The sequence below is a fragment of the Manihot esculenta genome, chromosome 18 (genome assembly GCF_001659605.2).
Source record: "Manihot esculenta cultivar AM560-2 chromosome 18, M.esculenta_v8, whole genome shotgun sequence".
NCBI lineage: Eukaryota > Viridiplantae > Streptophyta > Magnoliopsida > Malpighiales > Euphorbiaceae > Manihot > Manihot esculenta.
Genome location: NC_035178.2, coordinates 2,277,870 through 2,415,977, shown reverse-complemented (window position 1 = coordinate 2,415,977; position 138,108 = coordinate 2,277,870). Strand labels below are relative to the sequence as shown.

At 34.1% G+C, this 138,108-nt stretch overlaps 18 protein-coding genes and 2 long non-coding RNA genes across 43 annotated transcripts in view; 11 read left to right on the top strand and 9 right to left on the bottom strand.

Moving 5' to 3' along the window:
• LOC110605908 overlaps positions 1-1,527 on the top strand; it is a 5,204-nt gene extending 3,677 nt beyond the window's left edge. The window contains exons 4-6 of the mRNA XM_021744592.2: positions 1-256; positions 803-901; positions 1,024-1,527. The exon at positions 1-256 is cut by the window's left edge and continues 130 nt beyond it. Coding sequence (XP_021600284.1) covers positions 1-256; positions 803-901; positions 1,024-1,191 — 523 coding nt within the window. The 3' untranslated portion in view covers positions 1,192-1,527. The remainder of the gene's footprint in view (positions 257-802; positions 902-1,023) is intronic.
• A 1,058-nt stretch (positions 1,528-2,585) lies between these two features.
• On the bottom strand, positions 2,586-4,015 carry LOC110605916 (transcription repressor OFP7). The gene has a single exon (XM_021744600.2). It carries the CDS (start codon positions 3,891-3,893, stop codon positions 2,790-2,792), a length of 1,104 nt encoding a protein of 367 aa, XP_021600292.2. The 5' UTR covers positions 3,894-4,015; the 3' UTR covers positions 2,586-2,789.
• A 5,877-nt stretch (positions 4,016-9,892) lies between these two features.
• LOC110606827 lies at positions 9,893-11,844 on the top strand. The gene is made up of 3 exons (XM_043953032.1): positions 9,893-10,177; positions 10,658-10,996; positions 11,289-11,844. The coding sequence occupies exons 1-3, from the start codon at positions 9,893-9,895 to the stop codon at positions 11,793-11,795; spliced, it is 1,131 nt and encodes a 376-aa protein (XP_043808967.1). The 3' UTR covers positions 11,796-11,844.
• Positions 11,845-13,349: 1,505 nt separating this feature from the next.
• On the top strand, positions 13,350-14,532 carry LOC110606808 (deoxyuridine 5'-triphosphate nucleotidohydrolase). Its single transcript, XM_021745796.2, has 3 exons — positions 13,350-13,738; positions 13,845-13,936; positions 14,010-14,532. The coding sequence occupies exons 1-3, from the start codon at positions 13,545-13,547 to the stop codon at positions 14,252-14,254; spliced, it is 531 nt and encodes a 176-aa protein (XP_021601488.2). The 5' UTR covers positions 13,350-13,544; the 3' UTR covers positions 14,255-14,532.
• A 986-nt stretch (positions 14,533-15,518) lies between these two features.
• Positions 15,519-23,204, bottom strand: LOC110606809 (glucose-6-phosphate isomerase, cytosolic 2B-like). Its single transcript, XM_043953393.1, has 24 exons — positions 22,959-23,204; positions 22,688-22,738; positions 22,498-22,574; positions 22,303-22,384; positions 22,177-22,224; positions 21,716-21,871; positions 21,536-21,632; positions 21,359-21,401; positions 20,607-20,674; positions 20,409-20,493; positions 20,118-20,166; positions 19,846-19,918; positions 19,713-19,773; positions 19,002-19,068; positions 18,622-18,678; positions 18,463-18,516; positions 18,243-18,371; positions 17,563-17,626; positions 17,393-17,466; positions 17,023-17,076; positions 16,870-16,938; positions 16,234-16,323; positions 16,014-16,121; positions 15,519-15,847 (listed from the first exon to the last, which is right to left on the bottom strand). The coding sequence occupies exons 2-24, from the start codon at positions 22,736-22,738 to the stop codon at positions 15,797-15,799; spliced, it is 1,707 nt and encodes a 568-aa protein (XP_043809328.1). The 5' UTR covers positions 22,959-23,204; the 3' UTR covers positions 15,519-15,796.
• A 1,860-nt stretch (positions 23,205-25,064) lies between these two features.
• On the top strand, positions 25,065-31,394 carry LOC110605923. Of its 3 annotated transcripts, none has more exons than XR_006349477.1 (4): positions 25,065-25,374; positions 26,724-26,924; positions 27,021-27,125; positions 27,192-27,672. It is a non-coding gene; the product is annotated as an uncharacterized LOC110605923 (long non-coding RNA). The 3 variants fall into 3 exon arrangements; XR_002486461.2 differs by having other exon boundaries at positions 25,069-25,374; positions 26,844-26,924; XR_006349476.1 differs by lacking the exon at positions 25,065-25,374 and adding an exon at positions 28,900-31,394 and having other exon boundaries at positions 26,788-26,924; positions 27,192-27,422.
• On the bottom strand, positions 25,823-30,360 carry LOC110605922. Its single transcript, XM_021744604.2, has 5 exons — positions 30,229-30,360; positions 29,443-29,504; positions 27,037-29,373; positions 26,787-26,880; positions 25,823-26,559 (listed from the first exon to the last, which is right to left on the bottom strand). Exons 1-5 carry the CDS (start codon positions 30,335-30,337, stop codon positions 25,961-25,963), a joined length of 3,201 nt encoding a protein of 1,066 aa, XP_021600296.2. The 5' UTR covers positions 30,338-30,360; the 3' UTR covers positions 25,823-25,960.
• Positions 31,395-33,481: 2,087 nt separating the features above from the next.
• LOC110606724 lies at positions 33,482-36,825 on the top strand. Of its 3 annotated transcripts, none has more exons than XM_021745680.2 (6): positions 33,482-33,856; positions 33,947-34,009; positions 34,124-34,738; positions 35,911-36,087; positions 36,178-36,295; positions 36,406-36,825. In XM_021745680.2, exons 3-6 carry the CDS (start codon positions 34,536-34,538, stop codon positions 36,499-36,501), a joined length of 594 nt encoding a protein of 197 aa, XP_021601372.1. In that variant the 5' UTR covers positions 33,482-33,856; positions 33,947-34,009; positions 34,124-34,535; the 3' UTR covers positions 36,502-36,825. The 3 variants fall into 3 exon arrangements, with proteins under 3 accessions (XP_021601372.1, XP_021601369.1, XP_021601370.1); XM_021745677.2 differs by having other exon boundaries at positions 33,483-33,856; positions 36,172-36,295; XM_021745678.2 differs by having other exon boundaries at positions 33,523-33,856; positions 33,932-34,009; positions 36,172-36,295.
• A 2,750-nt stretch (positions 36,826-39,575) lies between these two features.
• LOC110605846 (uncharacterized protein At1g01500) lies at positions 39,576-43,071 on the bottom strand. Of its 5 annotated transcripts, none has more exons than XM_043953570.1 (4): positions 42,913-43,063; positions 42,452-42,473; positions 41,525-42,298; positions 39,576-40,089 (listed from the first exon to the last, which is right to left on the bottom strand). In XM_043953570.1, exons 3-4 carry the CDS (start codon positions 42,230-42,232, stop codon positions 39,856-39,858), a joined length of 942 nt encoding a protein of 313 aa, XP_043809505.1. In that variant the 5' UTR covers positions 42,233-42,298; positions 42,452-42,473; positions 42,913-43,063; the 3' UTR covers positions 39,576-39,855. The 5 variants fall into 5 exon arrangements, with proteins under 5 accessions (XP_043809505.1, XP_043809506.1, XP_043809504.1 ...); XM_043953571.1 differs by lacking the exon at positions 42,913-43,063 and adding an exon at positions 42,613-42,904; XM_043953569.1 differs by lacking the exon at positions 42,452-42,473 and having other exon boundaries at positions 42,913-43,071.
• A 15,094-nt stretch (positions 43,072-58,165) lies between these two features.
• On the bottom strand, positions 58,166-63,447 carry LOC110606652 (S-adenosyl-L-methionine-dependent tRNA 4-demethylwyosine synthase). 3 transcript variants are annotated; one of them, XM_021745563.2, is made up of 9 exons: positions 62,392-63,447; positions 62,085-62,200; positions 61,383-61,558; positions 60,509-60,699; positions 60,327-60,413; positions 59,819-59,976; positions 59,538-59,748; positions 59,303-59,451; positions 58,166-58,607 (listed from the first exon to the last, which is right to left on the bottom strand). In XM_021745563.2, exons 1-8 carry the CDS (start codon positions 63,262-63,264, stop codon positions 59,311-59,313), a joined length of 1,953 nt encoding a protein of 650 aa, XP_021601255.1. In that variant the 5' UTR covers positions 63,265-63,447; the 3' UTR covers positions 58,166-58,607; positions 59,303-59,310. The 3 variants fall into 3 exon arrangements, with proteins under 3 accessions (XP_021601255.1, XP_021601256.1, XP_021601254.1); XM_021745564.2 differs by having other exon boundaries at positions 58,166-58,548; XM_021745562.2 differs by lacking the exon at positions 58,166-58,607 and having other exon boundaries at positions 58,846-59,451.
• A 716-nt stretch (positions 63,448-64,163) lies between these two features.
• LOC110605939 (putative S-adenosyl-L-methionine-dependent methyltransferase MAB_0213c) lies at positions 64,164-66,192 on the top strand. The gene is made up of 2 exons (XM_021744629.2): positions 64,164-64,907; positions 65,164-66,192. Exons 1-2 carry the CDS (start codon positions 64,529-64,531, stop codon positions 65,829-65,831), a joined length of 1,047 nt encoding a protein of 348 aa, XP_021600321.1. The 5' UTR covers positions 64,164-64,528; the 3' UTR covers positions 65,832-66,192.
• A 690-nt stretch (positions 66,193-66,882) lies between these two features.
• On the bottom strand, positions 66,883-70,662 carry LOC110606826. Its single transcript, XM_043953501.1, has 5 exons — positions 70,634-70,662; positions 68,803-68,896; positions 68,592-68,675; positions 67,343-67,412; positions 66,883-67,119 (listed from the first exon to the last, which is right to left on the bottom strand). Exons 1-5 carry the CDS (start codon positions 70,660-70,662, stop codon positions 66,977-66,979), a joined length of 420 nt encoding a protein of 139 aa, XP_043809436.1. The 3' UTR covers positions 66,883-66,976.
• Positions 70,663-72,274: 1,612 nt separating this feature from the next.
• LOC122722510 lies at positions 72,275-73,573 on the bottom strand. The gene has a single exon (XM_043953500.1). It carries the CDS (start codon positions 73,571-73,573, stop codon positions 72,275-72,277), a length of 1,299 nt encoding a protein of 432 aa, XP_043809435.1.
• Positions 73,354-86,342, top strand: LOC110606066 (5'-nucleotidase domain-containing protein 4). Of its 7 annotated transcripts, none has more exons than XR_002486480.2 (19): positions 73,354-74,106; positions 74,352-74,442; positions 74,950-75,269; positions 75,355-75,432; positions 75,539-75,759; positions 76,182-76,274; positions 76,376-76,459; positions 76,617-76,733; positions 76,846-76,951; positions 77,022-77,084; positions 77,257-77,310; positions 77,488-77,545; positions 77,642-77,718; positions 77,909-77,979; positions 78,202-78,266; positions 78,336-78,395; positions 78,500-78,562; positions 84,289-84,356; positions 85,997-86,120. XR_002486480.2 is itself a non-coding variant. In XM_021744806.2 (19 exons), exons 3-18 carry the CDS (start codon positions 74,979-74,981, stop codon positions 84,322-84,324), a joined length of 1,533 nt encoding a protein of 510 aa, XP_021600498.1. In that variant the 5' UTR covers positions 73,355-74,106; positions 74,352-74,442; positions 74,950-74,978; the 3' UTR covers positions 84,325-84,356; positions 85,997-86,120. The 7 variants fall into 7 exon arrangements, 4 of the variants coding, with proteins under 4 accessions (XP_021600498.1, XP_021600500.1, XP_043808873.1 ...); XM_021744806.2 differs by having other exon boundaries at positions 73,355-74,106; positions 78,202-78,262; XM_021744808.2 differs by lacking the exon at positions 84,289-84,356 and having other exon boundaries at positions 73,355-74,106; positions 85,997-86,130.
• A 1,388-nt stretch (positions 86,343-87,730) lies between these two features.
• Positions 87,731-89,680, top strand: LOC110607060 (50S ribosomal protein L27). Of its 2 annotated transcripts, XM_021746115.2 has the most exons (5): positions 87,776-88,011; positions 88,207-88,307; positions 88,827-88,933; positions 89,015-89,139; positions 89,301-89,680. In XM_021746115.2, the coding sequence occupies exons 3-5, from the start codon at positions 88,849-88,851 to the stop codon at positions 89,538-89,540; spliced, it is 450 nt and encodes a 149-aa protein (XP_021601807.1). In that variant the 5' UTR covers positions 87,776-88,011; positions 88,207-88,307; positions 88,827-88,848; the 3' UTR covers positions 89,541-89,680. The 2 variants fall into 2 exon arrangements, with proteins under 2 accessions (XP_021601806.1, XP_021601807.1); XM_021746114.2 differs by lacking the exon at positions 88,207-88,307 and having other exon boundaries at positions 87,731-88,011.
• Positions 89,681-90,147: 467 nt separating this feature from the next.
• LOC110607059 (probable LRR receptor-like serine/threonine-protein kinase At2g16250) lies at positions 90,148-94,730 on the bottom strand. 2 transcript variants are annotated; one of them, XM_043953260.1, is made up of 5 exons: positions 94,091-94,730; positions 91,932-93,992; positions 91,705-91,833; positions 91,452-91,474; positions 90,148-91,160 (listed from the first exon to the last, which is right to left on the bottom strand). In XM_043953260.1, exons 2-5 carry the CDS (start codon positions 93,893-93,895, stop codon positions 90,562-90,564), a joined length of 2,715 nt encoding a protein of 904 aa, XP_043809195.1. In that variant the 5' UTR covers positions 93,896-93,992; positions 94,091-94,730; the 3' UTR covers positions 90,148-90,561. The 2 variants fall into 2 exon arrangements, with proteins under 2 accessions (XP_043809195.1, XP_043809196.1); XM_043953261.1 differs by lacking the exons at positions 90,148-91,160; positions 91,452-91,474 and having other exon boundaries at positions 91,701-91,833.
• An 11,978-nt stretch (positions 94,731-106,708) lies between these two features.
• LOC110607080 (protein RADIALIS-like 3) lies at positions 106,709-107,589 on the top strand. Its single transcript, XM_021746137.2, has 2 exons — positions 106,709-107,075; positions 107,330-107,589. The coding sequence occupies exons 1-2, from the start codon at positions 106,822-106,824 to the stop codon at positions 107,349-107,351; spliced, it is 276 nt and encodes a 91-aa protein (XP_021601829.1). The 5' UTR covers positions 106,709-106,821; the 3' UTR covers positions 107,352-107,589.
• A 2,025-nt stretch (positions 107,590-109,614) lies between these two features.
• On the top strand, positions 109,615-112,566 carry LOC110606310. 3 transcript variants are annotated; one of them, XR_006349468.1, is made up of 5 exons: positions 109,615-109,748; positions 110,179-110,254; positions 110,496-111,748; positions 112,114-112,155; positions 112,343-112,566. It is a non-coding gene; the product is annotated as an uncharacterized LOC110606310 (long non-coding RNA). The 3 variants fall into 3 exon arrangements; XR_002486496.2 differs by having other exon boundaries at positions 110,496-110,559; positions 112,114-112,566; XR_006349467.1 differs by having other exon boundaries at positions 112,114-112,566.
• A 1,838-nt stretch (positions 112,567-114,404) lies between these two features.
• On the top strand, positions 114,405-116,462 carry LOC110605751 (3-ketoacyl-CoA synthase 4). 2 transcript variants are annotated; one of them, XM_021744374.2, is made up of 2 exons: positions 114,405-114,738; positions 114,810-116,462. In XM_021744374.2, exon 2 carries the CDS (start codon positions 114,833-114,835, stop codon positions 116,171-116,173), a length of 1,341 nt encoding a protein of 446 aa, XP_021600066.1. In that variant the 5' UTR covers positions 114,405-114,738; positions 114,810-114,832; the 3' UTR covers positions 116,174-116,462. The 2 variants fall into 2 exon arrangements, with proteins under 2 accessions (XP_021600066.1, XP_021600065.1); XM_021744373.2 differs by having other exon boundaries at positions 114,405-116,462.
• Positions 116,463-119,666: 3,204 nt separating this feature from the next.
• Positions 119,667-125,790, bottom strand: LOC110605899 (sugar transporter ERD6-like 6). Of its 3 annotated transcripts, none has more exons than XM_021744578.2 (18): positions 125,431-125,790; positions 125,176-125,238; positions 125,008-125,097; positions 124,850-124,909; positions 124,423-124,488; positions 124,269-124,334; positions 124,080-124,155; positions 123,344-123,408; positions 123,161-123,253; positions 122,948-123,028; positions 122,448-122,532; positions 121,972-122,018; positions 121,781-121,843; positions 121,629-121,688; positions 121,445-121,510; positions 121,289-121,348; positions 120,190-120,352; positions 119,667-120,092 (listed from the first exon to the last, which is right to left on the bottom strand). In XM_021744578.2, coding segments are annotated over exons 1-18 (1,392 nt in total). In that variant the 5' UTR covers positions 125,617-125,790; the 3' UTR covers positions 119,667-120,090. The 3 variants fall into 3 exon arrangements, with proteins under 3 accessions (XP_021600270.1, XP_021600269.1, XP_021600271.1); XM_021744577.2 differs by having other exon boundaries at positions 120,238-120,352; positions 125,431-125,789; XM_021744579.2 differs by having other exon boundaries at positions 120,238-120,352; positions 125,371-125,509.
• Between the last annotated feature and the right edge of the window lie 12,318 nt (positions 125,791-138,108).

The window sequence follows — 138,108 nt, the reverse complement described above, 5'->3', positions numbered from 1 at the left end:
CAAAAATGGTTTTCATCAAAATGATATTCGCAAGGTTCCTCATACCTCTCATTCCGCACAATGTTTTAGTTCTGGGCGCACCTCTACCCGAAGTTCTTCAGAGAGTGTCATTCTTTTCTCACAGCAACAGATGCATGACATTGAATCTGTTGTAACTAAACTTGCAAAAGAGTTGCAGCTCATGAAGGACATAGTTGAAGAAACATCGCAGTCCAAAGTTTATCCGGCTACATCCTTGAAATATAGTGCAGATGAGGTAACAAACAAACCTGCAGCATATTAGATACTACACCCTCATCATTTGCATAGACTTAATTTCGTGGTTTTTTAAAAAATGAACTTTTCTTTTCTATAAATACTTCAAATGCACTTAAAAATAATAAACTTTAAAATTATGTGAGAAGGGATATCAAAGTGATCCTGGCTTTTTGAAACTGAAGTACTAAGCTATTTTTTCTTTCTTCTTCTTGCTCTTTCTTTTCTGAGTCAAATTTTTTATGATTAAACTTGCGACTGGACAAATCAGCCTGTGTTAGGTAAATGGTCCTGCACAATTTGCCTTATCGCATCTTTGTTTCTTTTCTAGAGCTTTTTCTTGCAAAAATATCCTAATTGGTACATTCATTAGAATATCACGCTACAGAAAACTGAAAATTGAGAATGCAAGTTATGCAGAACTAAGCTGAAAATGCCGCTTTATTACATACTATTATAATTAAAGATTATTTGCTTGTTTTCAGCATGAGTAGATATATGAATACATGCACATTATGTTAACATCTAAAAATTCTTAATTTGGCAGATAAGACTTGCCATACAAAGTGCAACAAAAGTTGAAGAAAGTGCAAGAAGATCACTTTCTATCATGGCCAGGGACTGCAACCGTTTTTGTAAACTCATGGTTTGTTTCTTATCAGTCTTTGGATCCTTGTCATGTTTTTAAATTTAAAAAAAAAAATTGTACTAATAATCTGCTCAACATATCTTTGACAATTTTACTGAGTTTGCACTGATCTATCTTAGAAATTGGCCGAGAAAGATTCTGCTGCTTCTCGAGATGGGTTCTGCAAGAAAAGGAAGATTGTTTTTGCTGATGAGGCTGGTGGAAAGCTATGTGATTTCAAGACTTTTGAGGATGAAATGGCTCCTTTTGTGGAGCCTAAGGGAAAGAAAACGGGATCTGTTGATTAAGAGATGGAAATCTTGCTAGCTGTACAATTATACATCTAATTATGGAGTTCAAGCGCCAAATTCGATTCTCAAAGAGACTGTTAAGGCATATCTCCGGACGTAGTCTTATGTTATGCCTGAGGGGTGGATTGGAATGGAGATAGGTACTACAGCTACAGAATAGGAAGAGCTGCGACCAAATTTATCCTCAAGCATGCCCGGTCTCATCTCATATTGTTTATTTCTTATTCTCTTTTTAACATGGATAATGCTTTGAGCTATGTTGTACACATCTTGTAATAAAAATACCTATGCATTCTTAACGACAAAGGTACATGCATCAAGCGGGGATTCAATTACTCGAACCTTTTACACGGGGATTTCCCTCAGCGGCTTCCGTTTTTGCCGTTTTGGTCCGGTTCGATGTTTATAACTTTTTTTTTTCTCAAACTTCACGGGACAATCATTTCATCCATCTGCGGATCCATTCATCATGATTACCATTTAAACACGAGCCATCTTTTCTAAATCAAGTTTTGCCATTTTATCATTTTCATGTGCAACACTCACCTGAATCCAAGTTACTTTCATGAATAGTCTATAGCATCCTTTGGAATACAGGATTAGTCCTCTTCGTTGGACGGCAAATTCATTTCCCTATCTTCTCATGCATAAGTACCTCTTTTGTTTTCTTTCCCATTTCCATTGCATTTAGCTACCCAGCCCCAAAATGTTACCAAACTTGAGAGTTGGGGTATTTATTTGCAACTTCCCTATCATGGCCACAACATTAACATTGGCTTTTAAAAAAGTAAAATTAATAAAAAAAAATATTAAATATATTGAAAGATGATACCTTTTCTTTGCACATGTATACCAACCTTGGGTAACAGAATAAAAAAGAAACTCTCCACTATTTCTGGTTTTAAGAATTAATTCTATATTTTTACTTCAACTATTCAATATAAGAGTCAATTGTATAATTAATTATCAATGAGTTTATTTAGGTATTCCCGTAATTGTTTTCAAATTATAAAATTTGGAATTCTACAAAAGTTAAGAGTAAAATAAACTGGGAGAAGAAGCAAAATTATACAATTAAATTAATTTATTTCCTCATATCCTTATCCTACATTTGGCATTATTCTGTAAGAAAATAATTTTAAGATAAAATTATAAAATTATAAAATTGTACGTGATGCCATTTTATTTGAAAATGAAAATCCATTTCAAATAAAAAAAATTTTAATTGAATTAAATTCTTATAAATTTTTTTAATTCAAACAAAGTTAATGGATTTCATATTCAAATTTCTATCACTTAATTAATTATCATGACTAAATTCTGGGGTTTTACCTTTCACTTAGGTGGAGATTGTGGAATGATACCATGTGCTAATATTCATATGATAATTAACTTCATTTATAACAGGAATATCCCAAGGGGAGAAAAATTCATAATCTTTTTTCAGAAGAAAAGTTCATAATTAAAGTAGCAACAAGAACATCTTGTAATAGCAAAAAATAGTTATCCCTTAAAAGCACTCATCTCCAGAAAAACTAATTCCATAAAAGAAAAAAAGAAATCGCTTTCTCTTTGACCTTCCTCAGTTTTTAAACCTAGAAATGCACGGAATTTCGCTTCTTTGCAGGAGAATCACAGAACAGGGTCTCCCAAATATCCGAGAAGGCCTCCACAATAACTCCATGATATTGCCTGGAATTCAAGGACAAAAAACAATGCAAAAGTTCCTCCAGATCCTTGGCCTCAAACATCTGCTTCTCCAATATCATCTCTAGCATGGACCTTTTGAAGTCCTCGTAAGGATCCTTTGATTTCTTCACCACCGCTACGCTCTCCTTCACCTTCCCATCTGCCGTGCATGATATCATCTTCCGCAGAACTGATGCTCTCATCGGAGAAATAACTTCTGGAGACGACAACTTCTGGTTCTTGGAAACCTGGCGTTTGAGTTTTCGAATTTTCATTCCACCTGTTTTCTTGTTTCCGTTGTCTGTTTTCTTGGTTGTGGTATTCACAAACGGATAGCAGAAGTCATACGAGGAATCATATGAGAAGCTTCTTGAAGGAAAGAGAAGGGTTTCAGTTTCTACTTCATTTTCTTTACCCTCGCTGCTAAAGCTGCAACCACCATCTTCCCATGAAACAGCCATTTCACCCTTATTGGAATCTTTCCTGTCCTCTTTCTTCTTGTTCTTCCGGCTAGCAGATGCTATAATCGGTGAAATATTCCCGTTACTCTCATCGGAAAATGATATACTCTCCATATATGGGTGAAGTTTGGTGGGGCGCCGCTCATAAGCTTCTTTCTCCCGTGCAAAATCCAGGGAGTCGAAGCTGCAATCAGCTAGATACTGTGCGAGTGATCTTGCTTGGCATCTGCAGCCAACGGAAGCTTTCTTCCCTGACAGATGGCGTTTGTAAGTATCTGGTGTTGACGGTGGTGGGTCTGGGAGTTTAGGGTAATTGATATCAAGTGCCTTTGGGTTGAAAGGCGATACCCGATAGATTACTGGGACTGGAATTTCTGAAGCATTTTTGGATCGACAGATTTGAAATGAAGGAATGACACGAGAGAGTTTAAGCTTGAAACGCTTAGCCATAATCTTGTTAGTATTAGATGATTCTTTGAAACTTATGCAGTGCGAGACAAAAGTGAAGGTGAAGCTACAAGTATTTATAGTGAGTAGAGAGGCCGGCATTGACAAAGTTTAGATAATAAAAATGACCAAATCCAAGTGGTGATGTATGGTTCATCCCTGAAAGCTACTTGGAATTCCATAGTGAATCATACAGTTCGAAAGGGTGTGTGAGAGTAGGTGGTGGGAATATTACAATATATAAAAAAACTTTCTCTGATAAAATTCGGTAAAATTGCTTGACCATGGAGGGTTATGGTTGTCTAAATTCAGATCTATTCAATCCATGATTGAGGAGCCGTACATAAATTATCTAATAGTTTTTGAGTTACGATATATAAATTTTTTATATTTTCTTTGGCTATATGGAAAGCATTACTTCATTATGGGATCTTATTTTTTAATCATTTAAAAATTATTTACGAATTTATTCCGATGACAAATATATGTAATTGAATCTTGATCTTTAATTTTCATTTTGGTTCAAAAAATAAAAATCACCCAGAAAAATGTAACATCACAGGTCCAAGCTAATTCAAAGTCAATGCTTCATAGATAGAGGATGGCAAGAGAGAGATTTTTGTTTCTGTTAGGAATCACGTATATTTATTCTTTTTTTTTTTCCTCTCCTTTTAAAATACTCTTGATTTTTTTGAATTTCTTTATTATGCAAAGCATAAACTGTAAAGATTTAAAAATATTAGATGACATTATATGCACATTGACAGCTATTAATTATATTAAATTATAGGTTGGTATCATTATTATTAATAATATTTACAATAGTTATATATTTTCTATCACTATATTCATGTACGAATTAATTAATGAATCGCCTTATTATACTTGTACATGTTTTTAATCGATGTTTAATTAGTTAATTTATCTTTTACTTGGTTAATTAGGATTATTAATTTGCAATATACTGTTAAAAAATTCTGATATATATTTCATTAATAAAGAAAATTAATATATTAGGTACATAATGGTTTTAAATATCGGTCGATCTTTTAATTAGTTTGTATAATCTTGATTGTAAATATTAATGATCACCAGATTTTTGATATTTGGACTGAGGTAAGACTCAAGAGAAAAAAAATAGACCCAAAACTTAGTAGAACTCACCAAACAAATCAATTTATCAATATGTCATTCAGTCCATAATTGAAGCAAATTGTAACGACCAGGAATCCAAGCCGCTGCCAGCGCTAGGATTCAGATCGATTTAATGTTGCCGGAACCCATAGCAAGCCTACTATATATCATATGTACCTTATAAAAATTTAATACATGATTATACATTTTTATAAAACTTAAACATTTCACGAATCAAAGTCTGAGTTATGCATGCATCATAAACTGTATACATAAAACCCACACTAGAACTATCATCAAGTACTCACATGTCTCAAGTTTGATTCAAACATAACTCGTCATTAAAATTTTTACATAAAGATTATGAAATAGGGATTTATAAAAACATATATTAGGGCTAAATACAATTCTAATCCATTAAAAATTTACATGTCCACAACTATACTATTACATTAACTATACCAGCTACTATGCCGACTTCCGAAGCTATCTTCGACCTACAAACTTAGGGTTAGGGGAAAAGGATAAGCTACAAGAGCCTAGTGAGCAGAACATAAAAACGGTTTAATAAACATATGTTCATATGAAATGCGCCACAATACAAACAATTCACATCAATATGGACTTGTCACTAATAACCCTCTACATATCCAATGTGCCCGGCCCTCGATGGAGCTCCTCAAGACTTTCGCTTAAACATAACATAACATATCCATAAATGCCAGGGGCGTAGAATGGGTCTCGACCTGAACTTTCTCTTATATATTGCCAAGGGCGTAGAATGGGTCTCGACCTGGACTTTCTCTTACATATTGCCAGGGGCATAGAATGGGTCTCGACCTGGACTTCCGTATCGTATTATATCATATCATATCATATTGAAGGTTAGTGGGTCATCCAATATCCATCCACAACAACAGTAAATTATATAATGCATCATATTCGTGAATTCTAATGCAAACAACCTATTACATAATATGACATTCATGATGCATGAACATGCTCAAAAAGTTTGATTACTTTAAAATAAGATATTAGTTCAGTTCTACTCACCTCTGGCTGACACTTGACTAAAACTGTAGCAGCTGACTGACTGCTGGTCTCTATGCAGACCGAATTAATCCAAGGTCTAGATTTCAAGGGGAGACCCTAGTACCATTGATATGTCATCCAGTCCGTAATTGAAGTAGGCCGGATTGATCCAAGGCCTGGATCTCGAGAACAAACCCTAGTACTAGTGGGATGAGAAGTAGGAGAATAAACCCGAATACGCTCCGGCCATACCAGCATGCGCGTCGGAGGAGAATTAAATGACCGTCTGACCAGTATGGATTAGCAAGTATGTCCATATATACGAGAATGCGTGATAAGAACAAGTGGCACTATAGTATAATAGCGGTTATACATCATTAGAAAATAAAAGAAAAAATGAATAAAGGAGGAATAGGTAACCTCTCAAACAAAGTTTATTCATACTCTATAAAATTCTAACTTTTTCGGATCTCAAAACATCAAGTATTAAGTTTCACATGCTAGAATATAAATAAATAAATAAAACGTTGAAAGAGTCTCAATCATATAGCAACTGCAAAGGAGCTAAAATACGAAAGAGTCCCTTGATGTTGAAAAGCTCCCAGTTAATCAAATCAATCATATCTATTATTTTTGCAAATTTGCCTGGCTTATTATCATGCATATTTATTGAGCACCACCGTTATATTATACAGAACATTTATATAACATAATAAATAGAAATAAATATTTGTATAAAAATAATTATTTATTTTATAAAAAAATTACTAATTAATTATCATATTTTAAAAATTCACTCGTAAAATAGTTAGATTTATTTCATTATTTAATTTTTATTAATTTGTTATATCACATGGGATTAAATAACAAGTACAAAAAATGAGTGAAAGAATGCTCATACATGCTGAGAAACTAAAACCAAAAAATTTTGAAAACCAACCCATAAATTTAGCCTTAGTTAGATAATGTTCGCTTTGAACCGGACTCAGATTTACCCTGCTCAATGGCGTATGGGTTTAAACTAGACCGGCTATGAGGGGCTAGTTTTAGTTTTCTCTCTTAGAGTTAGAGGTGAATATTTAGTTTGTTTAATTTAAAATCGAATTAAACTAAATAAATTTAAATTTTAAAATTTTAGTATTTATAAAAATTAAATTGATTATGAATAAAAAAATCGATTTGAATCGAATCGATCTGATTCAATTCGATTCTATTTAATCGATTGAATTTTTAATTTATTTTTTTATTTTGTATACTTTATTTGTAATATTTTAAAATTTAATTGAAATATTTCAATATCAATTATGGTCTGATATTTCTATTATAAAAAAAATAATATACTATTATCACTAATTAGTTCAATTTATTATTTTTGTTAAAATTAAACTGAAATAATTAAAATTTTTAAAAATAAACCTTGAACAAATTATAAAAATAAAAAATTAAATTAAAAATTTAAATTAATTGAATTTCATCGTTTTTTTTTTTATTTAAACCAAACAGTACACAGTGCTACGGGAGCCTTGAACTGAAATAGACGATTCATACCACTAATTTCAGCCTAACTCAGATCAATTGTTTTTAATCAGTGTAATGAAAATTAAACCGTTTTCAAACCCAAATAAAAGACATGAAATCAAAATTAAAATCGGACCGATTCTATATTTAATTTCAATCCCCTCTCTTCCTACAAACTTGAATAGCCAAAACCGTCCCGAAATGGACCATGGCAAAATCTAGCTTTAGACGTAATCCTTATTAATTATTATTAATTTGCTTTAAGGTGACACTGAGAAGGACATGGCTGTATCCAGCCATATGCATAAATATATTTGACACAGTCCATGAAAGCGCCTCACAATTAAATAAAGAAAATTTACTTTCCGTCCATTTCTAAATTTAATTTTTGATCCCTATATTTTAATATTATTATACTGAAGATCCTTCCTAAAACAATGAATTTTTTTCAATTTAATAAAGTTAAAATACAGAGCTAATAAAAAGAGTTAACTTTGACATGATCTAAATATTAAGAAAACTATAAATTTAAAGTTATTTAAATCATTTTAAAAACAATTAAGAGATAATTAGATAAAAAAAACTGTAATTTAATTGATTAAAATATAAAAATTAAATTGTTGAGTTTTAAAAATAAAATAATCTAAATTTTTGATTTTGACATATATTATGAACATAAAGGTAATTTCTCCTTATATAAAATAGTAAATTAGTTAGTTACATGAAAAATAATATACATTTCTATATTTATAAAATTAAACATTTTTATTTTTTATGTTCTAACTCCATCAAATTTAATATATCCCATAAAAATTATTAATACACAAAAAAGGTTATTTTCAATAAATTAGAAAATACAAATGATAATTTTTGACACAACTTAAATATAAAAATACTATAAATTTATAGATATTTTAATAATTTTTAAAATAATAAATGGAAAATCATAGGGATGAAGACGAAATTTATCTTAAATAAAACTATAGGAAATTAATTCGACACAGGTGAGCATCGGTAGGTTGCTTACCGAGACGCAGAAGCGACAAATTTCATGGGCTGAGCCACATATCCATCTTCCGCTCAACTCCACAATACCCCCAAATGCTAAAAAACAAAAAACAAAATTCTGCATCTGCTGTGCACACGCGTTTTGACATTTTCACTAAACATTACACTCGAGCTGTAGCTTATGACCTCTACATTTATATATACATATATTATTCTATTTTTAATTTATCTTATTATTTATTAGTATTAATTAATTTCATGAATGAATAATAAAAAGTAATTAAATATTAAAGTATCCATTATAATATTTATTTTTAATTTTTCATATTTTATTTATAATTAAAAAATAAAGAATTAGATATTAAATTTAAAACCTTTCAAAATTCAACTTAATATATTTATTTATTATGGATCTAAATCTATCATTATAATTTTTAATATTTAAAACATAATCAATATATATATTTTTTTATAATTCAAATTCAACACAAAAGAAAATTGACTAGACGAGAGCAGACTCCAATTTACGCATATGCCATTAAGTAAGCCAATCAAATTCGTATGAGAAATAATTTTAATATTCAAATATCTATTAGAATTAAATTAAACAAATAAAATATAAAAACAAGAACTTTGGATCGTTATTGTAAGGCTCACAGGTTGGGATGTGCAATTTCTAAATCCCAGATTGATTTAGAATTATATAATAATTAATTTGAAACTATTAGATAATTTAAATTAATTAAAAAATTAAATTTAAAAACTTAAAAAATTATTTAAATTAATTTAACGGCACTGTTACCATTGCAAACTGACATGTTAAAAAAGGCAAATTGCAACAAATTAGACAACTGGTTCCATTGATCAACTCTCAAACTACTGGCTCTAGGCTCCCCTCACTCGCAAAAGTCTCGAGTTGTTTTGCTTGTTGAAACCAACTGAGGAGGAGGTGTGGTGTGGGCGATATATAATTGGAGCCGGCTCCGCATGATCCGTCAAAGGTAGCTTATTTCGCAATAGTCAACCGACCAGTCCACGTAACGAGGTGATGTCAACTTAGTAATTATTTCTTGCTTTTCAGTATTGCCATTTCCTTTTACGACCACCAATCGGGGCCTCCCCCACAGTGAATCATCCCACTACAATTTTGACGTGTCGACCCCCAATTGGTTAAGGTGTTGAGAAAAAGAAGAAAAACACTGAATTGGTGATCCGTAGAGATGGCAACTCATAGGTTACATAATTAAACAGAAGAAAGCCGCTAAAATCGTGCGTACACAACTAGGCTCAAGGGTTACCTTCCCTTAGACGAGCAGAAATAAAACAAAAAAGCCTTAACCCTATCATTTGCATTGGTCTCTTTCTCTTTTCTCTGTTTTTCTTTTTCTTCTGATAGTTTGTTGATTGATATGAGGAAACTGTGCCCAAATTTCGACAAGGAAAATGGGCTTGACATCGTCCTGGAGGTTCCTATTCCGGAGGAGATGTTCACAAGCATGGGAAGTAATGGGGCTTCGAGATGGGCAAATATGCGTGCTATGATGTGTGCTCAATCTGCAGATAAATCATCGCATCTCCAAGCTAAATCTAACAATGAGTTTATTGCATTGCTCAAGCTTGTTGGTTCTCCACTTATCCCTCTTCAAGTCCACCCGGATCAGCCTGTCACTCGCCCCTTCAGAGATTGTTCTATTGTATGTATTAGAATGCTCTTTTTCCTTTTTTCTTTTTCCCTTTCAATCAAAACCTAGCTAGGTTTTCCACAGAATGCATTTGCTTTTTTTTTTTTGCTTCCCCGAAAATCATGAAACATATGATTAGAAGAAATTGGCCAAAGTCAAAATGAATGCGAAGTAATTAAACAAATAATTACATATAAAAATGAATGATACCAGCACAAGTGGAACTTGAAGCTCAACCTCAAATCTTTAACCTGTAAAGAGTTTCAGGCTGCAGTGTTAGCTTGTTAAACACTATATCGGGACTTCTTTACTACCTTGGAATCTTACCCATGTTTATATTTTGATTTAATTTAATATTTCTTTATAGATGTCAGCATTTCAAATTTTTTTTTATGCTAATATAAGAAAATTAAATGAAAACAAGAGGAATTAGAGTTGGATTTCTTTTTCTTTGGATTTATAATGTACAGTGTTTGTTAAATTAATGAACAGGAAGCTTCTACTGCGCAATATATAGTGCAGCAATATGTAGCAGCAACAGGAGGATCAGTGACGCTAAATTCAGTGACCAGCATGTATGCGGTAGGACAGGTTAAGATGGCTGCGTCAGATATGCACGAGGATGACGATAATGTGCACGCGGGGGGCGATTCTGAGTCTGGTGGGTTTGTGATTTGGCAGAAAAACCCTGATCTTTGGTACTTTGAACTAGTTGTTGCCGGTTACAAGGTTAGTGCAGGTAGTGATGGTAAGGTTGCGTGGAACCAGTCCTCTTCCCAACCTAGTCATGCCAATAGAGGCCCACCAAGACCCTTGAGACGTTTCTTCCAGGTAATCTTCTTTCAATATAGACTTCTAATGCTGCATAATGTCTCATATATATACGTAACTTCAGCAGAAAAGAAGTTAGGAGTTCAAATTCCCCCTTTTCATCTAATAAGAAAAGAGGAACCTTTTCATAGTGAAGAGCATTTTGCAATGAATTAACTTGCAGAAAGGCCTTTTAAGCTGTTTCCTGCATGTATTGTGTCAATAAACTTGAATGGTCTTGCTCATCAGCATAATTATGTGATTGGAAAATTAGAAGTTTGTCTACGTAATATTCATTGTTTGACCTCACCAGGGATTGGACCCCAGGTGCACAGCCAACTTGTTCTTAGAGGCAGTCTGCACTGGAGAGAAGAATGTGAATGATGAAGATTGTTTTGAGCTGAAGGTGGAGACTGATGCAAACATACTCAAAACTCAATCTTCACCTACCACTGAAATCCTTCACCATACAACATGGGGCTACTTCAGCCAAAGAACGGGGCTGCTCGTCAAATTCGAAGACACAAAGCTGGTGAAGATGAAGCCTATAAAAGGGAATAATAGTGTGTTATGGAAAACAAGTATGGAGTCAGTGATTGAGGATTATAGATATATTGAAGGCATCAATATAGCACACAGTGGAAAGACCAGTACAACATTACACAGACACGGAGCCTCGCTTAACCATAAGCGGAAGATTGAAGAAACATGGAGAATTGAAGAAGTTGATTTTAATATTTGTGGGTTGTCAATGGATTGCTTTCTACCTCCTGCTGATCTCAAGAGAGATCAGCAAGAAGGCGGAGAGCAGCAACGATAGAGCTATTTCTTCTTCTTCTTTTTTATTTTTATTTTTATTTTTCTGTTAGAGGGAGAAATGAGAGCTGATCAGCATATTCCTGTACATTTAGATAAATTTGAATTTGTAAATTATCCTTCTAAGGCTATGGGCATTTAATTCCATTGGAATTTATTAAACTTTGATTAAAATTTAAACTCAAAATTTAGAGTTTTATAAATAATTTTAATACTCACCCTATACTATAATTTTTATCTATTTTACTTAAAAAATATAATTTTTATTAACTTTCTTATTACACCCATTTTAAAAATATTAAATTTTATTAGATATTAAAATTTTATTTGATTGTATAATTAGAAAACTTTAAGATTTTAGTATCTATTTAGAACTAATGACATAATAATTATAAATTTCATTAAAATTGAAATTGTGACAAATGTACAAGAGAACGAAAGAGTTTCCATGCCAAGCTCCAATCTAATTGAACTACATAAAGCTGATCTTGTGCAAATCATACCTCCTACGCCTATAACCATATCTATTTTCGAAATAAGTAAATTGACATCACCGATATTCGACATCAGTCATCGTTTTCTCTAAAGTATATAGAGATTCTAAAAATCATAATTACACATGCAATAAGATTAATAGAAAAAACGTGCATGATGAATATAATAAAATCTATTAATGAGTTGTCTGACATATTTACTATATCACTATTCAATTCCAAAAAACATTGATTAAAATGTCATAATTAGGGGTGAGTATTCGGTCGGTTTGGTTTAAAACCGAACAGAACCGAATAAACTGAAAATCAAAATTTTAATGTTTATAAAAATCGAACCGAATCGATTTTGGTCAGAAACCGAATCGAACTGAATCAGTTTGATTCGGTTTGATTTAATTCGGTTTGATCGATTTTAATTTTTAATAATTTTTTTATTTTTTACACTTTATTTTAAGTATTTTAAAATTTAATTAAAATATTTTAATTTTAATATAATTTAATTTCTCTATATTATTGAAAAAATATATTATTATCACTAATCAGTTCAGTTTGGTTTTTCGATTTTTTTCTGAATAAAATCAAACCGAACTAAAATATATAAAAAATCAAATCAAATTTTTAATTCAATTTGATTCGATCGATTTTTTTAATTTGAACCAAATACGGCGCACCCTAGTCATAATCCTTTTTTTAAATCTAAATTTCCATGAATCAGAAACCTTTCAGCTTCTATTAACTCTTAAAGATTCAATCAGAGTCATTAATTTTTTTATAAATTAAATTATTATCTATCTCTCGTTCCATTATTTCATCGAATTTCAGGCATATTAAAAGTATTTTTATTTAATTTTTTAAAAATTAAAGTTTTTTTAATAAAAGGAAAGTAAGTCACTCTTCCGTTGAGATATTTTTATAAATTTTTTAAAAAATAAGATAAAATTAATGTGGCGGTTGAAAAATTTTGTTAGATTGATGTATAGGTTAAAACGGTATCATCCGTGGGCGTACGTTAGCAAGCTCCCTGGAAAAGCCCAAAAGTCATAAACCTTACAACCTGCTTACTGAATACGAACGTACAATGCCACCAAAATGCTATGGTGGGAAACCTTGGCGCCATTAATCGGAAAATCTTGCGCGGTTCCTTCTTTATTTAATCCCTCAAATCCAGCATTTCTCCCACCTTCAAAGTCGTTTCTCCCTATATTCGCATCTCGTTGCCGTTTCTCCCTATATTCGCATCTCGCTGCCGTTTCTCCAGGATGGCTCAAGCCGAAGTTCAGAATAACAGCCCTGAAATCAAAGAACCGGTTCCCAAGATTCCCAAGCTTCAACAGAATGGCGTTCATGAGGTCTCAGAAACTCCGGTCGCTCTATTTAGGGTTAAAAAGCTCTCTGAAAAAGCTATTTTGCCTTCCAGAGCTTCTCCTTTATCTGCGGGATATGATCTCTCCAGGTATGATGGCGAAAGTGGAAATTTCCTTTCTTCCCTTCTAATTTCTCAGAAGTTATCTAAAATATGGGGATTCAATTTTCATGCGGTTTCATTTTTTGGTGTGCAGTGCAACTGAGACTAGGGTCCCTGCTAGAGGGAAGGCTCTTATCCCAACAGATCTGAGCATTGTCATTCCTGAAGGAACATATGCTCGAATTGGTATCCTCCCTTTTTCCTCTCTTAGATGAATGAATTTCTCCTGGGAATGACTTGTTTTTGTTGTTCAATGCAGGGCCTAGATCAGGATTAGCATGGAAGCACTCCATTGACGTGGGTGCAGGTGTGATAGATGCTGATTACAGGGGTCCAGTTGGGGTTATATTGTTTAATCATTCGGATATGGATTTTGATGTTAAAGTGGGAGATCGGATTGCCCAGCTAATTATCGAGAAAATTATGACTCCTGATGTTGTGGAAGTTGAGGATTTGGATACAACTTTGAGAGGTGAAGGAGGATTCGGTTCAACTGGCATTTGAGTTTTGGGTATTTGTTTGTATTTACTATGATCTAAGATATCTTTGCTTTTCCTTTTGGGGGGGTTCTTAGGACAGCTTGGCTCAGTAACTTAAGCAAACAGATGGTTTGCTTAAGAATCGAAAGAAGAAAAGCCCCTGTTCTGCAAGTGGTTTTCAAGAAAATTCGAATTCGGAATGTCATGAAGATATTTAGACGAAATTATGCACCTTTACTTGCACATGAAATATGCAAGCTAATCAGATAAATAAATCCAATCACTACAATTGAGTTTTCTGCATTTTGCATTTTCAGGAAATTAACTGTTCAAAAGATAGTTTTGGATGTTTATTTTCTTTTGTAGCTCATAATGATGCAAATGAGCTGAATCAAAGTAAATTTGTAGCCATTGAGGTATTTGAAATGACAATCTAAAACAATTGATGAATCAAGGAAAGGACAATTCCCAGTCTCCGCTGGATTATACTGCCATGTTTTCTATATAAAGCTGCACCGTTGTTGTCTTCCTTGTGATTAGTCTGATTCCTTGTGATTGATCAAATCACTATTCGGTAGGATATAAAAAAGTAAATTAAAAACATGGGCAGAACAGAAATACCCATACAATGATGAGCACAGATGATAGAAGACTGGAAAAGACTGCATATTTTGGAAAAGATTTAGAATGAGAACGTCAAGAACTCTTGATGTTTTATGTATGCCAAATCCCGGTTGAGGTTTTTATGCAAGTTTTTGAATTTTGACTAGAAGAGATGCCCGTTTTACGCTTGAAAGACGCATTTCTTTCCCTGGTGCTCTTTCATCTTCTCTGACCTCAAGGGCAAGGCTCATGTCGCCACACCCCATCCATATGAAAGTGCCAGGTGAAGAGACACCATATCATCAGTATTCCTTCCAATACAAATTGCCTCTTGTGGAAGGGCTTACCATGGGCCAATTCATTAAGCTCTTAGGCCTACTTTTTTTTTTTTTTTCTTTTTTTCATTAAGAGGCAATTTTAGCTCATGTAGCTTGGCTTCAGCATCCTTACAATTTGCAAGTTTTATCCATTCCGCTGGGTTATAATTTACATGTTGAACTCGGATGTCAGAGCCATCTGTGCAAGTAAATATAATTCCTTGCCACTGTTATTGGTATCACTTTTATCATTCCACTGCTTTCATTTCTCTCTCTCCTTTCTTCTGATGTCAAGGAACAGTTCCCAGGGTAATGTTAAAACGTTGGGGAGGCTCTTCAATGCTTAATATAAACAAAATGGACTCGGTAGAGAAAAAAAATGGAAGCACACTTTTTATTTGGTATTGATGAACAAAACTTGCATGGAAATTCACTCCATGATAATTATTGTGCATGTGAAGTTTATGCGTATACTCATATAATAGCCATGCTCTTGTTAAAGAGGATCATAAAACATTAGAAGTCTCCTCAACTCGGAGAGAAGTAAGCAATATGCTGCGTCTGCAATATTTAGATAAACTGAAAATGAAGCCAACAACCTTTCAGATAATCAGACAAAATAGTGAGCCGGTGTGTAGTATCCAGAATCATATCCGAGGTAGAAGAGTCTGAGGATTAGCTGGGACATCCGAGCTTTCCTGCCAAGTATAGTTCAATTTCAGTGACAACTCCATGATGTTTATACCCTAGTCATTCTGCCACATTTTATTATTGTTATTTTTTAATCTTCAATAAACTTCCTATAACTGTTTGCATGATATGTTGGCCATTTACCCTTCCTCTGATGTGAATACTCTGCCTTACCTTCAAGTATCTTGCGAGCATTGTTGTAGTGCTGAAGTTAAAGCCCTCAATTGGTCCTCCCTTTGTACGAGATGCATTTAGTTGCTTTCTAACTTGCGTAGCCAGTGACTGTTAACAAATTTAGGCAGATATGATTACATATATGTCAAGTAAAAAGACAAATCTTGGAGTAGCACACTATTGTAGCAGGGAATTAAGTGCATAAGCTCTCCTAAATTACCTTCCCTAACTCAACTCCCCACTGGTCAAACGAATTGATTCCCCATATGAAGCCTTGCACAGCTACTCTATGTTCGTAGATTGCCAATAACTGAAATTGAAAGCCTGATTTTATGGCAACAGGTAGAATGCATAGAGCAATAACACTATATATAAATTTTGCACCATGTAAATTATGAAAAATAGAACTTCTAAGCATGTGAGTACCCAAATAAGCTAGCAGAAAAGTGTAGACAAAGAATGGCAATTGGGGTCACAGATATTTTTTCTTTTATCATTGATAATGTTCAAGTACGAAGTCTGAATCACATGCCACTTCTATTCTTATGCAAATGTTTTTGCTTTACTAATGGGAATTTTATCTTGATTATTAAATGCTGGAATTAAGTAGCTAGCTAGCACAATTCATGCACAAAATAGACTTCAACTCAAACTATTAGCCATAGAAAGTTCAGGCTGCCAGCCGTGTTGTAAGATAAATGAACATCTGCACGTGAATGCTAATTCATCATACGTTCTAACCATTTCAAGTAAACTCAGTCATAAAAAATAAACATTAATATCAGCAAATTTCCTCTCCAGGATTACTTGAAAAAATATGCATCAACCTTCTACTAACAAGTAAGAAACCACAAACCTGTCCAACTTTGTAAGCATCCAATGATGAAAGTAGAATACTGAGAGAAGGTCTATTGCCAGAGAAGGTCTGGAAAGAGGATTAACAAAGAAACTAAGAATAATAATCTGGAAATAAAGCAATAACTAATAGAGAAGCAGCAAGCAATTTAACCTTGTGAGGAATTAGATGCTGCTGGACATTCTCTTTTTGCAACTGCTCAGCTGTCTGCAAAAGACCAAGCATTTAAATGTAAATCAACTACTTAATTATGATGTAAATGGAAAAGCATCTTGTACCCAAAGCATACAGATACATATTTGCTCTCGATTTATCTTTCAATTTCTCTTCATCTTTGCTATACATGCAAATTAAAGGAATGCTGTGAACAAAATGACCTTCTTGTTAGGAGCTAATGTGATCATTCTAAACCACAAGTTTTCTAGATGATTAAAATTTTCTTCATTATTTAGAAAGGATATAAATGCTTCTAGGCATAATTCGTTGATAACTTCAAAATTGATAAGAGAAAGTATAAATGTACCTTTCCATAAGCAAGAGCATCTGCCTGTGCAAAAAAGTTAGACATGAGTTCATCATGGTTATTCACAACCTCCCCTGTTTAAAAAACAATAAAAATAAAAATTTAAGTCAAATAAGCATGCCGTGTAAATCCTTCAAAAAAGAACTTCTGATTTCTAAAATTTACAAAACCTTCAAGGTATACAGGTTGCTGACTCTTCACAACACCAATAAAATCACAGGGAATTACACGTCCCTGAAGATTCAAGAAGAAAAAATAGCATTAATGTGTCTTGCAATGCATTGTCAATTGAATAAATTCATAGGTATGCGGTTATACACACAGTGGAAAAAAAATCCATGTTGCTTCATATAAGCAGCCATTCAAGTCAGCATAATGCATCATAAACATAGAGATTTCAATTTTATCAAAACAAAATGTGTGATGGAAATAATGGTTGAGGCCATGCAAGGATGATCTATTTTTGAGATGAGCATTGAGTCGATTTCATCACAACAAATGCAAGTCAATTGAGTAGCGTTTATGAGAAAATCTTGCAGCAAAACATAACCTCCATCAAGTTGGAGAAAAGAATCCATTCATTGGCCATAATCCTAAAATTTTATCCCTGTAATAGGAAAGTAAAGTCAATGTGATGCGATAGTAGTTGGGAGCAGGAGTAACAGAGTCGTAAAGAAAAAGCTAAAGCCATAAATACTTGGAATTTAATGGCTCAAATAATTACTTAGAAGTTAATAGCAGAACAAAAGCATCTTCCCACATTGGAACCAAGATTCAGGAATTCATTTATAATCAAGAGGTCCCATGTAGCTGTCCATTTTAAAAATATATATCAAACTGCGGGAGTCACCTGGTGAATTAGTTGATAGAAACTGTGCTGACCATTTGTTCCTGGTTCACCAAAATCAATTTCCCCAGCCTCAAAGGGAAGTGGAACACCATCAATAGATACCCCTTTGCCGTTACTTTCCATGCTAACCTAAATTGAAGTAAATTTACAATAAGAAGCAGAATTCAAATCTTTATAATGAGAGAGAGAGAGAGAGAACTGAGGGCACTGGAAGACTTGCCTGTTGAATATGTGGAGCCAATTTCTCCAAGCCTTGGGAATAAGGTAAAATGGCCTGAAAGTTTATTCCAATGAGTTATGAGGTGACCCTTAAAACACACAATATTTGAGAAAATAAACAAGTAGTAGTTCAAATAGGGTACAATAAAAAAGTACTCACTCTGGCAGGATATTCAAGAAACGAAACATTCCATACGCTCAGCAAACCTAAAAGTACCTGTAGGACAAAATAACGGATATCTTAAGGATTTTATAAAGCAAATCCAGGATGCATATCCAATGACCATCAAGATAATCTACCAAAAGACAATTTAGAATATACTCTACTATGAATGATATGTAGCACAAATGAAGCCAAAGCATGAAAGGCTTGGAGTAGATCTCAGTGAATGCAATGTCTCAACAAGACCAAAATCGTTTGTCATCCAAACCTCTAACTGCTTGATTCTCCCTAGAGCACACCAAATGCTAGAAGTAGTGAACAACACTGATGGAAAAATAAAAAAATATCTGATAACATTCATTGTACTGGCGCCTTACAGGAATATTTTTCTCAAATGATGCTGAAGTAAAGTGTTGATCAATGCTTGATGCTCCTTTCAAGAACCTTGAAACAATAAATAAAAATATCTTAATGTATTAGGGCAATGAAATCATAAGAAGACAACTATAAATTAATTGTTAGATTAGCAAAAGAGTTAGTAATTACGGTACTGAGAGAAATAAAACAAGCATATGCATGTCATGCATCGATACACCAGATAAAGAATTCTTTGCTTAAAACCATGAAGATAATGTTGCAAGAGGCATACAAATGTAGCTCCAACAGACTCTTAAAGATATCAAATGTGTTTATTTTTGTTTGCAGCCTGTTCATGTGGAATAGTTTCAACTTAACCCTCAATGCTCCAGTTATCAAGGAAAACTAAAGCAATGTCCAATCACCACTTGACTAAAATAAAATGCAGCTAAAGAAACACACCTCTCCATGCAACTCAAACAGGGGAAGAAAGGGAGGCCAAAAAGGAGATAAAAGTGGAAAAGGGACATGGAGAGAAAATATTATGTGATCAGGATTCAGCAAGAAGAAGATTTCTTTATATCCATGTTTTCAAACTTCCAATTTTTGTTAACTATTGAAGGGAGATGACAAGAAACAAATTTAACATTCTACCAAATCTGCAACATGCAGCATTTAATAGCAAGAAATTCAGAAATAGAAAGAAATAAAACAACTGGAAGCTACCATACTTTTCAACAATAGAGAAACCATATTGGAGAGACAAAGGCAATACACCAACAGCACTGCAAACTGCAACAACAATCTAATAAGTTCAAATGTCAAACTGATCAGTGTTATCCCAGAAAAAGGGAAGAAACTTACCACTATATCTGCCACCAACCCAGTCCCAGAATGCAAAAGCATTATTAGGATCAATTCCAAACTTTTCTACAAGCTGCACTTTAAAAGGAAAAATTGAAGCTATAGACCGCCAACTAAAAATTGTACTCATAATATAGTTGATATACATTAAATACTTTGTTCATAGGCATTTCATTTCAGTTTATCCACACATTAATATATAGAAAGGGCTGACTAAACCATGTCTGCCAAATTATTCTAAATAGAAATGAACAAAAAGTAGATAACTGTACCGTAAGATTTGTGCTAACTGCCACCATATGCTTTGCTACTGCAGAAGGTCTGCAAGAATTTTAGAAACAACTTACATGTTACAATCAAAACAAGAGATGGTACAATTTCAAAATGCATAGAATAATATAGTAGATCATATGTCAAATTATTTGCAAGGACTCCAAGATGATGGCAAATGCGTCATTTAACCTTAATATGTATTGATTTTCCATATACTGACTATATTTCAAGTTCCAGTGGTAGATATTTCCAGAAATCGAAAAGAACGTGCAATAATATTTAGCACTTACCCAAGTTCTTTTGAAATCCATGCCCTTAATGTCCGTGCATTCAGCATAGTTTCAGCAGTAGTAAAAGTTTTAGAAACCACAACAACTACAAGTAAAGGTCAAAAGGCCTAAAATTACAATTAGAAGCCAGAAAACGAAGTTCTAGTTAAAAAAAAACAAATAGAAAGAGACAAGAACGAACAAAGAGTGATTATTTACCAAGGGTAGTTTCAGGATTCAGGCCAGCAATATTTCTAGCAACATCAATTGGATCGACATTTGCAAGACTGCACCAAATACAAAACAAAGATCACATTGTATCATAGAGTAATATGTAGTGAGTTGTAAGATATGGTCATAAGCAAAAACATATCCAATGAAAATTCATATGCTATAAGCACTCCAACTCTTTTGAGAAGATGGCATGTTACAGTTTTATGACAGTTTATTATATTAAATACTAACTCTTGGAAATAAAGTCACATTAAATGCTAACCCCTGGAAATAAACAATGTGCACTGATGTATCAGTAGAAAAAATCTAGCATTTACATGTTCTGCATATCACTCCTCTCAGCAAAAACAGAGGGAAGGAAAGTAATAATATACATATTGGTAGCTTTTATCAGTTTCATCACTTGCAATGCATAAACACTTTTTACTTCTCAAACCCAACAAAATGTTCAGACATTAGAATTTAGATAACATTTCTGGATTCTATGCCTTCTTTAGGAATCAATCAATGGAAATGGAAGTTAGATTTTACTGGAAAAGAACTTTTTTTAATAGCTGAAGGCAAATGGACATCTGCTAAAAACCTGGAACTTTGAGACCTTGTTTTGTCTGGGAAAGAGTTCAAAAAACAGACATTGGGAGTAAAACAAATACATAACAAACAAAGATCTGCAGAACAGTATAGTTCCGTTCATACTAAAATCAAGAAATTGCAAAGCTATGGTGATGAGTACTTACAATCGCAACTGGCGGCCTTTCGCACATTGGCTAGCCTCAGAATCTGTAAGTTGCCATTTAGTAAACAATTAATGCTTTCAGCGAGCTTTCACATAGACAGAATCAACTTATGTCAGGAAAAAAAAACTGAGCAAAAAAAAATCAGAGCAGCTACTTTTAAAGGAATCATCAGTCTACCTGTTTGAAGTGCGGTATGCACGAAAAGAGGGCCTAAGAAGCTGCCACCAATACCAATGGCAATAACATTTGTCAGTGCTTTCCCTGTAGCTCCAACCTACCAACATTAGCCTGTTACCATACAACTCAGGAAGGTATATTGTATGAAGACTTAAACTCAGTAGAAGGACTGCAGATTACCCAAGAACCATTGCGGACCCTCTCAGAGAACTCCTTGATCTTGTCAAGGACATTCCAAACATATGGTACAATATTCTTGCCGTCACTGTTTATAACTGCATTTCTGGCAGCACGAAGAGCTACATGAAGGACTGACCTATCCTCTGTGCTGTTGATCTGAAAAAGCCACCAAAATATGAAGCGAGGTAGTAAAAGGAAAAAGTTAATTTCGAGATTTTGAAGAAATATCAGAACACATAAATCTGCTCAAATATATAACAAACATGCAAAGAATGATAACTTCCCTATTAAATCAAGAACTTTACACACCTAGGCAACTCTAATAAACTATTGGAATATATATATATATACATTAACAACCCTATGTTTTCATGTCAAATAATGTGTCTGTGTCTGAGTCGGCTAATGTGAGAAAAGCTGACATATGAGAGTTGAAATATGGAGGAAAAAATTTGACTTACACGTTCCCCATTAAACATGCGATGAATCTTTTCCTTGAGAAGCGCTGCCTGCATAAACAGGCAAGTATAATAAGAGAATTATGTCAAAATACCGCTACATCCAACAAAGAAAGAACCCAACTTCACCTCTGCCAAGTTATACAGCTTATCCACTGTGTGCACAGTGGCTTGTTGCCGTGAGTAGTCAAGCACAATTCCGTCAAACTCGCTATGGACAACGCAGCCCGCATTAGGAAACAAAACACCTTCTAACACAATTGCTAACCATTTCATGGTAATATCAAAATATGAGAGAAAAAAGGAAGAAACTTTGAAACATACACCGTCATTGACTTGCATCGCTCAGTGTCGCTCAACAAATCGCGCAAATGGGTCTTCTTGATGTCCTCAACATGGGCCTACACAAATGAATAAGTTTATTGTCCATCAAATACCGAATTAGTAATAATAGTATCTTGCCAGTTTCTATTAATACAAAGCAATGGGCTTCGTTTCCTCTTTTTTTTGTCACCTTCAAGTCCTTCCATGGCTGGCTGTCGCAGATTAGAACCGATGAAGCCATCTAAGATTCAAATACAGAGAATTTCAGAATCGAACAGAATGTACAAACGCTAAAGCCATTTTAAAAAAAATCTCAGAATTTAGCTGATTTCAGTATTTCCATTTTCACTTTCCACCCAGGAATACAACGGTCAATATGGTTAAAGTAATAAATAATCAAATGATCGACCAAATCATCTAATTAAATCAGTTGATGAAGCTAAACGAGAACGTTAAGATACCTGAGAGAGGGAAAGGTTAGATATGCTAGAAGAGAACGCTAAGACGAAGTTTGTTTCCTCAAATGAGGATCGATAGACGGGTGGTAAAAGGAAAAACAAAGCAGCTTAGAGAAAAAGCCAAGGCTAAAGCTTAGTCGAGGAGAAAACAGCTTCACTATCGATGCGGATCAGATGCCGAGGCTGGTAGGTTCAGCTTTAACGCCCACGGATTTTGGCTTCGATGCGACACATGTACAGAGTTTATTCCGAAGGATAGCACGCACTTGATCCTACGCGTCTTTCTTTATTAATTATTTATTATGATTCTGTTTGGTCGGCCCAACCATCTCTTTGCCCCAATCCTAAGTACCTTAAATGGGCCCGATCAATATATTTCTTTATCCGACTTGAGACCTTATATTTTTTTAAAAATAATTTTAATATTATGAAATTAAAATTTATTACTGTCTGTCTCATTTTTTAATAAAAAAAATTAAATAAATTCTTATAAAATTACATAAAAACTTAAATTTTTTATTTTTTAAATTAAAAATATTAAAATTTTCATTTTTAATAATAAAATTATTTTAAAAAATCCATTAAATTGTATTTTTAAACGTAGAATCTGTGTATGGAGGGAAAATAATAAATATCATAGACAAAATATTCTAATTTTCATTTATAAAATCATAACAATCCGTTCTTCAACAGACGAATTCCTAAATTTCTTATTCCAATCAAACATTTCATAAAAATTTGTGTGAGTGCTTTCTACGGACATGTAAATTTATTAAAAATATTATATTCATATAATTTATTTTATTATTAAAATAAGGAATAAAATTATTAATTTATTATATTAAATAGTTTATTTTATTATTTGAATAAATATATAATTTTTATTTATTATTTTATATTATTCTATGATCAATATGTACACAGGGAGAGGCATATAGGTTGAAAAAAAGGGTACAAAGTTTTTTTTGAAAAAAACTTGAAACACCAATAACCATTGCAAATAAATTTAATTTATTGTTAATATATTTTTATCTTTTTTAAAACCTTTTATCTCTCTTTTTTCTAAAAAATAATTGTGTTTAGTTAATTTTTTGCTGGAAATTCGATTGTGAACCTTCATTCTCCTACTTTTTTGATTTGTTGTTTTTATTTATTCTCTAATCTCTTAGAAAAAGTTGTAAGCACCTCAAAATATTAAGGGTTCTAATATATTTTTTAATGATTTTGAGATGAGGGTGCTTGCATGCACTATTCTCCCCTCTTCTATGATAGATCTACAATATGGCAGATGTCATTGACTGGATGTTGGAAAAGGAATCTTCCTCATCTACTCCTATCTAAATTCCAATTGATTTCAGCACTAGCTTGAGCCTTGATCTTCTTCGGTGATCATCTGCATTGGTTTCTTTTTGGTGGAAGTTGGTGGCAAAGAAGAGGAAGCTTCTATCCCCTGCTTGAGTTTCAGCTAGAGGCAACGACAAATATTGAGGAAGGTTTAGTTTGAGATTGATTTTGGGTTCTAATTTGTTTGTATTTATATTGTTTGACCCATTTTCCTTAGGGCTTGTGTTACTTGGGCTTAAGCTGAATCATAGGTTGCTTCTGAGTTGTATGGCTTGAATTTTATGATCTATTTCCAATCAATGAAATTTCTTGGTAAAAAAAAAAAAATACTCCTTCTCTTTTATATATTTTTTATTTTATTTTTTATATATATTAAAAAATATAATTTTTTTATTAATTTTTAATTATGTTATTTTAAAGATATTAAATTTTATTAAATATTAAAAGATATTTTAAAAATAAAATAAAATAAAATTATAATAATTAATTTATATGTTATTATAAATAAAAAAAAATAATTTTAAGATAAATAAGAAAAAGAATAAAAATTATAAAATAGAGAAAATAAGACTTAAACTTTCTACCTCTTTTATTCTCATTTAACAATTAATTAGTTTATCCCTTATTATTAATATTATTATAATTACTGTACTCGCTTACCAAAAAAAAAAAAAAGGGCAAGCAGACGGTAACCGTTTCTCACACAATGAAATGAAATCTGTAAAAGCAAAAGCAAAATAATATCTGGCAACGTTCGGCGTCGTTTCTTAATAAAGCAAGATCGGGAATTTAACTATGGGCCGAACTTAAGGCCCTAGAAACTAGGTTATCCAGTCCCCGCCCGCTGGACTTGACGGTCCATCTAGGCTAAATGAAGTTTGCGCCACCTTGGTTGGCGAGAAAAAACTCGAGGAAAGCAGACAGAGAACCGAAATTTCGAGCTTAACCTGATGATTCAAGGTTCCGATAGGACCAACTGAGTTCAGACGTTGGATTATGGAGTTTGAAATAATGTAAAGAACGATTTCTTGTAACTTTCTTTCCAGCATTTTCCTGGCAACCAAACAGGCGTAAGGTGATTACTGAAGAGATACTCTGAAACTGTGATGCTCATTATGCTTCGCTCAAGAATATTTGTTGATTTTTTTCTTTTATATTTGCTTGTAAATATGATCTCCGCAACACAAAGGTATATCATTCTATATTATTTTACTTGGATTCTATGAATTATTAAACCTCTGATTAGTATGGGAAAGTATCTCATTGATTTCTGACATTATTATTTAAGCTTACCTGAATCAAATTGATCTTGTTTGACATACATATGGAATGGGTGTTGCTTGCTTCCGTCCAATGTTATCTGAGCTTCATGTCTCTATACTTTTTGTTGTTATATTTTTAAATGAAATATCTCTGTTTTCACTTTTGTGCGAAGGAGTAGATGAATAGAATAGTTTGGAGAATTAGCTGATTGAATTTCACTAATACAAAATCAGAAGATCTATAACAAGCATTACAGTTGAGCAAAAATAAGCAGTATAATTGAAGTTATATTGGGTGAAAATCACATATGTGCCACACAAATTATTTTGTTTGCTGTGCACCAGAATGAAAAGCAAACTTTCTTTTTATGCATTACATAGTGTTGTTCTTAAATGTAATCAAAATACTAGCATAAGATCTCCAGTAACCTCATCGAGGAGTGCATTGAGCAAATGCCTCTCCACATCCCTTATAACATCATCTTTTTCGAGAAATGCAAACATCATCTCATGCCAACCGAAGTCCCACATACAATTAACATCTAGATCCCTGTTGTAGACATCAATCTCAAGCATTTTGGGGAGGTAATCTTCAACAGTGCATTCTGCTTTATGTTTTAACTTCCCAATATCTTTTTGCAACTGCTTAATCAAGTCATACAAGGATCTTACCTTAAATGAAGTGATAGAAATCCTCATGAAAGGATGAACGCTAAGCTCTTGCCTTTTCCCTTTTCGTTTCATTACTTCATAGCCACAGTCCAATATGAGCTTGCGCTGTTCATCGTGGCAGTCACGATCACCAGCATGGAGAATGTCAAGAGGAATATTGAGTTTAAAAAGTGCTTCTGCTGTGTTAAGAAATAGCTGACTTTTAATCAGGATTTGCTTGAGGTGATTTTCACTTTCTGTTAGCGGCTCTAGTGTTTCCAATCCATATACTTTTTGATTCTCCAGTTGTGGGGTGTAACTTATATCTATCTTGCCTTCACGATTTCCTGCAAAAATCCAATAATGACCTTTGACATTAGAGGCCTTTATTTTGCAACACTTACTAATACCAGTTGGTGTCAGCCCAACTAAATTGTCAATTATATATGGGAGAATTGGATGTAGTAAATGAACTGGAGGACTGATCGCCAACTTATTTCTCAATCAGCAGTTCTATAGGTGTGGAAAGCCATATTCTGAGAAGTCAAATAAAACAATGTGTTGTTGTACTTACTATTAAGTGGATCCAAGACAATGCTATGAGATGTGTGTTTGTCTATGCCAAAATCAGGTTCATAACATTGTTGATCATTTATCACTGACGATGACTGTGCAACATCAAAAGAGCCTTCATTAGCTCACTACTTTGGAGGTAAGAATTTTTTTTTCTGACAAAGAAATAGCTTATAGTTTGTATAAGTTTCTAAAATAGTTTGTGTTTTCTGAGAATAACATGTTTTCACTGCAGTAATGAACAAGCTTACATTTTCATCTGGAGGTAGGATTTCTGGTCCTTTTATGCTCTGGCACTCGTCATTCATGGGAGGAATGCACAAGTTGGAAGCTTGTTCAGGTTGACTTTGTAGTTCTTTCAACAGTCTTGGTTGTTGTGTGCTTGATACTGATTTCTTGGATTTAGGAATGCCTGCCTCTGCTTCGTTGGACCTGTTGGATCTCACTTGTTCTTCTTCCTTGGATTGACCAACTGTGTTATGCCTTCTCTGCTTTGCTTCTGGCAACATGGAAGTCTGATGTTTCAGTGGCCTTCCCAAGTTGTGAGGATTTCCACTTCTTCTTGCCACCAGTTCATCAATCTTTTGAGGAACATCAGCCTTTTGAACTCTTGCAACCTTTACCTTCTGCACAGCAGGTAGATGTACAGGTTTCTCTTCTATTAATGGTGGAATGGTGGTTATATTTTTTTCTCTCATTACTTCAGAGTTCACATTTCTTGGAGACGAATTTAGATTTGAGTTATTCATTGAATCTTGCACTGAAACATTGAAATTAGGAGAATTATTGTCTTGAACAAGATCTCCATGGTCCCCCTTATTTCGGAATCCCATGGATTGCATTGTACCCGTTGGTTCTATGAAGCTTCCATTATTAGTTGTTGCTTGGCTTGTGTGTGAATACTTTTTTGGCGAGCTCCTGGATTCACTTCTTATTTGCCTTCTCACTTGTATCATCTGTTTAGCACTCTGCTGCTCATTCTCTACTGCACGATGCTTTATGTCTAATGACTCAAAACCTTGGAGCATTTGATGCTGTTGGAATGCAAGATTGTTGGCAGACTTTGGTTGTACGTTGGATAGTAGCACACGTGCATCTCTTATTTCTGTTTTAAGCATGATTAAATTGCATTCTGCTTGCCCCTGAAATGCAATTGCAGCTTCAGATCCATTTGGCATCCCATGTGTCATCTGCTGTAGCTGATGGTTTAGGATTAGTTCCTTAGTTTCACCTTTTTCTTTGCCTTTATGTCCTCTCAGCTTTGGATTAGCCTTTTTTCTCTCTTTCTCCTGAATATCCTTTCGACTTTTTATGCTTTGGCTTGATTGGTCAATGTTGCTCAGATGCTTGCCTATTTTCATGTTGGCCTTGTTTGAGCTTCTCATTGGTTTTATCCCTTCCACATCCTTCTGCTGTAATTTTCTATCTTGAATAGTCCGTTCAAAGCTAGCATGTTGATTTGCTAGGTTCCTTTCTGCTTTCGTGCTATTTGTTGTGTCCTGGGTCAATTGAATTTGGTTGTGCTGCATCTTTTTATGTTTTCTGATTGTTGACGCCAAATTCCCGGGATCTTTCATCTTCCTTTCATGTGTAACTTCTGCAGTTTTTTTTGCAACTGTCCGATCAGTTTTTCCCTTGGAACTGTTCTCTTTCTTTGCCATATCCTTTGAATCATCATTTTCTGGAAGTTCTTCCAGCCCCATTAATTTTGCAATTACATTTGGGATTCTCCCATTTTCTGGTTTTGGTATTAATGGACCTGAATGATATTTTTGCTCTGGGAAAGCTGTGAAAGTTTTAATATTGGGGTTGTAGCTAGCTGATTGCCTCTGAGAAGTGGAATGTGAGGTGCTTAAATTGTGATTATCATAGCTGAAGTTTGTAGTTTTCGATTTGTAAGTCAGGGCCATTAGCCTTTGCTTGAGATCAGTTCTTGCAGCTTCCTGGATGTATTGAGAATTCTTTGAAGGCTTGTCAAATGAGAATATTGGCCGAGCAAGTTGCTTATTCTCATCTGTTTTCATGGTGATATCATTGTCATCTTCATCATCATCAAGCAATGTGATCCGAGTTTTGCTTTGTGGTTTGATCATGTATTCTGAGGCTTCTTGCAGGTTTACTAGCATGCGGAGGGACTCTTCTAAATCCATGGCCCCCTTCAATAGCTCCCTTCCAATTTCTATTGAATATCTATCAAAGTTAACACCATTAGAGCAGGCTCTCAGGATCTGATTTAATTTTTGTGCCCCTTTAGATATCTCTTTGAGATGGAGATGAGGAAGGTTAGGGAAGCGGCTAGTTGAGGAGCTGTGCCTATCAATGCTGCTTCTTTCCATCTTGCCCATGTCTACTGATCGTCTGCTAATCTGATTCAGGAAACCCAGCACTGAACTATTGCCAGATGAATCCATTCTTCTGAGGCTTCCTCCATTTTCAAGAGCAAAAGCCAGTGCCATGGATAGATCTCCAATGTGTTCTGAGCTTTTACCTCTCCCAAAAGGAACAATCTGTTCTGAACCCTCTCCAATGGAGACTGGCCTATTGCCTCCCATAGACTTGGGGCGTGTATTTCCATTTTTTAAGACAATCTGCACAAGTGAAGCAAATCAAGTAATTGAAGTAAATGAGATCTGCTAGCTTCAGCCATCATAACTTACAGTTTGATGCGTTTTCATTTCTGTGGATCCTCTATAAGCGCGCTTGGAATAAGAATATGCATCTGTACAGACAGACTACTTTTAGAAAATAATTATACTTCTGACACCAATGTTTATTAATTATCTGCATACTTCTACGCAACATTTCAATCTTCCAGTGGCAGCATTCAAGGCCGTTGCTTCTAAAAGCCCCTCTCTAGTTTGAGATAGACTTCTCATTTCAATTATTTACCTTATATTGGTTAGAATGAACATGCATTTATGATTTATCCGGTCACATATCTTCATTTCTTATTTGGTTTATCTTCCTTCCTTCCTCGCCGTATTTTCTTTATTTGTTTTTAAGTTGTGTGATATGTGATTCGCGGAGTGATAGCTGATGGGAACTTGAAACTCTTAACTAATTTTGTTTAATTCTGGATGAAAATTTATTTGATGGTGTTCACTGTACTCTGAATATGGACAATGTGGTAATGGAAGCAAAGCGAACATAAAAAGCTTTGCATCTTTCATTGTCATAGTCGTGTTAAATTGAAGTGCTGAATATTTATGGCCTAAGATGGGAAAAAGAAGGAGCTTTGAAACAGTTTATGCCAACTTGTCTTTAAAACACTTGATGCCTGCTGATCTTGGAATTGCTTTAAGTAGTTGAATAAGAAATAACATTTACAGAGAAGAAAGTTCATCTTCGGGGCCTAGACACCTACAACTGAAGCTTGAAGTTGCTCCTGAGGAAAAAGGCTACTGTTCATATTTTGCAATGTGAAATTTCATTGGAATGCTTACCTGCTGCTATTGCCTTTGAACTTTTTGAGCTTTGAGAAGCAGACATTCGTTCCTTCCGCACCCGGAGATCATCTAAAAGCTTCTGTGCAAAATCTGATCTTTTTGCCATGTTTCCTCTCAGGTGGAACCAAGTTTCCAAAGCACTTCAACCAGAAAAATATAAGTATAATGTCTTCCGCATTGTGTTTTTGATGTTTTCTCAAAGATAAGATGATTTTTTTTTTCTTTTTCTCTTTGTTTTCTTTCTGGTTGGGAGAGTTCTTTCAGAGTTGGGTAAGGTGGGAAGTCTAGTCCAAGGAAATACAATGGAATTTTGAATTTTCACCCTGAAAAGGTTAGTTAACGTGGACGTTAGCTCTCTCTTTCTTCCCTGTATGCTACCCTGACTTTGATTCTAATCCAAGCAATGGCATAGGTTTCAACTTTCAGTGGGCTTCCATTCCAAGCCTTTGATTGTTAACATCTTTTCCATTTATTTTCCTTATTTTATTCTTCTTGTTGCTTGAAAATTAATGTTTATTTTTAATTTTTCCACGTAATCCATGAGAATCAGGTAAAGTGATCATGGATGTATGATCACGGACGTGCTTTGGGTTGAAGTAAAGAACGAGGTATATAAGGACGAGTGGGAGAATGGCCAAAACACGAGGCACAGATTCTTTGCAATGGCATATCACAAACTTACAAAGCTTTTGAGTGGGTTGGGTTGAGTGACAAGAATATTTGGTTTGTCAGGAATCATGAAAGGTATAAGCTCTCCATGTCTGCGAAATTGCTTTTCTATATGCAAATCAATTCTATGGGAGTCAATAAGATAATCATCTGCAGTGGGTGGGGAAGGGCTGTCATTTGTCCAGTGATTAAAATCAAAAGGAGAAAAGACAATGTCATCAACAAAACAAAGCCATATGCAGTAAAATCCATGCCGTTCCATTATCTTATTCCCCTCGTATTCATGGCAGCTTCATGACGCTGCACCTGCCATACACCTACGCAGGAACCACCAGACAATGATGCAGTAACTCTTGGTATGCATGATTGTATAATGACAATCAGAAATTTAAAATATCTATCCTTGATATAAATTTTCAGAATGGTTAGAATTACTCTTTTGAAAAAATTTTAGTGGACTTGGTTTATTATATTAAAGTGATTTTTTTTTTCAATTTTTATGAAGGATCTATCATTTATGTACTTGAAAATATCTTAATTTATAGTGGACTGAGTTAAGAGTGAATCGGATATTTGGCTTATTTTTTCACATTTTCATCGTTTATGGACTTGATAGATATTAAAGCGACTTTTTTTATTAAAGTGAATTTTATTTATATTTTTATGTAAAAATTTATTTATTTATTTATAGTTACTTTAGTACGGGACAAATATTTTATAAAATGTTAAGGCTCTTAAATTTATTTTTAAGATCGTTGAATTTCAAAATTAAGTTTTAATTCATTATATAACACAAAAAAGCGTAATTTGTTGTAAAGGGGAAATAAAAATTCATGTTTATCAATGTAAAGTTTGTGGAGAAATATAGAATCGTCAAAAATATTTATAGATGTATTTAATAATTATGTTTTATTTTAATTTGTTAAAAATATAATAATTTATTACTATGTAAAATTTTGTTAATTTTATTAGTGGAACTAATTTCCTACTAAAATTTAAATTAGTTAAAGCAAAACTCTTTAGTACTTAGGTTTGATTTAATTAAGTTTTTATTATAATTTTAAACCAAAAAACTTATAATAAAATAATTGATTTAAAATAAAAATGGTCATTTTTTCAAATTGCTTAAACCAGAAAGAAAATCTCCATTTATTCTAACAATATGGGCTAACAACATTTTTGTTGCTAATGCATTTTAACCGGTCACATGCAATTTTCGTGACAATCAGTATATTACTAATAATTTTTATTAAATAAAGTTTACGCAATAAATTAATATATTTAATTTTGTTATTATAATATTATAAATATTACAAAAATTAACAAAAAATAATATAATATTATTTTAATAATAATGATAATTTATATAAAAAGCTGATTATAATTTGTAATTTAGAAATTTGATAGCAATGATGAATAAACATAGAATAACAAAATCGTAAAAAAATCTATGATAATTTAAAATTATTAAAATAGAAAAAAATAATTTTCTATTAATAATTAAGTCATCTTACATTTTACCTTAAATTAATTTAGGGTTAAAATTCTTAGGCTTTTTATGCTATAATTTTGAAAAAAATCTGTACATAATTATTTAAATAGTAATTTAAATATTTTAAATCTTATTAAAACATTAGTTTTATAAAATTAAAACCAATTTTTATAAACAATTTTTTAAAAAATGAAGATTGTTATTTACTTATATATTATTTAATATTATATTTTATTTTTATAATTTTCAAATTTTTTTAGTTACATACAAACATTTAATGACTTTGTAATCATTAATTATATGGAGTCATATAATATATTTCTTAACTTTTTATTAATTTTAAAATTTTTTATTAAAAATATATAATATATTTTTCATATTACTAATATTAATATTATGACATTTTAATTTCAGATGATTTATTTTATTTTTTAAAATAAATATTAAAATTTTATATGTCAATATTAATATTAATTAAATTAAAACTAAAAATAAAATCAAAATGTAGCCGAAACTAAAATTAAAATTACCTTAAAATTATTTAAAATAAAATTTAAATTGAAATTAAATTTAATTGTAAATATAGAAATCTCGAAAAATAAATTTGACAATTTGAAATTTTGAAAATCTCGAGAAATAAAGTTGAATACTTTATATTATTGTTGAGCAATGATGCAATAACTAAACATATAAATTTTAAGAAATTTATTTTAAACCACAAATTCATGTTTTGCAAGTAAAGTTAATTTAATAATATGAACTAAAAATAAACAAAATAATTAAAAGCAAAATAACAATTTCTGAATTAAGTGCACACCTTCTTGGGCAAAGGGGTATTCTCGAGTCGGTGCAATGGAAAACCTAGCTTAAGGCAGGGTTGTGAATTCCTCGGTTATCAAACATCTCCTTTTCCTCGCTTTTTTCGGAAATTACGCACCACTCGTATGAAACACGTGGCGTTAAAAAAAAATCCAGTGTTGATCCAAATCTAGAACCTTCCCACCGAATAAGAGCCGTAGATTGGCATCCTTGATTGATTATTTGCTAGGACAACGCTTGGCAAAAGCACACTAATTTCACAGCCGTTGGATCGTTCTATGGTTCCGCATATAATTAGCCTTCTATCCCTAGTTTCTAATAGATAAGTTTATGGAGTGTCCCTTTTCGGTTTTTTTCCGGCTTTCTCTAGAGTTGGTTGATGTGGTTTTGCATTTATGGCCGCCTCTCCCTTATCGCTCATAGTATATCTATTGTTCTTATCTCCGATCCTAGCTCTCTCCAAATTCCATTAGATCGTTTTTATGGATCTATCTTTTGAGCATGGATTTACCCTGCATCTGCTCGGAGATTGCTCTGGGGTTGCAGTTCCTTCATAGCTCAGCTAGTTCAGTTCTCTCTTTTTCCCAGATCTGCGAATGTTGGAGCTCCTTGAGCTCGGTGGTGAAATCCAAGATTTTACGACTGGTTTGATCTATAGCTTTTGTATAAGCCTTTTATTTTAGAGGATTTGCTGTTTTCTTGCTATATTTGTTTAGTTAGGTCGTGTTTCTGCAGGTGAAGATCTCTTTGCCTCGCCTCTCTTGTTCTTTGTTTGGTTGGAGGTGACGAGCAGCAGAGGTATTGAGAATCCTGTGCATAACTATCTACCTATTTTTTGAGTTTAGGTGGTTTAGATCTGTATTTGTTTTTGCATTCATTGGTCTCTGATGCTCGATTTTGGCGTGTTGACAGATTGTGGGACAGTTGGTGATTGACCTCTCCATAGATTAATCTGTTCGTTGAGCATGCTGAGCTGCCTATATCCGGAAGATTTGGCGCCTTCTAGCATGATATGATGATATGTACTGATGGTTCGGAGATGGCTTCGTGAATATTGTTAGGCCACAAAAGGGTGGGTGTTGTTCATATTATGTGTGATCTGTTCCATTATGATTGTTGTGTGTGATTTTTAGATGCCGTGCGAGGTAATACGATATAAGTAGGAAGATGATGGTTGGAAGCTGAAAGGCTGAGGAGATGTTTGGTTAATTGATGTTTACTAGCCTGCTTGTTGTCGCCCGACCTTTGCCATGGCAGGTGCGCTTGCATGGCAGGTCAAAAACGTCAATAAAATTATTTTTTTTTTGGGTTTTTGAGGGGGAAGATGGCACGGGGTATGGTTTATTATTTTGCCCGGCTCTTCCCCCTCTTGTGCGTTTCTGGTCTTGCCTCTGTGTCTCTCTATCTCTCTCCCTCTCTCTCCTCTCTCTTAGATGGTTTACCGAACAAACATCCTTCGCCACCAAGGCTAACTGGCAACAAGAATGCAGGAATCAAGATTGTCCTTCCCGAACTCGACCACTTGAGGTATAATACTTCCATGCCATCTACATTACGATTTCATTTAACATTATTCTCACAGATACTATAGACCAAAACATAATGATAATATGGTGACAATTTTAATCATCATCATTTGATCTGAATACTTGACTACTGGATTTTCACTCATGCATCCTCAAAATTACTGGTACAACTGGTACATGTGCATCTTCTACGACAATGAGGTTTGTTTTATTTTCCAAAATTAAGCGTCGTCTCTCTCTCTCTCTCTCTCTCTCTCTCTCTCTATATATATATATATATATATATATATATATCGTTTGCACATTTAAATGCCGTTAATCATAACCTCACCTGCATCACGTGAGGAATAGTATATTCTCAGTTCGTAATTTATACTGGAGCTCTATTTTTTTTTAAAAAAAAAAAAAAACTAAGACTTATCACATCTTAAGCAACGATGATCAAGGTAGCTGATAATCATAGTTACTTTCTTTGCACCAAGTCTGCAACGGTATGTATAAATTCTAGAATTTGTCTTCTATGATACATACACTGCACTAAAAGGACGATAGCCAAAGCAGCTAATGCATGTTTATTTGTAGATGCACATTTTCACAACTATCTTAACCTTTTATCCTGCTAAATTTATGTCCAATAATTGGATCAACTTTTATGACAAAACTATATAAGGATTCATGTATCTGTTGATTGTTGGGAGTAAAGAAACAATGTAGCCCTTCATGGTAGGTTTATGTTTTTGACAGTGGAAGTAAATAACCATAGTAATACTAAATGTGACAGCATTGAACACTAGTTTTCCAACCCAGTAGGGGGTTTCATCCTTTATATCCAAAAATGAAGTGAAACATTGAAACTATTTAGACATTTGATTGGCAGAAGATTAAATGATTCGTAAGAATGGTAACCGTTGGTCAAATTGGTAATATTTTTGCTTTACAATCCGCTAACCCTTGATGATAACCATGTGCGCAGCTTACAATTTTCTTAGATCAGTTTATATTTACAACATCCTTTATGTCCAAACTTCCGTTGTGTATTGCTGGGTGATGATCATTATTAGATTTTTGTACCTCTGTTCATGTATGATTTTGTTGGAGAGGAGGTTGTAGGGTGTGTATGTATCTGTTTTTAGTGATTTCATCTGGCACGGAGTGTACTCTTGCTGTATGTAGCGAATCAACTCCAGGTGCTTTGATTGCACCTACGTTGGGACTGTTAGTTCTTGATGAGTTGCGTCAAATTTGCTGGGGTCTGCTTTCTTTGGATGCAATTAGAGTTGCTTCTTGTGCGTTGAAGGTGTTACCTGGGCCTTTACTTTGTGGAGCTTGTTGTGAACAAACTGTTCAAAGGTGAGGGTTTGCAGATGACCTTGGGCATCTTATGTAGTTTTTCAATCGCTTTGTACAAGTGTCACTGATTTTGGAGTTTAATAGATGCAGGAAGTCTGTTGTGTCATATCCTTGGTCGGTGATCTGCCATTACAAGTTCTCAAGGCCTGTTTCTGTCATGTTCTGTATCCCTGATCTACATTTTTATTTTTGGAAAAATTTCTGGAGGGTAAGCCTTTGTTTGATGTTGATTTTGTTCTTGTTTGTATAGCTGTACTTTCTGGTTTTGCTTCTCATTTTTTGTGTAATCCCTGATTTAGTTGTCAAATTCAAACGTAGGTCCATGATGTATCTTTTGGCAGTGGTTTTATTTTTTGTACTAGCATCAGTTGGCTACTGTTCTCCTCCATTTCTGAGTTGTGGAAGCACTCATAAAGCAAAAAGGCATGCTGCTAATGCTGTTGGCGTATCTAGTGTACATATATGCTCTCGAGGAGGCGTTGAGTGTACCTTTCATCTATGTTGTCTATGGAGTGGTAGATATTATATTTGATGTCAAATTGTCGCAGTACGTGTTGTACATGGCTTATTGTAGAAATTTTTTTTTATATAATTACTTCTGTTGATCTTTTTATGTAGAATTAACTTTGTTGGTGGTTATTTGGAGAGGATGTATGATTTTTTTCCCCTCTCGTCTCGAGGTTACATTTGCCATTATGTAATTTGGTTTCTATAATTTTAGAAAATAACTTCTTGTTCTTTTTTTTTTTTTTCCTGTAGTGGTGTTGTTATATAGAGAAATTCAGTTTCGTTTGCATTTGTGCTTTCCGATACAAGACTTTCAAGGTTATGAATCTAATTGATCTGCCTTGTTGATTTACTGGAGTCTGTTGCCGAGCTTCGCAAGTTGTCATCATATGAGGTACGGATTACTGAATAGCTATTTTTCTTATCAGGGCTGGGTATAGTTCATCTGATAGTGCATTTAATGTCTGAGGTAGTTATTGCCTTTGGGGTGGGCTCTACCTCGGAGGTAATTTTATTCTCCACCTATTCCTAATTGGTGGATGAAGCCACTGCTTTACTGGAGATCATTCCTGATAAAGTTCAGTATGGTTTTCTGTAGTTGTGACTTGTCAATGGTTCATCTTCTCTATTTATGATATTAAATAATCTTGTTGAGCTCAGCGTGCCTATCTTCAGACCTCTTCCGAAAAACATGCGGATGGAGGGATTTTTTCCCCTTGGATTTGTTGTGGTAAATAATGTCATCAGAATCATCTCGTTTTGTTGATTGAGCAATAAAATATGCTTCTTCAGTTCCCGAGCATCTCATTCAACATGATAATGGCGGGAGGTAAAAATGGTATATTAAAGCAATTCATTGCGCGGTTCGTCTTACGGGGCACCAAGGTTTGCCTCGGGTTGTGGGCATATATGATTTCGAGTGTTTAGGTTTTTGCTTCAGCTGGTTAAATTCTTTTTGTTTTTAGACTTGTGATCGTTATTTAATAACTTCACCTATTTGTTTGAAATTTTTTTGGTACTAGTAGAATTTAATCTATATTTTATTTAATAGTGACTTGGTCTTATGAATTTGATTATTGGAAGAAACGAATTATATGTATGCATAAGATTCAACCTGCCCCGAGTCACTGGGCGAAGTTCAGCCTTTTTTAAAACCGTTGTATAGTGATTCGTGGATCGTCTGGAGCGTTTTAAGGGGTACAAGTCTACGTATTATGTTGTAATGGAGGTGAATTATTTTATAATAATTAAATATTAAGAGAAAATTAATGAGAAAATTAAATAGTTTTTTAATTTTAAAAAATATATTAAAATATTTTTAACATTTTAAAATGTATTATTTAATTTTTTTGTTAAATATTTTATTATTTAACAAGTTGATTTTTTAATTTTTTGAAAAATTTATTATTTTTTTATATTTAGGATATTTTAGATATTTTTATAACATTTATTGATTTATTAAAAATTAGAGGTTAATTAGTGAATTTTTTTTATATTATAGAAATTAAATATTAATTTTTCTAAATATTTATATCGATGGTTCAATTTTGAATTTTTCGGGGCGGGCTAATGGGAGCTTCAATTGGCCTGATTGTATGTGAAAAAGGAGGAAAAAAAAATCGGAGGGAAATAGTTTTAAATTCCAGGAGGAATGACATAAGGTGAGGAATTGGGTAATTGTATCCCTCGCAGGTCCATTAGCTCAAAGCGGTAAGAGCGCTCAGGTCAACTGGCCTGGGAGGATGGTGGTTCGAATCCGCCTGGATCTTTTTCCTTAATGAGCACGTGTGTCAGAGGCGTTGAAAGCGGGATCTAATAAGATATGCTTTTTGAAATATAATATCAACTGTTGCAATGGAGATGTTATTTGTATGTGTCTTTCGAAGCGTAGCTGGGCTGTTCGCTGCTGAGTTTTTATACTTCCATGTCATATCATTTTACTATGGTGGCATCGATTCTCTGGACTGGTATTCTTTTTTTCGAACTTGTTCACTAGTCTCCCCTTGCTCCTTTTTCTTTGTATTGATCTGTAATTTGCTTGGTGATGCGCTTTGTAAATCTTTCCCCATTTTGGGTTTTAATATCAAGATTGTACTACTTGTTTTCGTTATTTTTCACGAGGAATGGGATGCAAATAAGATTGGGTACACAAAATAAGGTTTCAGTTTGGAATTAAAATAAAAATTGTAGAAAAATAAGTTAATGCAAATCAATTAGTATATAAATTTTAGATTTTAAAAATAATTGCTTTCATTTTATTTTTTATAAAATAAAATCATCCGTGGAATTTTTTAATATTTAATTTCAAATGTTTTTGTGAGTCATTGATCAGGAAGATGTTATATAAATTTCGTCCATTTTATTTTTAATCGTTGGAACTTCTAATACTTAAATTTTAAACATCCACTTCCACTTCCCTTTCTTACCGTCTCTCATTGAAAGAGTAGACGTTACCGAAGAAAATTACAGAAATAAGACAACCAAAAAAGTCTCCATCATTAGTGGATTGCCAGATGAACTATTAGGTATTAGACTGGCGTGCATCAAGTTATCGCTTTTAATTCTAAAAATCAGTTGTTTTATCCACACTTTCAGATTATATATAGTTTTTAATTTAATATATTTTTTCTATTCTAGTAATAATAAAACTTTTAATTATTTATAGGAAAGAATCATAATTAATTGGAAAAACAATCGCAATGAGATCTATTTATAACCATATAAGTTAATATACTTATTCAAATAATTGCTCATTTTCAGTGACGGGCTTATGGTAAATTATATTGAAACAAATTTTCAAACTTGATAATTAGATATTTATATCGAAAATTTTAAAATAATTTGGGCATGGATTCAGAGCCATGTCTCTTAATACCAATTAGAAGATGCTACTTAATAAATTTCTTTCCTCAACGCATATTATCAGAATTGATCAAGCAGCAGTCGAGTAATAAATTTGGCATGAGGATATCATATGATGCTTTGGCTTCTCAAACACATTTTATTTTTCAGGGAATTACAAGCCATTCTGACTTGCTTATGTATAAACATTGGCATCAAGACCTTTAATCCCTTCCCGCTGGTAGTATCTTACTATCTCACTCATACCCTTGTACATAAACACACGCTACGTTAATTTATAAGGAACAAAGAAAAAAATAAAAATACAAAAAAGGAGGACGTCATCTACACAGAACTCGGTCAGAAATCTCGCAGTTAAAAGGTTAACATAGGCTTCATCAGCAGCTGAGAGAAGAGGAATCAAGCAGGCCGTCTTTTGAAGTTTCGAGTGGTCGCTTGGTACGTACGAACTAGCAAACCAACTCCTATACCAATTCCCACACAAATACCAAGCCCGATTCCTACGCCAACCCTTACTCCAGCATTGAACCATGATAGTTCACCATCTTCACCCTCCATATATTCACTCCTCCAGTACATGTTTCTATAATCTTCTTCATTTTCTAGTTTGTAACTTCTGTACTCTGCTATCTGCTACTCAAAATTACAAAAATGACTAATGAGATAGATACACACCATAGGTTTTACATTGTGAAAAAAGCAAAAGCAGAAAAGGTAGAATGCTACAGTTTAGTTTGCTGGAAAATACAAAGCTAGTATTATGAGTTGTTACAAGTTCTAGCGAACTGAACTCGTTCATATCTCATACTATAGGCAGTCTTGACAAATCTAACAAGGGACAACTCTATTAAATGAGTCTTAGCATTATCATCTAAGCCACAAAAGCTAAGTAGAACTATAGAATTTGTAGCGACTCCACACTCTATACCAGTTTAATATGTAAAAACAAGGCCAAAAGAGAAAACGCAAATATAAAAAGAGAAAGCTCTAAGGAGTAAGAAGACCATAAGTAACAGCCTAAGTTAATTACAGGACATTCCTTGTATGATTTTCTCATTGGTTACTGACATGATCATTCTATGCCCTACCACCTGAACAAACTCGGCTGCTAACGGTTGAAAGTTTAGGTCGTGCAAGGTCCAGACTTCTTTTCTTCTACAAACCTCTCCACCTTAATAAATTTCAAAGGTAGAACATTGAAGCTCCTTTAAAATCAATTGGTTCATTCATTGTTGCAGAATGCAAATAAACCTGTATCGCATTCAACTCTAACAGCACTAACAAACTAAACTAAGACAGATGTTGCAGCCAAAAAATGCCCCAAATAGGTCCCAGCAGATGGTGGAGCCAAAAGTGGACACCAACCTCCGCATGTCACCCCGTTCCGTCAGGATCTGCCAGAGGATCTTGGGGAAGAAAACAATAGAAACGAGAAAAGGGCAAATTGAGTACAACATCATCACTTGAAAATTGTGACTGCCCATACCACAAGTCAAATCTAGGATAAGATTCCTTCTGCTATTCAACGCATGGGTTGTCCGACAAGTATGGGAACATTTATTGTCTCAAGTAGAATAAATTCGGGTCTAGGGCTCTTTTTGGTATTTTATTTAATTTTTTCAGTAGGGATGAAGGAGTGGGACTCGGCTGGTATATTATTTTATGCAACCAAAATGAATTCATATGTTGAAATTAAGATTAGTTCAGAATTAAGAAAATATTAACATTAGATGCAGGTTTTATACACTTAATAATTTAATATTATATTTCAAATAACTATAATTGAAATATTTTATAGTCTTATTATATTTTTAAAATATGAATTACTAATACAGTTTTTTATATAAATTATTAACTAAAAAATATAAAAAATAAACAAGTTTGGAAAATTTTCTAGTAATCCTTTAGAACATGTAGGAACAGTTTAAGATTAATGAAAACACGACTTCAGTGGTAAACATCATTAGATGACTAGTAATCAACCTCAAAGATTATACTTATCAAAGCATGAAATTAACCAATACAGTAAAGATTGACATTTTAATATCAGAATTCCCAAAATGTATACCTGCAAATCATGTTTGGGTGAAAATTTTTGGGGGGATTCAGTTGTCTCATACTCTGGAATTGAGTCCAACATGCCCTTCCTGAGCTGCTTCTTGCAATAACTAAGCTGCAAAGTCTTGGTTAATATGATGGGTGTTCCTGAGAAGCACCCTGTTACATAAACTTCAATAGTAGGCAACTCAGCACCAGCAATGTGTTTCCCCTTCAAGAAGCCAGAACCAGCTCCGATCTCAGGTTCACAATTCATACTCCACCGCTTCACATTGCTTTTTGATTCCCCAACAAAACCATTACTGTTGGGGTTAGACATCTTCAAAACCCCAGATAGAATTAGATCCTCCTTGTGGAAAACCTCAAATTTCACACTGCTTGTGGTTCTAATGCTATCTGTGCTAACAAATGTAGCTTCATCAGATTTCTTACCCACTCGATCCCTCCTAAGAAGAGAAGAGACACCATCAGAATATTTGCTACTTCTAGCACCATTGACTTCCAAAAGGGTGTCTGGGCTGAGAGGGATATGGTTAAGAGTGAGAAATTCCAGGGCTGAAGCATCGACATGGAAATTACTGATCCTGACATAAAACACTCTCAAATCAAACCAAGGCGAGGGAAATTCGGTGCAGGGTTGGAATGGAGAATATCTAATGATCTGAAGATTGGAATTTGCAGCTTCACCATTGCTGGATGTTTCGTAGGGACTCTCCATGAAGAGCCAGGGAGCTTAATTCTCACTGAAATCCTCCAAAATTGAATAGGGAAGGATTGATAACATCTACACAAAAAAAAAAAAAAAAAAAAAAAAAAGAAATCCAGAAAGCAGAATGGTCAGAATCATGTCCATGAAAATAGAAAAGGGAGACCTAATTTAGGAAACAGAAACCCTTGAAGTAAGGAAAATATAGAAGAAAAATCATAAGAGAATTACCGCATCGTTTCTAAATGACGAACTGAGAGATCATAGAAAAGTAAACAAAGAAAAATCACAAAAGAGAAATTCAGAATTCAGAGAATTATAACACTAAAAAAAAGGAATAAAACAGAAAGATAGAGATTAGTTTTTTCTAATCTAACTCGGAGTAACTCAACCATATTGAAATCGAATTGATTTCTCGGAGGATTTTGATCGCTTGGAAACAGAAGCTGAGGAACCTAACATAAGCAACGATAATCCAAAAGCAAACTCGATTTCTTTTTTTTTTTTTTTTTTCTCAACGATTCCTATAACGCAAGATATTGAATTTAAATTATTAACTAACTTAAAAGAAGACCCGGAACTGCCGGCCATTAGCCAGTAGGAAAATAAGTCTCACGTCAAACAACAAACCAAAGCTCTCTATTTGTTCTACAGTGACACAGAGGCAAAGGAAAGGAAAGAAAAGAAATTACCACGAAATTGTTCGACTTATGGTCTGAAAGTGAGAGCAACACATTAGACTTATACGTCTCTAGGACCCAGCCGACTTCTCAAATGGCTTCCGAGCCATAGCCAGGAGCTAAGCTTTTGATTACCCGACCACGCAAATTCGTGGTATACAAATTTTATTAGGAGTCTTGGTGACATTTATATACTACACCATGTAATCTTAGAATCCAAGAAACAAAGAGAAAATGTGGATGGGCATGGGCGCCTCATCCGATCATTGCTTATGTGCGTGATGGGGGACCGTGGCAACCTTTCTTGGAGGGGAACTCTCGAGCATGTGCTCTCCCACTTTTTCATAGACACCTGAAATTCATTTTTTGAAATAATAATCCTTTGATGAGAAGCACTGTTTTCTTTAAGGACTATTTTATAGTAGCCTGAAAATATCTTTACTGTTAGATGATATTAAGTGTTTTAATAGCGGTTAGTTATTTTAACAGTGAGTGCATATTTAATAATAATTAATTAAATATTAAAATTAATTTTTTATAATTAAATATTTAATTATTAAATATTAATATTTTAATTAAGTTAAACACTAAATATTATTTGATAATATTATTTATTATTATAGTTATTAATTGTTTTTAATAGTGAATGTATGTTCAAACTGTAGTTAATCAAGCGTTTCTCACTCAGTAAGGGTATGTTCGCTATTATTGTGATTTTTTGTTTTTACTCTTTTATTTAATTAAAAATATAAAATTTATTCGTTTCATAGTATGTGTTTTTATTTTTATTAATTGTTATAAAATATTTTTAAATATATTTTTGAAATAAAAAATAAAAAATTAATTATAGATATTAATTTTCTTATTACATATTCCATCAATTCTTTTTTTTTTAACAATTTTTATTAAATTATCGTTAAAATTTTTCAAAAATTTATCTCATTAATAAAATTTATGATTTTAAATATATATTTATTTAATTAATTTATAAAATATATCGTTATTTTATTATTTAATTCATCTAATATGAAAAAATTTATTAATTAATTTATTACTTTTAAAAAATAAATTAAAGCATTTTTTAAATTTTAAAAAATATACTAATTATTTCTTTTATTAATTTTAATTGTTAAATATTTTATAATTTAGTATCGAAGGTATTTTAATTTTTTTTATAATAAAAATTTATTATTTAGTCTCTATAATATGAAAAAACTCATTAGTCTGTTCTTTATTTTAAAAAATATATTAAATATATATTAATTAGTCATTTCATTAATTTTACTTATTAAATATTTTACTATATAGTTTCTGGAATAAAAAAAAATTTATTAGTTGATCCCTCAATTTTATAAAATTATCTATTAATTAATTTTTTCATATTAAGAAAATTTAAATTTTTTTTATAATATTTAACAATTAAAATTAATAGAGAGATTAATTAGTAGGTTTTTAAAAATTTTAAGAATGTATCAATATATTTTTTAAAATTAATAAATTAATTAATGAGTTTTTTATATTATAAGAACTAAATAATAATTTTTATATTTATAATCTTTAACCATTAAAATTAATGAATAAACTAACTGATAGATTTTTTAAAATTTTAAAAATATTTTAATATATTTTTTAAAATTAAAAAATTAGTTAACAAATTTTTTTATATTACAGAGATAAAATAATTTTTTTATTATAATATCATATACTAAGTAACATAATTTAATTGTTATGTATAATCATTTATAAAATTATTTATATTTATATTTTATTATTAAATATTATATTTTAAAGAATATTTTCTTTCTTATTTTTATATAAAAATTTATACTTATTTTGATACAAATATTTTTAAAAAAGTGTTTTTAGGAATTAAATAATAAAAAATAAAAAAATATTTTTAATTTAAAAAAAAATAAAAACAGAAATTGTGTAGTGATACCGAACTCTAAATATTAAAATATCACATTTAAAATTTTTGTCAAACCGAGTCTAAACACTACTTAAACTTTTTAAAATTATTGCTGAAGGAAACTTATATATATTTAAGCCAATCACCTTTTAAACATTTTTTCAAAAAGAAAACTCTATGAGTATTATCATTAAATTATTATATATATTTTTTTGTCTATTATATCCATTAATAATATAAATTGTAACTCATAATTAAATTTGCCCAAGTAAATTTTAGTGAATAATTAAAGATAATTAATGACTTGAAAATTAAAGTTGTCTAAAATCAAATTTACTTTTACTTTCGTATGATATCAAGAACCACAATATGGCGTGGTGGTCGATCCATGAGAAGACTACTTTTAGCTCTCCACTTACTGTTTGTGACGGGACTAGGGATGTAAACGGATAGGGTACCCACAAAATTAAGAGTACCCAAATTCGAACCCGATTATATATATAATTTCCGAACCCGTCCCAAACACGTTTAATATTTTAATTTTACTATCCGAATCCGTCCCAAACCCGTGTAACAATACCCGCACAATATCTGAACTCGATATAAACCAGCAACTCAGCAAATAATTTTTTTAATTCAATTCAATGACAAAACCAAATAAACTATCTAATAGTTGCACAACCCAGTAGGAGGAGAAATGTTCAATGACAAGAACTAGCAAATAATGATTTATAATCAAATAATTAGATTAATTATCCATAAATTTTAAAAATTAACAGTATTACATTAATCAAATAGCAAATAATTAGATTTTTTAACATATCCAAATAATCAGATTAATAGTTCATAAAATATAAAATTCTTTAAGAACATACACATAAAAGATCTTGAAACCTGAAGAGAGTTCTAGTCAAAGCAGATGTCGCCGATTGAGGAGAGAAGGGTTGTCTCTAGCATCAGTGAAGTGCGGGGAGAGAAGCGTAAATCGAAAAGAGTAGATTCGCCGACCGGGCAGAGGGAAGAGTTATCTTCAACTGGAAAGTCGGAGATGTCGCCGCTGGAGAGAGAGAAGGAGATATTGCTGACGGGGGAGAGAGAAGATTTATCGTCGACTGGGGAGAGAAAGGAGACGCCGCCGGTGACGACTGGGCTGCCGGCAGTCGTCAGTGAAGTGGGGGAGAGGCGTGACTGAGAACTATGGGAAGGGAAGCGAAGGAGAGAGAGAGACGTAGACGAAGAGAGGAAAGAGTAAAATGAAAAAATAAATTAGGGATTATGGTTAGTTTTGTTAGTATAGTTAATTGAGTTCGGGTAACGGGTATCCGATCACCTAATCCCGAACTCTACCCGAATCCGAGACGGGTAAAATTTTTCAAACCCGAATCCGCCCAAATCCGTTTTGTAAAAACCCAAATCCATCATAATAGGGTTTGGGCGGATCGGGTACCCGTGAAAACCCGCCCGCCTGCCATCCCTAAACGGGACAAGCTAGTTTAGTTACAGTGGTGTGTTGGTTTCACTCCAACTATTTGATGAAATTCTCCAATAAAATCTGTTATTTCATTTCATGTGATTTATTTACTTAGTCTAATTAAAAGCCTATAGTATTGAGATAGATCGCCTACAACCTCTCGAGAGTAGTGGTGACGTTCTTAATTTGGAACTGTTAAGGGATTGCTAACTCCGAGCAGTCCAAACTCTTCGTGAGCTTCTTGATAAATATCGCCCTAGTATATTTTTTTTTATAGAAACCAAAAATAATAGGTAATATATATCAATATTACAAAGACGATGTGGGTATCCTAATACACTGTTTATTGATCCGATTGGCATTAAGGGATGTCTATCTCTTTGGTGGAATGACTCAGTTGAATTGACACCTCGCCTTTGGTGCCAGAATTTTAGGGATTGCCATGTCTCTTTGTTAACTACCAAGCAATGCTAGAAAATTACTCTTGTCTATGAATGCCTGGATAGAGTGAGAAGAATGATTTTTGGGCTGACTTAGCTCAATTGCAACCAAATGTTTCTGTCCCATGGTATTGTGTTGGTGACTTTAATGCTATTTGCTCCCATACGGATAAAATTGGTGGTCGTTCTGTGAGTGTTTATCAGGTTTCAGGTTTCAATGTTTTCATTCAAAGTTGTGCGCTATTAGAATTATCATGGCAGGGCTATCATTTTACTTGATTCAACAAGTGTTTTGGAGCGCAAGCTATTCAACAGAAGTCGGATAGGGCACTAGTTTCAACAGAGTGGAGAGACTGCTTTCCGCGAGCTCATTTAGTACATGAATCTTTGGTGGGATTAGATCATAGACCTTTGTTGTTAATTTTAGATCCTCTTCCAACCAAGCATAATTTCTTATTTCAATTTGAAGCGAAGTGGTTACTTCATCCTCAATATTCTGAAATTATTTCTAACGCCTAGCATACAGGCATACACCTGTTTGTGGTTCTTTAATGTTTTCGTTTTTGCAGAGGTTGAAGGCCAACAAAACCCATTTGAGTCGCTGGCATAGAATAATATTTAAGAGAGCTTTTTTAAAAATGCAATCTATTCAACACCAATGGGAGGATCTTTATTCCAAATCTTTTGATGCTCATAATGCGATTCTTGAGTTCTCATTATTATCAGAACTCCAAGAATTACGACAGCATGACGAGCTCCATTGGAAACAATGATCCCGAGTGTAATGGTTATAAGAAGGCGATCGTAATTCTAAATCTTTCCATATGACCACCATAAAACGGAGGCAACGTCATGTGATTTGCGGATTGCATAATGAGTTTGGTATGTGGATTGAAGGAGATTCTACGATACAGATTATAGTTTTAGATTTTTTCTAGCAACTTTATACGGTAGGGAATATTGCTAGCAGTGAAACAGTGGTTGGTCTAATTCCTCACTTGGTCACAAATGAAATCAATGTTATGCTTTTGGTGCCATTGTCAAATGATGAGGTTAAAAATGCAATCTTTGATTTGGCTGGCAATAAGGCTCCTGGTCCTAACAACTTCTCAGGTTTATTTTATGAAAATAATTGGGACTTACTTGGGCCTGATTTAAATAATATGATTCGTAATTTCTATTCCTGGATTATCTGTTGAAGAAAATAAATAAGACTAATATCGTTCTCATTCCAAAATATGCTACTCCAGTTACTTTGGCTCAATATCGACCTATTAGTCTTTGCAATTTTGTTTATAAAGTTATCTCTAAGACTTTGGTTAATTGCTTGAAGCCGTGGATAAATTATTTAATCTCACATGACCAAGCTGCTTTCATTCTGTCTTATGCCATTCAGGATAACATTATTATTGCCCATGAAGCTTTTCATCATCTTAAGACTTTGCATAGGAAAAGTCATTCTATGGCACTAAAACTGGATATGCACAAGACTTATGATAAAGTGGAGTGGTCTTTTTTACAACAGGGTTTACTGTAGATGGGTTTTACTGACCAATGGGTGTAATTGGTAATGAAGTGTATTGCTACATTTCGATTTTCTATTCTTGTTAATGATATTCCTACAATGCCTTTCTCTCCTTCTAAGGGGACTCAGACAAGGGGATCTTTTATCTCCATATTTGTTTTTGTTTGTCTCTCAAGCTCTTTCATACTTGATTACAGCTGCTAGAAATGAGGGTCGACTCCAGGGCTTGTAGATTTCTCGTTTTGCTCCAACCATTACTAATGTCTTGTTTGCTAATGACACTTTACTCTTTGCAAGAGCATCAAGATGTGAGGCTAGCCATTTGTTGCAAGTTCTTAGGGACTACTCTTCGATGTCTAGCCAATGCATTAATTTCTCTAAGTCTCATATTTACCTTAGTCGAATGATGCCTCCTTTTTAGAAGCAAGAGATTTTGCAGCTTTTTCATATGCAGGAAATTCGCCAAGGTGATAAGTATTTGGGCTTACCTGTCCTTTTGGAAAGATCTAAACAATAGGCTTTGCATTGGATTGAGGATCACATTCGTTCGAAAACTCAAGATTAGAAGCAGAAACTTTTATCTCAAGTTGGTCGAGGTACTTTAATTCAGTCAGTCCTTACGGCTATTTCGTCTTATTCTATATCTCTTTTTCAATATTCTAAATAGTTATATACCAAGTTGAATGGAATTTTATCCAACTTTTAGTGGGGAGGAGATGGGAAGACCCGGAAAATACATGGGCTTAGCTGGCAACGAACTTGCTTATCTAAATTTTATGGAGGTATAAGGTTTAAGGATTTTGAAAAATTTAATATTGCATGCATAGCTAAGGAATGTTGGTGCCTTCTCCAAAATCCATTTAGCTTGTGCGCTCGACTTCTTAAAGGTTTATACTTTCTTCACTCTTCTATTTGGGATGCATAAGTTAGGAAGCAAAGTTCTTGAATCTGGCAAGGGATTTTGGCTGGTAGGGGTCTACTTAAGGACGGTGTCCGAATGGATATTGATGATGGTCATAGTACTCTTATTTGGCATGATCCATGGGTTTCTAGTGTGGCTGATTTTCGTGTGGTCAGGCCATTTCATTTCCCTCTTCTCATTAATTTAGTGACAGATTTGGTGAATCAGAGTGGTATGGATTGGATTCATCACTTAGTGCATCAACTTTTCCCTTCATCTCTTGCTAGGGCTATTCTCTTTATTCCAGTGGCTCCTGTGGGTACTTTAGATTTCTTGGTTTGACATTTTGAGCAGAATGGGCAGTATAGTATCGGATCATGCTATAAGTATTTCACCCAACAATCTTTTGTATAGGCTTCCATTTCGTCCCCTTTCTTTTCGCCTATCCTGATGAAGTCGACTTGGCAAAGAACGTGGGCTCTTCAAATATAGCCTAAGTTTAAAGTTTCTATCTGGCGTTTACTTCATAATATAGTTCCTGTCATGTATAATTTAGTTTTACGTGACATATGAGTTTCTCCCATGTGTCCTCCTCTGTTTTACACAAGTCGAAATATTGGAACATAATCTTTTTCTTTACCTCTATGCTATAGCCATCTGGTTTTTTAGCCCTTATACATATAAACTTGTGCTTACTAGTTTTTTGAATTTTTTGTCTAGTGGGAGACCCTTTAGGATCATTTTAAGGCTGCGCCGGATTGTGATGCTATTACGCAACTTTTGTCTCTTACTCTGTGGCATATATTCAAGGCACGAAACAAGGGAGTTTTTGAATTTGTCCTTCCAGATCTTTTAGCTACTTCTTTCTGCATTACTCTTAGCTCTATGGAACTTAGACAGTATGAAGTTTAGATAGTATGGAGTTTTTGCTACTTTTTTTATCGAGCAGCTTTTCGTGTCAATTTCGAAATGAGGTTTGGTTACTTCCTTCTTATAGGACTCTAAAATATAACATTGATACTGTTTAGAAATGTCAGTATTCTCCAGCTACTATTGCTGTAGTTGTTTGAAATAAATATAGTGTTTTAATAGATGGAGTAACTAAACGCATTTAGAGTTATTCTCCATTAGTAGCGGAGACTTGTGCCACACTTGAATCTCTTCGGTTAGCCTTGACTAGAGGTTCACGATCTATTATTTGTGCCATTGACTCATAAATTTTGTTTGCAGTTTTAACTAATACGACTTTCTTATTGTCTTATGATATTGTGGCTACTATTGCAACTATTTGATTTTTGTGTTCTCAGTTAAATGATATTTCTTTTGAATTTGTTCATTGAAAAGGTAATAAAGCTGTTGATGTAATTATTAAATTTTGTTTTAGAAATGTTTTGTTATCTAGCAAGCCCTCTGGAGTTAGTCTTAATTTTATAAATCTTGTTGTATTTGCAGCCATATAATGTATGCATAATTGTGTAAGTAAAAAAAAATCAATAATTAAAATAAATTTTATCATAATAAATGATTTTAACAAATTCATTATGCAAATATGAAAATGGTTCACTCAACAATACGTTGATCTGTGACCATTATTTATTGTGAGAAAATAATAATACATATAATTTTATCCGATAAGAAAAGGGGTGGATGGTATTGGTAGGGAAAGAAATTTTGATTCACCAGGACTTCTCCTTAGAAAGTGGAGGTGCCATTCTTGTCCCTTCGTTTCGTTTCAAATCAACGGCTATTAAGTCCTGTCCGCTATTTCCTTTATTCATTCTTTGGATCCTCGGCCTATTAAGCCCACGTACCCAAATGGCCTTATGTTGATAACCCGGTTACTTTGTGGATTCGGATCTTAGCAGTGGATCTCATTTTACACAAGGACATATCTCATGATATTAGACTATATAGTATAATCATTGTATCAAGGTGAAATTGAATAAGTTAATGAAAATTAAATAAATATATAAATGGATGAATCTAAATAGTTAAAAAAAATATTTTTATATAAATATTTTTATTTTATTTTATTTATTTATTGTTCTATATAAATCTTTTACATGAGATAATGGTTATATTTTATTGAAAAATATATAAAATAATAATTTTTATTTTAAATTTATAATTTAATTTGTATAAAATAGTAATATTTTTTTTTCTCCATCTTAATTTTAATGCATTTTTATCACCTCCACATACTTATGCATTTGAAAATAAGTTGATTCTAAATAAAAAGGCGAGAAATCATTCGATAAATCAATATTTTATACCTTTTTCAGTTAAGGTTGATAATCTCAAATTTCACATTTTCCATCATTAGAAGAAGCTGTTCAATAGTATGTACAAGTAGTAGAAAATTAAGATAACCATACAATTAATAAAGATTAACGAATTACTGGTTGAAAAAGTAGCAGTAGAGTATCAAATGTAATAATGTATATGCATATTTTTATCGATTAAAATTTTGTGGACTTATTTGACATTTGACCAAAAGATAAAGATAGGAAAAGTTTTGAAAAACAAAGAAAGTTCAAAAATAAGAATGGAAAAATAATTTTGCAACTCGAAATAGATAAATGTCCCACAGAGGCGAAACCCGGGAAAGGACATAAAAGACGCAGGTGGTCAGACTGGCACAAAGAGTCCGAGTCATAGACTCACAGAAGAGTATAGTGTGTAACCACAGCCTCGCCCCCAACACATAATCCACAAACCCTTGGCACAATCCTAACCATAGTTAAAAACTTAGCTTAGGCTCGTTTTTTTTCTCCACCAAGTTGGTCCTTTTTTCTGCAACAAAGAACAGCGTACAAAGAGGTGGATGGGATAATAGACAAAGAAAGGGAAAGATTGCTTCAGTAGCTTTTGTTCTTTTAACCATTCTTTGTTTAAAAAAAAAAATCATTTGCTATCTGTCTGAACGAAAGAGAGATGGACCATATAGTATTAATGGGTTTCCAGAATCTGGATATTGGTCAAAGATTTTAGTCCAGCTGCTCTAGGATACAGAGAGAGAATTTGCTTCTCTCTGGCTTGGTTTCTTGATTCCAGTGAAGGCATGAAGCTATAGAGAATCAAAAAAGATGTTCTTTTTTTTTTTTTTTTTTCAGTTGGGTGTTCTTTGGTTTTAGGGTAATCTACATATTGTTGTTTTAGATTGCAAAAGCTTGTTGTTTGTGAGCGAAGAAAGATTGATGGGTAAGAAGAGGCCTCAAAAGACAAAGGAACTTTCTGTAGCAATAGCCGAAGCTTCATCCAGAGGAGATGAAACCCAGCGACCGCAGCAGCCTCAGACTCCGAGAAAGAGAGGTAGACCACGAAAAATTATTGAAAAGACAGAAAGCGAAGAGAAAAAGGAAGGAGGAGCTCAACCATCGGAAGAACTTACTATTGGAAATCAATCACAGACAGCTAAAATCAGCCAGGAAGAAGAAAAACAGCAAGAGATAGAAGAGGCTGAGGCACCATCGGCTTCTACTCGAGGGAAGGAAGAGGAACAATCAGAAGAGAAGGAACCACCACCACCACCACCACCACCACCGAGGAGAAGCAGGAGGAGAAAAAGCAAACCCAGAAAGAGCAGTTAAAACAGGTAGTGATTATACATATAATTTCATCTGGAGAAATTAGGAGAAAGAAAAAAAAAAACAATCAAATGAACATTTTCTTTAGCTTTGAGCTTGTTGATGGATTTCATGATTAGTTGTTCTCTTTCTTTCAAGTAAAAAAAAAAAACACAAAGAAAGAGAAGAATTTGAGCTTTTTTATTGATTATTATCTTTGATTCTGCCTATCAAATATCCAAAAATCAATATCTATCCAAGCAAAGAAAGTTCATCACAGTTCTGAAGTCACCATGGGAGTATTAATTATTATCATTAGATAGTGAAATCCCAGCTGCTGTGATCATTTTCCATGATTAATAAATATTATTAGGGTTTTTTTAGGGCTTTTACTTTATCAGATGGTGATTAGCAGAAGAGGACTGATGAGAAATCTGGAGGTGTCTTAGCAGCCAGCCAGCAACTTGGGCTACATACCAGCAAGGAAACTGAAAGACGCCCTACCGCTCAGAATGGATTCCAACTCATGACCTGTAACGGCACGTGACTTTCACGCCATCCAAAATTATCAACAACCCATGGCCCCAGCCGCCTCAACGGACCAATGACTGACGTCGATAGTTTGGAACTTACTGAAACCGATACTGCGTGCTATTTACGCGCCCAATGGGGAGCGTGCACTGGTCCCACTCCTGCCGACTTCAGGCAAGTAAGTGAAGGCCAATGGCAAGAGTTCTTACGGAATAATACGAATAATAGAGGAAAATAGTAATAAATAATAGGAAAAAAAGTCAAAAAAGAAAAATAACATAAATTTAGATACACCGAAGGACGACCGAGTACAAACCACTTCACAAAAGTTTTCATTTTAAAATTGGAGGTGGAAGAAAAGATTGCAGTTGACGGCGCTGCAGCTCACGCGCTAATCCACGTAGGACCCGTCCATATCTGTAACTGGCGCCCCACGTAAAAGGTCTAGTGGCCCACTCGAGGCCCCTTGAAAAGTTTGTATTCTATAAATGATAGAAAATTTATTTTTCTCATTAATTCTGGATTCATATTTTATTCGGATCATATTAACCTTTTATAATATTTATTAATTATTAAATTTTTATATTAAAATAAATGTCAATATATATTATTAAACTATTTATAATTATAAGATAAATATAAATATTATAAAAATAACTTATATATACATAAAAAATAAAATATATATATTATTAATTTTTATTACATTTTAATTATAAATAAATTATATAATATATCTCCTTATTTTTCATTTTACATTTTAACGATTAATTATACATTTAAACAATAATCGTTAAATATAATTTATTAAATATTTTAGATATTTCAACTGCATTTTATAATTAATTATCAGTAATAGTTATCTGTTCTTAATTATAAATTATTCATTGTATTTAATAATTAAACCAAAGGCTTTATATATATATATATATATATATATATATTTTAAATGATGTCAATTAACTGAATTATACCAAAAAGGATATTTATTTCTCTTCATATAACTCATTAATATATATATTTATTTATTTTATTTAGAAAAAGAAAACCCTCCCTTTTATTTCCTTTTCCTTTTGGGCGCAAGGCCCTTCTTCTCCCACCGAGACTCTTAGTTTCCTTTTGCCTCCCTCCTTGCCGGCAAGGAGGCCTCCTCTCCAACTGTTCTCACTGTGGATTGTCCCCATAGCTGAAATGTGCGTATATAACTTTTGGTTTTGGTTGATTTGTAGTTGTGTTATATTAAAAAGAATTCTTTTGGCTTTGTAGTTGTTGGTGGTGTTGCAAGTTTGGGCTTCACAAATCTGCTCTTCCTTTGGTGGAAGATGGAGGATGGTGCGTGATGCTCACCAAGAATGTTTTCTAGCACCATTCAATCTTTGTAGGCTCTTCTTAATCCTCGTGTTAATGGCTAATTAGGTGGAGATTGAGCCTTCTCTATAGTGACAGGCCCTAACCTTCTCCATGTAAATTTGGCATTGTATGTCGTCCTTATTTCTCAAACCTTTGTTCTGAAAATTTTCTAGGTTATTGTATTCAAGATATTCTTCTGCTTCAATTTGCTTTTATGACCTTTTGGCTATAATTGCAGGAGAAATCCATATTCTACCATTGATTTGGCTTCTCGATAATTGCAAGTTCCAATGGCAGGGCAATGTTGATGAAGTTGCTATTTGGGTCTGGTCTCTGGGGTCAGTGGCGAACCCACTCATACACTTGCCCACCTTAGGTTTTTTATTTTTTTTTATAAATTAATATTTGCTCGCCTTTAAAAAAAAAAAAAACTCATTTTTTCTTAAAAAAGTAAAGGACTTATATTATTTGAATATTGACCTATGATTTTTAAACATAACCAGAATAAATGATATTATCAAAAATTGATAAAAAAAGTAAATAAGTATGATTTATACTCTTATACCTTTAACCTTTGATATCACCTATTACAATTATATCTATTAGAAAAACATTTTCTAGAATAAAAGTGTGAATAACCGATTATATAATAAAATTGAATATTAATAGTTGGTTAAATATAATTTAGTGACATATATTAAAGAATATATTTTTATTAAGATTAATAATTAAAATATTAAGTTAAGTTCTCTATAGAAATTTATAGGGATATATATTTTGAATTTCAATAATTTTTTATACTATAAATTTTTATTCTTATAAAAAGGATTTATTTTTCCATAAAAATAGATTAATTATACTTTTATATTTATTAAAAAAATATTATTTAGTCTTTTCATAATATAATATAAGCTTATATCAATATGCTAAAATTAAACAATTATACTTATTAAATTATTTTAAAATTAATTAATTTTATTTTTAATACATTTTAAAATATGAGTATATTAATAAATTAATAAATTAATTATATTTTAAAAATGACTTATAATTAAAAAAATAAATTTATTATTATAAAATATTAAATATTAAAATTTAAATATAAATTCAATTAAACTCTTGTATTTTTACTCAAGAGCCAAATAAGTATAATTTAAAATTTGGAATCAATTAAGTTCTTAAGTCAAATAAGCCAAATAAGTATAATTTAAAATTGCTTTAAAAAAAAGTATAATTTAAAATTTGGAATCAATTAAGTTCTTAAGTCAAATAAGTCTCAAATCAAATAAGCCCTATATAATAAAATATTATTTTTTATAATAAAAATATTTTTTATATGGTAAAATTTTATTTTATAATTTTAAAAATGATTTATTATATTTATATATATTTTAAAATTTTTATAGTAATTAAAATATTAATTTTTTTATTTTTTAAATTATAAAAAACAATATTTTATTACTAAAAATAATATTTTATTATTAAAAAATAATATTATATTATATGAGAATTTATTTGACCTTAATAAAACTATAAAAATTTAATTGATCTAAAATTTTAAATTAAATTTATTTAATCCTTAAAAAAAATATACAAATTTAATTGAACTAATTTCCATCAAAATTTACCCCTCTAACTTCACCGCTGTTTAGGGTAAAGGTGAACTGAGTCTATCAAAGCTTCATTTTCTTAATGAGTTAGACTTTTTTTTTGGACCCTAAATGCTATTAGGCTCCATTTAGTTTAGGCTGCGCCTGTAATGGACCCTAACCCTTGGACTTTATCTTTGTCATTTGCCTAAGCCATACTTCTGTTCTTATGAATGTAATTCATAATCTTTGAGGAAAAAAAGAAAAAAGAAAGGAGGGGGAAGGATTTGGAATTGCATGTTTATAGTCTTTTCACAGATTCTGCTTAACCACTTCTGCTGGAAAGGAAAGTCATTTTCCTTTGATACTTCTCCTCACTCGCAACGTGCTTCAACGAGTTCACTCCCATCAGACTCTAATTATACTATTAGATACATCTTTATCCCCGTGTTAATTACTTTTCAGCTTTTACATTCAACATTTTCTTTAAGAACAGGTAACCTTAAGACTATCAGCCAAGAGGTCAAAAACCATCACCAATGTAAACAGTTCCTATAGTTTCTACTCATCCACCTCTTTCCCAATTCTACTGTGTAAAACCTAGAAAATTCATCAACGATTTGATCCTTCCTATGTGATTAAAATAACTCCTTTTTTCTTTTCCGAAGGTGATTAAAACAACTTACAGTGGGAAAAAGCGATGGCAAACAAAAATTGCACAGAAACGGTTCGACATTTGATCCAAATGAATAAACACAAAGGACAAAACTTTGATTATCTACAAGGCTTAATCATAGGGTTTCAGCTAGGCATCAGGCAAGCAGGTTTAAAAAAAAAAAAAATCGCACAGGGCTAGAGATGCGAAGATAAGTTTGGAAGTGAACATTAATATAATAAGATAGAAGCAAATTCTAAATGGCGAAAGGCCTAATTCACAAGTTAGGATATTCTTGGGTTCACACTATATGGCATTTTGGGATAAAAAGCGTTACATCCGCGATGACTACATTAATAACGCGGATGAGATCGTGACCATTTACTGTCTATGAAACAGACAAAAATCTCACTGCTTCTGACCAGGAAAAATAGAAAACCCTGCCATTTTACATCAAGGTTTAGAAAATTGAAAATGCTCCAACCTCCGCTAGATAATCAAATATATCTAGAATTAGTTCTCTTATGTGTTTTTTTTTTTTTAAATAACAATCAAGTTTGTTAAAAAAAACTCATAAATTAATTTATATTTTAAATCTACTATATTAAAATATCTTTATATTCTATAAATTTAAATTATTTAATTTTTTATATTAAATAAACCGTTGGTCAAAGAAACCAAATAGTATAGATTTATAGAATTATAAAAATTAAATAATATATATAAATAAACAATATAAATATTTGAGACAACTCATAATTTTTTTTATAAAATAACTAAAAGAGTGATTTTACAAAATACAACAACAATCGAGTAAAATTAAAATAAAAATAAATTAGTGAATTTTTTAAAATTTCAAGAATTTAATAGTAAATCTCTTTCAAAATTAAATCTCTTTTTTTTTTTGAAAGGTGGAAATAATTCATTTATTTTCTTGCTTAGAGTGGGTGAAGGCACAATTATAAGTAGAAGGTCCCACTCAACAAACTTTTTATTCTTTTGTCCGGAAAACCCTAAACTTGAGACTCAAAACACAAGCTCAAAAAAGAAGACTAAAGGGTAAAGGCCCAAGCACAGAGAAGACCCAGCTGAGGAAGCACAAGCTCTAGCCAACCCTTTTGTCGCAGCGCTTTGGTCCCGTTAGAATAATGTGCAGGGGCGGGGAGGAGGGGAATTTTACTCAAACCTTAATGTATAATATTATTCATGATTAGCTAAATTTAGATAAGCAAAATTTCAGAGAGAGATTCATAGGCGGAAATTTACATATAATATAAAATGAAAAATTTAATTTATAATCCATAATCTAAGAAAGGAGAGAATAATATGATTCACAAAAAATAGTTATAGTTGAACTTAATAATAATAAACTGGCCAAATATATACTCATAATTTTTGCTTATCACACATCTCCACTAAATTTGTGATCTACCAACATCTCAAATCATGAAATTCATGAGTTTTAGACACTGATACAGTTAGTAGATAACATGTTCACATGCGAGGAGAGGAAAGTCGATGACTATTTTCTTGTTGACATGGCATATGCAAAAGCTATGCAACAAAAAGTGTATTAAAAAAAATAAAAAGTTTCCTTCACTTCCGAAGACTACTATTCTATCTCCCTCTCCCTCCCTGACTGTTGAAACTGAGAAATTAGGCCTCAAGGTACCTGAATAGCAGCCTCTTACTCTCCCTTGTCTATTTGACGCTGATTAGTCATTGTGGTTTCTCGGTTAGTTGCAAAAGTGCTCATCTATTAAATTAGTTCTAAAAAGAAGAAAAAAGTTTCAGTGGATAATACATTGCTCTCACTGCTTTTTCTTTATTGATAATTGTTTAAACTTAATATGTGCTTACGTTATTTTAAGAAAACATTTCATATCAGTAAGAGTTGACCAATTGGAAGATGAAATCAGTAAAAATAAATCAGCTGCCAGGTCCAAATATTTGTTAATTGAAAGAAAGCGGAACCAAAAACTCCAGTCCCTTTCTACTTTCGATGAAATAGGACAAAATTATTTGATGACATTCTTGATTTAAAGAATTAAAATAGGTTATTTACATCATTTAAGAATACAAAAGAATGTTAAGAAAGAGAGCAGTTGTTAATATCAAGGATCCAATGCAACAATTCTGCTGCACCAAAAACGTACTCGCTTTTTACGTTGAGCTACCAAATTATTGATCTCTAATGCAATACAAAACTACAGCCTTTTTACTCAAAAGTAGTAAGAAACTCAACTCTCCCTTTCAATGATCCAAAACCTAAAATACAACGCCAACACGCTATCATTTTTTCCCTGTAATGCTAGATTGTTTTGCAGGTATAATATGTTATTACCTGAGAATTGACAGCCCTCTCCTCATAACAACCCCCCCCCCCCAACCCTCTCTTTCTCTCTCGCACAAACAACTAAAAAAACAAAAGGGAAGACAATTGGATCCTGATTCAAAACTGTTACCTGGTTGTTCAGTGGCTTGTCCTATGATGTCGCTCCTTCCTGTATCGAGACTGATCTGGATCAAATCCACCCTCTTGTGCTCCATAAACTGCCCAGGATGGTGTGGTAGCCATGTAATCCTTGCCATTGAAAGGTTTTCCAGAAGCAACCTGCATTTTCTTCGGATACATTATTACTTGCTGATGTGGTGTTTCTGAAAATGGTACTTCAGTACAAAAGTTATCCATATACTGACCAGATCATGGAACTTATCATAGTCTATCCATGTAAACCACTGGCCGTTGACCTTGAACTTCTCAGTTTTTGCCAAGAGGACACAACATGAGTGGACATGCTCACAAGCAACCTCATATTCTCCTTTGCTTTTCAGAGCTAAGGCTTCTGAGAAAGCTTTCACATCAGAATGCCAGGGCACATTTTCCATTGTCAACTTTGATGTAGCAGACCTATATGGGAGGAAAATATTATTTGAATCCAGCATTAATAGACAAAACATCACAGAATAAAACCACTTACGTTCCACAATATGTAACGCCTTTGATTTCGATAAAATCAGGCTGTCCAATGCTAAAGAGGTTAAAATAAGCATCTACATCCTCTGTATTCCAACCTTTCACCAGTGTCAAGCGATAAACAGTTCGCTGCTGTTTCTCCTTCAGAGCTTTCAAGGAATCCTGGCAGCATTTGCAGAGATGAGAAGACAACAGAGCAGCTAAAGTTATATCATGCAGGAAAATTAGGTAAAGAAAATTGGAAGTAACAGCAAAAAACTACATCTATACATTCGTAGAAAGTAAAGATCCGTGCTTTGATGGTTACCAACCCAACTCCCAAGAGAGACTTTTGTGCCAAAGAAAAACCCCAGAAAGTAGAAACACAGAGCCTTGAAATCCTATATTGGGCGGAATAAGTGATCAAATTTAACCCTATCCTATAAAACATAGGGAACCATTTTGCTCTAAAAGTACACAAGGGACATGATCTGTTAGTTCTCAGTAGAAGGTGCAACAAAAAAGTAACTTACAATAAAGCGCTCCCAAAAGTCCCCAAATAATGGCCTATCAATTGCCTTCAAGCTATCCTTTGTTGCAGCATCCACACTGACATACAGCTGCATGTATCAAAGAAATAAAAGAGATTCAGTGTTATAAGGAGCTTGTGATGCCAGATTCATCTTCAAGAAAGAAATAATGAAAGCCTTCAGACCTGTGTGACAGGCTTCAGCATTTTTATCTTTTCAGGGAACTGAGCATTCGTCACTAGAAAAGTTGATATCCGCCTTTGGTGGAGCTCGTCAACAAGTTTATTAATCTCTGGGTACATGATAGGTTCACCAACAAGTGATAGAGCACAGTGCCTTGGAGAGAGCCCTTCAGTTAACCGCTCCAGTGTAACACCTGCAGGAACAGAATTCTTCAGCCAATGTAATGCATGTGACAGTACTACAAACCAAACACCAACGAGTGTGAGAAAACTCCATGCCCAACAGAATAATTCTAGAAAAAATAAAAAATTTAATATCTTATAAACACGAGAAATTTCATAATAAAAAAAGAAAATAGTATTCAATTGGATAACCAAGACTTATCTGAGAAATTTCAAAATGGACTATATTAATTAAGAACCATGAACATAACATTCAATTCTAGCTGTCTAACATATATTGGAAAGCATGACTGTCAAAAAACAGTCTGAAAAAAAGAAGAAGCAGAATTATAGTAAGTTATGAGCTATATATGTACCACAGCATGCTTAGAGCGTCAAAGCCTGAAAACTCTTGACTCGAAAGGGAGACAACTAGCATTGTTATATTTCAGCTAAACTAGGAATTAAAATCTCATGGCTCAACAGTTCAGAATGCTAATATTTGGCTCAACCCAGCTCTACATCTTAAATGAGTCCATTATTGTGGGATAGTTGGACTCACAATGAGTGATGAGTCACTTAGATTGCAAAACATGATATCATATTCATATAACACAAAGCAGAATTTTTTTTTCACACATGCTAGCGTATTTAGGACCAAACTCGAATTTCCTATAAATTCATCCAAATCAGCAAAAAATAACATAGAAGTTACCAGGAACCCCTTTCATTTGCTTAATCATCTTTGCATGCTGATCTATGGCAGAGTTGACAATTTCTAGGGGATCATCCATCTTCCACTGCCAGTTCTTTCCTACAGGATTAGTGTGATGCCTCCAACAAAACACGCATTTGTTTGCACAAGCCAAACTAGGAGTTGCCTCCATGCACCTGTTTCATTCAAGTTCTGAAAACTTAAGACTTCTAGAATCTAGATGAGGCAAAATGAATAAGTTTCAAATTCAAATATTTAAGACAATAAAGTCAAATCTAAACGCACACCACTAAATATGCCTACCAAAATGCTTATGAACATAGAAGCTTGACTCAAGGGTAATTAATTACACTGATATACTGCATTTACCTTCAATAAGGTAAGTGGCCATAGGAATGAACTTGAAGATATCAAAACTCAATCTGCTCAGTCTTTTTGTTATTCGTTCCCCCTTTATTAGAATAATTTTCTCTCCCATTTCTTTTTCCACCATTAGATCCATTTAAAATTAAAGCTTCATGAGAAAAAAAAAGTACATTTGGAAAAAGTAGCGTCATATTCCAGCTACAGAGTTTTTACAGACCAGAACTCCAATAATGATATTGAAAGAGCTAACAAACACAGAAATAATCTCAATCCTAAATAAAACGGGACTAAAGCATAGATCAAGGCCTAATAAAAGAATCATAAAGCTACACTCACCTATGACTTTCTATTCCATAAAATGAATGCTTGTAGCAACCTCCTCGCCCTCTAAGTTGTGATTTGGTCCATCGACATATCTTGACACCACTATGTGAACCAATAATCTTGTATCCCTGTAAATCCAGAATAGCTAATTACTTTTCTGTAAAAAGAAAAAAAGAAAATACACCTAAGAGAAGAGCTTAATTGCCATTAATATCAGCAACAATCTAACCGTGTTTACAAAGCTTCTGTACCAAAAAAGAAAAATTAATAATAATAATAAATAAACGGGATGCTAGATAAATGCTTGTAATAGCCATGCCTGCTTTTCTAAGTTGGCCCTGATTACTGGAGTCACCATTTCTTTTTGACCATTCACTTTCTCATTAACTTCGGCCACTGCGGTAGACCTCCTTGAAGGCCCTTTACCAGCAATATCCTCAAGGTCGACGATCCCCGACTCAGCAAAACCATTCCCGTCATTGTCACTTTCAAACCCATCTTCAATATTCTCGTTATCGCTCTCACCACCGACACATCCATTACTAAAAACCGTTCCATTCTGCACGCTACCTCCCTTCAAAATCCTAAGCACCTTCCCACTCCATTCCTCAAAAATCAAATCCAGTTCACCACCATCCACATCACCCTCCCCAACCTCCACAATCTCGTTGGCTCCCAAGTCCCTCAATCGCCTCGAAAAACCTTTAGCCACGGCATTGAAAGTGTCGCCATAAGCTGCGCTTCCAACCCCAAAAACTGAGAATTTGCACTTAGAAAGCAACAAAGAACCGACTCGAAAATCATCCGCGCTCTCAGCGAGCCAATTGCCGAAGAAACTGGCGTTTGAAGGCGGTTTTCCATCTTCCCAAGTAGAAGCGATGATGATTACCAATGTCTCTTTGGAAAGGTCCTCGGGCTCGTAGTCTTTGATATCGATAAGGTCAAATGGGAGATCATTTAACTTTAAGAGATTGTGGAGGCGCTGCGCTAGGGTTTTGGAGGTCCCTGTTTGGGTGATGAAAAAGAGCTTGCCTTTATTTGAAGAACTAACAGGATTAGCATCGAGATTATCCTTAGCGTTTAAGGAGACTTTCAGGAGTTTCAGACGGCGAGATTTATAGAAGCAGTAGAAGGTGGAAGCTGAGAGGAGAGCTAGGAGAGTTAAGCGAGCAGGAGTAGAGGACAGGGACATGGTTGGGATTTGCTTATAAGTCTATGGGCTTTGCAGAGAGAGTGACTGAAATATTGTACGTCTTGGAGAGAGACTTGGGAGTGCTGCGTTCATTGTCCGAGAAAGCAGTCTGTCTGCGTCGCGGGAGGAGGAGGATGAGAAAGAAGACGGATTTACTTGCGCCTTTTTAATTTCCAAAAGTAAGCAATGAGCCGAACTCGAGAAACTTAGGGCTCTTGGCGTTGTAAATCAGCAAGGCTCAAGGCCCACGATTTCTATCCCCATTTCGGAAATTAGCGGCCCTAACTCGTTCGACTATCACCGCTTTATTTAACCATCAAACTTGCATAAATTTATGGTTGACAATGTATAAAATACATATTTTCAAGTTATTAGTTTATTTTAAAATTTTATATTTATGAATAAAACAAAATATTACTTTCATCTTATTCTAATTTTTCTAAAAATGTTTTCTATTTTGTTTAATTTCAAATATATATATAAATTAAATGAATTTTTTTTTAAAAAAAAAGAAGAGACATTCTGGAATAATTTTATTCAATCCAGTGAACAACAATCTCAAGAAAAGGGCAACTTATCCCCGTCCAAAGAACCAGACCCAACACAACCCTAAGAGCAAAACCCACAACATTCGGCCTCAAGCCCAGCTGATAGCATGTGCTAATATCAAGGAAATATCCAAACGCTCATTTATATTGGGTTCCTTTTATCAGTTAAAGTTTCATATGGGCTCCTCGTCTCAATCAGAACCACCCAATTTGCCAATGTAATCTTGTTGGAAGCTTTCTTTTGCAGTTATGCCAGCTATATGGATGCACTCCTGGAATGGGACTTGCTCGCTGCTATATGTGACCAGAAGACAAACGAGTACTTGTTTGGACAATGTAAAGTTCTTCGCTTTTATTATCCAAGTCCAACCAGAGGGTTGAGAACCACCCACAGCTGATAATAGGGCGTATTCCTGTGCGTAAGTGGGATCAATTCACAATTTATGGCTACTTGTTTCGACTGATAGGGACAGCAGAAAAGGAAGGGTCATAAAGAAATGGTAGCACCCGTGGACTATATTGCTGCCTTCCTTTTTCTCTAGGCGGAGAAGCTGGATACGATTTTGCTCTATTCTCAAACGTTGGTTATATGTGTGGCTCTCTTTTCTTATCTCTTGCAACAATGCCTGATTACTCCCGTAAAACCTTCACATTATATATCACTTTCACTCACCTATCTTCCATTACTCTTCGAGTTTCTCTGCAAATTCAGAAACATGTCGGAACAAGAAAATGGCTTGCGGGAAGAACCCCAATGGCTAGAGCTAAAGCTTCCAAATTTATTGTACAATGAAACCGTTCAGGAACTTCACACAACAATTCAAAGTGAGTGGGATTCTCTCCGACAGTCAGCATGCCAAACAGCAGCTGGAAGAGCTTTGTGGAGACATGTAATTCAAGACCCACTTGCAGACTTGCTCGCAGGAGAGACCTACCTTAGAAACTTTCATGAGAAGATAAAGAATGACTGCCTCAAGAATGCCCGTGAAATTTCAGGAGTGCTTCTCGCTGTTCGAACCCTCTGGTTTGATTCGAAACTTGAGGCTGCTCTCAATTCCTTCAACGGGGAAGCACAAGTGGTTCTCCTTGGTGCAGGTTGGTGCCTAATATTCTTAGCATGTTCCTTATAAATACTTGCATTCAAAACCAGTGCAGCCAATATTAATTTTCTCACTTGGAAAAATCACACTATAAATAATCGCTCTCTCTTAAACTGGCCATGATTTAAAGTTAGAAAAATAATGGTTAAATCTACATGGATAAATGTTTATTTCTTTATTCTTGAAAGTTCAACAGCATTAATTGTTATCAGAAGTTCAGTACGTAATATGTTATGCATATTCTACATTAGGAATGGATACAAGAGCATACCGTCTAAGCTGCTTGAAGGAAAGCAACGTCTTTGAACTTGATTTTCCTGAAGTCTTAGAAGTGAAAGCCACCCTTATAGAGGCAGCAATGGGATCCATGGATGAGTACGAGCAACCAAAGATAATAGCAAAATCCCTAAACAGAGTAGCGGCTGATATCAGAAATAATGATTGGCTTGAAAAGCTTCAGATATCAGGGTTTGTACTAGAGAAGAACACGGTCTGGATCCTAGAAGGGGTCCTTTACTACCTTTCTCACTCCCACGCTGTGCAAGTACTGAAGATCATAGCTGACAAGTGTGCCCTTGCCCACACAGTTCTTTTGGCAGATTTTATGAATAAACCATCCACCACTCTGTCCAATTCCATCTTCCACTTCTACAGTGATTGGCCTGATCAACTGCTGCCATCTTTAGGGTTTTCCCACGTAAAGCTTTCACAGATTGGTGACCCTGATGCTCATTTTGGGCTCTTGGACGATCCATTAAATCTGTTCAACAAGCTCCGAAGCTTGCCAAGGTCAATGCAGACTTATCCAGATGATGGAAAGCCTTGTTGTCGCTTGTATTTAGTACGAGCTTCAGGTGTTCCCAATCAACAGAAAGAATCATTCGATCATATTGCCATAGGTTCCAACAACCAAATATAGTATAAATGTATGTATCATTGTTTGTAGAAGTCACAGGAATGCAAACTGCATCAAGCAGTATTAGTTCTCCGAGCAACTAACAAACATATGCTCGCATCCATCAGATTTCATCTCCAACAAACATGCTTGCACAAATAATTCTTTTAGGAAAAAAGGATCCATTTTAGGAGGGAACAGCTGAAGAGAAAGGATATTCATATTTCACACTCAACCACATTTCCTACTCTGGCTAAGAAGGGGCTATGCTAGGCCTAAGCCAGCAGAAATGTTCTTTTGATCCTAAGAATTTATGTGAGCCTATGCTGGCCCGTTGTATTCTGAAAGTATATATCTACTAGTAACAGCTGCTAATTTTCATCAATAGTTCAAGTAGGCATGAGATGAGCACAATAGGACCAATTTATACAAAGTTAATGGTGCAGTTGCACCATATTGGCATTGGCAAGGAAAAGTCTGTTAACGAACATAGGATGGCACTTATTCAAGAATTTCAAATTCATGAGATGCATTACATATAATCCACTAGTAACGGAAACCTATACGCCTATACTACAAAACTAAGAAACCATCACAAATATTTGCAGGATACCATGACAGAAAAGTTGCTTATAGATATTATTATCAGTCCCTAATAGAGGCAGATAATTATTGATACATAAATTTTCAACAAGCAGACAACTGCAGACTAACCAAGTTACTTTCACATACAGGTAAACCAGTGAGTTTCAAAGCAAGTAGTCAATTAAACAGCTTTTCCTTTATACACAACAAAATGGCATCACTAATTGGCAAATTTCATGCTTAAAGTAGCTAAAATATCAAGTAAACTATTATTTATGGTCCACAATAAGCAACTCTCAATTGCAAAAGGGATGCAAAGATTTAATCATTGGAACGACAGGACAGATACATAATGTTTAACTAATCCAGAAAGCACATGAAAATATATTTTTCTAGGGGGACAGAGAGGAAGAGTGCAAGCTTTCTCTGTTTGTGAACCCAATTCCATAATTAGCCTGAAAAAGAACCTAATCCACAAACAAGCTGAACAAAGAGAACATCACAAAAATAAATAAGATCTTCAAGCACAGTATACACCTGAAACTTTTACTTTGATTCTGAGATTAAATAAGCAAATAAAGTAATCAAACTTCCAGGCAGTCCTTCACACCCTGCTCAAATTTGTTTAGTGAAGATATAGTATTCATCAATGCATCAGCTACCTTCTTTCTGCAAAACAAGGAAGAAAAAGAAGAAAAAGGCAGTTGAACAAGCATATTAGAAGATTCTTGGGAGAATTATGAGTAAATTCACAAGAGTTTGAAAATATGCAGAAACAATATTAAGAAAAAAAAAAAGCAGAAGAGTACAAGTTGGCACACAAAATATTCAAACCTAAGATAACTTGAATGGTCTCCAACCCCAATTCAGGGTTGAATAATGAACAAGTGCCAGCTAACTTAATCCATCTTTTTCTTTATTCCTGATTTAATCATGCACAAGATGTTCACCTATAGCAAAAACAGCTTCATCCAAAATAAGATGCAATCCCATAAGATCTTTCTCCAAAATTTTATTGCCCTACAAATTTTGTGCTACTGAAAAGGTTTTGCAATTCATTTCACCCGAGAGTTACAAGGTAAACTCACTGCCAGATTCACTGCCAGATTTGAGTTAAACCCAAACATTTTCTTTTAAATTTTCCTTGGAATAGGCATATAAAACTCTTAAAACATACAATGCTAATTATCAGGTAATAGGATCTAGATATAGTCAATCAACTGCATCCATGATTCCATGAACTCCTTACTCAGTTTGTGCTCCAAAAAGAGAAACTTATTTTCTAACATAAACACATGGTAATTCTCTTATTAATTTTGGATACATCAAATAACTACCATATCTGTTGGATGTAAATAGGTGTTCGGAAATGTAAGTAGCAAAGTGTTGACAGAAAAGTCTGTTTTGAATCATGTCCTTGTTGGTTTGGAAATTAAGACATTGACAATAACCAGAAAACTAAAGAAACTAATTCTACAAATGTAATTCATTTTTGGGAAAATTCAACAAGTAGTGTGAACCATTCTGGTGTGGCACCAAAAAGAACACTCGAAAGGGAAGAAACAAATCTCTCAATTTTGTTTTAATTCTCAATTGTTAATACTAGTAATAATAATCTCAACCAAAATACTTAGGTTGAATAGGTAATTATGGACTAATAACTTATCCTACTACCACTGGGATTTAGAATCCGAAAATAGGAAAACTTGGAACTTCTTACTAGGAAAATACTAAACCTAATAGAACTTTCTAAATAATAAAAAAATTCCTCAATAACAGAAATCTTAACTTCTTAATTACAATAGAACTAAAGATCTCAATTTCACAAATAAAAACTAAATCAAAATATATTTAATATTTGTAAATCTAGTTTTCCTTGCTACACCACATTTTCTGCCTTTCTTTTATTCTTAGTAATATATTTAGATTGATGAAAATATACTTCTTCAAGGAGACAACATGACCTGTCACGATCATTTTGCTTGGAAGGTGGAGTAAGATGGAGATTGAAATAGAGTCAAAATGATAATGATTTCCCTAGGCTCACTTTGTCTCTAGGGAGACTGAAGAAAAATCAACCCTGAAGAAAAGGTTCCTAACTGATAATTTTATCCTTGTAATACTCTAGGAAAGACCTTCAACACACCTTTGATGCAGAAGGTTAAAACAGGGGGGTTCATTACCTTATAAGCTCAGTTACATAGTTTCAGCTTCCAACTTGGGAAGGACCTCTTTATCAAGGGATGAAGAAACATTTTTCACAATCAACCGGAATGTGCAAACCTGTGCATTATAATCTCATAAATGTAACTTCAAGTCCTGCTTATCATGAATTTATTTCCATTTTTTTGTCTTTTATAACTGCAATCATATACTTAAATTTATCAAATAAGGAAGTAGGCAGTTAAACCTCAACTCCGGTACTAGCCTGAAACGCAACAAACGAATTCCTTTCTTGCGGAATACACTCCTTGGCAGCAGATCTCAACAGGCTCGATATTATGCTTCACTAGCCGCTGCCAGAAAGGGAAAACAATTAAGCCACAACAACCACCACAAATGAAGGGGGCGAGAGATAGATAGATATAGAGGGGCGAAAGAAGCGCACTGAATAAGGTATAGACAGGGAGAAGGCTTTCTCGGGAGGCAGCGTTAGGTGCCAACAGGAATTTCATTATTAGCTCCTTTAGCCAGTCCTTGGTGTCCAGCTGCTTAACAGCTAACAAATTAGGTTTTGCGGGACAATTAACCAAAGTTTATGAAATAAATTCAAAATTTCTAAGGAGAGAAAGTGATGTGTGCAAATGCTGATGGAAATGCAGTAGCAGGAGCAGCAATTCCGTCACCTTCAATTGGCACAACCAGAAAAACTATTCAAAATGAGGAGAATAAGATTTTCGACTAGGCACAGCAAATGCAAATAGAAAAAGATCCGATTCTTGACCTGGAAGGCTACTCACGAGGCACTGCAAATCAAATTGGACACCCGAGCAAATCAGGGTCTCTGCGACTGCGAGAAATGTTGATTTGAGATGTAAGGAGGAGGTGATATTCGTGGCCTTACGTGAATAGTTTTTGCTTTCAGATCGGGGGCTTCGAAGGGAACGTCGCAAAAGGAAGTGTGAGAGGAGCTGTCGTTGGAGGTGGAGACAGAAGCTCCAGGTGAGCCTGAGAAACGGTGTAATGCTGGAACTGGGAACCATGAAGTGGCCGCGTACCCGTTATATGTGTTTGGATTTGGCGCGGCCACAACAATTTTGGGTTAGCAAAGGACTAATTTTTACAAATTTTATAATTTTAAAAAAAATACCTATACACCTGAAAGTTTGGATTTGATAATTATTTATTAATAACATTATTTTGTTTTTATCAAACTTTTAATCATTAAATCGTACATCCAAATTTTATTTTTATCAAACTTTTAATTATTACATCATACAACCACATTATAGGATATATTTGTTATTAAATTTGATTATCCATATTTAAATTTAAGTTTTTAAAAAGTTATAAAAAGGAGGTTGAAATTTTATAATTAATTAAAATTAGGATATTAATTATTAACATATAATTTTTTTAAAAATATATACTATTGATATATAACAAATTAATCAGATTAATAATAATAAAATTATATATAAATATAAAACCTAATTTAATTTTACAAATAATCGAACATTTGATGAAGACAAACTTAATAAAATTTTCAAATGAGTAAATAAAAATTTTCACTAATTTAATAACATGTAGGAAAATTAAATATAATATTAATTGAATATTATAATTAATTTTCAATACAAAGTTTAATTTTGTCACTAAATTTCAAATTAAATTAAAAATTTATCACTAATTTAATAATACGAATGAAAAAACATTTTCAATGAAATTTCTATAAACTCACGTGTTAAGGACCGGTTTAATGAAATAAGGAGATAACTCTTCATAAAAATGGTGCAATCGTACTTTGACCGTGAATTTGTGAGGGTGATGCGTCTTTTTTCATTAAATGGGGGCTTTACGATCATATGCTGGTGTAGCAGAATCGATCAAGAATCACACATCTTGCAAAAATGACTCGATTTTTTTATTCATTTATTTTATTATATAGCAATCCCTTTCTTTATCCGACGTAGCAGAAAGGCCAAAATAACACAAATGTATCAAGTTGTGCATGCGATTTCCATTTCATGCCCAATCGCCCATCGTTTTGCATGGCAGTGTAGTCGTCACAATCCACTTACCATACCACAAATATTCTACGGTTTACCATTTTTCCCAACATTACTATTTAAAATCGCTCTTTTAAGAAAAATAAATTTCATTATTAAGAATTTAATATTATTATATACAGTTATAACTTTAGTTTCATGTGATGTGTATTTCTCTAGGTTAAGGGGTAAATAAACCAATTCGTTGATGAAATATTCGAAATTCAATTTGATAAATACATCAAACTCGATTTCTAAACGAGTCAAGTTTAAACTTAACTTTTATATTCATTTGATAAACGTGTCAACTTAAATTTTATAATATTCGACTTGTTAAAATTCGTGAGTTCAACTCGTTTCTAAATTTATAAACAGCACTGTGAATAGTCTCGTGAATAATTTTGTTAAGTAAGCTGAGATTATTATTATAAGATAAATAAATTTAAATTCTACATATACTTTCATGAAACAAATCTAAATTTTTTAAAATTCAGTTCTATATAATTTAGTTACACTTTTAAACTTATATCTATTTAGATCATTAAAATTTAAAAATTTATTTTTATAAATTTATGAGCTAATTTATAGATATACTTATTTAACTAAAATTATTTTAATTTTAAATTAAAATTTATTATACATATGAATAAATTGAACTAATTGCGAATTATTCGAAACTAAATTCGATAAAAATTCGACTCGTCTAAACTCGTTTGCTAAATGAACCAAATTTAAATTTCTTAACAGTCGGTCCAAATTTAAAATAAATAAAATTCGAAATCGGTTCGAATTTAAAAATTTTAATAAACTAAATTTAAACTTTTAAAAGTTGGATTAATTTACGCCTCTACTCTTTGCTCATTGTCGCACCTTCTGGCCCCTATATACAATAAGTGTAATCATAACTTTTTTCATCTCTAATTTTTAACTCGTAACTGTATGAAATATAATTATTTATTTTAAAATTTTTATAAAATATAACCATGAAATTTTAAAAGTTAAAGGTTAATAATTATATTTTTCATAAAAATTAGATATAGAATTTTAATTACAAAAATGCTAGATTGCGAATTGAACTTTTATATAAAATTCAAAGAATTAAATGATATATTCAATTATTATTAATATTTTTATTTAGGGTAAAAAAATCATCAAAATGTCATATATATATATATAGTTGAATATATAAAGAAATAGTAAATAAAAGTTGGTAAGCACTGTATAAATATCTAAAAATTATTAAGGCTTTATTCTACATAGTTATTTAATTAACCATTTGTTATTTTAGTGGCCGACAGTTATTTTACTAACTAATCGTGTGGTTAATTATTTATATAGTATTTAATATGGGAGTGTTTTGTATAAAATAAATATTAAATTAATTATTTATATTTTTAAAACATATTAAAATTAAAGTGTATATCACTTTATTTTTAAAATTTAATACTTTAATCATTATAACTTATTCTGTCAAATTGAAGGTGTTCTCATTTAATTTTATATTAATTATATTAAAATATTATTAAATATAAATATTTTAATTTTTAATTATATTAAAATTAATATTTATACTAATTAATTTCTTAAAAATAAATATTTTTTAAATTAAAAATTAAAAATTAAAAAAATAAAATTTAAAACCTTTTTTTTTTTTTGAATCAAGAAAAACTTTATTTATCTTGTAGAATAATAATCCAAGAGACAATCAGGAATGTCAATCCAAATCTTGAATCTACCATGACGAATAGATTCTCTAGCTAATAAATGGGCGGTTCTATTTTCTGAACGCCGTACCCAACAAACATGAGACCGCATAATATCTTTGCAATCAGAAACAACTAATCCAAATTCTGAAAAGTCATCCAGAGGAGAGCGAATAGCCAAGGCTAAGGATTGGTTATCCGTAAAAATACAACCCGCCTGAAGAAAACAATCTCTAGCATAAGATAAACATTGACGCAAGGCCAAAGCTTCAGCAATAACAGGTTGCCCACCCCCCTCATAGAAACCCGAAATTGCAATGGAAAAGAAGCCTTCCAAGTCCTCAAATACTGCTGCAAAACCGAACAAATCAGCACTAGCAAAGACTGCACAATCAATGAATGCAATCCAATCAACTTCAAGAGTGGTAGCCTCAACCAATGGGAGCACACGAGGAACAGATGGGTGGGATAACGTCCTTGGTCGAGACACAAGTGAAGCCACATAATCATTAAAATAGGAACTAGCAGCATGATGAACCTCACTGGGTGACAAAACTTTATTGACCCACAATCTTTCATTCCTGGCATGCCATAACTTCCATGCATGTATAGCCATACGTGCAGTCCTTTCTCTGCCAAAAGTATTATAAATATGAATAAAGAAATCCATGAATATAGAAAAATCAACAGCAGTAGAAAAACCAGCAAGTCTCCATAACTCAACAGCCATTGGACAATGCAAAAAAACATGTGAAATAGATTCATCATGATCACAAAAAAGACATGCAGCAGGTACATGTATCCCACGCCTCAAAAGAATATCCCGAGTAGGAAGCACTCCACGACAAGTACGCCAAAGAAAATCCCAAACTTTGGGAGGAACATCAAGAGACCAAAGACGATTCCACCCATCATTATAACCCAGCACACCGGTCCTACCTGACAATTCTAAGGCACAAAAATAGGCAGATTTAACTGAGTACACACCCTTCTTATGCAAGTGCCAAATTAATTTATCCGGTTTTGAGAATAGAGGCAATGGAATAGTAAGAATAGCTCTCATATCAGCAACACTAAAAATATTCATTAGCTTCTCTACATCCCAACGCAGCTCACCTTCAACAAACAAATCACATACTCTCATGGCTTCAGGAACAAACATCGCCTCATCTAAAGGCATAAAACCAATATCCCGAGGAATCCAAGGGCAATTAACAACAAAAACCTGCTTACCATCGCCAATTCGCCGCCTTACCCCACGTTGCAACATTTGTTGAGTCGCCAAATTTTCCCTATTGTACACGTGCAGCCAACGGTCTATTTGATCCTCAACTTCACATAGCTCAACAACGGTTCACATTCTCCTCTTTGCGCGCGCAACTGAGCCAAACGAGATTTTTCCCCCACTGGTGATAGGCTCTTAGCTGATGAAACGAACCGCACTAGGAATTAAATTCGGCTTTCCTGTTATGGATAATCCAATTCTGGGTGGGAATAATGCTTTTTTTTTTTTTTTCAAATTCCGAATTAAGGCTTTATTGGACGTCTCGCTCGTTCCCCGCCCACAACTTCATTTCCTACTTGTAATCGCACATTTCTTCTGGTATCCGATTCTGCTTCTTCTCATCACCTCGCAATTCCGTGATGCCTATATAATTCTATGATGCAAATTCCCATGAACACCGTTTCCTTCTGCCTTTCTCTCTTTTATCTGGAGTTTGTCCCTTCTTACTGTTCTCGAATTATACTTATTTCGGGATTTCAAGGGAAGCTGAAGCGATTTGTCTCCAAAACAAACCGGAGGTTAGTGTACTTCTTGTTTGTTTCAAAGAAAAACTCTTGTTTCTTCTCATTTGAACTTGTATTATTTACCTAGTCAATCTTTAGTTTTTGGAATGCTGCATGGTTTTCATGGCTTTGGGTGGTATCGAAGTGTGCCTTATTGTCAATTTTGGAGAAATTTTGAGGTTTTGAGCGGAAATATAACTGTTGAGGTTGGTTTGAGAGCTAAGGAGACTGTTTTATTTAACGAGAAATTTAATTTTTAGGTGCTTATTGGAGCATGTCACGGGAGATGGGTAGACTCGGAACATAACGCGGTGCACTTTCACTGTGCTCCCTTTTAGTTGAACTCTGCAGGTAAGTTGTCCAGGTTTTTTGTTTGTCTAGAATTGCAATATTTTCTTCACTCTTTGAACTTTTGTATTAGAAATTTGCTCCTGGGCGGGTTTGATTAACTTGGAGAGAAAATGATCACGAGAGTGCTGCATTTTTTTCGGTCATTTCATCTGTCATTTCCCCTATAGTTTGAGTCATGTGGATTGGTCAACTTGATTAAAGAAAAGTTGAAAACTCGATTATTTCCACCACTTTATGCTTAATGTTTGTGCGTTTGTATAAGTGGATATCTATTTGAATTCATCTTGTAAAATTTAATTTGTCCGCTTAAATGTCTGTGTCTGGATAATTTTGACTCATGAGCATTTTCTGGATATTAAATTACCCAACTTTTTTCCTTCAAATTGTTGCAAAATTTTAGTAATTGAACTTGTGGACGTAATCGACTACAGCTGCAAAGGGGCATTTTTAATCTGTCTCGTCAGCAACAGAAGTTAATTATTTTGTGCCTATTTTTACATCTTTCAGGAATTAATCAGTTCCATGCCAGCTATACAATGGACGAGAGTTACAAAACTATTATAGGTGACAAGACATCTGAGTTTCAGCATATGGCTGGTAGTGATGGTGTTCAAGAACCACGTATATGGTCATCTCCTGAAGGAGGGCGTAAAATTGAAATTGGAAAACAGATCTTCTGCAACAGATCATTGAATATGAGGAACATTTTAGCTGTAGGCTTTGATATGGACTACACATTGGCACAGTATATACCTGAAACCTTCGAGTCCCTTGCATATGAAGGCACAATCAAAAAGTTGGTGTATGATTTGGGTTATCCGCAAGAGGTTTGTCTGACTTGGCATGCGTGTTTCTTTGCTCCAATTTGATGATATTTTGACAAGAAAATGATGTCTCTCAGTCTCTGTGCAGTTGCTAGGGTGGTCATTTGATTGGAAATACATGGTCAGAGGCTTGGTTCTTGATAAAAAAAGAGGCAATATTTTGAAGGTTTGCATGGTTAATTTCTGTAGCAGCTAGTTATTTGTCACAATCAATTTCTCTTACGGCTGTTCATTATGGGCAACTTTTGTTTTCGTAATTCTTCAATATACAGATGGATCGCCATAAATATGTGAAAGTGGCCTACCATGGATTTCAAGAGATGTCTAAGGAAGAAAAAGTTGGTACCTACGGGAATACTCTGATAAGAGATTCTTTTGATGAGCCTGATTATGCACTCATCGATACTCTTTTTTCATTAGCTGAGGCCTACTTGTTTGCCCAGCTTGTTGACTTTAAGGACAGTAATCCAGGAAAGATACCAGAGAGAGCAGAGTAAGAATACTAATTTGTACTTTTGTTCTGTCATTTGGTGGTAGATTGGAGAAAATAACTCTTGCTAAAATTTGTTGATTCCACGCAATTCACAGCTGTAGCCTTTAGATAGTATATTTATAGTGTATCCTTCCAGTGGAGATGTCTTTTGGCAGTTTCAAATTAACTCCTACATAACTTGTTACTACATCAATATTTAAAGTGATTGATGTTAGTTCTGATTGATTTAGGAATATGTATTGCTAAATAATGTTCACTTCTTTGACCTGAAGTTCTTGCCACTCGTAAATTGTGTATGACATGGCTGTTCCTTTAAAAAGATGGTGGTTTTGTGCAGCAACCCTTTTTAGATGTATTAGATTCCATAACTTGTAAATGTTGATATATTTTTAATTTCCATTGTCAATGTCAATCTCGTTTAGTTATGCTCGAATGTACAAGGATGTTCGAGCTGCAGTTGATTCGTGCCATCGCGATGGAACTTTAAAGCAAACGGTTACAAAAGATCCAAGAAGGTAATGATGGAACTTGAAATTTTTCCCATAAGTTGGATGTGACAGATTTTAGTTGTCCCATTACCTCTAGCCTATATACTATTTATATGGCTATCCATCAGGTATATCAATGAGGATACATCTATAGTTCCCATGCTCAAAATGCTCCGAGATTCTGGTCATTCTACTTTCTTGGTGACAAATAGGTAGTGGTATTGTTGCCTTATATTTTTTCCTCGTTTTCCCAAACAATGTTTTGTTTTGTAGAGTTATCAATTATGTAGTGTTAATACATTTATATTTATCTCCATCATCAGGTATATCAATAGATCCAGCTTAATAAGATATTGCTCACTTTTGCAGTTTATGGGACTATACAAACGTTGTGATGGATTTTCTTTGTGGATCCCATGTTTTGGACAGCAGTAGAGCTTGCAATTTTGATTGGCTCATGTACTTTGACATCGTCATCACTGGAAGGTCATTTTTAGCTTTAAACTGTTTTACTGTATTCAATCGTATATTGTTGTTTGTATTTTTTGATGACCTTCGTCTTTTAACAAGTTTGATATCATTTGAGTTGTCTATGCAGTGCAAAACCAGGCTTCTTCCATGAAGACAATCGTGCTAATCTTTTTGAGGTTGAACCCGAGTCTGGAATGCTACGCAATACTGATAATGGCACTCCAATGCCTCAGGTATACATCTTTTTTACTCTCATGTTGGTACTTATTTGCTTTTTCTGATTCAATGTTCATTTCTAAATAGGTGGGAAATAGTTCCCCAAGGATAGTATTGAAGAAATCAAATGCGCCTTGTCAAATTTTCCAGGTACATGAGAGATTTCTAATGCATAATGTAATCTTCTTTTACCGCTGTATGCTAAAGAATAATACTGCTTTAACTTAGTATAATCAACTTGAATTTCATATGGAACAGCTATTATTATGTGCCTAGTCACTTTTAGAAGACACCTCTTTATGTTCCAAACCTGCCTTTTCAGGGAGGCAGTGTTGGACATCTTCATAAACTGCTCTCAATTGAGTCAAGTTCACAGGTGATTCTGTTCTTGTTTCACCGATCCTTTAAAGTAGTTACAGGTTTTTCTGTTTTTGTTTTATGGACATGGAATACTTGATAGCATAACCATATTTTTAGTTTTTTGATGTTCCAGTAATATATACGTGAACCTTAGTCTTACGGAATTTCGTCTAACAATTATACTATTTAGTAGGTTCTATATGTGGGAGATCATATATATGGAGATATTTTACGCAGCAAAAAGGTTCTTGGTATAACATTCTTGTCTTATAGCATTCTTGAAAGAGACATGAGATTAGCTTTGGCCTGCAGGGTTGTGTAATTGTTTACTTCATACCTTTTTGCAGGTTGGAGAACAATGCTTGTTGTCCCAGAGCTTGAGAGAGAGGTTAAACTGCTTTGGTCCTTGAGAAATTCACGAAAGGTATCTGGGTGACATCTTGTGTTGACATTCTTAGCTATCAATGTGGTTTTAGCCATGCTTGCAATGTGCTTTGAAGTGTCATGACCAACAATTGTTCTGGAGCTGAAGTTGAAGACAATAAATTATAGTCTGTTCAATCACATATTTAATATCAACTGGCTCTTATTTTCATTTTCTTTGAAATTTCCAGCTACTCAGATTGATGAGGAATGAACGTGATCAAATTGAAGATCAAATACATCACATGAAGTGGTTTCTGAAGTAAGCAAATATGCTAATTCCCTATCATATTCTTTCAAAGGTTTTGCCAATTGATAGTTACCACTGGGGGAAGCAGATTTGGTTTTTGAGCATGATTATTGTGGGAATACTTGGCAAACTAATGAGAAATATAGAAAACAAGAAAGCCCTAGAAGAACTTGATGGAACTGAATTGTTATAATTTACTACTTTTTCGTACTTAAGCGGTTATAAGTTCAACAGATTTGAAGATCTTAATGTTGATCAGAAGCAGAAGACATCTGATGGAATAGATGAGTTGGAGGTAGGTCAGTAGTTCCCTGTATATTCAAATGGATTGTATGAAGTTTATCAATTTCCGGTTTTTATTTTCATAGTCCCGAAGGGATCAAGTAAGAACAAGTCACCAACAGGATCAACGAGAATGTCACCAAAAGGTAAAAGAAATCATTTATGCTTAATCCGATTTTCTGTTGCTGGTCTAATACAAGTAGCTTTTTAACTAGTCATTGACTTTTAGTATTGGTTAATATAACTACAGTTTCACAAGATCTGGGGACAACTAATGAAGACAGGTTATCAAAATTCTCGGTTTGCTCATCAGGTAAGATGTGTTTTAATTAATCTGAACTGTGTTCTGTCATTCCTCTTTTGTTAGAAACATAATTTCCTGAACTACGTGGAGAAACATAATTTCTCCCATCTGCCATGTGTCATGAGTCCATATTTTGGCACTCATTTGGGATCGTGCGACATTTAATTTGAATGCCTTCAAGTTAAGACAGTCTTAAGAATTTCCCGATATTCTATGAGAATGAACAACCCGATTAATTAAGATTATATGAGCAAACAACGAAGTCAATAGACATCATTTATTCAGAAGCCTTACAATAGGTACCAATGAAAAGAACTGAATATGAAAATTCATGAACATACTATTTATTTTATTTCAAGAGCAAAATAGTAATTATATATTATCATTAACACAATTGTTATAATAATCCTTATCTCCCTTGTAGACGGGGATGGTTTACAATGAATGAAGGCACAATTCAAGAACTCTATAAGCCTACGGTAGCTAACCGAGCCAGTGGTCAATTAATCACTCCCCCTTAAGAGTCTTAGGAACAAAATGAACGGTGACAGGAAAATTAATCACCCCTTAAAGAGCTTTAGGAACAAAATGAACGGTGACACGAAGAAATATCAATATGTCTAAGGTGACATCCCTTAATAAATAAACAAAAAGGAATTATAATAAATTGTATCGGTCCTTAACTTCCTACTAATTTATATTAATTTATTCTAATATTTTTCTCTGAAACTCCAATATTGAAAAATTACAATTTTAGTCATTGAAAACTCTACGACCTTGACACTCCCCACTTAAACGGTCGACACTCTTATCGACTAAGTTTGTTGGGTGTCTTCAATATTCTGCTAGGTGACTCTTAATATCAATTTATTTGTTGAGCAAAAGGGATTTGTTGTCGCTAATTTTGACTTTAGTAAATAAATTATTGGAAAATCTTCTGCAAATGATACCGGATGTGGATACTTCACTCCTCTGCACGAACTTATTTCCTAAACTTTATTGACTGTTGATTCTGAATATTGCCTAAAGCGAGATGTTCTCATCACACCGACATGGCATTGCCCCACTTGTTCGCATAAGTTACGAAAAAATCTCCTCAGACCATATGACGCTAAACTGGTCCTCTTTTCTCTTTCACTCATCTCGCTCATGAAGTGCTGACCCTGCTCTTTGCCTCAAGTGCTGACCCAATTATACATTTCATATATCAACCTGCATATACTCATTTCATACAACATCGTGATTAACCTGTAATAGTCTCATAAAAAAGGTTATTAGTAATCAAGTTAGACTCAAATACTAAATAATAAAGCAAGTCATCCAAAATACAACACAATATGACTCAATAGGTGTGCCAAGTGCCAACAGAACTTGGTTATGAAGTGTTGTACAACTTTTTACCCATTTCCTCGACACAATACAACTCTATTCCACTTGTAACAAAGCTTAATGAATCCTCCTATGAAAGTGGTGTCCTTGCTTTCAAAAGAACTCACTCATTGTTCTCTCTCTCTTGTATGTCTCATGGTTCCACTCTTCATAAACTCTGACATTTTCCGCACTTTACTTTACTTTTTTTACCTAGGAATGTAGTTAACCCAAATGCCTACAAAAAAGACTTACATTACACATAAGATATTCAAAGTGACCGACAGAGGGCATTTTCCTAAGAACCCTATGAGTAGCAAAGATATACCCAAAATAATTAGTAAAACTGACTATACATGAAGCAATTAATAACATCATAATGATTCAACACTAAGAAATCACTAGAAGATACTCCATTTATTATGTTGCTTTCACCTCAACTCTCAACGTTACTTGCCTCAAGCAACATGTACTTCTTAACATATCTTGGTTCTCCTCCATGTTAACCCACTTTTGGAAAAAAAAAAAAAAAAACTTTTGTTTGGTCATGAGTTCTCTTTCCTGCTCAGCTACACGGGTAAGTCTCAACTTGTCTTTCCATAATATACATTATTCTCCAATTCCTTCTGAAGAAAGCTATACAACTACATGTTCACAATATCTGTTAGCACAAGCTGTTGAGTCCATTACCACGAGGAACCCAACTCAACAATATACAAAATATCTCAAAAAATAAATAAATAGATAAATAAAATATAAAAAATATATAAAAAAAACTCATGAAACATTATATCCATTTAATGCGAGAGGGTTCCCTCTCGTTACCCTTCTTTGATTCTGAATTATCACTAAGGATTTCAACCTCTCACCTTGAACACCACACTCTTCTTGACCAGTTCAATAATCCTCACTTTGGTTAGTTTTCCATCATCTTCCTTCATCCTTTTGTTCTAGCACGAGTGAATTATTTACTTTTGCAAAGTTATCGCTCCCAATGGTATTTGATTCAACTATCGCGCCCACGTTGCACTAGATTTCTCTTTCTTGCACTGTCCAAATGTTTATTTATCTGAAAGAGAATGAATATGTGTTCAACCATCACGATTGGTTGGCACTATCACACATTTTTTGACACCCCTGTAATTGTTGTTTGTTTGTTTTCTCTTCCTAACACTTCCTCTTCTTCGGTCTTTTCAAATTATTCTTGTACTCTGTTATCCATTTCTATGAATTAGTTTTAAGTACGAACAATAACACCATTCTCTTTCAGTCTCTCCCCTTTGGACTTCCACTTGCTCCTCTTCTTTATTAATTTTCATCACTGTGAAACTTATACCAATTAGTCTTAAATAACATTACAAGAAATTCAAGAGATACTTATACCAATCCCACTTCTGGGATTTCACACTCATTCTCCTTCCCAATTCGCTTTGGTTAGATAGAAAACTCTGTCTCTAATTGTCATCATGTAACACCATTCTTCCTCTGTTGGCACCTATCTTCTGCCTTCTGTAAAGTCAGTAATCCAAACTCTTCCTTTGTATAGGAATTTCATTTTAGCACTAATATCACTGTATAACTGGATATGCCAACCACTAGGAAACAACTTTGTTCAGAAGTTAAATATCAAGTTTATGTTATTTACAAAAGGAAATTATAATAGAAAATAACAAATTTACTCAAAAACTAATGACACCAAGGTTCAGCCTTACATGTTGATAATCGATGTTAAGCTTACTCTTGACCCACTTGTGTTGGGTAACTACTAGGCTCTTCTTACTCCATGCCAAACACTCTCCATTATCAGGGGCCTTCACCACTTGAAATGGAGATCACCTTTGTTGTCTTTGAGAAAATCCATAGTTGTTGATACCTCAAATCATTAAGAGGGTTCTCATCAAATCTATTTCGCCTTTTTAAGACCCCAATTGAATAAATATCTCAAGAACCTACCACAATGCTCCATGTATTGAATTTGACTACCTCATTTTATTTTATTTTGTCTTATTGCATCCTTAATCCTGGCCTCGACATGATTGTACCAACTACATATTGGTCAACAATCCTAGTACCTGCAACTGCCTCCATTTCTATCACCTTGATACTCGTATATATATATCTCGATCTTCTTCCAAGCTCGACTTTTTTTTTCTCCTTTTGAGTTTTCAGGAGAAAATTGGAAATCTCTTCCTCTTGATCATGTCTCTATCTGACAAGATATTTCGAAAGATACCATCACCATACTAGTTCCTAGAAGCTCACACTTTTCTTGCTTTTTTCCTGCATCTCCTTTTGTAACAGCATTATGGCTATTGTATCACTCATTGGATTATTTGTAATTACAACATCTGTAAAAGCCTCTACTGCTTCACCCTTTTCAATATTAGCAGCTCGATGTAGTCTTACACGCGAATAACACTACTCTAGGAAACAAAAATGCATAAGCCATCCACATTAGATAACTCTTTGATTCCTATTACATGTTCTCCCCCTATCTAGTTTTCCTCTAATTCTCCACAATGTCTTTTTATTCCCTTGAAGCACTTCTACATAGACAATTTGTAGCCCAACATAGCTTTCTCCATGGAGCGCATTTCACAATGCTTAATGGCTCTACCTTTATAATGTTCCGTTTACCAAATTTTCCTTTGTTGCCTTCGCTCCAGCTTGTTTTGGCTAACACATATCATGACTTATATCATGTTTGACATTTTTGGTGGCTCCCCCACTTATCGCTTTGACTCCTCTGTCTAGGTTGCTGATAGCGGTTGTCGAAGCCGTCAAAAATAAACCTATTAAACAATCAACAATTAACTTGTAGATAGTGGCAATAGGGTCGAACCACAGGGAATTGACACCAAAGATCTTCCTAATAATGACTAAGGCAAATAAATAACAATTAAATAAAAGAGGGGGGTTTGTTTTGATGAATTAAATCTAGAAAGCAAGTGAAAGCAATAATTTAAATAAATGATAATTTCAATGGAGAAGGATTCTAGTTGAAGTTTGGATCTATTTCAGTTTGTTTAGAATTGATCATTGATTATTTAATACTCCTATTTTAATTCAATAAATTAGTTTTGGTTGTGGAAGACGCTTCTCACAACCAAATTCCTCCTTAGTTCTAGTTTGATTAGGAAACATTCGCTAATCAAACACTAACCAACAAGTTGCCAAGGAACGTCCTTGGGGCTTTTAGTATCGAACAACTGTTGACTGCATTAAGACTTAGAGAAACCTAATTCTATTCTTGCCAACCGCGTGGTCAAGTCTAGATTATGCAACTGATTATATTAGTGTTTAAATAATCTAAGCAATTACGAACCTAAATTATTCAAACAATTTATTACTCAAGCAATTTAAAAGCAATGGGCCCTTATTGATTCTAAAAGCAAAGCAATAATTATAGAATAATCAATGTTGCATAAATATTGAAAGCAAATAAGAGTTTAACAATGGAGTTTTAAATCTCTCAATTCATCACAAATCTGAAATTTCCAACTTCAACTAGAAAATAATGAATTTAGCCAGTCATGGTGGACAAAGTACACAAAAGAAAGAAGAAAGGAAGGAGAAGAAGAGTCTGCTATAATTCTGCAGAATTTCCGAGGAGGAGATGATGCTCTCTGCTGGTTTGATTGCAGTCCATTTTATAGGTGGAGAGTCCAAGTTCAATTAGGGTTTGGAATCCTTATTTTGACTTGGTCTTTGTAGTCTTTAATTCTTCTTTTATCTTTGAATTTTGTTGTAAATGGAATTCTTTTGGTTGAAGGATCTCCTCGTGGCTTTTGGATTTGAGCTGGCAGTGTTTGAAGTGGTTTTGGGCTTCTCTACTTTCAAATTTGATTTTCTGCACATTTTTCCCGCCTCTGCTGTCTTTCTGTGTCAAAGTGATTTGGGCGGGTGATTTGGGCAGATCACTTTGACCCAATCACTTATGAAAATTCACTTCCAGGTTTTTCTACCTCAGCTCGATTTGTCTGCTTCTTCTGTCTGATTTGGCCAAATTGCTCTGACCCAATCACTTTCCTGTGTGATAGTTCCAGGTTTCTGCTTCAGCTCGATTTGGGCAGTGATTTGGCCAAATCACTTTGACCCAATCACTTTTCCAGCTTTTTCTGCACTTTTTCTACAATTTTCCATTTTCTTCTTTTCTGTAAAAACATAACAAAAACATAAATTAAGCTAGAAAAATGTGTAATTAAACAGTAATAAATATAATAAAAATGTGGCTAAATTATGCTTGATCAGTTGTGAGAGTTGAACTTCTAATCAACTTAGTGTTAATCTAACTGACTAACTCTTGGCTATCACTGGCATTGTACAATCCTTTTTCACATCTCTTTAACACTCATTCTTTATCTCAGGTTTCAACCATCTCTAAAGATCATCAAATCCAATAAGCTCCAACACATCTTTATGTTACCAATGAGAGGTGAATATTTCAATTGCATACTTTTCTTACGAACTCAATATTGGAGTTGACCAACTCTCTCGAGAATTGAATACCATATTCTTAGAGTAAAATTGAATTTGCATGTCCTCTTCAATATCTCGTGGGTGTGAGTTATGCATCCTTTCAACTTCTAAGATCGGTAAGCCTTATTGATCCAACACATGGATACAACTTTAAACCTGTCTACACAATAACAATTTTCAATAGCACTAAGAAATAAATTTATAATGGAGAGGAAATCATTTACCTCCAACATATCACTTGCACCGTGCTAAGATTTTTTTTTTTAGGCTTTCAACATTGTCTACCTCATAGGCATCCACCTTAGGATTGGCTAGCAACTTTCACCATTAGTTTCAACCTGACTTGCTTTATTGGCCCTCTTGTAGAAACTAGCTTGCAACTTTCGTCATAGCTATTTGATCCTCCAGTTCATTTCCAGAGTAATCCCCATTTTGCATTCAATGTTATTGCACAATTTTAGCAGATACATAAAAGGCCACTGCCTCAATTTTATTCAAGGAGGCCACTATCTCACTTTTATTTAAGGAGGCCCCTGTTCCAAATTCATTCACTTTTATCTCAAGATCACCCTACCGAGTGTCATTCCTAGAAGAAAAATTTTGGGTTGGCTTCACCAACATGGCTATGCCTCACTTCTGGTCAATTTGGCTTATCACAGCCAATTACTACTCATTTTTCTCTTCTAGCAATACCATGCACTGGTGAACAACAATCTCTAGTGCCATCCCTTCTTGGGTGGCATATGTATTAGACAATGTGGCAAGATCATCAACCCTCTTCTCAAGGGCATCAATGCATACGACCAATTTTGTCATGCTTCGACATTGCTCGTAGATCGTTTGAGCTATGAAACCAAATGTCACGAGCCCATATGTTGGCACTTATTTGGGACCGTGCAGTACTTACTTTAAACGCTTTTAAGTCAAATTAGCCTTAAGAATCGCTCGATACTCTGTAAGAATGAACAATCTGATTAGTCAAGGTTATATGAGCGAATAACGAAGTCAATAGGCAGCATTCATTCAGAAGCCTCACAATAGGTACCAGAGAAAAGAACTGAACATGAGAATTTATGAATAGACTACTTATTTTATTCCAGCGGTAAAATAATAATTATATATTATCATCAGCACAATTGTTACAATAATCCTTAACTCCCTTGTAGATAGGGGATGGTCTATAAGGAATGAAGACACAGCTTAAGAACTCCATAACCTTATAGTAGCCGGTTGAACCCAATTCTTACTGGATGTTAACTAGTCACTCTTCTCTAAAGAGTCATAGGAACAAAATAAATAAACTGTCAGGAGGAGATATCAATATATCTGATATGATACCCTTAATAAATAAATAAAAAATTATAACAAATTATCTCAGCCCTTAACTTCGTACTAATTTATATTAATATTTCTTCTCTAAAACTCCAATATTAGAAAATTACAGTTTTGATCCTTGAAAACTCTAGACCCTTGACGCTTTAGATGAAGGGTTATTCATTCTTGTTTTTACTTTGCTGTCATGTCAATCATCTTACTGCTGCTAAATTGTACATTGAACATTAAAATAAATCATATTCTTTTGTTTCTTGTGAGCAGGTTGAGAGATTTGCGTGCCTTTATACGAGCCAAGTATCCAACTTAAGCCTGTATTCCCCTTACAAATACTACAGACCATGTGAAGATTTCATGCCCCATGAATTTGATATTCTGCCCCTGTGAGTCCATTTTTGGTTGCTGACTTGCTTTTTGAGCGAGTTTTTGGCTGTGGGAAGGAAAACAACATTGCACCGCCATATGGGTTTTCTTTCGCCCTTTGCCTTTCTCTGTTTGGATATTTTTAGTTAAAATTTGCTTCCCTGTAATTAAATCATGCAACAATATCTGACGATGATACAGTTTCTTGTAATTGTATTCTAATGTTGATCATTTGAGCTTGTGCTTATAGAAGGTGCCCAATGTGATGATCTCATCTTACTTTCATTTTCAGCCTTGATCTTGTCATGGTCACACTCCATTTTACCGATTTCAAGTTAGTCAAGTAAATCCAAAGAACAACAGAAACGGAGGAAAGAGGTTTGGGTTCATTATGGTACTAGCACCGAGTATGTGAAGGATTAATATTAAAGTATAAAATACATAAAGAAACGAAAAATGTTTAGATCGAGTGAACGATAATGAATACTACTATTATCTTCTTCATTCGACTCTAGGAGCTCCATTTCATCTTTTTTGGCTGATATTCGGTCTTTCTCTAGAATAAGTAGTGGAGCTTTCCTACTAACTACACAATGTAGGTTGTATATACTTTTGTTTTTCTTTATTGCATATTGGTGGTTATTTGTGAGGGTTTCAATAGGAATCTCTTGGGTTTTCTCTTCGAGTTTATCATTTAGATCTAAGCTAAGTGGTGCTAAATCTAATCTTTTAAAGGTTGATTGGTTCCTAGGCTTTTTGTTGCATGCAAGGTCTTCTTTCAAGAGTGTGGAGGAGATTTATTTTTTCTTTTTGTGGCCTACAAAGGGGTTGGGTTTCCCTTTGAACATTTTGCCTCCAAGAGTTTCAGTAGAATATTAATTTATTTTTATTGTGTAGGACTAATTTTCTTTGTGATGATATTATCTCGAATTGTTTTTAATTGCGGACATGTGTAGATAATAGACCTTGAAGATGTAAATAGGAAACAATGCTGCATTCTTTCTTATAGCTAGATAACGACTTATTTGATTGCGCTTTTTAGTTAAAGAGCTATTGAAGTTTCGATTTTATTTTGAGTGATAAATCTGGATTGATATGAGTTTTTCAATGTGTTTATTTCTATTGGAAACCATTTACTTCCTTATTTATATGAGAGCATACTCAACTTTCTTTTCTTTTATATGTTTATTTCAAGAAAAAAAAAATTCATTTATTATTTTATTCACTTATTAAAGTGGTCACTGATCACATTGCAACCATTCAATACACAGAATGGATGTATTTTTATTATTAATTAAGATAAAATTTACGTAATTCAAATTTATTAAAATAAATAATCAAATTTAAATAATTTCTAAGATTGTTATAAATATTAAATTAATCACTTAGTAGGATTGATAGAAAATATGTTTTCCTTTTTGATTTGAAGTGCTAAAATATTTATAAATGAAAGATTTATCATCCCGTAATAAATATATTAAGTTAAATTAAGAAGTTTGAGGTTTTATTCCTAGTAGGATTTTTTTTTTATATAAAAGGAAAAAATTAAATAAAAAATTTTCTAACTTTCGTGGGCGCATAAATAAATATAAATAAGTAATGGTAAAAAAAGAAACCAAACAACAGCGCGTGCCCTCAGCTATCCTACGTCGTTTAAGTTAAGCATTCTAAACTCTAACCAAACCTGAAAGTAAACCCTCACCAGGCCATTTCCTCGTTCTCTTATTCAGGCAACAGCTGTGTCCCGCCACCAACACCCCCGGGCGGCCGGGCCCCCAACTCTCTATTCTCTTGTTCTCCTGATTACCTGAGAAGTTTGTGTCTACCTAGCTCATCCTTTCCACTCCATAAGCCTCCCTCTAGGTCTTGCCGCTGCTGATCTTCGCCTCTGCAGAGAAGAAACCTCGTCGCAGCAGGTGAATTCATATCGCAGATCTGTCGGTTTTTTCTCTTAATTTTGTTTCCAAATTAATTCATTAGTTCTATAAATTTTGGCTTAGTTCTAGTTTTATGTATCAAATCTGTGTGTTGTGGTTATATGCAAAAACTCTGTTGAATTATGTGGTTTATTTGTAATCCTGTTTTTTTCGTTCCTTTTTCTTCTTCTAAAGGCTCCAATTTCTTGAAAGTAATTAGAGATGGTTCTTCCTCGGGGCTTTTGAGGGGAAGAAGCACCAGCAGTAGCAGCTGCTCACTATCTCGGAAGCCATAGGTTATTTTGTTTTGCTTATTTTAACTACTTCGCTTATCTTTTATTCTCTACTAGATTAGGTTAGATTGCAAAATTGCAAATGATTTTGTTGCTCCCTTTTCTATTGCCCACTTTATTCATCTGTCTAGATTTCCTTCTTTTCTTATGGATTTTTCTTTTCGGGCTAGTGAAATGAAGTGGAATATCACTCCAAATTTTGTTGGATGCTTCTTCTAGCTTAAGGACCTCAATGAAAGTGATTAATGTTTTAACCTTTATTGGGTAATAATAGTAATGCAGTAAAGGAGTTTTTTTTTTTTTAATTCATAGTGTTTAGGTTTCCATTTTTTTTTCAAATTTTGTTGATCTAAATTTAAGTCTGACTAGGATATTATTCATTTAATTGATTTTAGGAGGTGATTATATTCCAGGTACAGTATTTCTGACTATTTAAATGCTTATATTTCTCTTAGCTTCGTTTTCAACCTGTAGATCATTTCTTCTGTCGTAATTCTAAGCTTATCTATGTAATTCTAGCAGATTTAAGTGGTGCTGATTGAAAATGTTGAATCTTACAACGATGATCTGCAATCGTCTAAAGGTGAAAGAGCTTGTCTCCAGTGTTCCTGTGTACACAAGCATTACAGGTATGTCCCTAACCCCAATTTCCTGGGAACTGGTTGGTGGGTACTGGGTAGGCCGGCTATTTGTCTAATTCTTTGTTTTAGATGGCTCTGCTGGTGGATTAAGCTTGATTTTAAGGCGCTGGGCTACCAAGAAGACTGCTGGATCTACCAAGAATGGACGAGACTCAAAACCTAAGAATCTTGGAGTGAAGAAATTTGGTGGAGAGGTAACTTGTTTTAGATGTTGCTTTTTTTCTCTGAAAAAAAATTACAATTGCATTTAAAAGGATGTTTTTTCGATGTCTAACATGCTTTTAGTGATGGATATCGCATTCCTTTGTGGTGCTTACATTTCTTGTTTTGATTTGCTTGATTGGTTTTTGTATAGAGGGTGATACCTGGAAATATCATAGTTCGGCAGCGAGGAACTCGTTTTCACCCCGGAAACTACGTTGGTATTGGGAAGGATCACACCCTTTATGCTCTTAAGGAAGGAAATGTCAAGTTTGAGACGCACAAACTTAGTGGTCGCAAGTGGGTGCATGTTGAGCCCAAGGATGGATATGAGCTTCACCCCGTTTATGCAATAGCAAGTGCTGCTTCATCCCAGCTCGAGACAGCATCTTGATATATATACATATTTTTTTTTCCAGATGCATCTTTAATTTGGTTTGACCTTGGAGGGGTTTCCAACATGATCACATGATAAATTAAAATTGTTTTCAGGGTAATTTTTCACGTTACTTTATGCTAGTTCAAGTTCTTTGAGAGACTGTTGCAGTGTGTTTTCTGGATGCATTGGAAAGCACGCTGGAATTTGTTAATTTCGTGGAGTTTGTGATATTTTTGCTTGCCTGCAATTCAACAAGTTGGTGAACCAACTTGGCTTTTACGGGTATGATTGGTAACGGAAAAGAGTTGAAGGAATGCACGGATTGGATTTCAGATGAAGCTCCGTGTAGGCAAAATTATTAGTCTTCATTATAATATAATTAAGCAACGAAATGAAGAAAGTTTCATAGACATGAAATTTCTAGGAATGAGTTTAATGTACAGGCAAGCCGAAACAATTTCAGTCGTTGGGGAGTCGGTTTATGACGACAGTTTTTTCCCAATCTTGTTATATTTACTTTATTTATCTTTACAATGGAAGAAATCCAAACATTTTATCGTCGGTTTGTTGGAGAAATCCATGGTAGGATTGAGAAGTTTGGACACTGTATTGAAACCAGAAATAATCACGCAGGTTGGAAGTTGTAGCTAGATTTAAATTGTGGGCACGGGAATTTCACCCACCCACAGGAAAATTCACCTCATCTTTGATAATATACATTCCACACTCTGGAGCAAATAAGAAACAATCAATCACAGGTAAAATTTGTAGCTTGTTGGAAAACTAACAAGCTTTTCAAACCCTAAGAGAATATTCACAGAAACAGCTTCTTCCTTTTTGCTAGGAAGCCACATCCATCAATCATGCCTCCACAGCATCTGCTCAAGCAGAAAAAGAAGAATCTTTAATAAGCAAGCCAACCAGCTTCTGAATCAATTGATTTAGTCTCCGATCAGAGGCTATCATATATGGATATTTAACATTCAACTGTGAAGGCCACGTTGTGTTCAATGAACATCTGAAGAAACCATGCCAGCTAATGGCCATACTGCTGCTCCACATCTTGCATTTCAAGCGGCTCCGGGAAAATTTCACTGGATAGCCTTTTGTTAGAATATGAATGTTCAATTCCACCACTGCCGTGAGATCCTATTCTTCCCGGCTGCTTTGAGCCACTTACACCTTCACGGTTAGTATGGCCTGGAACGGCATTTTCTGATGAGCTGTGCCGACGACCGCCAAAAATGGCAGCATTCCAGGATCTCCTAGATGAAGTTGTTCTCAGCCTCCCTGAACTGTAACTATCCTCTCTTGAAACTTTCAGAGGATTCTCCAATGCTTTGAGTATATATTTCATTGGTGGACGTTTTGAAGACCTGGGATTAAGGCATGATCTGGCCACAATTGCCATGGCCCATACTTCTTCCAACAAATCTTCATCTATGATCAGAGACGGGTCAATAATTTTTGTCACTAGTTCTTTGTCATATATACTGATATATCCCAGGGTTTGTTCTAGCCACTCCTTTGTAGTCTCATCATCTGATCTACTGATGCCTAGTTTCCCCGTTACGAGCTCTAGCAAGACCTTTCCGAAACAGTACACATCGTAAGCACAAGTCACTGATGATGAACCTGTTCATACCAAGGAGACATATCAACATTTTTCTTAATGCTTTCTGAATTATGGACACATAATGTGACTGAACAAATTCATATCAGAAACGGCATGCTTCAGCCAACAATAGAGTTTTTAACTCGAGATCATTATCATCAATTAGATATGTGTGAAGATGTAGATTTACTGCCAGTTGCTGCTAAGAAAAAGCAGGCAGTAAATTTCTTTGATGATGACTTAAAGATGTCTCAAAATCAGTATATTGGCAAAAGGTAAAGGAAATTTTCGGAAAAAAAAGATATACATACCAGAAGGGCCTGGTTCAGAGGATCTGCACAACAGAAACAGATTATATCTTAGATGAAGCAGAATAGGAATAAAAGGAAGCATAATCACAGCATCAAGAAGATATATATATTATCTCATCAGACCAAATGCCAAAACACAAAATAAAATGCATAGAACATTTACTTCTATGCGCATTTCTGATGCTGGCTGACCTGGTGACACTACTAGCCAGCTTTTCATAACACAACATCCACTTAACTGTAAAATACTTACTGTGGTTTCCGCAGGAGCCTTGTGAGAACATTGTGGCATGAATCCCCTTCCTGGATACAGACCTCACCCAGGCTTCCGAGTCGTACCTCAAATTTATCATCAAGAAGGATACTGCTTGCTTGAACGTCTCTTTAAACATCAAAATATAATTGCATTTAATAATTTCAACAATTAAAAAGGATGGAAAAGTGAACCTCACAAAATGTAAGTTCTAGTTTTGGTTATACCTATGAACAATGGGAGGGTTGCATTCATGATGCAGATATGAAAGACCTTCAGCAGCTCCTATAGCAATTTTTAATCTTGTAATCCAATCTAGAGACTGTACACTGTCATCTTCAGAATCGGATACACTGTACAAGGAACTAGCCAAGTCTCCATGTGGCATATATTTATAAACCAGAAACTTGACATTGTCATTCTCTGAACAATGGCCCAGAAGTGGGACTAATCTTGTATGTGAATACTTGCTGAAAAATTCTAATTCTGTCATATATGATTCCTTCATCTTCCCAGAAAGAAAATTCACCTTCTTTACAACTACAGGGCTTCCTCCATCTAGAAAACCCCGGAAGAGATCTCCAGAGTGACCAGACTTGATGAAATTTGCATCACCAAATTCACCAGTTGCACAAAGTAATTGTTCATAAGTAAAGGAATCTTTCAAATTTGATAAAATAACAGGATCCTTGGGAACTGAAGGGATATGTCCTTCTGGAACAGGCCCTACATTAGAGCTGCCTCTCTGATTTGCAATGGTCTTGTCACACTTCCGCAACACAAATATCATAATCAGTACCAAAACGACAATGAAGCCAAGTCCACCAAGCAATCCCACCAGAATATAAATCCATCGTTTTCTTCTCTTTTTAGGAGCAGGTGCAGCTTCATGTCCAGGCAATGGGGGTTCTGATAGTTCTGGGGTTCCAAAATTATCAAAACTTAAGCCTCTCTCAGCATAAAATAATTTACAATCACTCAAACTTCTCTGATTCGTCACAGCCTGAAGACAATTCCTGTCAAGGCTAATATTGCTTTGACTACCATCAGGAACCTTTCCTTGGATATAATTAGCAGAAAGATCAATCAAACTAACATTTCCAAATGAAGAAGACAGAGTTCCATAAAACATATTATTTGAAAGATTGAACAAGACGCCACTGGCATTAATATTTGAACTAAAAGTAGGTAGAACACCTGTAAAGTTGTTAGAAGACGCATCAAGAACACGTATGCTTGGCAATGACAACAATGCCACAGGAAGAGCACCGTCAAATTTGTTCCCACTTAGCATCACAACTTGCAATTTTTCAAGACTGGAAAATAAAGAATCTGGCAACTCACCCTCTAGTCCATTTTCCCCAATTTCCATTCGAACCAAATCCTTCAACCCTGCTAACTCTGCAGGCAATGACCCAGAAAGTGAGTTTTTGGTAAGATTAAGCTCAACCAATTGAGAAAGGTTACCCAGTTCCACAGGAATTGAAGCTGCAAGATTATTGTCTGATAAATTCAAGAATTTCAGACTATCAATGTTGCCCAATCCCGGTGGAATTGGCCCAGTTAAGTAATTGGAAGAAAGATCAAGCCTTGACAAATTACTAAGCAATGCAAAGTTAGGAGGAATTTGTCCAGTGAGGGAGTTTCTTGAAAGGTCAAGGACTGATAATTGCATCAGCTGGCCGAGAGCAGAGGGGATACTACCAGCAAGGTTATTATCAGATAGATGTAAAGCACCGAGTCTGCTCAAATTACCGAGAGACTCAGGAACCGGACCACTCACTGAACTAGACCGGAGATCGAGTACTTGCAGTGAACCAAGCCCATAACCGAACCAGGACGGTATCGAACCGGGAAGTGAGAACCCAGAAGCATTGAAATATTCCAGAAACGTCAAATTAACTAGTGAATCGACGTTGAAACTGGGATTTGAACGCCCAACGTGAGTCCGTTTAAACCCAGATATATTTATCCCGGCGACCCGGCCGTTCTTGCACTGAACTCCTTTCCAGTTATTACAGGGGTCGGATTTTATAGGCCAATCTGCGCCTCTCAGCCCTAAAGATGACCGGAGATCAAGCAAAGCTATCCGTTCGCTGGGGGAATTCAAGAAGCTTTGCTGAGCCAGTGAACAGTGAATTAATAACAGAACTAGAACGAGACGGAGCAGAGCTCGTCTAGCGTCTTCCATGGCATTATAGAGTTTGATAATATGGAGGTGATGCTTTTCATGGCCTATGGCGGCCCATCTTCTTCTTCTCCTTCCTGAAGCTATCGGAGTTGTTCATCTGTATCATCAACCAATTGAAGGGAGAAGAGAAAAAGATATTAAAAACCCAAGAAAAAAAAAAAAAAAGAAATCTTGTTCTTCGTGTAATATTCTTACCTCCAGTCACGAACTTTGTTTCTTCATTCTATGTCGTTGTGCTTCTGAGTTTTCTGCTTCACTTTCACCCATACCCAAAAACAAGAACTAACCAACAAGAATAATTAATATAAATAATTATGAACTATTTGACTGTACACACAAACACACACTCCCTCTCTTTCTCTCTGTGTATTACAAGGAAAAACAAAATCTTTTACGATTTTAATTTCCTGATTTTGGGACTAGATTAGGCTAACAGCCTAACACTTATCATATCAGAAACTCTTTGGCTCTTTGCAAAGATTGGCACGAGCTTTTAAGAGCGAGAGAGGCATTAATGACCAAAAAATAAAAAGTGGAAATGCTCCAACCTCCACCACCAGGTTTCTGCTACTAACACTGTGTCGCTTTCAGTCACCGGAGAGCTTTAAATGAACCCTTTTTTCAACCTCTTGCAGGAGAGCTTCTGGATTGGACAGTGGTTTACATTGAATTGCAGATTTTCGAGAAGACAGAGCCAAGCAAGAAAAGTTTTACCTTTAATGGATTAAAGTTTGTGTTTACTTTGATTAGCTCGTGGACGATTGGGATGGACTGTTACGTTACATGCAACTCTCTTCTTCTTTTTTTTTTTTTTTTTTTTTTTCTATAACAAATTATTACAAACCGTATACTTACGGGATTTTGAATTTTAATGAAAATGTATAGACGTTGATGGTTTCTTTTTTCCTATTTTACAATTTAATCATCAAAGTATGATTAAAATTACAATTTAATCCTTTTTATAATAAAAATAAGTTAATTCTTGAGATATTTTATAAATTAAATAACTACTTTACTTTTTATTTAAATATAGTAAACAAATTATAATAATTATTAAATTACAAAGATTAATTTATAATTTTCAACTCATTATTTGAAAAACTAATATAAATTATTTTGTTTGTTATGATCTTTTTTTGTTTTATCATATTTAAAAGTTAAATTATTGATTTTTCATAATTTAAAATAACTTATTTTTGCCTTGTTAGATGGAAATTAATTGCCGTAATCGAACCAGCAACAATGCGGAAACAGAATTCTTGACTGACTTTGCTAAGATGCTCATCAAGTTACAAATTCGATTACGGAAATGATTATCAAATATTCTTTTTTTTTCCACACAGTTAAATGGATTTTCTTTTTCATATATTTCAATGTAAAAAATGTAATAATCTCAAAAGTTTCAGTTGAAAAAAACTTAATTATCATTTGTATCTCACAAACTATTAAATAATAATAATTTTAATTTATGCACACACAAACTTAGCCCGGTGGTAAGTGCATTCGAGTAAATCTGAAAAATTTCAGGTTCAATACCTTCCCATTTCAAAAAAATAATAATAATCTCAATTTATAAAATTCTTAAAAACAAAATAAATTTATCACGAGGAAGGAAAATAACATAGTAAATTGAGGATGAATTTTAATATGGAAATTAATTTTTTTTATTTCCTTATATATATTTCCAAATTAAAAAAAAATACTTTTTCCAAACTGCATTTTACTTTCCAAAAGAGGGAGACCAGTTTGGTGAAATATAATAATAATAATGAGTGATTTTCTATATCATCCTTAAAATTTTACCCTTTTTGCAAACTTAAAAGGAAAAATTTTTGTGTACGTTAGGTCCCCATCACAATTCACCAAATTGAAAAAATAATAAGAAGAAGAAGAAATTTTTCTGAGATATATATAAAAAATAAATATACAATAATCTATTTTGACTCTTTCAAATTAAATATGTTAGCATTATATCAAAATCAGTATATATTTTCAACTAAATTACTAATTATGCGTTTTTTCCATGGTGATTTTAATATAAGTAATTTAAAATTTTACCATAAATAATTATAAATATAAAATTATGTTAGTAAGATAAAATAATAAACAAAGCAATGAGCATATAACAACGGAACCCGCCGTCTGACTGCGACTATACGCTTTTTCCAACGCGGAGTCCAACGTGGACCCACCATTTCCGCGTTTCGCATACGTTTTTCTACTCAGGAGTTGCGACGACGATTTTGATATTTCCCACGATGGAATTTGTATGATCTTATCCGTACAACAAATATAAATCTAATAAATAAGCCACGTAGGTATATACAATATGATTTTAACTTATGGTTTTTAAGAGCATAAATTCATTTAATAGTCCAATATTGAACGATATCAACATAAAGAAAAGTAAAATGGTTGATTCATCAAATTCCACACTAAACAATAAACCAAATGGTCCTAAAACAAGATCCCATTATACTTTTTTTTTTAAATAAAAAAAAAAAAGTTTTAATGATGATGACACGACATGATTACGGTGAAAAATGGATAATTTTTTTAAAGTAATAAAAAAAAAGTAACAAAATAATTGAGGGGAAAAGCACTAAAGTCCACTTCAAATGAAAGGAAATTGATGAAAAAATTAAAGGAAGAATGACGTGTCGAAGTTGGGTTTTTGTACATGTCGGCTTTTATGGTGGATATTGATGGGAAAAGCTTGTTTTTAAGTATCCCAACTTATTGATTAATCAAATTATATTTTCGTGTGCGCCTGTTTTTTCTTTTTCTTTTTTGTAAAAAGCAAAAAGTTAAAAAAAAAAGAACAAAAACAAAAATGCAAACTAAATAATTTTACATTGATTATATAATTTTTTTATCTGAAATATAAAATTACATTATATATGGCGGCTAGAAATAACAAAATATAACTATATCAAAATTATGACATCATTTAATTAAAATAATTATTAATTTAACGATTATATTTATAAAAATATTAAATTAATATGAAATATAGTTAAAAAATCTAATAAAAAGAAAAAAAAATTAAAATCAAAATTACTAATTATATTAATAAAATTTCATCAAATACAGAGATAATTATACCTAATAGATTCTCTAATTAAAGTATAAGTAGTTAAAATAGTATTACGACGAACTAATTTAACAAAAATATCAGTTTTAGAATCTAACAAAAATTTACAATCATTCAAAATTAAATCCCTACATAAAATAATTTGACAAAAATACTCTTTAAGTGCCTGTCTAAACCCCTGCATAAGATAATTTGGCAAAGATATTCCTCCTTCTTTATCATCTCTCAAGCATATTATGTGTTGTCAAATTAAAGTCTCTCGAACAAAGTTATGGAAGATAGCTTCTACGAAATAAAACTCGAATAAGATTTCAAGACTGACGTCGTCGTTGCGATTCCGGAAACTCATAATAACTAATAAACCTCTATTGAACATTACCTTCCGAAACAATCGAATCAATAGAATTTGAAGAAAAGCCAACCACAGAAACAGACACATGACTCTTTCACATTAACGAAAGGCCTCCGCCTAATCCTTGTCTATTGACTGAGAAGCAACCATCAAAATGTAAAAAATTACGAAAAAATTCCGTACGAGAACTAAGAACTTTTATTTCCATCAAAAATAAAATATCAAAAATAAAATATCCAACTTGTAACTAGTAACTAAATCCTTCAATGCATTAACTGTCCGAAAATTATCGAGTCCTCGACAGTTCCAACACAGGACGATCATTATTTTTTGCTATCCCGACTTTTGACGGGATGAGCCGTTTCACTGTTGCCTGTCAAATTAACATTCACAGGGGTGTTGTTAGAGATATCCTGTTGAGAGGAAGGAAAACTTGTAACAACGTTATGTTTAGTGTTTCTTGGCCTTTTTTTAGTATTATCATTTATTCGGGCTGCAATCTCCTCATCAAGCTTATCAGAACTATCTTGGCCCACAGAATTCTTGTCCATGTCCATAATATAGTCCTCAGTCTCCTTATTTACAATGGGTTGACTTTTGCCAAATAAGGAGAAATGCCTATTATGTGCTGTCAAATTAGTGTTTTCAAAATTGCTAGTTGATGTCAATCCTGCCACAAATCCAGGCGGAACAGAATTGCCAAAATCACGCAGCCACAGGCTTGTCGGTTTCTGGTTCCGACGAACAGGTGCTCTGAGGAAATCACCTCAATCAAACTTTCATATCTTCTTTCTTCAACCTCGGCCGCAAGTCATAGAAAGTCTCTACATGACCCGGTTTTCCACATAGATAGCAAAAAATAGTCAGCTTTTCATATTGAAACTTCACAGAAAATACAGTACCATCGTCTCCAATAAACTTCTTCCACTGTTTCAAAGATTGTCGAATGTCCAAACGAACTTTAACTCTCATAGGGTTCAGCGACATAGTCGAAGCATTTTTCATATCATACTCTTTATAGTGGTCAACAAAATTTCCGACGAATTTAGCCAACGTCTCATTATAATAACTAGAAGGGAGGTCTTTAATCAGAATCCAAAAATCAGAATGAGTTAGAGGGATATGGAGAGGATTTTCATTACCTTGTATCTCATTCCAAACAAGCAGGAATCGATTGTAGGACCCCCATTCCCTATATTTCCAAAATCAACATTATTAAAAAACTAAAACAAATATCTTTTTTACTCTAATTGCATAATAGATATACCCTCTAAAATATGCTATAAACTTGCCAAAGAGGTCTGCATATTCTGAAAATTGATTGGATTGTATGTGAGAAACATCCCCATCATACAGAAATCATAAGTGATGATCGGAATGTCTCTGGAGCTCTTAATAGGGACAACAACATCTTATTCTTCATCAATAGTCAATTGACGCAGATCGTCTTCCATGGAGAATGGGAAAGGAGAAATTAGGTTTAAGAAAGAGGAAAAGGCGAGAGTATCGAGGTACAAAGGGACCACATAGGGAAACTTGCGTCGAAAGTTAAAGAGAAAAAATTTTTAAAATTATTATTATCATGTTCGTATATATATATATATATTTTATGACTGTCAGACTTTTTACATCTAGAGGTAAGACCAGACTTTAAAGAAAAACGCAGACTCAAGATCCACCAAACCTCTTCCAAAGCAAATCAGCCCCACGCGGCGTGTTCCAGTCCGGAGATGAAAAGCAGATCGGACAGGCATACGTGTGGACTCATATGAAGGAAGTTTAGCCTGATAATGTGATAAGAGGTAGGAGAGCAGACCCAATCACTTCGCAACCATGTTTTCATACGCACCGGGAGGAATTACATGGTCACCTGATGTGAAGAGGACCCTGACACATTTGTGCATACGGATTTGAGTGATAGAGATAGGTAACACTGTAACAGAAAGACGATTAGACGTCACTAGCAGACAAAAGAAAAAGGAATAAAAAAAGAAAAATATCATATTTTTCAACCAAACTTACACGGTAAATCTTATTTTTTAAATTTTAAATATAAATAAATAACTAAATATATATATATATATATATCAAAGATACCGTTAAAATTGGTACTGTTTTGATAGTTGTTGAATTATATTTTTAAATTTGTGTGTTTTTATTTTTTAAGAAGAAAATATGATTTTAGTACAAATTAAATAAATGAGATATTTAATTTTAATTTTGTTTTTATATTTTAAAACTGAATTGACTGATCCAACATACATTAGAATACTGTATCAATTTTAATTGAATTTCAATTTCAATTTAAATTGATCAACTTTTGATTTTGTTCTGATTTCAAACTCATCATTGGTCCGATTTAATCTCATCTATAAATAACTTTGTGCAAATTACAATTAATTAATTCTTGTTGGCTATTATAAATGATTTTACAAAACAAGCTATACTACATATTGGAATTATTTAAAATTTAAATTTAAATTTAAATTTAAATTTAAATTTTTATAATTATGTGAATTTTTTCAATATTGTTAAGTTGAATTTGATTAATTATATATATAAATGCATTGATGAATCATAATGACGAATACTAGTATATGTTAAATTATTCTAAACAACTATGAATCAATTTTCCAATTATATAAATTAAGGCTTAAACGGGGCAATCTTAAATAAATTAAAGAAATAGATGAATTAATCACATTAACATATATTGAGATATATGTAAATTTTTCTTTTAAAATAAAAATTGAAAATTAGAGAAGTAGAATCTGAGACCTCTTAAATTTACTCAAATACACTTACCATCAGACTAAGTTTATGAGTATGAATTATATGTAAATTTTAATTAATTATTATTTAAGCATATATGACTTTATGCATAAATCATATATAATATGGTTGATTGAATTCTTTAATTTGAAGAGATAGAATTAAAAAAAATAAAAAATTAAAAAAAAAAAGCCTCTATCTAGAAAATTAGAGCGAAATAAACAAATTGAAAAGTAGATGATGAGAGCCTCTAGATAAATTTCCATGTAGCCTGATATTGAGTTTTTATGTTTGCAATATAAATCTTCAACGAGAAATGCTGGCTACAAGTCATTTGAAAAGATAAATGTTCAAGCTTTTTATTTTATTTATTAAAATATATAATAATTAAGAATTAATTGAAAATAAAAAATAATAATTAATATAATAAATACATTTCAATCAATAAAAGAGAGTGCTAAATAGTCGAGTTTTCATGTAAGGATTGCTTTAAAATAGATGTTTTCTCTAAATTTATTTAATTATAATTAATGTTAAAATTTAATAATAAATATATATACTCACACTATTAAATTAAAATGTGTTAATAAATATGATAAAATTTATAAAAAATTATTATAAAATTTTTAAATTTTAACGAAATTAATTATTTAATCTTTATAATCATAAATTTTAATTAAAATATTCCTTATATTTTTATAAATATAGCAATTAAATCCTTCTGTAAAATATTTTGTTAGTCTATTGGTAGAATCATTAGTTAAAATAGAGAGGATTAGGAAATGATAAAAATACTCCAGTCAAATTCATTTATTAAAACCCCTAACTTCTCTCTTTTTCTCTCCCATCTTTTCTCCTCCTTTCGTCTGTGGCTTTCTCTTCAAGCTCACCCATCTCCTCTGCTAAAAAGGCAGCTTCACCATGCCATCCAACTCCTTGAATTCTAACAAATTATTGAAATTTTAACTTGCCATCAAACTTCTCAACCATTTATCATTTCCTTGGCTGTGCTCTCCACCATTGATGTGTCATTCTCCTCTTTTCTGTTCTCCATATATCATTTTTTTCTTTATTTATCATGGGTTTCTTCTTAATTCTCACCTTGAATCGGTAAATCATTTCCCTTACTTCTCACTCTCTATCAGTAAATCATCGTTGAACTTCATCGATCATCACAAAATTGCTTCCATTAGTTCTCAATTGAATTGGTAGCCGCAAGTTCTCACCAATCACACACCTAATATCTTTGTAACCATCTTAAATCCATAAGACTCATTGGCATTTATTATTGCATCACAATGAGCAACGGTCGATAAGCAGTGATTGTTTATCAGTTTAAATTATTTTTCTATATTTATATTGAAAAATAAATATAAAAAAATAGATTAATTTTAAATTGTGTTTATGAATTGCATTTTACAAATTAAAATTTCATTGATAGTTTACCAATTTTATTGATTTTAAGAATTTTTTATTAGTATAAAACTTGAAAAAAATGATTATGAAAAAATAAAAGTTTTACAGAAGAGAATAAAGGGATTGAATAAGGCTGAAACTAATAAAGGATTACACGTGTTTTGATACTAGATTGAATTAGCGGGACAAGGATAATTTTAGAAATTTTATAAAAAATTAACGAAAATAATTAATAATTTTTAATAAAAAAATTTAATAGTTGTATTTTATAATTACGAGAAATATTTTAATTAAATTTTATAATTATAAAATTAAATAATTCATTTCACTAAAATTCGTATAGTAATTTTTTTAAAAAATTCATTAAATTTTATAGAGTTTCAAGACAAGTACATTTAAAGAAAGTGATAGGTGACTTTTTTTTTTTTTCTATACAATTAAGAGCATTAAAAAGTTATAATTCTTATAGAATTGAATTTACATAATAAGGAGTTTAAATAATTTAAAAATAAAAAATGTATAATAAATTATGTATAAATTATTTTAATTACATATACTCTTTATATAATGTAAACACTTTTTATAGTAATGAGTTCTATGATAATGTTGGCGCTCATGCGATTGGGACTTGCAGCAACTAATGGCATTGGGCTAAGGACTTGCATGGGCCTATTTGCCATGAATCTTTGGTCTAACTTTAGGTCCATTTATAAGATATATATAGCAATAAGAACACTTGTGGCAATGTCTCTTCTTTCCCTTTCAAGTGTGTGATACTGTTTTTTTTTTTTTTTTTAATACACAGCCAATTATTTCATCTATATTGTTTAAATATTATGAACTTAATCCACTAATTGGTTTTCAATTTTTTTTTAAATTATATTAAAATATTATTAACATTTTAAAAAATCTACAAGTTAATCTTTAAATTCATTAACGGATCCAAAATGATACGTTCATTGTTTTTAATTTTTTTTTCCATTCATTGTTTTTAATTGTTTTCTCGTCATGAAAAAGGACCGAAACGAAGTCCAAGCCCTCGCAAACCTGGGGAACGCCAAAGCTCAGTATCTACCAATACAGCATAGTTAAGGAGAATCCACGGTCTGATTTCTTTCAAGGAACATATATATATATATATATATATTTTTTTTCTTCTTATCGCTTGGGATTCTTTCCCTCCTTGATTCTCTTTTTATATTTGTATATTTTTTAAAAAAACCCCAGCACTTGCAGGTTCCAATGGGGGAATTTCCTCCAGAAAGGTCAATATGATTCGGCAGTTTCGTTATTCGTATCCTTAAATGGAAAGAATGTGGTGAATTGTGGTGGACACAAAATGACTCTCCAAACTTTTATGAAGAATCCTTAAAGGTCGAAAATCGCCGTTGGCGAAGACCTAAAGGCCAGTAGTCCACCAACTTGCACGAGGGACCATGGGAATCAACTAGCTATTGACGGAGGAAACTACGCCGACACTCATCTTCCCTCTCTCTATAGCTCATCATTCGAGCTCCAACTTGCAAATCAAGGTCCACACTACGAAACAAAAATGGCCTAAAGCTTTTTTTTTTAATTTTTTTTTCTTTTGCCAAAGCCTAAAGCTTTGGAGAAGAAAGGCAAGGTAATCCTGATAAATAAATTCTACTAAATTGCACGCGGATGATAAGAATATTAAATAGTGCACTGTTTGGTTCATAAGAAATATTTTTAATGAGAATATTTTTGATATTTTTTACATTTAGAATAATTGTAAAAAATAATTTTTAATTGTAGAAAAATTAAATTATGTTATAAGCTATGGGATATCAACAATCATTGCCATTTATATATAACAGGTAAACCATATCGTCTGATATTGTTTTATACAATCCCTTTAAAAGTTGCAGAGTTTTTTTTTTTATAAAAAAAATAAAAGTTGTACAGGTTATTTTCAGGTTTAAAGGAGGTCAACATAAACTTGTATAACTTTGGAGATCCAATCACTAGAGGGCAGTGTTATATCTGTAGAACAAGTCGACAAATTCTTGTCTTGTCCTTTTCTTTTTTCTCGAAAGATTTCTTGTGTTGTCTAATCTATTGGTGATGATAAAGTACTGAAATCAAAATTCTCTCAGCTTAAACTAATAATTAGTTGTTTAGCACTTGGTTGTTATTATTTTTTGTTTAATATGTGTAATCTTAAATTTTGAAATAAATTAATTGATAAATTGTTAAGTCATGTTTATTATTTTGAATAATTTTAATTAACTGCTCTTTTTCATGAATGCTATATAGAGTTAAACGATCTACATGAAATGAGAAAAAAAGCAAATTAAATGAAAACGACAATTCTTGTGTATTGTGAATTCATCCATACGTGATGTGAAAATTCGTTGGGTATTTGTAAATTTCTTGCCAGAACGTATTGCATATATACTTATAGTTATGGCCAGGCATCTATTGATTTAATTTTCCATGTTAAACTAAACGAAAAATGATTCGCATAAAGAGAATTGTGCTTGACAAGAAAGTAAGAAACTAACAGTACATACATTTGAAATTTGACAGAAAACACCTAATTTTGCAGAAGTGTTGGATAAATTCATATGTGTTTAGCCTTAATTCATGGCGGATGACTATATATTAGTAATAAATCTCTCTCGGAAGGACTGAAGCAACCCAGAACCTGCAAAAATTTTCAAATGGCAGACACCGTCTATACGATAATCGCTTATTGGTGTGATGCAATCAAGTTGGAATGATCAGAATCACCATTGAGGCGAGCCGGAAGCAAAGCATAACAACAGATGCACAAGCCTTATCTCTTGGTTGGTTGAGTGCTGCATGCATACAGCTGTATCTCTATCTAGTCTCTAAAAAGGATTAGAAAATGAACCAAGATCTACATTTGCGGTTCAAAACTCATCACTACAAACCAAAAAGAATTTTCATGAATTTGCTTGTTTACAATACTGTACTTGCAGAAGTGGAGATGTGTCTTCACTTATTGTTTCTACTTGAAAACAAGAAAAGGGATTCGTGTCACATGACAATATCTTTTGAATAATACCTATCAGAAAGGAAATGAACATATGACCTACTGTTCACCATCTCGAATCTTTACTTGGGAGAAGTAAACGTACAAACTGCATGCCTCGCTAATGGTTGCTTCGATGGTAATTATGGGAACCAGGACAATTCCCACAGCTGTAAACTTTTCCTCTTAGGGTTGTTTAGAGATAAAGAACCCTCACCATCACTTCACTACTTTAGATACCCTTGTTCAAGAAATTAATATGAAGTCTCTCTATGTTATTTGAATGAATTTTAAGTGATTTTCATGACCACCCTTAGAGAGTAAATCGGAAACTCTACAGATGATAAGCGTGATAAGCGTACGATAATAAGTAAAAAAGAAAAACCTAAAGGCCTGAAGAAGAATCTTATTTTATATATATTTTATACAGATGCGTATACCAGCTCTCTGAAGCCCACCTGCTGACTAAATTCTCCGTAATAAAATTAAATGAAAGAAAGAAAAAAAAACGTTTGCATGTAAAAAATTGTTATAATTGTACGCGAAACTCTTGTAGCCAGCTAAATATGTTTTGGAAGGTTGTTGAGAAGAGAGAAAGAACTAACAGTGCGTTTGAAAGTTGACAAGAAACACAAAATTGCCTAATTTTGCAGAAGTGTTTCTTTCTCGATTGACATTATCTCATCCTGAAAATTTTCACACCAAGACCCGTGAATATTGCAAGACGACAGCTGCTGAATTAACTTGCACTCCACTTATTCCATGTGATTAGTGTTATAAAAATAATTTTATACCTTGTTCAAATAAGTTGTGAAAATGGAAAGTAAAAAATCCATGTAGAAAGACTATAAGATATTTTAAGTGTTAATATATTACCGGAAAATTTATATATTCTTTTATATTCTCCTTTAAATTTCAATCCAAATTTCTTGTATGTGATTTTTTTTATTCTGAAGAGTATATTGCCACAATTCTGCGGTTCTCCCTTAAATTTCAATTCAATTTTTTTCTGAAAAGTCATAGCATTGCTATATATAATTTTTTTAATTCTGAAGAGTATATTCCCACAATCTTGCGGCAAGCGTAATGAGATAATTAAATCCTAAAAACAAGTTCTTTTTTTGGGCAATTAACTTCTAAAAGAAAGTGTTTTCTTTTTTTTTTTTACGATTCAAACTCACTTTGCTAATAATTAGAATTTGAATTCTAATCGTCAACGGCCTACATGACTTTAAAATTATAGGTGAGTGTTCTAATAATACCCGTTTCCGAGATAATTTTGAAATTAATACTTAGTTTTTAGACTTAATCAAAATATTATAAACATAGATTAAAATAGAAATTAGGAGAGTGAATTATGTTTAATTTTTAGCCAACTACAATCAAAATAACTATCAATTATTAAAATAATTAATATTAATAAATAATATTTTAACACAATTTTTTATATCTAATATATTAATTAAGATTAAAATATAAATGTGTAAAAATATCTAATATATATAAAGTTTTTATGTGTAAAAATCGAATATATAGCCACTTTTTTTCAGTAAATTTTTCTGTACACACTAACCGAAGAAATAAAAACGTACAAAAATTTTTCAAAGAACCAGAAAAAAATATACAGCTCAAGTACACCTTCTAGCAAGTTGATCTTTTTTATGTGGGTTTTGGAAACCTAGTTAAGTAGCCAAGTAATGAAAATCACGTTGCTTTTAGTTATTACCAAGACAAAATAAAAGAAAATGCTGGTTTGCCAGAGATATTAATGACACCATTATGTGCTTTTCATGTGACTGTTGTCTATGCCATTTGTAAGTGCATCACACTATGCGACCATTGAATGCAAATATAGTGTGCTGAGAAGCTGAATAGCTCTCATTTTGAGTACAAGACAAATGGAAATCCCAGGTAACAAAGAATTTTAGCAACAAGTGCTGTAATAAAAGCAGGAAATTGAAAGTAATGAGATCTAGCTTTGCCATTAAAGTCTAAACATGCATGATAATCCTCATAATTAACTGGAAATCAAAGAGTAGCAAGAGGTTTTAAGAATTAATCCATTGATTCGCAAAGAAAAGCAAAATAGAAAAGGCCAAAGGCCCACCAACCACCCTACTTTTTCTTTCTCTTCCTCCTATAAATAGCAGCAATGGCACACGCTCTTTGCTCATACCACCAACTTCTCTGTGCATATTCTAGCTTTTTATTGTATTCACATTATTTCGTTTTCTCTTAGTAGCTATCTTCTCTCTATCTGTTTACCATTTGCCATGGCCTCAGGCTCGTCTTGGACTCCAAAGCAAAACAAATTGTTTGAGAATGCTTTGGCTATCTACGACAAGGACACTCCTGATCGTTGGCATAATCTAGCCAGAGCTGTGGGTGGCAAAACCGTCGAGGAAGTGAAGAGGCATTATGAGTTGTTGGTTGAAGATGTGAGGCAGATTGAAGCTGGCCAAGTTCCTTTGCCTAATTACAGAAAAACTGGCGAAACCTACAATAACTACGCGGATGAAGAACGAAGGTATATGTTTACTTGTCTATATGAACATCCCACTTCTCTTTTCATTTCAAGCAGATAAATAAATGCGATATTAATAACCGATAATATGATTCAACACGATTCGATTTTATAAATAGAGTAAATATTTATTGAAAATTTTATCCATTAATAAACCGGCTCAGTGATATTATATATATCTTTCAAGGGATGGGAAGAATTTTTAGGCATTTAGTGCTATGATTGTTCATGGCTAATATCTCTTAAATTCCATGCAGGCTGAAGGGTCTTAAGCTGTAGTGAAAATTGAACCAGAATCCCTATCTCTCAAGTGATGAGGGCAGCCCTAATTAAGTAACAATCATGGAATGCAATTAGACCTCTCTCTCTCTCTTTCTCCATTGTGAAATGTTTCCTTGTCTAATATTTATGTAGCAGGGTTGGGTCATCAATGACTCTAATTATATCTGGTATGCCCTTCTAGTGTAATGGATTTGTTGCATATAATTAATTAATGCCAAGTTCTATTTTAGAATTAGGTTTTGGAATTAAAGGGAAGAAAATTTAAAATAAAAAGATGAAACAAGAAAACCCATGAAGATTCAAACTTATAAGGCTAGTGATGATGATGAAAATAAAAATGAAAATGGAGCAATAACTTTTTATAAAGGGAAGTGATTTGATGTGAAAGTTCTCTTTATGAGACAAAAAAGATAAGAATAATGGAGTTCACAAAACAAAATTATTGTTAATTGACTTAATAAATGACTTGATTAAGGGATATAAAGGGAAACATATGTGTAGGAAAAAGAGCAATGACTTTGGTTAATTTGAGGTAATTTGAAATTGGGGAAAAGAAAGGAGATCCAGTGCCAAACAGCTCATATGTGTCTGTGATATTCCTTATTCTGCTTCTTATCGATATCTCAGTTAACCAACGATCCAGAAAAAAAAAAAAAAAAAATATTGCAATCTCCAAACTTCTAATTCCTCAAAGCTAAGCCAAATTTACTTCAGCTCCGTTTGTCTCATTTTTAGAAAAATATTTTATATATATTTATAATTAAAAAAGTTATTTTTTAAAAAATAATTATTTTTTTAATTATAAAAATATTTTTTATTAATTAATTTTACTGATTCTTCATGAATATTGTGAGTAATATTTTTTTTTATTTAATTATATGAATAAGGGGCATGTTTTGACCATGTACACACTGCAAAACAGACAAAACAAAACACCCACCTCCCTCTGTTGCTTATAAAATAGTACGGCTCAATGATCAAATTTACTTTAAAGGAAGTTAAAATGAGTATTTTTTTTTCTAGATTATTTAAAATATTTTAATTTAAAATCATATTAACTCAAAAATTAAAAAAATATAAATTTAGTTTTTTTTTTACTAAATCAAGAAATTTAGTTCAAAAATAAAAATTTTATTTGTCTAAATCAAAAAATTTAGCTCGCAAGTTTCATTAGAGTTTAAATTAAAAATTATAAACTAACATAAACAATAAATTGAAGTAGCGTTGATTAAAAATAAATACATTGCTGAAATTAAACCATGATGCATGTTTCGTTTTGTATTCTTTATGACATTACAGAGTCCTACGTAAACGCTTTTTTGGTCGGAAAATATATCATAATTGAGTCCAATTAATCACCATCAAGATCTAAAAATAGTTTAAAATCCTAAAAAGCTAATAATACAATGCCTTAATCAAACACATCACATCAATCACTGTTTTTAACATTTTAAATTACATATCAAAGAGTTATATTTTTTTTAATTTTTTAATTTAAAGTTATAACATTTTAATCAAATTTTTATTATAATTTAGAGTGAGATGCATGGATTCGGTTTAAAATTAAATTAAATTAAATAAATTAAAAATTAAAATTTTAATATTTATGAAAATTAAATTAAATCGATTTTGATAAAAAATTAAATTGAATCGAATTAATTTTATTCAATTCGATTTTAATTTTTAATAAATTTTTTACTTTTTATACTTTATTTTTAATATTATAAAATTTAATTAAAATATTTTAATTTTAATATAATTTAATTTTTTAATATTATTAAAAATAATATATTATTATTACTAATCGGTTTAATTTTTTAATTTTTTTTATTAAAATTGAATTTAATTAAAATTTTTAAAATTAAAAATTAAATCGAATCGAAATAAATAAAAAATTAAACTAAAATTTTAAATTAATTCAATTTGATTAATTTTTTTTAGTTTGAACCGAATACGGTTTAATCTAATTATAATTATACAAGTAAACAAAACTTAAACAAATTTACTGAATTATATATTTGTAAGCTTAGTAAATATTTTTGTGGAAAATATATCAACAATAAAATAATATAACATCTGAAAATTAATTTAACAAAAAACAAAAATCATTATGATTTTTTTTTTATAAAGTTGAAGAAGACTCACAACTGAATCCAACTGGATCTAACTGTCCCATCAATGTTTTAATGGGCCACGTGGACCCTGTGACTAGTAGCGGGTGACCAAAAAGCCCATTGGTCCGCAACCACAATGTGGAAAGACCAATTAGGGTTTTCGGCTCCTTCCACAGCCCGCGCAAGCGCCAGCCCCCAGCGGGCGATATATTCTATTTGCTCTCCAACTAGTTTGAAATTTTGCAGAGAAATGGAAGCGACTACTGCCATTCCTTTCAAGGTAAGGTGAAAAGAAAAACAAAGAAAAAGAAAAACACTTTAATGTTGTTTGTTTGCTCTGTTAGGAACTTAATAATTATTGCTAACATAAAACTAGGGTTAAATAGGCGACTTACTTTAATCTTTGGAAGCAAGCAATCAGGCGGCTAACGATTCATAATGGTCAGAATTGGAGATGGAATTTTATGTTCAAGTAGTAATGTGATAATGAACTCGTGATTATAATAAACTTCAAATCGTTACTTCGTTATAAAGGGTTTTGTGTTAATTGTTGTAGATAATCATAATCATAATCTTGCGATCATCTTTGGTTGCTCGGAGAAGTTATTAGCTGAGATGGGATATGAATTCGAAGTCTTTGTAATTTTTTTTTTGGAGGGATGCAATCAGAGATTTTTGCTAGCATCTGAAGTTTTTTTTTTTTTTCATAGGCTGCAGATGTTGACGAAAAGTGCATGCGGAAGGAAAAAAAGAGTTGGCAATGGCTCTTGCCCAGGCTAAGGAAAGGTGAACTTCTTAATTATTGTTTTCTAAGTGTTAAAGGCATTGATGAATGGGTTCAAGTACTTAATTGGGATTATTAGCATTATTGGTATAACTTGAGCAGAATTTTAAATTCTAATCATGTGTCTTGGCTACCATCCACTGTTTTGGATGTTCTAATTGTCTTGTGTTTTTGTAACACCAACTGTGGAATGGGAGTTTGGTTCGAGTCTCTTACATTAACTGAGTGTGAACTGCTTCTCAGGCTGATGCCATCACAGCTAAGCTACAGGCTGATAATAATCAAGTGAAGGGTTGCAGCTGACGCAGTATGTTTTGATTCCTTCTTTGTTATTGCGCTGCTTCTTTTTTGGACACTCAGATGAATCTAGTCTCACACCTAGTGCCAAATATGGTCCAAGTATACAAGTCTTTGTAAAGAGAAAACTACTTTGTTCTAGCTACTACACCATGAATCTTCCAGTCCATTGGATTGAACCGTGAGATATAAGGCTGATGGAGTGATGGGGCAGCTTTGCTGAAACTTAGCCTTCAAATAAATAAATAAATAATTCAACTTCTTTGTTAGCAGGGATAGATGCATGCCAAAATCATCAATTTAGGCTTATGTTTGGATTGTTCAACTTTGCTACGACAAAGTTGTAGTTCATACTGAAAACAATCATAAAGTTTTTTTTTTTTTTTTGTTTTATCGTTCCCTCTGTTGTTATTGATAGTAACTTGGTATTTTTCATCATTATTTTCTTTTATCCATTGTTGCTTTAGTTCTCTGGCTTTTGGTTGTGTAATTGAACTTTGACTCTGATGCTTACGTCTCTTTGCTATGACTCTAATTATAATGGTTTACAAAATAATGATGATTATCAGTTAAAACTTGTCAAGAGGTTGGATGACTAGTCTCTACTTCTAGTTAGTATACTTGTGTAAAAGTACTCTGCTTTTGCAAATTTGATATAAAAATATGAAACGCATAATTGCACTTTACCTAAAGTCAAGAAGATAAAAAACACATGATTGCTAAACGGTATACATAGATAGCCTTGTTGGAGAAATTCTTGTATGAACTCGATCAATGTATTTGTGATCTTTGAGATAATACAAATGTTTAAATTAGATTTTGTATTAAATTAAGTGTTTCTGTAGCTTTAATTTTGAATTTTATATATTTATTGTTGTGATCTTTGAGATAATGCAAATGTTTTGTTAATGTTATTCTTAATAATGATAATAAAAAAAGAAGAGGAGAGCATTGTTCAAATTAATATGGCCGAAGAAAATGTTTCAATCAAGAGAGGAACTTGGTGAAAGGAACAAAATTTGTAGTGCTGTTTCAACTAAAGAAACACTCATTTCTAACTAGCTTGCTACACCGCGTTACTCAGGTTTGGCTCGATTATTTGTGTTGCTGTATACCCTATTGCTGTAGTGGAGCAAGGAGAACATGTTTTTTGGTTGGCCACCAGTTTTGTAGGGCCTGGGGCCCTGGGGCCCTAAAGAGTAAAGTAACAGACATGACTATTTGATTTTAGCAAACTCCATGAAACTATAAAAACCATATGCTCTTTTTTATCATTCAGACTACTGTAGTTTTTTATGCTTGACAAAAAGAAGAAGAGGAGAGAGAAAGTAAGCGAGCTTGTTCCCTTAGCTGAATAATTTGAGTTGCAGAGACAGTTGTATGCACAATGATTCCTGTTCCATACTGCTTCTCAATTATATATAAAATATCTTCCTTAAAACGCTTATTAGTTAAATATTAGATGTTAAAGATGATACCTTTTTTCTTTTTATTATTAATGATATATCTCTTTGTCCTCGTAAATTGTTCTTTCTTTCTCATGTGCGGTTTTGGTGCCTTGCAGATATATTTCAATGAAATACTAGACGAAGTCATTGAGAAGCTGGTAATGAGAGGGGTTTTGTCTTTCTTTATTGACCGCTAAGTTTGAAGAGGGATTTGTATTCAATAGTTGCTGGGGGGCTTATTACATTAGAGCATCCATGATAACTTTTGGTTTTCTAATTCCTACGGAACGCATGGTATTTACAAACAATGGCGTAGGATTTATAATATTTGTTTTGTGCATGCAGGTAGGGACAACTAATAGTGTGATGGGACTTTCCAAAGCTCTCACTAAAAAAGATTATGAAAGAGGTTCTCTAGCTACTGCACCTGTTTTCTCATCCATTCTTTTTGGAATAACTTAGACTAGCATCCTTTCTTTCCTTCATTGTTGTTATTCTAGTTCCTCCTTTCACACTTGCTTTGAACTTGGTGTCCATCAATTTATCAACTGTGCATTAATTTTAGTTAATCAAATGTGAAGTTACTGAAATTTTGAGCAGTAATCATAAATTTATTTCACCAAGTCGCCCCTTATTCATTTTTTAAAAGAAGAATTCAAATAAATTTTTATAAGATTTGTGAGATTTTAATTTATTTTAAAATTAAAATTTTTTAGTTAAATAGAATTAAATTTTTTTATTTTAAATAAGAGAATAGTTAAAATATATATATTTTTGATTTCAAACGGAGGGTGAATAATCTTATCGAACTTAATTGGAAGGAAATACTGGTTATCTAAAGTAGGATTTTGCTGTTCAACGAAAGGAGCAACAGGAGTTATTTGTCTTAGGAAAAGAAAAAAGAAAAAGAAAAACAGAAGTTATTAGTCGAGAAATGTAATAGTAGCCAAACAAAAAATTCCATTTCGCTAACTGCAAAAGTAAAGGATAAACCTACTTTTAAACCTTACAACCTTTTGCATTTTTTGCCATCTACTCCTCCAAGAATTAGTTCTTTTGGATTGAGCCGCTAGACGTATACATTAAGTCCTTTTTTAACAGATTTAACATATATATATATATAAACTAATGGTTTTAAGATATTATAAAATATTATTGTGAAAATAAAATGAGAAAAAGAATTGCCTCTCTTGAACGATGATGCTGTTTGGCTAAGCAATACAAACTAGTTAATGAGAACGATGAAAAAACAAATTAAAGCAAAGTGAAAAGGCAAAGCAAAATATTTGAAAAGACAAATCAAAAGGATTGGAAACCTAATCCTAAAAATAGAACATAAACACACAAACCAAATCAGTACCTTGAATGCTTCATCAACACAAATATCTTCCATCTCAAACTCTAATGCTAATACATTTCTTCAGTTTAACCCCCGATTCGATATCCTTTGCATATAAATCACTCATCCCACCAAGGCCACAACTCCAATCCTTCAATCTAGTCTAGAGAACCGGTGAATGGTAGGATTGCGCTGAGAGAGAGAAACCAATAATACACATTATATTACAAGAATTTTTTACAGAGTTCAATATTAGAAATGCAAAGAGTTTGAGGGCTTAAAAGTGAGTTTTCCCGAAAGTAAAAGTTTCAAAATCCCAAGAATGCTCTTTTCCTCGTTACCATGTTGGAAAATAATTTTACTTTGTGTTGTGGGGTGGGGCTATGATATTTATCTGTTTCCATACCAACGTTGAAAAAGGTCATTTTGAGCGCTTAGTGCAGCCAGCCTGGTAGAATCCAATCCATGACCAGCTGGATTTCCTTAGATTGTTAAAAGTTCGTGTGATATTGCTTTTCATCTTCTTTCTAGATTTTGATGTGCTGATAATCTTGTAGGAGAATCGGGCTAGGCAATCTGTGCTTGCTTGAAAATCTAACCATTCTTTTAGTCCTAGAACACAAATAGCCGTGGGGGTAAGAGATATCGCAAAATTCAACCGTTGACTAAAAACGGTAAAAAAAGAAATAAAAAAAACTGAAAGAGATATGACGCTAACTATCACGCATATCTACGCCTATAGATTATTTTTATAATGTATAAAATTATACAGGTGAATTTTAAAAACACAGTATCCTGAAACCACGGGGGATCTATTTCTAATTTGATATTATATTAATGAATACACAATTCAATTTCTAATACTTTTTCTAATTCATTTTGCAGTTAATATATGTATATTTTAAAATTATTAATGTGTTTTAAGTTTTAATTAATAATATTATTATTGTCCCTGTGGGCTCAACTTGGATATGTAAAGGGAAAGGCCCAAATCAATGATAGTGGGCCTCTGCTTCGGGGTTAAAAAAGCGAGTATCAACGGCCAGTTTCGCTGGGAGTCGTATATTCCACCTCCCAAGATACCATCCACATGGCCAGTTGGCTTGGCCACGTCACAGTAACAGTTATTTAACCGTCGAAGAAGAGGAAAAAAAAAAACAACCCAAAGCCAGAAGTCATATCTTACACAAATTCAACTCTCTTCTTCTTCCATTCTCCGTTTTTTTTTTTCTTAAAATAAAAAAAAAAATTCACATTAGTGTGATACTAGTAAAACCTGCCATTTTAACAGGTTCCGGCGAATAGAACAATCTCGGAGAGCTGAAGCCATGGACTCCGGTGGCGAGATTCGGATCCATCAAACCCGACGGCTTCCAGATTTTTTGCAGAGCGTGAATCTCAAGTATGTCAAACTAGGCTACCACTATCTAATCTCTAATTTATTGACCTTGTGTTTCATTCCCTTGATTATAGTTACCTCAATCGAAGCCTCCCAAATGAATCTAGATGATCTCCGTCACCTCTGGCTCCATCTTCAGTATAATCTCGTTAGCATCATTATCTGCTCTGCTTTTCTCGTTTTCGGTTTAACCGTTTACATTATGACCCGACCCAGACATGTTTATTTGGTTGACTATTCTTGTTTTCTTGCCCCCGATCATCTCAAGGCTCCATTTGACCGCTTCATGGAGCACTCTAGACTCACTGGAGACTTTGACGAATCCTCGCTCGAGTTCCAGCGTAAGATTTTGGAGCGTTCTGGGCTGGGAGAGGAAACTTATGTTCCTGAAGCTATGCATTATATTCCTCCGAGGCCGTCCATGGCCGCCGCCAGGGAGGAGGCTGAGCAGGTCATGTTTGGTGCTTTGGATAATCTATTTGCTAACACTAATGTGAATCCTAAGAATATTGGCATTCTTGTTGTGAACTGTAGTTTGTTTAACCCAACACCATCGCTTTCTGCTATGATTGTGAACAAGTATAAACTTAGGGGCAATATTAGGAGTTTCAATCTGGGAGGGATGGGTTGTAGTGCTGGAGTTATTGCGGTGGATCTCGCTAAAGATTTGTTGCAAGTTCATAGGAATACTTACGCAGTCGTCGTTAGTACTGAGAATATTACCCAGAATTGGTATTTTGGAAATAAGAAGTCTATGTTAATACCCAATTGCTTGTTTCGAGTTGGGGGTTCCGCTGTTTTGCTTTCTAATAAATCTGGTGATAAAAATCGGGCCAAGTATAAGCTTGTTCATGTTGTAAGGACTCATCGTGGGGCAGATGATAAGGCTTTTAGGTGTGTGTATCAAGAACAGGACGATGCAGGGAAGACTGGTGTTTCATTGTCAAAAGATTTGATGGCAATAGCTGGTGAGGCTTTAAAAGCGAACATTACTACGTTGGGTCCTCTGGTGCTTCCAATTAGTGAGCAGCTTTTGTTCTTTGCAACTCTGGTAGTTAAGAAGTTGTTCAACAAGAAAGTGAAGCCTTATATTCCAGATTTCAAGCTGGCATTTGATCATTTTTGTATACATGCTGGTGGGAGGGCTGTGATTGATGAGCTAGAAAAGAATTTGCAGCTCCTGCCTGTACATGTGGAGGCATCTAGGATGACACTTCACCGCTTTGGGAATACTTCGTCAAGTTCGATTTGGTACGAGTTAGCATATGTTGAGGCCAAAAGAAGGATGCGCAAAGGCAACCGTGTCTGGCAGATTGCATTTGGAAGTGGCTTCAAATGTAACAGTGCAGTTTGGGAGGCACTCCGGAATGTGAAGCCATCTCATAATGGTCCTTGGGAAGACTGTATAGATAAGTATCCCGTGAAACTAGTTGCTTAACACCAGAAATTTGCACTTTAGACTTCCCTTTCGGGAATTGTTCATCATGAATTAGGAGTCAAACTGCTCTATATTGCCTTTATAGTCTTTGAATTGTCTTGTACTCTTTAGGTCTTCTTTACTTGGCTATGGAAGTGAAGATGTGGCTTTTCATGTATTTATGTCCAGAGTACTGAGGTTAGCAATTCTTCATTCTGTAGCCCAAAATTACTAAGCACTGGATGCTTGTGTTGTAACAATTTTGTGGAAATTTTTCCTTGAATGCTGTTAGAAGTGATTTCTTTTTCTCTGGCAAAGCTTTCATTTGAATTAGGGAATATTGATCATAGGAATATGTTTGAAGAGGCTCTTCACTAATTTTTGACGATACCGAATTCCTCCGTTGACGAACTTAAAACAATCAGATACTGAATTCCTTTGTTGATAAACTTAAAAAGAAAAAGCTATGCAGTTTAATTTATTAAAGTGATTCTATCATCATTTGACACATTCCTATATTTGTTGTGCATCATTATTAGCAAGATTTTCAATTATGAGTACACATGGGTGATATACTCAGTTTTTACTTAACCTCAATGATCACCCTATTCCCTACTGCCTCAACACAGTACATTAGTGATGATATTGACAACAGAAGAGACTTTGGGCAAAACATAGGTGCTTGACAAACATAGAATTGTGGACTCTTTGATCCAACTATTAACAGTTAATTTAATATCACCTCAATTTGCGAAAAATAACTTGAATTTTAAAAAAAAAATTACATGTAATTTTATCATTTTTTATTTTAAAATTTATAATTTAATTTATATCATAGTAAGGTGATATTTGTAGTATTGAGCACTGTAAAAAAAAATTAATATAAAAAATTAATATAAAAATTATATCACTAGATAATGATATTATAAAATATTTTAACACAAACTAAATCATAAACTTTGAAATAAAAATAAATAAAATTACGAGATATTTTTATATTTTTATTTTTAATTAATAATTATATTTTAATTGTTATGTAGGATTTTTTATGACATCTTAATGGTATAATATCATATATATTATTTTGATGTAAATTAAATTAAATTTTAAAATTATAAAAAATTATATATATATTTTTTAAAAATATTTTCAGTAAAAGACTTATATTCAATTATTATATTGAATGCGTGAATTATTGTCTAGAGAAAAAAAAAAAAAAAAGAAAAAAAGAAAAGGGTGTATGATATATATATATATAACCTACAATTCAATGTTAAGGTTTGTGATGATGAGGGATTTAGCTTTCAATTTTCTACTAAATTATATATGAATTGACCAGGCAGGGAGGGACTGACCCATGCTTTAGGCGAGGGGTCCTGAATCTGATTTCCTCATTTTTTAATAATTTATACAAGAAGATTTTATTTTAAAAAATTAGAGTATATAAATGGAGTTATATTTTTTAAAAAATGTATAATATTATAATAATAATGCTACTACCAAATGGATTTTTTTTTGAATTTATCTTTCTCCTTATTTAGTGTCCAACATGTTTGATAAAAACCTTTTAATGAATTTATGCTTTGATTTATCTCTCTGTTTCATAGAATTCATTTTAATGTGGATAGCTTCATGAGAGCTTAGATGCCTTGAATTCCTCTGCTTAGTTTCAAGCCATCAGTTACAAATGACCCAAAATAATTCATTAAGAAGCTTAGGTTATATGGTTTTGTCATCTTTAGCACATCCCTATCTACAGCTACATGTACAAAAGAGATGCAACTGAATATTGAATAAACAAATTTACAACTCCTTTTTTTTTATCAATGTAAAATCCATTGTATATTTCAAGGCTTATTAGGCTAAGTATAGCCAAGTGCAAAGCTATATATCAGGTTACAAGCCCATCCAATGCATGATGAGTCACCGCAAAACACCAAGTATCCACCAAACAACAGGGCAGCATAGCAGGGGATGAACCGGAAGAAACTTCGGAAAAGTATCAAACGGGGTGACAAAGTAGAGACTCACCAGCACTTCAGAAAAAGCTTAAGGGAGACCATTGTCATCTTCATTTAAGTGTTATTTTCTGTAGCAGTTATAATTAATTATAATATATATAACTTTTTTTATAAAAAAAAATGGATATAGGTAGGTCCCCACTATTGTAAATATGATCCATTGAATGGGTCCATAACATTTTCAATCCTACTAATATTATTGATAAATAAAATAATTAACATCATAAGGATAACTCTTTGTTTTTTTCCCCTTTTCTAGAAAATTGGACAATTTGCAGAATTGAAAATGGCTGACAATGTCATGAAAAGGGCAACTCAATATTTCAGGATTCAGCTGATGGGTCTTGAACAAAATTGGACACCTCTTATCCTCAGACCTGAAGATCATGATTTTTTATTTTTGAATAACTTGAGATAATCCAGCTGATTTGATATCACCTGAATCATTTCACTTATTTCTAATTAATGAATTCACAACTTTTAATTCTTACCAAAATTATAGATTTGTTGGGCTTGGCTTGAGTAGAAGGTTTATATGATTATATTTACATTAAGACATTTGAAATTATGATTAAAAATAAAATAAAATATAATTCTTTTAGAAATAATTTAAATTTTTATAATTTAAAATTTTTATTATCAAAATTGAAAATTTAAAAAACTGAATAATAGTAATCATATTAAAATAATAATATGAAATAAATCTTTAGAAGATCTTTTTGAAATAATCTTTAGTAGATTTTTTTTAATTGTAAAAAATTGTTTTGAAGGGTCCATGAATGCTTGATAATATATAAACAACAGTCAAAATTGGCAGCTTTCTTTCCCTTGCGGCTTTGATTTGTTATTGGAAGGTCCACGATTGCCTAAAATAAAAAGTACTCAAATGTGAAATTTATTGGAAGTTCCAAGATTTTGAGTTGGCTAACCATAAATTGATGCTGTTTAAAATTGAAAAAAATACAGAAACCAAGAATTAATTTAACGGTCATATTATTCAACCCTAAAATTTGTCTCCTACTAAAGCAATCTCATGCCCTTTCTCCAATGATTCAATTCATGAAGTTTGATTTTATGTGTTTTGATATTTTTTAAATTGATTATTTTCATTTTTATTGTTGATTATACATTTAATATAAATATTTAATTTAAAATGTATTAGATTTTTTATTTATAAAATTGATTGTTCACTAAATTTATCAAAACAAAAATAAAATCATCACCTTGAGAAATTGATAAAAGTCTGATTTTATATCTTTTTACATGGAATCCCACAATTCGGTCTTAAGTCCAAGGGATCTGTAAATAAAGGAAAAACGATAAGAGTCTATTGTTTCTGGGCATAGCTGTGTTTCAAAAGCTGATACCGGATTATCTATTCCATAGGTCATTATCAAAGGCAGAGCTCCTTTACTTTTCCAGAGATGGATCTTATTTTAGATCAAATATAGAACCCCAGATGCAGAGCTCCTTATCATTCGAAATCAATTTTCATCCATCAAATCAGATGGTTTTATTTCGCTAAAATGCTCAAATAGTACTAAGTACATCATAAAAATACTCAGAATACATATGCTAGTTTCTCTGAGTAACTAAAAATTTCAGATATCGTACTCCACTACTAATCCTATCTAATGAAGATAGCTGTCTCACCTTATTCAAGATTTAGAATCCAGATTCCAGACAGTATCAAGTGAGGATAAACATACAAGTAAATCTCCTACAATCACACTATGCTGTGGCAGACGAGTTTTTTCAGTTACAAAACGAATCCTCTCTTCAAATGTAAACAATGACGAGACCTCCTTATCTGAAGGAACTTTGAATTTCTTCCAAAGTTCTCCCTTTTGTCTCAGGAACCCATATAATCACAAATGCAATAGTGAGAGCACATATTATCATGTAAATGGTAAACGTTCCTGTTGAAAGTGGAGAAGATCCAGGTGAGATGGAGACAATATAAAAACATAATAAAAAACTTGTAATATCTATCCAATGAGGTTTGGTGGTATATACACGAGCGCGCACACACACACTGATACACAGAGTAGGAGAAGGCCAAACCTCCGCTGCTCCAATTCAAAAGCAAGTTTGCAGTCATCGTAACCACAAAGGACAGTAACCAATTGGAAAGAGTTGCCACGCTTCCAGCGAGTCCCTTAATATTGATTGGAAGAATCTGCAATCACATATCAAGTGTATCAAGAGCCATTGATCATGGTTATCCTTTTTACATGTAAAGGGAGTAATAGATCAGCATGCAGGAGTTTCAAAGCATGTCCTAGTAGGACACCGAATGATAGCATCTTTCAAAATGCAAGATGATAAAATAGTTCCAGGTGATTTGATATACAAGGTTGTGTGCGAACTTGTAAATAGATCTAGAATTATGGTTTATGGAAGGTTCTATACATCACAAGCAAAAGACTAGCACCAAGCTATGGTACTGCCACAGCAGGGGCACATCACCATAAGACGTAAGCTGCAGTCAAGCATTGTCCTTGAATTTCTGGAGTGAAAGTGACCAGGCTTTTTTATACAGACGAGTAACTGAAGTTCAACAGTACATTGCAGCTTTGCAATGAACTTGGCATTCAAAAAGCAGCTTCAGCTTCAACTTATCCAAAGCAGTGAAGATGAAGTAAATATTAGAAATTGGGGCAACTCCAAATTAAAGGTGATGTTATTAACAGTTCAATAGGACAACTGCCGTGGATATAATTCATACTAACTGTTGGTATATATCCACAACTTCAATTGGGCTGACAACAGCAGGAAAATGATTGAGGCGTGTGCATTTGATCAACTAACCCAAATGAAATTTGTATAAGCCAAAAATTCCTGAACTCTGTAAACAGATATTTCTATTTATTGACCAACATATACAATTTACATATTATTAATAAAATAATTGGTTATTATTTCTACCGTAATTTTTAGGTAAACAAATTGAACCAAAACCCAAAATTCCACAAAAAATAATTGCATTTCATCAGTTTTGCTTAAAATTTTAATAAAATGCTCCCACAGTCAAATTTGCAGGAAAATTTTGAAGCTACAAAGCAAATTGAAATTGCTATGGTATGGATATTGAATGGTAATAAAATAGTGATACCTCAGACATTATAATCCAAGGAATGGGTCCCATGCCCAAAGAGAAGGTAACTACCATCCCCTGCAAGAAAGAGTGGATTAGACAGCGCATGAAAAAAAGTTTAGCAAAAAAATATTCAAACACAAATCACCAGATAATGCCCCAGAAACCACATACCACAACTCCAACTACTGATAAGATCCCCAAAATTTTATATAAACTAGACTCATCTGATACAAAGTCCTGGATCAATCAACCAAGTAGAAGAAATAGGAAATTAGGCTATTAATCTTCCATTTGAGTATTGTGATTGCTGAGAAAACTGTTCATGAGAAGACTCACTGTGTGCACGTGTACTTACCTGCACAAAGAATGATGCTGCAACCAATAGGAGGCTGAGAGTCATCCCAGTAGAGGAAACCTGTGGGGAAACCAAAGAAAGCATAACCCTTTTCTCTACCTTGAAGTGGAAAATAATAAGCCACAAATACAAATAGTTTTATGTTGACTCACAATAAGAAGAAGCCTGCGGCCTGCCTTATCAACTAACCAAGTAGTTACGCCAGTAGCAATGACCTGAAAAGAGCATAGATTGTGTTTAAATTACAAGTCATACTATATAAAACTTATCAAAAACATACAATAATTCACAGTGCACTAAGGAGTGAGGGCATAATCATTTTGCAAGTTTCCCCAAGTTTTACCTGAATGGCACCAAGCCCAAATGTAGCTGCATTACTATTGCTAATGCCTGACCAAATATAAGGCAGTTAATTAAACATAGGTACTACTATACTAGCTGAGAGGATTGAAATATCAAATATAAGTAGTAGAAGCCCAGGGCTAACAAGGCACAGAATGTAGGTTTATTAGAAAATGGACCTCTGAATTAATTTAGAGGTAACACATCAGAATATCAGATAGATACTCCAATATAATATCTTTCAACAACCATGGATCTGTATGCTCCTAATAGAATGGCAAACAGAGTTCTAAAAAGCCCCTGAGAATGACAATTTATTAGGGGAAGAAGTCTACGAGGAAATAATGAAGGAACAGTCCCACTTTTTAAGTTTACAATTGGCATGGAGAAATCATTAAACTACCAGTGATGGATTCCAATGTTTCTGAGGCAAGAACTTGACAAAATGTATGAGAGTACAAACAACATAAAGCTTACCAGCAGTTCCAAAAATGGTGCTGGAATAGAACAGAACACCATTAATGCCACTAGTTTGTTGCAGGACAAGTAATCCAATCCCGATCTGCAGGATGTTGATAAATATACACATTAGGCTCATTACATAAAAGTTTGAGACAACAATATAGTCCTTATGGAAACTAAAAATGTTGTATATACGAGTATATTTCAAAAGCCTCTGACCCACATTGCTTAGAAATAGACTTTTCCTTTGATTTATTAGTAAGCTCTTATTATTGGGCTACTAAATAGCTAGTGAGAGGAGCTAGGCCTGGGCTCACAAGCATGGGGTTGGACTGGAAATCCTATTTCAGTACAAATTGGTAGATTTGCCCTCTCCCTGTGCGTGAGAAACTTGAATGCTAAAATTGAAACAAATATTATAGATTGAGGGTCAAATTGATGAGTAGAAGTTTTGACTAGATTTGAAAATGCAAACAATGATTTGGATCCTTTTAAACATCAGACCTAAATATTACCATTAGAGGAAGCCAATATCTTCTTCGTTTGAGTTCTGCAAACCGGATTGTAGTTCTTTTGCTTGTTGAAGCTACAGCCCTCTACAAAATTGCAAGGTTAAAGATAAAATCATCAAAGATGTGACCCAATATGGTGATTAGAAGGAAAAGTATTAAAAAAAATGAAGCAGCACCTTTAAGCTTAGAGAGAGCATTTCAACTCCATTCCATTACCTTAATTTCATTCACTTCAAGTGAAATATCCATATCAAACCCCCTAAGCACTTGCAAAGAAGCTTCAAAATCTTCTGTCATACCCATTTTTGCCTAAATTTTGGTTTTGAGAGAATGGGTTGCATCAACAAATCATAACAATAAATCATAGGTCCAAATAGGAGCATATCTCATAAAGCTTACCAGCCACCGGGGAGATTCCGGAATAAAAAACAGACCAGGTATCAAGACTGTACAAGGTAATATTCCTGCAGAAGAATTTGGGCCAAGTTCTAACATCTGAAAATCTCAACATTTACAATCATTTATTGAATTACATTAAAATCACATGTTTGTAAAATTCCTTCTCTTCTTTAACATAATGAGGGCCTAAATTGTATACAAGACTTTCAGACTCTCAGGGAAAAAAAAAAGAGTTGAATCCCATTGGTTCAACTCCCATCGGTTACCAATACATGCTATACACATGGGCTTTCACATGTCTAACAGTGTATTTTCATTCGGCATTGAGGAAGAAAGAATATTGTTGCACTAAAATATTCGCATGGCGCATCACATCTAAATTCTTTTTCAAGAGCTCAAAGAAAATACAAGCCAAGTTGACTGACCATCTGCCTTGATCTAAAAAAACTAACTCTGAATCATATCTTGCAAAATTGAGTGGGAAAATTTTTAAGGAAATACAATTAAACACGGACCAAGCTCTAAAACTTCAAAAATCAAACTCCTGTTTTGTAAAGCAACCCTAATTTCTAACACTTGCCGCATAAACTTGAACACCTTCTCATTTCAGACCATTTTTCTTTAAGAAAAGTCCAGAATCATCCACAAGAGAAGTACTTGGACCAAAAAAGTTATGTGAGACACGAGACTTTTAACTAATGACATGGCCCATCGGAGAGAATCTCCTAAGAATTACCCAAAACAGCAAGTATTCTCCATTGAACAAAAAGTCCAAGCAGATAAGCCAACATGATTCCAACTGTGACAGAGAGCTACATAGCAAAATATATGGAATTTAATCAGCTTGGAAAGTGATAAAATTCAGTTATCCAGTAGTAAGAATACTACTATTTGTAATAATAATGAGCCTAGAGACACAACTAACCTGATTCACTGAACCCAAAGCCCCTCTCAAGTTCTGAGGTGCTATTTCTGCTATATATATGGGCACCTAAAGATGATGAACAAGACTGATATTGTAAGCGTTCCAATGGCAAGCATTTACAAACTAGAATGACCAAAATCAACTCCAAAATTACCGTGTATGAGATAATTCCTACACCAAAACCTTCCAACAACCTTCCCATGTAGAGAAAAGAAGCATCCTACATAACCGGTTTGTGTCAGCATTTTACAGGAGCCTAACACTCTGTTTTGGATAAATCATGAAAAGGAAAGAAAAATAATAGAGGGAAAATTTTCCATCTTTTTATCCTTTGTTTTTCATCCTTGCGTGCTGATAAAGAAGGGAACTTTTTTAATTTTCCATTCTTAACTTTATTGTTCATTCCTCAAAAAAACATATTGTACATTTACTCTTTTATGTCTTATTTTCTTTTCGAAATGGAGGAAAAATATTCAAAGAAAATATTGCATATTTTCCTTTTTTTCTTTCCACTATTTTTCCTTCCTTATCTATCTAAACCAGCTGTAAAATCTGTATAGAATTGCGTCACTGGAACTCACTCTAGCAAAAGAAATAACAAGCCACCCAATTATATTAGGAATAGCAGCGATCATTAAAGACTGCAATTAACAGAAAAAGGCATAATTTAGTAATCCAAAATTCCAAAGAAAAAAAAAAGGAAAATAAAGATTATATATAAGTTGTAGCTCATACGTACCCCTTTTCTTCCTATATACTCAGCAATCTGACCGCTAGCTATGGCCCCAACCATAGCACCCACATTGGATAGCGAACCAAATAAAGAGAACTAACCCAATAAATAGCATTAGAAACTAAAAAGAATCAAACCAAACTAGAATTAGTAGTGAGAAATAGAAATACACACCTCTGAGACAGAAAGTCCAAGATCGTCGGTGATTGCAGTTTGAGTTGGAGACGAATAGCCGTTCTGCAAAGAACGTAAAAGCATTGACCAAAGAGAAAACAAAACAAGTTTCAGAACCTCCAAATAAGAACAAATCATGACTTTAGAGAGCTTGAGCTGTTGCTTCTCAAACACATGAAGCATAAAGCTACTCACATGAAGATATTAGGTACCAACCAAAATCCAAAATTAGAAATTGAGAGATAAGTAGCGTACGGTGAATCCGAACTGTATAGGACCCAAAGCGACGATCAGGACACAAGCCACAACAGAGATGGAGCTATCTCGAATGACCTGAGAAGAGTCCATCATGCTGGATTGCCCTGAGCCCATTCGGTACCAACTTCCTGTGTGTAGAAACGGTTTCCGTAAATCCCCCATGGCATCTTCAGTGAAACTCATTCTTTGTAATTATTATCTAGCTCAGTTGTAATGGTTTCCGAGTGCATGAGGAAATGTCTAAGAGACGAAAGGACACGGAACATAAGAAGACCATAATAACTGTAGTAGTAGGTAAGAAAGTCCGGTGAGAAGAGCAGACGAGAAAGACCACAATAACTCGCGAATCGGTAACGCTGTATCCAAAAGTTAAATAGAAGTTTAACATGTTTAAATTATAATAAACAGAGATAGATTATAACGAGATTTAATTGTATATTTTTAAAAATATAGGAATTATTTATTAATTATATTAAAACTTTAATTATATATTTTTAAAAATATAGGAATTATTTATTAATTATATTAAAATTTAAATATTTAAATATAATTTATTAATTTAAAAAATTTTGAATGAATTGATTATAGAAAAATTTAAATATTAAATTTTAAAAATATAAAATTTAATTTATTAATTATATTAAAATTTAAAAATTAAAATTTAATCCATTTTAAAAAAATTAAAAAAAATAAAATTTATTATTTATTTATTTTATTTTAATAAATTGCTGGTTACTGTTTATTGTTGGCGTGTCAGAATTGAGCAATTAGCACATGTGCGTATTGTACTTGTACTGCGTGTTTGTATGCATCAGTTTCGCAACAATAAAAAAACTTCCGTTACCCGACTTTCAAAGCTCTGGTCAATTACAAGTGATGTCTGTTGAGATTGAGGAATGAGTTTTAATTATTTTTACATAAAATTAAAAAATATAATTAAAATAATAAATCACATGTAAAGTATATATATATACAAAGAAACTAATAAATCACATGTTATATCATTAAAGAATAATTTTAAATTTAATATTCTTTTTAATATATATTATATAAATAATATAAAATTAAATGGTCTATTGGCTTCCCTTCTATTACATATTGTATGATCCTAGTATTTTCAAATTCTGTCAACTCTGATGGAGATAAGAAGATTAGAATGAGCTATCTTTGGCGGCTGCTATTCTCCTATAGTTGATCTAGGTTTTATGTTGAGTGACTTTCAATCACCAACAAATGAGTAGAACTCTGGTCATTATTTTCTTACGGTTTGTTTTTCGTTGTTTTTAAGTGTTTTTCTCTCCTATCCGTTTGGTTTGTCTCTGCTTTTAGTTTATAATTTCATCAGTCTTCTCCCTTAACTCGATTGAAATAACAAAATATGAGAGATATACTTTTAGATGAATCTTTATTCTTTATTATGTTGATTAGCCTTAGAGGCTCTTTTGATGGTTCTCATTTTGCCGAATTTTCTTACTTTCTTCTAAATTTGATGTTTTGATCAAGTTTTAAAGTTTGGATGTTATATTTTTGAGAGTTTAGCCTCATTTGTATAGGGGTTACTTTCTTCTAAATTTTGTGTTTTGATCAAGTTTTAAAGTTTAAATGTTATCTTTTTGAGAGTTTGGCCTCATTTGTATAGGGGTTAAATTTGGTGTTTTAATCAAGTTTTTGAGTTTGAATGTTATCTTTTTGAGAGTTTGGCCTCATTTATATAGGGGTTACTTTTTTCTAAATTTAATATTTTAATCAAGTTTTTGAGTTTGAATGTTATCTTTAGTTTGACCTCATTTATATAGGGATTTATTGTTGAATGTTGGCCGCTAAAATTTTTGTGTTTGGCGTGCCCCTCAACGACTAATGTTTTGATGATGCTGCAAGAAGCTCCTCCAAATTATTCTGTTAGGATGAGAGTTCTATGGGGTTTGTTTATGGGTTAGGCAATATATATGAGTTTATAGTTTATTTTTTAGGGTTTATAGCATTTTTTTAATTATTTGGACTTTAGCCCAAACTCTTAATAAAATCTCTTTTAACTTAAAAAAAAAAATTAAAATGTGTTGTACTGGACTTTGGACTTTTTCTGTTTCAAAATGTTGTCTGTAATATATATTTTTGATTTCAGTTTTGGTATAGTTCTTGCTAAAAATTAGAATTAAAATCATACGTTCAATTCTTTCATTTTTAGGAATTATATTTAGAAACAAATTTTGATACGGTTTCGGTGCAATTTTAGACAATTTCGATACGATTTTTGTTCGATTCAAATTCTTATTTTGATTTTTTTAACTTCAATTTTAACTTTAATTTCAATTCAAATTTATAATGGTGGTCCCTATGTGATTCGATACTCTCACATTTTTCTTTTTCTTAAATCTAATTTCTTCTTTTCCCTTTCCCATGGAAGACGATCTATGTCAATTGACTATCTAAGCAGTTTATCCCGTCAAAAGTCGGATAGCCAAAAGCAATGATCGTCCTGTGTTTGAAGGATTCGGCAATCCTCGAATAATTAATGCATTGAAAAATTTGGTTACTAGTTACAAACCGGACATTTTATTTTTAATGGAAACAAAAACTCTTAGTTTTCGTATGAAATTTTTTCATAATTTTTTACATTTTGATGGTTGCTTCTCAATCAATAGACAATGATTGAAAGGAGGCTTTTCGCTAATGTGGAAGAGTCATTTGTCTGTTTCTGTGGTTGACTTTTCTTTAAATTTTATGGAATGTAATATTGAATGTGTTGTCCCTTGAAGCAACCCAAGATGGGGGTGAATTGGGTTTATAAAAAAAATTAAGGCAAAAGAACAAATTAGAAGGCAATAGGGAAGAAGAAAATCAACACAAAAATTTATAGAGGTTCAGCTATCTCAAGCCTACGTCCTCTCCTCAAGGCTGTAACAGCCCGGACGTGAACCCCGGCACTGTTACCGTTCACGGCCCAGGGCTATTCCTCGCCTGGCTTGTGCCACCTCGGGCTTTCCACTGGCGTCGTGAACAGCTCTTAACATCCATTCACCCTCACGGGTTCCTGGCAGGATTTGTCCCCTTGGGTTCTTGCATCGAATACATCCTTCCCCAAGTGGATTTGGCCCAAATTTCCCTTTGGAAATTAGGTCGCTTCCCCCACTACTCGAACCCTTGACCTCCCACTTTAAGGGAATAGTCTGGTGAGAGTGAGTACCAGTTGTTCCAAGTGAGGGTGAATAGATGTTAAGAGCTGTTCACGACGCCAGTGGAAAGCCCGAGGTGGCACAGGCCAGGCGAGGGATAGCCCTGGGCCATGAACGGTAACAGTGCCGGGGTTCACATCCGGGCTGTTACATAAAAAGTCACCTTGAGAGTTCAACTCCATTATCAAATCTTCTTTGGGTGAAAGATTAAAACCCTTACAATCTTAGAGCAAGCCTTTGCTCTTTACAAATCTCTTTTTCACTTAAGAGCAATCATTTGCTCAATACCATACCCACTACAATAGAATCACTCAACAACCTTTACTCACTCTGTAAACCTAACCAATTACAACTCAAAACAAGCTTTCAAGAAATTAATGCTTTGGCTCAAGGTTTTGAGAGAGAGAATATGAAAAATGCTGTAATCTCAATAAATATTTGCTTAGATGGTTGTTGTAACCTTTTCATATCAAAAACTCATTGTATTTATAGTTCAGTCATAAATATGGCCGTTGGGAGTGCATTAAATGCAAATAGAGCCGTTTATGTGCAGAAATAACTGTTACACCGTGTTCAGAAAAACTCAGGTTCGACGGCCTAAGCTTAGAGTTCGGCGGCCGAACCATTTGAGGTGAAGAACATCACTCTTTAAAAAAGGACTTTCGACGGCCTAAAGTCATAGTTCGGCGGCCGAACTTGTGGGACTTTTGTAACGACCTGAAAATCGGACCGCTACCGGCGCTAGGATCCATATCGGCTTAAGGCCGCCGGGACTCGTAGCAAGCCAAACATTCATCCTGTGAACCTGTTTAATCCCATACATGATCAACTACATAAAAATTTAAACTTTTCTTTCCATTCAATCACCAAACTCAACCTGTGCAGGCACTATACATAAACATAATCATAAACATTAACCCCTCCTTGGAGTCTCATCATTGCTCCAATGGGGTGACATAACATGCATTGAGTTTGGTTTACATAAGCATCAAAAGATCATGTACTCCAAGGGATTAATAACATTACACTATAGTCAAGCACAACTCTAAACTTCCATAAATATTATTACATAACATTTCTATATCATACTTGTACATGACTGTACTCAACATAACATAACAACATTTATCATGTCCACACTAGCTATTACATGACCAATACTTCATTACTCTTGCTGACCTCCTGGTCTACCCTGTACCTGCAAACCTGGGAGTTAAGGGAGAGGGGTGAACTACTAGAGCCCAATGAGCAGAATAATAGAACATAGCATTTAAAACATATGATATCATGTAATGCATCACAGCACAAACATTTCACATCAAGGATGAACTTGTCACCACTTAGCCCTCTATACAGTCTAATTATGCCAGAGGCGTAGTGCAGGCACACCTGGACTTCCATAGCATAACATACATATCCAATCATGCCGGGGGCATAGTGCAGGCTCACCCGGACTTCCATAGTCTGTCATGTCATACCATATAAGGGCTAATGGATCATTCAACATTCATCCACATCAACAACATAATGTGCAATGCGACATATTCGTGAATTCTAATGCAACCACCCTAATATATCTCATGGCATTCATGATGCGTGAATCATGCTAAAACTTTCATTTAATTTCTCAATTTAAAACATTAAGTTTAGTTCCACTCACCTCTGGCTAGCTCTGACAAGACTCGAAAGCAGCTATCTCACTGTTGGGGTCCTCGGTTCCTCAGGTCCGAACCTACACAGGTGGACTCAAATGAGGGACCTAACAAACATGAATATGACTCTAAAATATTCTCCAAAAACCCCCTAAAACACCTCAAAACATCCATAGAAAACATGCAAAGGAAGGCTGAATAGGGCACTTTCGGCGGCAGGTTCGGCGGCCGAAAGTCCCTCCAGAGGCGAAAGTCATGCAGGTTCGGCGGCACCTTCGGCGGCCGAAAGTGCCATCCAAAGACGAAAGTCTATTTTTGGGGGCAGACTTCGGCAGCCGAAAGGCTTGCCTCACAGACAGGTTTGGCGGCCGAAAATCCTTTCGGCTGCCGAACTTGGTTTCTCTCAAAGGGCAGAAACTCAGCTCTTCACTGCACACTTTCCTCCCAAACCTTCCAATCAAGCATCCAACTCTCTCAAAGCATGCATACACACATACAACAACTCCTAGGGGTCTCAAACTATCCTAAACCCCAACTACAACACATCAAACATGCATATCCAACACACATTGTCCATATAATCACATAAAACCTAACAAAGCTCAACTAACCTAAACATGCATTTCTACCCCATGAATCAACTTAAAACTTACTTAAAATATAAAATGAGTTCAAGATCGGCTCTTACCTCTTGAAGATCGAGAGAGAGACGACCTAAACTTGGAGAACCAAGGAAAAGAGCTCTTGAGTCTTCCAAGCCTCAAAACTTGCTTAAATGCTCACAAATCTTCAAAACAAAGTGAAATCTCATGAAAATCATAAAAGATTTGTAGGAAGAGACTCAAAATCAGTGAGGGACGGCGGATAACTCACCTTGGCCGAAAATGGGGAGAAAAGCTCGCCCATTCGGACAAGGGGACCCTTTTTTAGGTGGCTGGCTAGGCCACTTTCAGGGGCCTAACGTGCTGTAACGACCCAAAAATCGGACCGCTACCGGCGCTAGGATCCGGGTCGACTTAAGGCCGCCGGGACCCGTAGCAAGCCTGACATAAAACCTGTAAACCTGTATAATCCCATACATGATCAACAACATGCATAAAAATTAAAACTTTTCTTTCCATGAACATCAACCAAACTCAACCTGTGCATAAACATTAACATAACATTGATCCCTCTGTGGGATCTCATCAGTGCCCCCAAATGGGTGACATAACATATATTGAGTTGGTTTACATAAACATCATAAAAATCTCTAAGATCATGTAATTAACAAGGGATAACAACAATCTATGGTCAAGCACACCTCTAACATCCATATACATCATCTCATTACATAACTATACTGATTAAGACATTACAATTTGATCATGTCCATTGCTAGCTATTACATAAGCATGACTTCTTTACTCTATCCGGACTCCCGCACTATACTGTACCTGCAAGCCTGGGGGTAAAGGGAGAGGGGTGAGCTAAAAGCCCAGTGAGTAGAGCTAGTAAAGCGCATTAACACTATGCTCAAATGGAATGCATCATAACACAAACAATTCACATAAGGGTTGGGTGAACTTGTCACCAATTAGTCCAAGCTAACATAGTGCCAGGCCGTAGCATGGGGTCCTGGTCTTCCTGTCATACATACATTACTTACCATTATTCCAGGGCCTCCTCTGGGCTCCTGGTCTTCGAGTCCACAATCGTGCCAGGCCGTAGAATGGGGTCCTGGTCTTTCATTTCCGTGCCAGGCCGTAGAATGGGGTCCTGGTCTTCCTGTCATGGACTAATTGGGTCATCCAACATTCACCCACATCAACAACACATGATGCAATGCGGCATATTCGTGAAACTAATGCAATCACCCTATTGCATAATCATGATGCATGAAACATGATAAAACATTTAATTTAAAAGATTAAGTTTAGTTCCACTCACCTCTGGCTGACTCTGACAACACCGAAGCAGCTGAACTCACTGCTGGGGTCCTCGGTTCCTCGGGTCCGAACCTACACGGGTGGACTCAAATGAGGGACCAAACATACTTGAATATAACTATAAACTACTCCTCAAAAACCCCCTAAAACATCATGAAAACATCACATAAAAACATGCAAGAAATGGCTGAACAGGGCACTTTCGGCGGCAGGTTCGGCGGCCGAAAGTCCCTCCAGAGCCGAAAGTCAGGCACTTTCGGCGGCACCTTCGGCGGCCGAAAGTCCCAGACAGATCCGAAAGTCTTCTTTCGGAGGCAAGCTTCGGCAGCCGAATGCTGCCTCCACAAGGGGGTTCGGCGGCCGAAACTCCTTTCGGCGGCCGAACCTGGTTTCTGCCAGAAGGGCAGAAACTTGGTTCACATGAACCTCTTGCCTCCCAAAACCTCAAATCATGCATAAATCTCAACTAAAACATGCATACAAGTTCCTAGGGGTCTCAGGCAGTCATATACCCCAACTACAACACTTCAAACACACAAAATCCACACACATTGTTCAAAACATCAATATTAACCCATAACTCAACATATAACCTAACATGCATTTCTACCCATAGATCTTGCATAGAACTTATTTAAAACACATAAGGAGCTTAAGATCGGCCCTTACCTCTTGAAGATCGAGAGGGAGACGACCTAAACTTGGAGATCCACGAAAATGAGCTCCTGAGTTCCCAAAGCTCCAAAACTTGGTTTAAATGCTCAAACTTGCAAACGTGAGTTTAAAACTCAAGAAAATGGAAGAGATTTGGAGGAAGAACACGAGAGTTGCAAAAGGGAAGGTCGAAAGCTTGCTGTGGCCGAAAATGGGAGAAAACTCGCCCATTTCGGCTAAGTGCCCCTTTTATAGGTGGCTGGCCAGGCCACGTTCGGGGGCCGAATGCGCTTCCGCATCCATGCCATGTTCGGCGGCCGAACTTGACTTTCGGCGGCCGAACCTGGACTTCCCTAACTCATGCTTTCGGGGGCCTAACGTGCCTCCAAAACGCATGCATGTTCGGCTGCCGAAACTCCTTTCGGCGGCCGAACCTGAGTTTTCCTCCAAGGACTTTTCATGCAAAAACTCATTTAATTTCATACTTAAAACCATTAAAAACATGAAAACATTTTTCAAAAACATGATTTTACCCTTCTAGAGGTCTCCGACATCCGAAATCCCACCGGACGGTAGGAATTCCGATACCGGAGTCTAGCCGGGTATTACATTCTCCCCCCCTTAAGAACATTCGTCCCCGAATGTTCCTCAACTAGCACATGCATAGCAAACAACATAACATACACATGAAACACATAGAGACTAACCTTAAAAGAGATGAGGATATTGCCGGAGCATGGACTCCCGTGTCTCCCAAGTGCATTCTTCCATATTGTGGTGGTTCCACAGGACTTTCACCATCGGGATTTCCTTGTTTCTCAGCTTCCTGATCTGGGTGTCTAGGATCCGTACTGGCTGCTCAACATAGGTGAGATCCTCTTGGATCTCCACATCAGGCTCACTAAGAACCTTGCCCGGATCTGACACGAATTTTCTCAACATAGAAACATGGAAAACCGGATGGATTCTCTCCATTGAAGCAGGTAAGTCCAGCTTGTACGATACACTCCCAATCTTTTGCAAGACTTCAAAGGGTCCGATGTACCGCGGAGCCAGCTTACCTTTCTTCCTGAACCGAACCACTCCTTTCATTGGAGACACCTTAAGCAATACCAGATCCCCCTCCTGAAACTCTACTAGTCTTCTGCGGATGTCTGCATAACTCTTCTGTCTGCTTGCAGCTGTCTTGATTCTTTCTCTGATTAAGGGTACCACCCTGCTGGTGATCTCTACTAGCTCAGGCCCTGCCAAGGCCTTTTCTCCAACTTCTTCCCAGCAAACAGGTGACCTGCACTTCCTCCCATATAAAGCTTCATATGGAGCCATCCCGATGCTAGCATGATGGTTGTTATTGTAGGCAAACTCCACCAAAGGTAGATGTTGCCTCCAAGAACCGCCAAAGTCCAGCACACACATTCTTAGCATATCTTCTATGGTCTGGATGGTCCTCTCTGACTGTCCGTCTGTCTGTGAGTGGAAGGCAGTGCTGAAATCCAACCTAGTACCCATAGCATTCTGCAGACTCCGCCAAAACCTGGAGGTGAACTGGGGCCCTCTATCTGACACTATAGAAACAGGAACCCCATGCAGTCTGACTATCTCATCAACGTACACCTGCGCCAACTTGTCCACAGAATAGCCACTCCTGACAGGGATGAAGTGAGCAGATTTGGTGAGTCTGTCCACAATCACCCATATGGAGTCCAATCTGTTGGACGTCGCCGGTAACCCCACTACGAAGTCCATAGCTATATTCTCCCATTTCCATTCTGGAATAGGTAGCGGGTTAAGCATTCCAGCCGGCTTCTGATGTTCCAGATTCACCCTCTGACACACTTCGCAGGCTGACACAAACTGTGCCACTTCTTTCTTCATAGCTGGCCACCAGTAAACTTTCTTCAGATCTTGATACATCTTGGTGGCTCCGGGGTGAATGCTGTATCTTGCATTATGAGCCTCTCTCATAATGTCTCTTTTTAGCCCTATGTCATCTGGTACACACAATCGACTCCCATAGCGGAGGATCCCCCTATTGTCAAATCTGAACTCACTGTCCTTGCCTGATTGAACAGTCCTGGCAATCTTCACTAACTCTGGGTCCTCATGCTGTTTCTGAGCCACCTGCTCCAGAAACACGGGTGTCACTTTCATCTGAGCAACCAAGGCACTTGTACCAGACAACTCCAACTGCAGACCTTCATCAATGAGCTTGTAAAACTCCTTCACCACTGGTCTCCTCTCTGCCGTGATGTGGGATAGACTGCCTAGCGACTTCCGGCTTAAGGCGTCTGCCACGACATTCGCCTTACCCGGATGATACTGAATCTTGCAATCATAGTCACTCAGCAGCTCTACCCATCTCCTCTGTCTCAAGTTCAAATCTCTTTGACTCAGGATGTATTGCAGGCTCTTATGATCTGTAAAGATCTCACATTTAACCCCATAGAGGTAGTGCCTCCACATCTTGAGTGCAAAGATTACTGCTGCCATCTCAAGGTCATGCGTGGGGTAATTCAACTCATGCTTCTTCAGCTGCCTAGAAGCATAAGCAATCACCCTCTCATTCTGCATTAGTACGCAACCCAGTCCCACACGGGACGCATCACAAAAGACTGTAAAGTCTTCATCACTAGATGGCAGAGCTAAAACTGGTGCTGAAGTCAACCTCTTCTTGAGCTCTTCAAAACTCTCCTCACACTGGTCGGTCCACAGAAATTTCTGATTCTTCCTGGTCAGTCTGGTCAGAGGAGCTGCTATCTTTGAGAAGTCCTGAACGAACCTCCTGTAGTAACCTGCCAAACCCAAGAAACTCCTGATCTCCGTCACTGAAGTGGGTCTAGGCCAGTTAGCCACAGTTTCTGTCTTCTTGGGGTCTACCTCTATACCATTCTCTGACACTACATGCCCCAAGAACGAAATGCTCCTCAGCCAGAACTCACACTTAGAGAACTTGGCATACAAGCCATGTTCCCTCAAGGTCTGTAGGACCAACCTCAGATGATGGGCATGCTCCTCTGCATTCCTGGAATACACCAAGATATCGTCTATGAAGACAATAATGAAGTGATCCAGGTACTGGCTAAACACTTTGTTCATGAGATCCATGAATGCTGCAGGGGCGTTAGTTAACCCGAACGGCATCACAAGGAACTCAAAATGCCCATATCTGGTCCTGAAAGCTGTCTTCGGTACATCCTCTTCCCTGATCCTCAACTGATGATACCCGGACCTCAGATCTATTTTGGAGAAACAACCCGCTCCTGCTAGCTGGTCGAATAGATCGTCGATCCTTGGCAATGGGTACTTGTTCTTGGTAGTGACTTTGTTCAACTGTCTGTAGTCGATACAAAGTCTAAGGGATCCATCCTTCTTTCTCACAAACAAAACGGGAGCACCCCAGGGTGAGGTACTCGGTCGGATGAAGCCCTTGTCTACCAGCTCCTGCAACTGCTCCTTCAACTCTTTCAATTCTGCTGGCGCCATCCTGTAGGGAGGGATAGAGATCGGTCGGGTTCCAGGCATCAGTTCTATCTCGAACTCTATCTCCCTAGCAGGTGGTAAACCTGGCAGCTCGTCTGGGAACACATCTAAGAACTCTCTAACCACTGGCACCGAGGCGGGCTCTCTGACCTGACTACTAAGCTCTCTCACATGAGCCAAATACCCCTGACATCCCCTCCTGAGCAACCTACGAGCCTGAAGAGCTGATATCAGACCTCTAGGTGTACCCCTCCTGTCTCCTCTAAAGACAACCTCAGACCCATCCTGTCCTCTGAACCTGACTACCTTGTCCCTGCAGTCCAAGGTAGCACCATGGGTAGATAGCCAGTCCATCCCTAGAATGACGTCAAAATCTGTCAAATCTAGAATCACTAGGTCGGCGGACAAGCATCTTCCCTCAACAAACACAGGACTACACTGGCAGACTGACTCTGCCACAGATGGATCACACTTGGGTCCACTGACCCAGAGAGGACACTCTAACCCAGAAGTCATCAGACCCAACCTCCCCACGGCTCTCGGAGCGATAAAAGAATGAGATGCGCCAGGGTCCATCAAGGCATATACATCTGAACAACCAATAATTAAGTTACCTGCCACCACGGTGTTAGATGCATCTGCCTCCTGCTGTGTCATTGTGAAGATCCGTGCCGGAGCTGATGGACCTTCACCTCTGAAACCCGCTGAAGAAGAGGCTGCCCCTCTCCCTCTGCCTCTGCCACTGGCCTGAGTCATGGCTGGAGCTGCTGGCTGCGCCACACTGCTTGAAGCTGTCTGCTGGGACTGAGCCATCGGGACTGCTCTTGGACAATCTCGAGCCATATGCCCCTCCTGACCACATCTGAAACAGGCGTTCGTCCCAAACCGACATACTCCCCTGTGTGGCTTACCACACCTCGCACAAACTGCATTATCCGCACCAGAGCTTGAGCCACTCCCAAATCCCAGACTGGACTTGACTTTATTCCAGAACTTGTTCTTCTTACCCTTGGGCTTACCCCATCTCTTACTGCTTGAAGCTGCTGCACTCAGAGTAGAGGGATCTAATCTTCCCCCACCCGGAGTTTTAGAACCGAAAGACTGTGCCACTGACTGCTTAACTGTCCCTTGAACGATGGCACTGGCCTCCATTTTCCTGGCCATATCTACTATGGCATGGAAGCTCTCCCTGTCCACTGACTGGATCAAGGAGGAATACCTGGAATGGAGTTTCATAACATACCTCCTTGACCTCTTCGAATCTGTATCCAGACTCTGCCCATAAAAAGGCAACAACTCCAAAAATCTGTCGATGAACTCCTCCACACCCATTTCATCCGTCTGCCTCAACTGTTCGAACTCTATCATCTTCAGCTCCCTTGAACTATCGGGAAAAGCCCATCCTGCAAACTCGTTTGCAAACTCTTCCCAAGTCATGCTGTCCACTCTCGGGTTCACATAATTCTTGAACCACTCCCGTGCCTTCTTGCACTTAAGCGTGAACCCGGCCATCTGAATGGCTCTACTGTCATCAGCCCCAATCTCATTTGTGATTACTTTAACCCTTTCAAGATACACAAATGGGTCATCCCCTTTTTCATACTGAGGGGCACCCAATTTCATGTAGTCGGTCATCTTAACCTTGCTCCCACTGGCTGAGCTAGGTCTAGGTGGCTGAACAACTGGGGCTGCTGGTTCTGCAGGTGGTGGAGGTGGTGCAACATTTTCTGAGGTAGGGTTTGCTGGATTTGGATAGTAGGGTGGAGGTGGATACATTGGGTACTGAGA

Bases quoted from the DNA above. Each gene is read 5' to 3' on its own strand.
- LOC110605922 (XM_021744604.2), bottom strand. From the start codon at position 30,337: ATGGCAAAAAGATCAGATTTTGCACAGAAGCTTTTAGATGATCTCCGG. The intron at 29,374-29,442 runs GTAAGTTATGAT...TCACTTGTGCAG, and splicing joins AAATGAAAACGCATCAAACT to ATTGTCTTAAAAAATGGAAA. The intron at 26,560-26,786 runs GTAAGTACAACA...GGATTTTTGCAG, and splicing joins TGTCTTGGATCCACTTAATA to GAAATCGTGAAGGCAAGATA.
- LOC110606809 (XM_043953393.1), bottom strand. From the start codon at position 22,738: ATGGCTTCATCGGTTCTAATCTGCGACAGCCAGCCATGGAAGGACTTG. The intron at 19,774-19,845 runs GTAAGTTTCTTC...TTGTTGTTGCAG, and splicing joins GGTTGGTGGCAGATATAGTG to TTTGCAGTGCTGTTGGTGTA. The intron at 18,517-18,621 runs GTGAGTACTTTT...ATAAACTTTCAG, and splicing joins TTCTTGAATATCCTGCCAGA to GCCATTTTACCTTATTCCCA.
- LOC110605899 (XM_021744577.2), bottom strand. From the start codon at position 125,616: ATGAGTTTCACTGAAGATGCCATGGGGGATTTACGGAAACCGTTTCTA. The intron at 125,239-125,430 runs GTACGCTACTTA...CGTTCTTTGCAG, and splicing joins CTATACAGTTCGGATTCACC to AACGGCTATTCGTCTCCAAC. The intron at 124,335-124,422 runs GTAATTTTGGAG...CATCATCTTTAG, and splicing joins TAGGAATTATCTCATACACG to GTGCCCATATATATAGCAGA.
- LOC110605939 (XM_021744629.2), top strand. From the start codon at position 64,529: ATGTCGGAACAAGAAAATGGCTTGCGGGAAGAACCCCAATGGCTAGAG. The intron at 64,908-65,163 runs GTTGGTGCCTAA...ATTCTACATTAG, and splicing joins AGTGGTTCTCCTTGGTGCAG to GAATGGATACAAGAGCATAC.
- LOC110606826 (XM_043953501.1), bottom strand. From the start codon at position 70,662: ATGGTAAACCGTAGAATATTTGTGGTATG. The intron at 68,676-68,802 runs GTTTAACTGCCT...TATAATGCACAG, and splicing joins AGGCTAGTACCGGAGTTGAG to GTTTGCACATTCCGGTTGAT. The intron at 67,413-68,591 runs TAACTGAGCTTA...CAAAATTTGTAG, and splicing joins AGTTGGAAGCTGAAACTATG to GGCAATAAAATTTTGGAGAA.
- LOC110606827 (XM_043953032.1), top strand. From the start codon at position 9,893: ATGAGGAAACTGTGCCCAAATTTCGACAAGGAAAATGGGCTTGACATC. The intron at 10,178-10,657 runs GTATGTATTAGA...ATTAATGAACAG, and splicing joins CCTTCAGAGATTGTTCTATT to GAAGCTTCTACTGCGCAATA. The intron at 10,997-11,288 runs GTAATCTTCTTT...TGACCTCACCAG, and splicing joins CCTTGAGACGTTTCTTCCAG to GGATTGGACCCCAGGTGCAC.
- LOC110607080 (XM_021746137.2), top strand. From the start codon at position 106,822: ATGGCCTCAGGCTCGTCTTGGACTCCAAAGCAAAACAAATTGTTTGAG. The intron at 107,076-107,329 runs GTATATGTTTAC...AATTCCATGCAG, and splicing joins TACGCGGATGAAGAACGAAG to GCTGAAGGGTCTTAAGCTGT.
- LOC110606724 (XM_021745677.2), top strand. From the start codon at position 34,536: ATGGCACGGGGTATGGTTTATTATTTTGCCCGGCTCTTCCCCCTCTTG. The intron at 34,739-35,910 runs GTATAATACTTC...TGCTGTATGTAG, and splicing joins CCCGAACTCGACCACTTGAG to CGAATCAACTCCAGGTGCTT. The intron at 36,088-36,171 runs GTGAGGGTTTGC...GGAGTTTAATAG, and splicing joins TGTGAACAAACTGTTCAAAG to ATGCAGGAAGTCTGTTGTGT.
- LOC110605846 (XM_043953569.1), bottom strand. From the start codon at position 42,232: ATGGAGAGTCCCTACGAAACATCCAGCAATGGTGAAGCTGCAAATTCC. The intron at 40,090-41,524 runs GTATACATTTTG...AATTTTGAGTAG, and splicing joins CACCCAAACATGATTTGCAG to CAGATAGCAGAGTACAGAAG.
- LOC110607059 (XM_043953260.1), bottom strand. From the start codon at position 93,895: ATGGAAGACGCTAGACGAGCTCTGCTCCGTCTCGTTCTAGTTCTGTTA. The intron at 91,475-91,704 runs GTAAGTATTTTA...TCTGTTGTGCAG, and splicing joins AGGCTCCTGCGGAAACCACA to ATCCTCTGAACCAGGCCCTT. The intron at 91,161-91,451 runs GTATGTATATCT...TGGTATGAACAG, and splicing joins CTCTGAACCAGGCCCTTCTG to GTTCATCATCAGTGACTTGT.
- LOC110606652 (XM_021745563.2), bottom strand. From the start codon at position 63,264: ATGTCCCTGTCCTCTACTCCTGCTCGCTTAACTCTCCTAGCTCTCCTC. The intron at 61,559-62,084 runs GTGAGTGTAGCT...TGAATGAAACAG, and splicing joins TATGGAATAGAAAGTCATAG to GTGCATGGAGGCAACTCCTA. The intron at 59,977-60,326 runs GTAAGTTACTTT...AAATGCTGCCAG, and splicing joins ACTTTTGGGAGCGCTTTATT to GATTCCTTGAAAGCTCTGAA.
- LOC110606808 (XM_021745796.2), top strand. From the start codon at position 13,545: ATGGCTCAAGCCGAAGTTCAGAATAACAGCCCTGAAATCAAAGAACCG. The intron at 13,739-13,844 runs GTATGATGGCGA...TTTGGTGTGCAG, and splicing joins GCGGGATATGATCTCTCCAG to TGCAACTGAGACTAGGGTCC. The intron at 13,937-14,009 runs GTATCCTCCCTT...TGTTCAATGCAG, and splicing joins AGGAACATATGCTCGAATTG to GGCCTAGATCAGGATTAGCA.
- LOC110605751 (XM_021744373.2), top strand. From the start codon at position 114,665: ATGGACTCCGGTGGCGAGATTCGGATCCATCAAACCCGACGGCTTCCA.
- LOC110605916 (XM_021744600.2), bottom strand. From the start codon at position 3,893: ATGCCGGCCTCTCTACTCACTATAAATACTTGTAGCTTCACCTTCACT.
- LOC122722510 (XM_043953500.1), bottom strand. From the start codon at position 73,573: ATGTTGCAACGTGGGGTAAGGCGGCGAATTGGCGATGGTAAGCAGGTT.
- LOC110606066 (XM_043952938.1), top strand. From the start codon at position 74,979: ATGGACGAGAGTTACAAAACTATTATAGGTGACAAGACATCTGAGTTT. The intron at 75,433-75,538 runs GTTTGCATGGTT...TTCAATATACAG, and splicing joins AAAGAGGCAATATTTTGAAG to ATGGATCGCCATAAATATGT. The intron at 77,546-77,641 runs GTATAACATTCT...ACCTTTTTGCAG, and splicing joins ACGCAGCAAAAAGGTTCTTG to GTTGGAGAACAATGCTTGTT.
- LOC110607060 (XM_021746114.2), top strand. From the start codon at position 88,849: ATGTTGAATCTTACAACGATGATCTGCAATCGTCTAAAGGTGAAAGAG. The intron at 88,934-89,014 runs GTATGTCCCTAA...TCTTTGTTTTAG, and splicing joins TGTGTACACAAGCATTACAG to ATGGCTCTGCTGGTGGATTA. The intron at 89,140-89,300 runs GTAACTTGTTTT...GTTTTTGTATAG, and splicing joins TGAAGAAATTTGGTGGAGAG to AGGGTGATACCTGGAAATAT.